The 121,896-nt window shown below is 37.0% G+C and overlaps 1 protein-coding gene across 3 annotated transcripts; it reads right to left on the reverse strand.

Annotated features, from left to right (window-relative positions):
• On the reverse strand, positions 57,824-119,257 carry RFX6 (regulatory factor X6). Of its 3 annotated transcripts, none has more exons than XM_021089153.1 (19): positions 118,116-119,257; positions 115,179-115,335; positions 112,373-112,496; positions 110,631-110,692; positions 100,039-100,116; positions 98,579-98,606; positions 81,259-81,366; positions 77,206-77,283; positions 76,975-77,088; positions 74,597-74,646; positions 71,793-71,952; positions 69,825-69,969; positions 68,381-68,490; positions 67,291-67,408; positions 65,730-65,852; positions 64,868-65,074; positions 62,959-63,471; positions 61,870-62,082; positions 57,824-59,209 (listed from the first exon to the last, which is right to left on the reverse strand). In XM_021089153.1, exons 2-19 carry the CDS (start codon positions 115,331-115,333, stop codon positions 59,034-59,036), a joined length of 2,562 nt encoding a protein of 853 aa, XP_020944812.1. In that variant the 5' UTR covers positions 115,334-115,335; positions 118,116-119,257; the 3' UTR covers positions 57,824-59,033. The 3 variants fall into 3 exon arrangements, with proteins under 3 accessions (XP_020944812.1, XP_020944799.1, XP_020944804.1); XM_021089140.1 differs by lacking the exon at positions 118,116-119,257 and adding an exon at positions 115,599-118,093; XM_021089145.1 differs by lacking the exons at positions 81,259-81,366; positions 118,116-119,257 and adding an exon at positions 115,599-118,093.

Raw genomic sequence — 121,896 nt, forward strand, 5'->3', positions numbered from 1 at the left:
GACAGACTTCAGTAAATCTTCCTCATAGTATTCCTTAAAAGCATCTGAAATCTTTTCTAAGCTCAGAATGTACCAGGGGATAGGATTAGGATTAGGGAAGGCAATATTCAGAGTTCTAGAGGATTATACAACAGTGGTTTGGAACTATTTCCGGGGAATTCAGAATGCTATTTGTGCTGCACCTGTTAGAGTGAAGGCTTATGGAATTCAGGTGATAAGTAGAGTTTTGGTCTGGGTTTATCTCATAGTCTGTGAAGAGAGTCCCTGAAGCTATTTGGTATTTGTTTTATCAGTTTCTGAATGCACAGTTGGAAATTTTTTTTTCAGCCTCTGGCAGAATCCACAATCTCCATCTTTGTCTCTCTAACATATGGCATAACACATTAGTACATGATAGAAAGTGTGGAGATCCCTGTAGTTCCCAGTAATTAATGAAACAGACCAAAGCAATACTTTTCTCTGAGGAGATCAGGTGACTATATCTTGTCAATCATTTGAATGATGGATCTTAGAGAATAGCCATACATTATCATAAGTTTAATCAGGTGTAATTGACTGATTAAATTGTAATTGGTGTTGCACTGGAGATTCTGGTACATGATAAACAGCTACTGATATGGTAACTGTGTCTTCTCTACCAATAAACCTAAAATAACCTTAATAGTAACCCCCAAATAACCTTAAAAGTGACTTGTTTCATATGGCAAAGATAGCCATATACTTTTACTATACTGCTTCCTTGTTATGTCAACTCTCTAGTTCTATAAATAATTTAGATTGAAGGACTTTTAATAATTTTGCCATGCCACAGAACAGCTTGATGGTAGAACCTGATGAGCAAGAAATAGAAAGTATCCTTTACCCTCCCTGCTTAAAATATGGTCCTCAGACCAGCAGCAGCACCTGGGAATTTTTTTAGAATTGCACAATTTCAAGCCTCATTCCATGCCTACTGAAGCAGACTCTTCTATTTTAGCAAGATTCTCAAGTGATCTGTATGCATATTAAAGTTTTAGGAGCCCTGCCCTAGACAGCATGTAAGTATTCCCCTTTCTGGAAGGAGAATAGTTCTGAGGTACAAGTCATGAACAATAGTTGATGATTTAGACACATTACCAGGAGAGTGGAAAGAGCAGGATTCACAAGTAGGTCTAGTGAAAAGTCTTGTGGATGGATCTCTTGGATATATCTAGAACATGACAAAATTTGTCTTCCCTGTGGGTCCCACTGCAGAGGAGTCTCTTAGTAATAAGCTGAAACGTTCATTTACTTGCCCAAGTTCACACAATTCTTACATGAGGGAAATGACATCTAAACCTAGGCAGTTTACTCAAGAGTCAAGATCAGGCACACTAAAGCCAAGCACCCTCTAAAGTTCCCTGTAGGAGACTTAGTGGAGAAGTCTACTGCTGATGCAGACCTCTTAGAGAAGGGCATGCTAAGGAGCTGCCTCAGGAAGGCGGTAGGGAGATGCTTCCTCCACTTTGTGTAACTTAAATATGGCGATGGGGCTGAACAACTGAAGAGAGTGGTTAAAGACAGGTTACACACAATTTCTCCCTCTGGAACAGAAGTCACACATGTTTACTTACAGTCCACTATAAAATATTAGCGATCCATAAACTTGGGGTCCTTCAGCTGTGATTCAAATTCACTGTATGTACAGCTTCCAGTTGACCCCTGTGTCACCTCTGTGGGACTTGGGAGGCAAGGAGAACCATGGCAAACAAGATGCTTCTGCTGCCTGCCATGCTGCAGGTAACACAGTCCCCGAGTGGTGACCTAGGACACATCATGCATCTTCTCTCAGCACCCCTGAAGCTGTGGCAGGTTAACTTACTACTTGCATTCATAGAGTAACATGGCAAACATTCAGTTTTTAACAATAATTTGGAAGAGGAGGATTTTCTTGAAGACCCAAGGGCTTTTTTACAAGCTTGGGTAAGGCTTTGTCTTTGAATGGACGCACCAACAGACTAAAGTGAAAGATAAAAGAGGAAATCACTGATAGCTGGTGAGAGTCAAATGGATTTGTTCAGCAGGAACTAATTACAGTGTACAGTATATGAATTAGTCCACCAAGTCAATGAGACAGGTAATGACAAACCCTGGAAATTCCTGAAGATCATTTACTGTTAGATATTAGTTAGTTGCTAAAGCAATGGCTCAAAATTTTAACTATTTTAAAATATCTTCTTATTCATGTTGAAGATACCAAGCTAGAAAGAGGTCTTCTTTTTGTAGAACATTTGTACATAATGACACCAATGCAAGGCATGCTTAAGTCTTCACACTTCAAAGAAATGACCTTTAAGTCACACTTAGGGAAAGTAAGCTAAAAATCAGTGGGGCATTCCAGTTGCCAAGGACACTTGTAATCATTTCCTTAATTGTCCATGACAATCTTATTATCAAAGATGTGGGACATTAATTAATGATGGAACATCTATTCCTGGAAAAATAGGCCTTGGAGGCACAATAGAGAGCTTCTCCTCCATACATTCTTTGTGAATGCTGCTTCTACAGTGTGGGTCATCCATGTTGCAAGCGTTGCCCGGATGGCATGTAAACATCTGGAGCACTCAATTGTCTGAGAATTGGATTGAATAAAATCAATGCTGATAATGCTGAAAATATGTTCAAAACCAATGTTCCCTAAAGAAGCTTTTATGCCTAGATTAGTATCAGTGTTTAATTGACAGCCTCTTCACTTGGTTAATTACTTGGTCTATTGTGGCAGGGAGAGGGAGAAAAGGACAAAAGCATTTGTGTTATGAATCGTTGCCAATAAGGGAATCAAATGAGAGAAAGCTGAACACCCTGCCCCAGAATACTGTCTTCCATAAAATATTCCTTGCACATGATTTTTTTTTGAATGACTGTCTTTACAAAAATGAAAAGTGTTGAAATAGAGCCTGTCTTTCGCAATAAAAGAACCGTTATGTTTTTGTGTAACTGCGGAGGGCAAACTCTGAGGTGAACTTCTTTTTGCCTTCATGTACCTTTCACTGTAAATGAAAGGACATGAGACACTGAGATATGAAAACAGGTTAATGATTTATTCTTTGTACCTTTGAACTTCAGTATAAACTAAACCTTTTCTACAAAAGGAAGCAGAAATTGGGCTACTATGAAAATCCTTATATTTATTCTTGATAACTTTAATTTATAACACCGTGGTATATTTCTTTTCTAGAATGGAAGGAAGTTATGGCAATCCCTATGTACTCTGCAACATCATGTTGACATTTGAAGACATTGAAAATATGAGTTCAGAAAACATGTTCCTCTTAGTTTATCTCCTTTTCCAGTACATCCTCATCAGTCTGACCTCTGAACATTGTTGCTCCCAAGGCTCAGTCTAATGCTTAACTCTTGGTCCTCTGCTCTTTTCTCTCTGCACGTACTTCTTTGGTGACTTCAGTCTTTAAATAGCATCTATATATTAGTGACTCCTATGATTGTATTTCCAGCCTGTACCTCTTCCCTGAACTCCACTTGGATGTCTACTGGGCATTTTTTTTTTTTTTTTTTTAGGGCCACACTTGCAGCATATGGAAGTTTCCAGGCTAGGGGTCAAATCGGAGTTGCAGCTGGAGCCTATGCCACAACAATGCAGGATCTGAGCCAAGTGTAGTGTCTGACCTACACCGTAGCTCACAGCAACGCTGGATCCTTAACCCACCGAGCGAGGCCAGGGATCAAACCTGTGTCCTCATAGATACTAGTCAGGTTCATTACCACTGAGCCAAGACAGGAACTCCTCTACTGGGCATCTTAACATTTTCAAAACTAAAACCTTCTTGGTTGTTTGTTCTTCTCACTGTTCTTCTATCACTCATTTTTTCGACCATCCTATCACTCTTTCGACTGAAGTAGAGCCAACAAATCTGATGAGCATTAAAACAAACAATAAACACTCACCACTGCTACTGTTACATGTTTATCCTTTCTTACTTGTTTATTACTTCAGTCTCCTCTCTCATTCTCTTCTCTTTCACACTATTTTAGTTTCTTTTTTTAAAAAAAAAACCCTCAGCACTTTACAGATGCTACCTCATTGTAATTCTCATGAAAACATTCTGGCAGGGGCACGGTTATACCCCATTTATACATAAAGAACCTGAGGATCAGAAAGGTTAAGGCGTTTATAAGGAGCTGAACCAGCCTTTCTGATTCTTAAGCTTATATCCTATTAAACCACAGCATGTATTGTATTCAGGTCTTTAAACACCTGTCAATTTAATTAAAACATTAGTCAGAACAGTTATTTTCTGTCACTAATGAGACTGATGGCCTGAATGCTTCATTTTCAAGTATTGGTTTTGTTAGAAATGAGCCTCATCTAGACTTTACTGAGCCTGTTGCTCCACATGGGCTAGAAGCCAAGCAAATCATTGTCCTTTGTGAGAAGAGCAGCAGGAACATCAGAGAAGAAGCCAAGGAAAAGCAGAGGGAAAGAGCATGACTTGGCTCCACCAGTTAAAACTTGATCTGTGCCATGGATACTCATTCAAATGAATTTATGGGGTTTTTTAAAAGATCACCATTAGTGCCAAAATTCAAAGCCAAAGGATCATGCCATGTTGACTGATGTGAGTGACATTAGAACTCAATGGTCAGGCAAGTCCTACGGTTTTATCCCAATATGCGTCATACTTGGATTAATGTTTATTTAGGCAAGACATAGATATTTATCTTTTTATTTCTGTCGGGAAAAGGAATAGATCTCATAAGTCATCTAATTTGTCCTCTTTAATTTAGGCCTAGATATGTCTAAATGCATAAGTGTCTTCTGTGGGCTTAAAGATTTCTAGACCAGAATCATTCCCACTGTCATATTCCACCAGGATGGTGGAGATCGTGATACTGATCTTGTGCTGATTTCTGAATAAAAAACGAGGCTACCAGGCCACTGAAGTCAAGCTTAGAAAACATTTACTGAACACTTACTGCATGCAAAGTAGATGTTATTATTCCTACTTTGTAGATGAGGAAATTGAGACTCAGAAGGGTTAAATAAATAGTTAAATAAATAGTTAAAGTCAGTGCCACTAGTTAGTTGCAAACATTCTCTCTGGGATCTCCACCTGCAGCCTGGCATTCTTTACCCCCGTGATTGTTAAAACAAAAATATAGTACAACAACAACAAAAAGTGAAAAGCTTGCATTTTAATAATAATGACATTTTATTGATGTAAAAAATGTAATAATTCTACCTTTGTGAAGACAGGATTTAATGCACAATTATCATATTGTAATGCCATATCTATGGAATCATGACTGACATCCATAGCTAAAATATTATTCAGATGGATAGTAATCATAGATAACATGCTTGTTATATTTATCTTCCATGTATCTTCATTCAGACCATTGTTTTTAAACCCTAAAAAAGATTTTATTATTACTGAATGTAGAGTTTTGTACCAATCATGCTTAAAGTCCAGCTTAAGAACTTGGAGCCACAAGCCACATTACTAATAGAGATATAGAAGAATGTTAGCGCATCAGCTAATTGTCTAAAGAATATGTTGATACTATAAGTATAAAAGTAATAGATGCAAACCAAACTCTCTAATTTGCTTATAACACCTGTGTAATACATCATAATTTGACTTGAGGATATAATCGGATTTAAGATTTACTATGCCAACATTGCAGTGAGATTTCCTAGATATTTATCACCAGTGAGAGAAACGCCTGTAATGTCTATCCCAGAAATTCACACACACAATTACAGTAACCTGCTGCTCATTACAGGTTAAGAGGCACGTTCTTGTGGAACCCAATGCCTCAGCGATAGTCACAGCTGTATTTGACAGACATGACTGTGTTCCTGCCAGGGGCATGTTTCTTTCTTTCAAAGCATGCAAAAAAATGAGAAGGTAAAAGAAAAAAAGTTACTCGAAAGGAATCAAATGAAAAAGTGATTGATAAGGTTTGCTGGGTAGCAGAACGAATCACATGCTAGTTCTGTAATTATTCCAAATTACAATTTAAATATCCTAGTGGGTATCTGACTAATTTGACTATAATTGTCAATATACCTTTTTGGGGGACCTTAATTACTTAAAGTCTAGAATTTTAGTTCCTACACACACACATATTTTATCAGGAATAAAATTCCTGATTTTAAATTTTGAATTTTCAACTCCTGTTCACTCCTCCATCCTTACAATAAGATTATTTTCCCATCTGAGGAACAGGAACTGCTCATGTCAGAATCACCAATATTGTCCATTCTGTCAAATCCATTTGACACTTCCCTATCCTCATCTTATTTGGTTTATTAACAGAATTCAACACAGCTGACTTCTCTCTCTTTTTCTCAAACCTTTTCTTCTCAACTTGGATGAAAACATATGCTTATGGTTCTAGAGATTTTGTATGACAAGGCAATTTAGACTTTGATGCCAAACTGCCTGGGTCTGAATCTCAGTTTATACACTTACAATGACCCTGAAAAAATTAGTTTTAACTTAGCTATAACTTGCATCCCTTATATGTGCAAAATGAGATGCTAATAGCATCTGCCTAATTAGGTTGTTATAAGGACTAAATAAAGTAATATTTATTTATAAAGCATTTGGAAAAGTGCCTGGCATATGGTGAACACTGTAAAAATATTAAATAATTTTAGTATTAACTCTTTCTAATTGCTCCTTCTTTGCTGATTCAACTTAGCTTATAAAAGTGTTGGCATTCCCTGGTGCTGGGTCATTACCAGTGCTCTCTTCTGGTCCCATAGTTTCAAATTTCACTTATCTGTTGATGAGTCTTGAATATATGTCATCTCTCCTCTGGACTCGAGACTCTCAGATGCAACTGCTTAGCTCAAAATAACCTAAACCATAGATAAGTATTGTAGCTCATATAACAAGAAGTTCTAAGGTAAAGTGGTTATAAGTAACTAGTCAATTGATATAGCAGCTCAGACATATCATTGCATCCCTAAGGTCTTTCCATTTTTTTTTCACTTTTTCATCAGCTAGCTCTCCCAGTTAACAGGATGGCCACAGCAGACACGGTCATCTTGTTTAGAACCAACAGTGTCTATTGCAGGATCTCTCAACCTTGGTCATACTGACATTTGAGGCTGGATAATTCTTTGCTGCGGGGACTGTCCTATGCATTGTAGGCTGTATCGTCATATCCCTGGCCTGTATTCCCTGGATACCAGTAGCATGAAGATATTGCTGAATGTGCCTTGGGGTAACAAATTGCTCCCAGATGGGAACCACTAGTCTAATATTATCAAAAGAGCTAACTCCTTCTGTGAGTCTCTTTCACAAATAAGGGAACCTCTCAAAGAAAACTACCTCTCAGTTCTCATTGTCTAAGTCTACATCACTTACCCTTTCCTAAACCAGTCACTAGCAGGGTAAATAGGATTACTATGATTGGTTGATAGTAACTAACATTTTCTGGGGGTAGGAGTAGACATTTGAATAGACTTGGCTGGGTCTTCAGGGGACGAGGGTGTTGGTAGGAATAAGCAGTAGCTGGGTCCCATCCATTTCATCTTTGTGCTGAGACTAAAAGTTAGTCCATGCCTTTCTTTATCACTGTATATTTCAGCCATGCTGTTTTTCTTTCTATTCCTCAAGTGCACATTTCTCATTCCCATTTTAATCCCTTTCTATTTGCTAATTGCTCTTCTTGGCATTCTCTTGCCCCAGAACTTTTTATTGAAGATACTTTCTTGTCAGTTAGGTCTCAGATCAAGCATTACCTCCTCAGTGACTCCTAACGTAAATTAGCATCCTTCCACCCAGTCACTTTCTAGTACAGCATCTAATTTATTTTCTACATGGTCCTTGTTACTTTCTGAAATGTACCTGTTCAATAGTGGCTGCCCTCCAACAAAATGTAAACTGCTAAAACAGGAGCATTGTTCTTCCTTGTCTTTCATTGTATTCCCAGCACCTACAACAGGACCTAAAATATTATAAGTTCTCAATAAGCATCTCTTATATGAAACATCTCTTGTATGACTCAATGAATAAATACCTAAGAAATGTGTCCTGGAGCAGGTGGAAGGAATCACCTGAGAAACTCCCAAAAATAGTTGAGGGGCCAATTTAGGGTGATAATTTTCTATACTCAGTCTGGAATGGGCTCATTTCATTGATTTGGGAATATAAAAAATACATGATCTGACTTCCACTTTGGGCCAAGATTTACCTTCTTGGACAGGATTTACCTTCTCACCTTAAACAACTAGAAAGGACAGGATTTACCTTCTCACCTTAAACAACCGGAAAGCAGACAAACAATATGAAATATTTGCTTTCAGGCTTTGGACACCAGATAGCATGGGGGCAACAATTCTTGAGATACGAAAATCAAATCAGAGGAGCCCTCCATGCCCCTGCTTAATTAATGCCTGGAGAATCATCAAGCTGCTTTGTGGGGAAGGAGAGTCCATGAAGACCCTGGTAGTTTTCCATGTTTGAAGAGAAGGGTTGAGAGTTTAGGGGGTACTGGAGAGAACTAGGGAGATATGGAGAGTGCCCCCTCCTCATCTATACCTGAATAGTGATGACATGCATGCAAGGAAACTATCTGAAACTGGAGGAAATGACCTACAAGGAGCAGGTAGAGCAATCCTAGGAATTCTCCCTAGGGATAGCACATGTCCCAACAGCCTAAGTGTAAAGCCTGGTAATACATGTGACTTGGGGTAGACTACTCTGAAGGCTGTTTCCTCAGTAATGCAGAAAAGCTTAAGCTTGAGTCTAAAAGGCTGCTCTAAATCTGCCTTACTAGGCTTAAAGGCTGCATCATTTCACTCCCTCACCTGGAATATACGAGGCTTCTGATTTCTCTTTGTCCTCACCAATATTTGTTACTGTTCATTTCACTGATTATAGCCATCCTAATGTGTGTGAAATGGTGCTTGTGGTTTCGAGTTGCATTTCCCTAATGACTAATGATGTTGATGGAGCTTTTCATGTGCATATTTGCCACTTGTATATCTTATTTGCAGAACTGTCTATTTGACTTCTTTGCACATTTAAAAATTGAGTTGTATTTTTATTCTCAGATTGTAAGAGTTTTTGACATATTCTGGATACTGTCCCTTATCAGATATATAATTTGCAAATGTTTTCTCCTGTTCTGTAGTTTGTATAAAGACTTTTTCAATACTGTCATTTGAAGCACATAAATTTTTAATGTAGTTTCATTTAAGTTTATTTTTTCTCTTTTGTCACTTATGCAATTGGTCATATCTAAGAAATTGTTGTCTAATCCAAGATAAATCCAACATCATTTACACTTATGTTTTCTTCTAAGAGGAGCTTTTTTTAAAAATAGTTTTAGCTATTTAGTTTAAGCCTGATCCATTTTTAAATTGTAGTGAAATACACATAACATTTGTCACCTTAACCATTTTAAAGTCTACAGTTCAGTGGCATTAAATACAGTAATATTGTGTAGCCGTCCATCTCCAAAATTCTTTTCATCTTGCAAAATTGAAACTCAATACCCATTAAGCAACTAACTCCCCATTCTGCCCTCTCCCAGTCCTTGGCAATGACTCCTATTTTACAACAATATCACTTCAGTCTTATGTAATTTTAGATTGCTAATTTTTTTCAAAACAGTTTTAATAAGGCTTTTAGTTTCCATTTTGAAATTGAGAAATGCTATTTAGAAATGTGTCTTTTGCAGGTTATTTTCTAAGGTGATTTTAATAGGAAGCTAGTCTTATTCGTTTCTGGTTGATTCTTAATCATATATATTTGGTTATAGTTAATTATTTTAAAATAAATTTATTGAGTTACAATTGATATTTAATTAAATCATTTATATTTAAAGTGTACAATTTGGTAATTTTTGTCTGTATAGTTGACCCTCTGTGTCCATGGGTTCTGCATCTAGGGATTCAGCCAACAATGGTTACAACTATTTAGGTAGCATTTACATCGTATAGGTACTATAAGTAATTTGAGATATCTACGAGTCTTTATAAGATCACAAGTTTTCATTTCTCTTAGATAAACACCTAGGAGTGGAATGGTTGGGTTCTATGCTAGATGATAGTTCAATTTTAAAAAAACAGAAAAATTTTCCAAATTGACCCTATTGTTTTCCATTCCTACCAGCAGTGCATGAGATTTCTACTTCTTCCTCATCCTCATTGACACTTTCTACGGTCTGTCTTTTCAATATTAGATATTTTAGTAGGTTGTAGGAGCATCTCATTGCAGTTTTAATTGGCATTTTCTTCGAATCTGTATGTTTCTCTTCATGGATTGCAGCTCTAGATAAAATATTTCAGCAGGTGATTTAAAGCTACATGGTGAAGGATAAAAATGGAAGTCAAGGTTGGAAATAAAGTCTATGAGAAATAGTTATAATGAATTAAAAATAAAATTGGTCACTCTGCCCAATTATCTAATTCTTTAGATACTAGGGATTGTATTAGAACTCTCTCATTTCTCAAATATTCTGATATGAATTATCAGGATGAAGAAAAATTGGAAATTATATTTTTACAGACTGTTAACAACAGCTTTAGCATATTAAAAAGACACAGAGTGGGAAGCTTTTGAAAGTTATCTGTGTGTGTGTGAGGTCTTTCTGACTTTTCTACAGTTTGTTTATTAAGATTTGTCCTTGATATAATTAAGATAGTCTCTAGGAGTGGAGAAAAACAGTAAGATGAATCTAGGATTTGTGAAATTTCCTTGAGCTCTATCAGATGACATTAAGTCACAGCTTTTTAGTGGAAATAAAGCCCTGCTGTTTCAAACAACTAACACTGTTAAATCAACCCTTTATTAAACTTTTGCTCCTTTCAGTCTCTTCAAACTTCTCTCAAGGATAAACATTTTCAAAGGGCAATAAAATATTAAATATATGTTCCCGTAATTCACTTGGCATGATGATTGTTCCCAGTGAGGTTGTAAATATCCATTAGGCTTGCTCTATCAGGAGTGGGGTTTTTTTTTCTCTTTATTTCCTGCAGATTTCAACTGATTTCATTTTTACTTACTCTAATAATGTATAGCTCAAATATACATTTTTTTGCCCTTGCTCTATGCTGAGCACTTTGAACACATTTTAAAGTGTTCACAAAAATCCTCTGAATATGGTTTTTCAATGTTTACTATATATATTATTATTAATACTATTATAGGAGTTTATCAGTACTGATATTAACAAAATATTAAAGAGAAATTTCACCTTAACAAAATATTGAAGAACAATTTCACCTTAAATCATCTTTATTGGTAGATAATATGCTCACCCTTCAGTATCCACGGATGACTTCCGAAAGACTGCCCCCCTCACCGCCCCCACCTGGCAGATACCAACATCCTCAGATGCTCAAGTCCCTTAGGGCCACAGCAGAGTGAGCCTCCATATTCATGGATGGATCCTCAGTTGATTGACTCTTTGGATGCAGAATTCATGGCTATGAGGGCCCACTGTGTATGCAGAATTCATTTTTAAATTCTGTAGTGATTTTCTGTATTTTTTTTCTTACCTTAGGTTCCAGGAATTTACTTTTATCTTCTATCTTGATAATCTCATCTTTAGAACTATATCCTCCTGCTTTCAGCTGACAGTAGAAGTCTTCCAGGTTCTGTTAGTGTTCATTTCTACTCGTGTCTCTATATACCGTATTTCAAATTTTAAAATCCTCTCAATGACTTGGATCCTGTGTATACAAATGAGAGACAATTTACATGGTATACCCCTCAATTTTTCTGTGATAGCCTGCTCCCAAATATGCCTGTCAGGTATTTGAACTTTTTCCTATTTTTATATACAGAAACATTTCTCTTTGTCTTTCTTTTAAAGCTTTCTTATCAGATTCACTCTCTTTTAATCAGGTTTTGTGGTCTTGAGGTTTATACAGTTTGGAGGGAAGGGCTATTTAAGAAAGAGAAGGCAGGGAGTTCCCGTCATGGCGCAGTGGAAATGAATCCATCTAGGAACCATGAGGTTGCTGGTTCGATCCCTGACCTTGCTCAGTGGGTTAAGGATCTGGCGTTGCCCTGAGCTGTGCTGCAGGTCAAAGATGCGGCTCGGATCTGGTGTTGCTGTGGCTGTGGTGTAGGCCGGCAGCAACAGCTCGGATTTGACCCCTAGCCTGAGAACCTCCATATGCCGGGTGCAGCCCTTAACAAAAAAAAGAGAGAGAGAGAATGCAAACTTCTGATTATATGTTAGGCAAATATTCAGAAGGAAAACAGCAATGGCAGCAAATTATAAATTTTGAAAAGCTGACAGTATCACAAACACTACAAAAGAAATAAACAGCATATTATTTTCTATTCTTTGTGCTGTATATCTTTGTAATACATTTTGTCTTACTTTTTTTGGTCTGTCTACTTTTTGATCACCTATTATTTAATAAACAATTTATAAATTTCTTTCCTATATAGAGTAGAAAGGTAGTTCTAACATGGATGATAGAAATTTTTTTTTTATTATAACAGTTGGGACATGTGAAATATGTGTATTTATATACTCACTATTTGTAGCTGTGACAAAAGTTTATGTCCTACCAATATTATAATTCTGGCCAATTCTATTTCATGAGATTCCCACTGAAAAGGGAAAAAAAGGTATGTGGTAGTGCATTTGCAATACTCTATACTGCATTACTGAGCAGTAATGACCTCTTTTGATGAAGTGTTCTTGAAAATTGAGCACTTGCCTTACAGTTTTATGCTTTGGAAAAGAGGAAAAGTTTTCCATAACTAGCTTCTCCCTCCAAACAATTCAAACCTTATTTTTCCTCTACTGCACACTTGTTGGGAACTGGCCTTGTAGGACGCAGTCAGAGAATTGTCTCTGACGGTGGACTATTTTGATATTTTTGCTGTTGCTGTCCCTCTGTGTCACACTAGGTGAGTTGTCACAATAGGCAGAAGGAGTATCCAAGATTTAGCCTACATTCAAAAAAGGCTGCAAACCACATAACTGGATTTCATGACACTGAAATTATTTGTTCAATTCAGCTTCCTGTTAGCCAGTTTCTAAAAAGGCTTACAGCTCCTCGGCAGTACCATCCCCACCCCAGCATGAAGGAAAGAGTGACAGGGAGGTCAATATGGAAAAAGATAGATGTTTTATCCACTCTTATAATGTCTTTATTTTGATAATTATTTAAAAACTGATAACTCATGTACGTATTGCTGGAGCCACTCCCAGAATCTTGAAAGGAACCTGTGCCAGGGAGGGGCCCTGAAGTTTCAGCCCATGTAGCTTGTTGTAAATCCAGCTCTAGTCCTAACTGAGGAAGCTTTGGAAGAATAACTGTCATTCACACATGAAAGCCATTCCACTGCCAAATGTTAGTGTGCTTTTCCTCATACCCTCACACAAAACTCATTTGCCTTCTCCCTCATTTGATCAACCATATTTATTGAGCACTTACTATACACTAGGTTCTGTGTTCAGCTCTGAAAATACAATGATGCATAAGATCTACAGGGCGCTTCCTCTCATAGAGCTAGAGTCAATGCAACTACTTACGTGTCTAGTTAGAACACCTCAGGTTTGCAGTCAGCTGTCAGCCTTCTTAGGGCCTGTCCCACTGTGACTAATTCTTTAGGCTACATTCAGCCTAAGCGTTGGCCCGAATTACATACCACCACCCAGTTCGTGGAACCATCATGGCTTTCCCATCATGCTGCGCTTTAAGATCACTTACAAGGCCCCTGTTACACACTCCTGGCTGATTCAGTGGACTCATTTCCCTATCCCATTATGACTGTTCAGCTCACGAGGACTTCCTTCTGCTGTTTATTTTCCCTTTCCATCCAAGTTATCCCTCTTCTAGATTTTCATTACCTCACCTGCCACTCTGTGTAAGTACTCCTCACATACAATGTAATCACCTCACTCTGAACTGCCCATCATCTGCACAAAATCCTCCCTGAATCAAATGGGATAGTTTATCTTCATCACTTACCACATCTTTTGGGGGAAAACTTATAAATTCCATTTTCTACGTAAAAATCAAATTTCTCATATTTTATTTAGTCTTGAGCAGGAGCATGATACTATAAATTTGATACTTATTTTAAAATGCATGATTTTATGTAATTATTTTAATGTTAGCTTTCAGTTAAGGAATCATTTCTTTTCCAACTGGAGAGAGGATAAAGACTTGAAATGAGGAAATTTGGTGGTTTATGCACAACTGCAATACTTATTGTCTGATTGAGAGCTAGAGCTCATTCAGGTGGTATTTGGCTGGATTTGCAAGGCTTGCATCCCAGATTAGCTTTGCTTTCCAATCCAGATGTGGATGTGCGAAATGACCATGAGCCAAATGCGGAAGGATACACAAGTTGGCTGTAAAACCTGATGACCTATCTAGTGGAAAGATGAAACTTGACAGAGACCTGGAGATGGGCTCAAACTCCACTCTGAGATGCTTAAGAATCTGGGAGGAGACACATTAAAACCTTGAGGGGAAATGGTGAGCTTGAAAATGTACTAGTTGAAAGGTGCAAAAGGCTCAACCTAACCTTCTTTGGAAAGGCGATCTCTGTCCTGGTGGATTTCATAGAGTAAGTCTCTTATCCCTCTTACAGCCTTGCTAATGACAGTTGGAGCTCACATGGGCTGATCCATAATCAATTAAATATTCTAAATGTATAAACAATCTCTGTGAATCGATGAGACGTGTGGTCTTGAAGATAAAAGGATAACAGGTGTAGAGTCGCTGTTTTCTCAAGCTGGTCACATGAAAGGAGAAAACAGTGATGTGTGCAGCTGTATTTATACCTTGTATTCAATCATGGAAAATGTAGCATTCAATTTCATTGTCCACTCATTGAAAGTAAATCTTAAATAATTCTTTTTGGAATCTCACGATTTAACTGGACGTAGAATTCAGCCTTTCACCACTCAGCTCTGCCGAATTTTAAAATGCAATTCCAGTTGGTAAATGTAGTTTGAACTTTGTGAAGTCAAGGTAGTTAAGACCTATATTTTGTGAGAGTCTCTTAGAAATAGTGGCACCATTCCATCTGAGCAGGCACAATGCCTCTCTTAACAGATGGCTGGGAGAGAAGGCAGCCAAAAGACCATGTATGAACAACAAATGTGCCTGCTAAGGGCGGGAGTCCAAGTGGCGAATGTCGAAATTGTTTTCCATCCCAAGCTTTCAGGCCTGTGGCACCAGGAATGGGGAGTCAGTTGACTCTTGCCCACTAAAAAGAAATGACCAACAGCTCCCATGACTCTAGGAAAGGAGACCAGGAGACCTGGGAGTGGCAAATGCTCACTGTCCTTGTACCCTTATGTGGAAGTCCCTTCTTTTCTTTGTTAGCACCGGATTTATCTTGCGCTCATTTATACAAGCCAAAACCTGGTGTCACAAGAACACAGATAGGCAATTTGGCTTCTCTAGAAATGAAAAGTATTTCCAACCACAGGCATCAGATACAAAGTTATATTGCTCAAGAAGACAACGTATTATTTATAAGAAGGAAGCTGTCTTTGATGGTTGCTACTTTCCTTATTGTGCTTTTAACAACTTTCTACCAAATAAATGTGGGTCTGACTAGTTTATCTCTTATCTGTCTCGTTCAAGTACTGTAAGGATAGTACAATATCTCAAGTCTTGCTTGCATATGTCAGGACCTCTGGAATGAAAAACTACAATTTATGTGAATTTTGAAGCTATATTGTTGGATGATCAGTTTTACATCAGTGAGGGTTTTTTTTTTGTATAGTCTGTGGATGGAACTGAAATTTTTATAGAAACATTATTTTCTTGAAATCCAATGTCAATGGGTAAAGAGGGTGTGGAGTTTGAGCTCATATGTTTATATGAGGATGTTTTCTGTATGCAAATGGATAGGTACAAATATGAACATGAGAAATTTTTCATTTTGCTGGATTTATCTATATTAATTATTTGCACAACTGGATTTACTCAGTACTCACTTGAAATGGCACCAGAATGTGACAAGTACAGAGCAATAGGGTGGATAACAGGTCCCATTGTAAAATGAGGTGTTTGTCTGTTAGACTTATTATGAGACTTTTTAGTTCTTGGAAGTGATTCTACTTTTTAAAATTATTATATATTCAGTGAGTGAAGGTGAGAGGGAAGGAAAATCCACTTGGTGCCATAAAATCTGGATAAGGAGGCCTAATACTACTTCTCAAACAGTGGGCGCCCACTGCCCCTCCTCCCTAAGATTTCAACCCAATCTTTATCAGATGGATCGTACTCTCTATTATAATTGAAACCCACTCACATTAAATACAATATGGATGTAAAGGCCTTTTAAAAATAGCATGTGTTTTTATGTTTCAGATAAATGAGAATCTTTATATAAAATATTACTGGGTTATTGACTTAAGAATCTCCTATCTGCTGAATCTAATTAATATAGCAAGTGTTGGTTATTCTGACAGTGATGCAGCTTTGTGAAATCTATTCCAAGATATTCTTTCCAGATCTTCTTGCCAGTTTTTTTTTGTTTGAGTCTTGAAGCTGAAAATCAATCATGCTGACAATTCATGTTATTTACATTTTTAAAAATAATTTACCAAATCCAGAAATATTATCCCTAACTTTTTTTTTACAATGTAAATTTTATTTATTATGGTGACATTTAAAATTTTTCATCTGTAGTTTAAAATAACATTGGTTTGGAGTTCCCATCGTGGCTCACTGGAAACGAATTTGACTAGCACCCATGAAGACGCAGGTTCAACCCCTGGCCTCGCTCAGTGAGTTAAGGATCCCAAGTTGCCGTGAGCTGTGGCAGCTGAGGTTGCAGATGTGGCTTGGATCTGGGGTTGCTGTGGCTGTGGCATAGGCTGGCAGCTCTGGCTCCGATTCGACCCCTAGCCTGGGAACCTCTGTATGGAGCCAGTGCCACCCTAAAAAGCAAAAAAAAAAAAAAAAAAAAAAAGAAAAGAAAAAGAAAAAAAAAGAAAATTTTAATTAAAAAAAACCATTGGTTTAAAATAATGTAGTTTAAAATGACCTCTTAGGGAGTTCTCTTTTGGCACAGCGGGTTAAGGACATGGCATTGTCACTGCGTTAGCTTGGGTCGCTGCTGTGGCTTGGGTTTGATTCCTGGCCTGGAAACTTCCACATGCCAAGGACATGGCCAAAAATAAACATGACATCTTAGTATTGTTGCAAAGCTGAATTGTACTCAGAATTTATATTCATAGTTTAATTTCTTAATTTAAATTTTATAGAATTATAAAATATAACATGAACATAGTTCTGGAACCAAAATCACGGTTTAATGAAATCAGAATTTTTAATTTTATTTTTATTACAATTAAATTTTTTTTTTTTAATGGCCACACCAGTGGCATATGGAAGTTCCTGGGCCAGAGATCAAATTCAAGCCACAACTGCTGACCTGTGCTGCAGCTGCACAATGCTGGATCCTGTAAACCATTGTGCTGGGCAAGGGATGGAACACACATCTCCATGAAAACCTGAGACACTACCATCAGATTCTTAACCCACTGTGCCGCAGTGGGAATTCCGGAATATTTAATTTAATTTTTTGATTTTTGTTTAAAGATTTTTATTTTTTCCATTGTAGTTGGTTTACAGTGTTCTGTGAGTTTTCCACTGTACAACAAAGTGACTCAGACATATATCTACATTCTTTTTCTCACATTATGCTCCATCATGTTCCATTACAAGTGACTAGATGTAATTCCTTGTGCTATGCAGCGGGACCTCCTTGCCTATCCACTCCAAATGCAATAGTTTGCATCTATTAACCCCAAATATTTAAAGTGCTGAACAAAAAAGTCTATCAGGCTGTTTGGATTATTTAATTATTGGAACTATGCTGCCCTCTACTGACAGTATTGGACAACTTGTTTTATTTGCTTGTTACTCTCATTGCCTAGTACCAAGCCTGTAAATTTAGAGTTGTCTTTTCAATCCTGATTGACTATTAGAATCACCTGAGAAGCTTTTAAAATTATCCCTATTCCCACCACCTAATAAAGATTCTGATTTATTCACTCATGGCCTGGCATCAGCTGTTTTGATAAGCTCCCCGGGAATTTCAAATTTGCATCATGTTAAGGAATATTAATTGAGGCACAGAAATAAAGTATTCCCAATAACGATCATACCCCTGTGCCAGAGCATTTAGCACACTAGTGATCAATAGTCTCCGTCGTCTGTTTTTCAGTGCCATTGTCGGAGACAGTTTCCATCCAAAAATTCCCCTGATTAACCATGGGTGAGGTCACAACACAGGCACAGCAGTATGTGACACAGATGTGCAGAAACAGATGCACGATTGCAGGAGCCCCTCTTCTTCCTGTATCCTCTGCATCCCAGCTTCCTGTCAACTTCAACCAAAATATAGCTTCATTGCTATAACTAAGAAGGCTTTAAAATTGATGTCAGTCCTTGTGGGAAGAAGGGCAGACAAGACTGGGGGGATGGCACCTAAACAGAAAACAGGAATGGGAGGTTTTTTTAATCTCAAGGTGTGTGTGTGCATATCTGTGTCTCTTTGTGTCTGCATGTCTGTGTTTCCTGCCTTTCTATTTGGAATGTAATTCCAAGAAGAAATGGATTTTTATCTGTTTTAGGACAATGTGTGGCGCGTAGTTGTCCTTCAATAGACATTGTTTAACAGCTGAACAAATAAATGAATGAGTAGGCTTATGTGTGAGGGTCTGATTATGAATAAATGTTCAAGGTTATGCAAGAAAGAATAGTCAAACCTAAGCTGGATGAAAGAAAAGACCTATTCAACTAAAAGACTGACAGTATATATCACTATAAAAAAAGAATGAGAATAGTGAGAAAAAGCTAATCTATAATTAATTTCTGGAAATCTGTGAATTGTGTCAAAACGCAATCATTCCAAGATTGACCTTAGAGATTGTTTAAGATCACATACTAAAAACAAAACTAAACAGTCACCTTTGGAGCATTTTAGGGACCCGATTCATTATATTGATAACTGGCAAATGAAGAGAATCAGTCATTTATCTTGCCTTTTCTATACAAACTTTACCCCTGGGCATCCAAATACAAGTATACTTCTATAAAAGTATTCCAGTTAGTAAATGAAGAAGAAGGTATAGAATTAGACTATCACAGCGAATTAATGGTTTAGGCACTGAGCATCAATAGCCGCTAACAGGACAGAAGGAGGGTAAGCAGACATTAGGTGCCTCTAGATGGAAGGACACACCACCTATGAACCAGTCTTCCTTAAAAAAAAATTGAACCTAAATCTGGCAGGGCTGTAGGCCAATCACCAATATATACGGAAGCCCAAACTTATGAAGCTGTATCACAGAGATGCAGTCAGCAAAATCCAGAATGGAGGAAATTGTACAGGACAAATAGCCTGGTTTCACCAAAACTAAATTGCCAGAAGGAGAGTTGGAGGAGGAATCTATTGATTAAAATATCTTAAAAGACATATCAAACCAAACACAACGTGTAGGCTTCATTTGGAACTTAATTCAAACAAACTATAAAAATAAATGACATTTAATGGCTAGTTGGAATTTAAACATTTACTAGATGTTTGGTATGAAGAATTTATTAATTTTAGGTGTAATATGATACTATGTTTATGGTCATAAATAGCCCTTATCTTTTTGAACAAATACTGAAATAGTTATGAATTAATTAATATGTGTGATATTTACTTGAAAATAATAGGATGAGGGGAAGCTGATGGGGGTGCAGACACTTTGCATTGGCTCTGTGTTGATAATTGTGGAAACTGTGTATTGAGAATATGAAGACAAGTACTTATTTTTTTGCTTTTGTATAGGTTTGAAGTTATCCACAATAAAAGTTAAAAAAATTATCTAATGGGGAAAAAAAAAGTCCTCACTAAGATGAGGTGGACTGGGGAGGGGTGTTCTTCACAAACTATTTAGAAACAGAGAAAAAAAGAAAGGAAAGAAGGAAAAAAGAAAGAAAGAAAGGGGGGAGGGAGGGAGGGAGAAAAGGAAGGAAGGAGAAGGAAGGAAGGAGGTAGAAAGAAGGAAATGTTTTTAGTAGATTATATTGTGTCCATGGTAAGCTGTTCATTAGTACTGTTTTCCTCTGAAAGTGTTTTAAAATAATGCAATGCCTGCCTTTGATGCCAGCGTGCCAAGAGCATTTCCATTTACAATGAGGAGGAACAGAGAGATTACTATCCTTGCTGTGGGGTTTATGGGAAAGAAGAGGAGGACAGGAATTTGTATTAGTGTTGCTTCTCTAGCACATAGAGAATATTTATCCATGCTTTCTAGGAATATTTTTATATCAATACTATTTAGAAGATGTCTCACCTGGAGTCCTCTGCTTATGTTTTTCTTTCCTGTGGAAAATCAGTTATGATTTTTTCATCCAGTAACAAACTATCAGGAAAGTATAAGCTGGCTTTGTTCTCCCCGTCCCATTAAAATGTCATTTTGCACTGCAGAGCAGGTACTTTGTTCCTAGAGGACTGATTGGATGAATGACTGATTTGGGGTGAATTATTCTGGTAGATCCAGCAGAGGGAGCAGTGACCATAGATTTGCAGACAAAAGAGGATGAGGCTACTTCCCCCAGATAGATTGGATTTAAGAGCCTACCAGTTTCTTACTCCACCTCTATTTTATAGACCCTGGAACTCCAGGTTGATCAGTGAGTATCAGTAAGCATATCCCATTTAGTCCTAACCTCACAGTAATATAGAAAGATTCTTATGGAAATTTGGAGCCTGGAGACATGAATCCCAGATTCTCCTTGGGTGGGATTTTAATCCTCTTCGGAACTGGAAATTTCTTTTTAATTATCTCCCCTTATTTAATTCCCCCATGCCCTTTTCCTTCTCATTTTCCATTTCCTCAAAGCCTGGTCAATAGTGAGGTAGGAGCCAGCCTACATTTTTGTGCTGCCCAATTTAGATCAAGGACTGAAACTCTGACAGGAAGATGGCCTCTGCTGTTTCCAGCCAGCTGTCCCGTTATGTGCCCCCAAGGTAAAGACTGGGGATAGAGCTGTGGTGAGTGCCTTTTGGGCAAAGCTGAGGGGCAGTTATCTCTGGTGGATAGGCTGAGGCACTAGGTGCCTTTTCTACTCTACTCTTTGAAAATGAACCAAACCACAGAAAGAAAGGCCTAAGGGACCAGAGTCTACTGACCATGATAACACTCTAAGAACACACAAAAAGCAACGGAGGGAGATACCAGCTTAGCTTCCCCTTGAGAGTAAAGGTAGGTCAACCTCTCCTGAGCATCAGCTAGCTCTTCAATTGACCATTCTTCTCACCAAACTCAGGGAGAAGAAAATTCCAGACTATGTGTCTCATTAAAATCAAATCGTTGTTATTATTTAGAGCAATATAAATTAGTCCTCATAGTTTCTTTTCTAGAAAGAACTGACCCCTGCTCCCCACCTTGCATCAGAAAATCTAAACTCTGGATGAGTATGTCTCAGACTTCAGTGTATGTAGGAATTACTTGGTGGACTATAGTTCTGGGGGAGAGCTAGAGATTCTGAAAGGGTCTGACCTCATTTCCGAAAACTTGATCTGTGAAACAGCCCCATTGATATCACCTAGGAGCTCGTTAGAAATGCAGAAATGAGGTCGTGCAGCCATTTTTTTTTTCCCTCTGTATGTTCAGATGTCGCTGATGATGGGATGGTGATGAGGATAATTTGAAATACCACTCATTGAACACCCATCATATACCAGCAACTATATACACATCAACTCTAATGCAAATAGCATTGTCCTTATTTTACGTATGGAAAAGTGAACCTTGAAGAGGAAGAAGAGGATCATAATCTGCCCAAAGTCAGATAGCTGGTCAGTGCCCCCATCCATGTCTATGAATTCCAAAGCCTGGGTGCTGTTATCCCTCCACACTGCCATAACTGCTCTCTCATCCCACCACTGACCCCTATGGGATCCTCTGACTGCTTCTAGAGCCTCCCCTATTGCTTGCTTTTTCAGGATTCCCTGACTGCTTCCCCAGCCTACCCTACTGCAGATTTTTTTTTTTCATTACACTTGCTGTGTCTGCAGCATCTGCTCGTGACCTTGTGCAGTACATCTGGTCAAGAGCAGTCATTCATTCCTGGGGCAGTTTCTATACTGGATTCCATTGGAACAGATCATTGTGGCCTCTTACAGAGTTTACCAACTGTCTATTCTTTGTTTTAGAAGAAACAAGTTTCCTTCTTTAAGATTGTACTAAAACATTTAATTTGATTTTGTTAACATGCTGATTAATTCCCTCTATTTGTATCTTCCCTTATAAATGTAAATTCTCATTTTGCAAAATCAGATTCAAGACAGTTCCCCTGTAATCTATTTGTTGAGGAGGTGTTTTGATTTTCTTGTAAAAATAGACAAATTGCTTGACTGAGACTTATGGATGTTTATGGATTAGCTGCAACACTTTCCCCTAGTCTTCCTCGATGCCTATTATCCAATAAATATTTTTGAACACATACTATCTGTCAAATATTGTGCTAGGCCTGAGAGTGTAGTTTTAATAAAATACACATGGTCCTTGCCTCCATGGGGCTTTCTTCAATTATGGCATCATGGTAAACTGGCATCTGTTCTTGTGGGCCTATTTGTATGACAGCAGAATTATAATCTCAAGTGTAAAGCCTAAAAAAAGATGTAGATTTAAGGATTTGCATGGAGTGTGGTAAAGTAAAAACAGCAGACTCAGAGTTTAGAGAATTGAACCATCCTTTTCCCTCTCCTTTCTTTCTTCCTTCCTTCCTTCTTTCCTTACATCTATCCATCCATCCATCCATCACTCTGCCCTTTTTTGCCCCTCCTCTCCTTATCATTAAATATGTGCTCAATATGTGAATATAGCAGGAATCAGGCATAAGAGATCCTTGTCTTTGCAGACCTGAGTCCAGTGGGGAAAGCAGACCTTGGTCATTTCTGTTGCTCTGAGTTGAAGAAGTATAAGGTGCTATATGCACAGGTTGTAAGCAGGCCTGACTTACTCTGTGTCTAAGATGTAGCAAAAATAAATCCGGAAAGTTGTGTGGCAAGCCATTCAGTTCCTCTAGTCTTTGTTGTTGTTTTTTTGTAACAGGTGTGTGTGTGTGTCTGTGTCTGTGTGTCTGTGTGTGTGTGTGTGAGAGAGAGAGATGGAGTTGAATTTAACAGTCCTTTTAATTTTTAAAGCTTCAATAGTCTAAATAGGAGCTTTAGCACAAAAATAGGTATAGATTTTTCACTAAAAGAAAAATTATAGTGTTTTCATTGATATGTAAAAATGCAACCAACACATAGCAAAATAAAGAGAAATATGCATGCTTATAGTATAGAACTCTTCAGAGTCACAAAGAAACTAGATAATTTCTCTTTCAAACTCAGAAATGTTTTGATATTACAATTATCTTAGTAATTCTGCTTCTCCCCCACCTTCTCTTTGATTACATGACTGAAATATAACCACCTGTCCCATGAAGGGCAGCAGTTAAATAACTAAAACAATAGAGCTGCATCTCTAAAATTTGAATTATGAATAAAGGTTATTTTTAGGAACTATCCCCCAGTGTTAAATCAATTTTAAATATAATAATCTCACATATATGTAGACCTATCAAACTAGATATAAACCTCATTAAACAAAATGAAATTTTAAATTATATATAAACACAACCTCAAAACCAACACTATTCATATTAATATTTAATTTAATATAACAGATGGTTTTGTTTTGGAAACCAAGTGTCCATTGGAAACATGAAATGATGCTGACTGCTGGGGTGTGGGCTTTGTACTGGGCGTGCCCTCATCAGAAGTGCAACATGAAGCCTCATGTTCCATTACTTCTGTTCTTTGTTCTGCCATGATACGGTCTTTCAGACAGCAGGCACACATTGTTTGGCCTTAACTTAGCATGAAAGAACCATTTGGGTCTGCTTTTGCTCTTTTTGTTTGGTGGGGGCGGCGTACTCACGGCACATGGAAGTTCCCAGACTAGGGCTCCAATTGGAACTGCAAATGCCAGCCTACACCACAGCCACCACGGATGCTGTTTTAAGATACGAAATTTGTGGTGATTTGCTATGGTGGTGGTAGAAACCCAATACCTTCTCTTCCAAAGTCTTTTCCCAGGCTTCCTACAGCCACCTCAGTCTTGTGTTGCATACCTCACCTAGATGCTGCTGGGGCTCCTGTATATTCCTCATCAAGGACTGAGCTACTATGATGTATTCTTCTGTTTTCTTGGTCATCTCCTTTATCACTCCTGCAATCAGGAACCACATATTATCACTTCATATCATCAACATATATTCAGGGCTTGTACATAGATGGCGCTAAATGATTGTATGCCAAATGAATACATAGATATTCCATTCCTTCAACAAATATTTGTTGAGTATCCACTATGAACCAGGCGTTACCATAAATGCTAGAATTACAAGAGCGAATACGTTCCTGAATCAAAGAGGGATTGGAAGAGACAAACACTAAATGTGAAAATGAGTAAATGAATAATTTGCAACAGTGATAATTTCTAATAAGGGTATAAATTAAAATAATGGGATAGAAGGCTATAGGGTGGGAGGCAAGGCTGCCATAAGTGGAGTGGTCAGAGAGGGTCTTTCTGAGGCAGTCAATGAGATGAGACCAAGTGATGAGGAGGTACCGTGTGATGATCTGAGGGAAGTGTCCCAGGCAGCTGATGATGAGAGTGCCTCACGGGAGCAGAGCCTTCCTTCCAGAAAGAAAGTGGAGGAGATGAGCCTGGAGACTTAGGTGGACTTCAGAGCCTTGTAGACTATGAGGGGAAAATTCAGAATATATTCTAATCCAGTGGGAAACCTCAGGAGGAGTTTAATTTACATGATTGGATTTATGTTTTTAACAATTTCCTTTGACACCAGTGTGAAGAAAGGACTGTGAGGAAAGGTTGGAAGTTAGAAGACCACTCCATCGAAGAAAGAGGTCATAGAGGCTCGACTATCCCTGTAGTAGTGGGAATGGAGAGTAGGGGCAGATGGGAGAGATGCTTTGCAGGTGGAGGTCACCTGCCTTGCTGATGGATTAGAAATAAGATATGAAGGGCTAAGGGAAACAGAAGATGACTCCTAGAATTTTGGCCCTATCAACTTGAAGGGGGTGTGGGGACTGGGGGACTAACCAGGCTTGGGAAGAAGTGGAAGAGAATCAAGAATTTTTCACTGTGCATGTGCAGTTTAAGATGACAATTATTCATCCTAGTGGAAATCTAAAAGGCAAAAGGACATGTAAATCCAGAATCCAGAGGAGCACTCTGAACTAGAGATAGAAGCATGGGATTGATGGCATAGCCAGTTCTCTTCACTAGCCTCATTTAATTGATTCGATTCAATTCAATTCAAGAAACTTTAGTTTTTCAAGCACTGAGCTAGGTACTGTGGAGGAAGAAAAGGTAACCGAAACAGGACTTCTTCCCTCAAAGTGTTTACAGTTTAAATGAAGAGACATGTCGGAAGCTAACAGCATAATATAAGATATGGAAGTTAAGTAATTCTGGGAGAACTAGGAAGTCTCTGGGAAGGAAATGTTATGTCAGTTGAGTCTTGAAAAGTCAATAGTATTTCAACCAGAAGAAGGAAAGAGAGGGCTTTTTTTTTTCTTTTAAAATTGGCAGAATTGGAGTTCCCGTCGTGGCGCAGTGGTTAACGAATCCGACTAGGAACCATGAGGTTGCGGGTTCGGTCCCTGCCCTTGCTCAGTGGGTTAACGATCCGGCGTTGCCGTGAGCTGTGGTGTAGGTTGCAGACGCGGCTCGGATCCCGCGTTGCTGTGGCTCTGGCGTAGGCCGGTGGCTACAGCTCCGATTCAACCCCTAGCCTGGGAACCTCCATATGCCGCGGGAGTGGCCCAAGAAATAGCAACAACAACAACAACAACAAAAAAAAAAGACAAAAAAAAAATTGGCAGAATAAAGATAATGTAGGTAAGGCATAAAAAGTTTCTAAACTAGGGTAGTGACATTGGGAATGGGGAGGAGAGGAAAAGGTAAGAGATAATGCTATCAATAGCTGTATCATGCTTTGGTAGCTATACTTCATTTTATACCTATCATCTATGAATTATATAACCCAGACATCATTTTTCTCATTTTACAGAGGAGGAAACCAAAGTACCCATTACCTAATGAAAACAAATGCAATAACTAGATTGAATTGTCAAAGAATGCCAAAAATGTCACAATGCCTGCATCTGTTCACAGTATGGAAAGTCTCTTTTGATTTGATTATGACTGATAAACCAGTCCAACCACATAAAACTAGGACCAAGACACATCTTTAAGTCCCAATATTGAGGCAGATGTTCAACCATAGAGTTCTACAGTGTCTAATGGATAACATAGAGAACATACATAGGAAAAAGAAAGAGGACGTTTCTTTTTGGAACTAAGCTGAACAATTTCAAGCAACATTCCATATCTATGTGGAATTACAGTAGCAGTTGCATAGAATAATTTAGCATGGATGAGGGTGGCCCACAGTCATCTCTTTCCAAACCCAAGTGCATCATTGAGTCCATTCCATAATTGTTCATAGACTGAGGTCTTACATCTCAAATGGCCAAGCTGGAAGCAGGTGCATGTCATAGAGGGACTTAAAAATGAAATTTCAGTCCCTTAGGACTGAACTTTTGTAAACATAGTGAATCTCTTTAATAGAGTTTCTTTGTATAAAAAGAAAATGGTAATATAGGAAGGGCCAATAAGTCAGCAGACAAGGAAACCAGGTTTAGTTGCAGAGTGAGGAAGAATGCTTTTGTAGCAGGTAGACCCTGTTTTATAGAAAACCAGTGATGAGTGGCCTTAAACCAGGGAAGTCACTTGAGTAGAGAACTTTTTATGCCTTCCGTTGGATTCTGTAAATCTAACAAGCCCTTGTTCACATAATTTTTCTACAAAAGAAGAATTGGCATAGGCTTACCATTCAAGGAAGTCAGACATTTTTTTCTTTGAGGTCTTTTTTTTATTTAGCTCCCTGTTCTTGATAAATCTGATGTGGCATTTGGAAATAACCCATAGAGGAAGGAGCTGAAATTCTCTCACCTGATTATACAAACTCTAGCTGCCTTTACCTCCATTTGCTGTTTTAAGGACTTCCTCTCAACACAGACTGTAAGACAGCCAGCTTGAATGCTAAGTGATATTTAACCCTTGGCATTTTCTCATTGGCATTTGATTTCTGCCATAAGTAGGTCTTTTTTTCTCACAATGAGAACTGAATGACCCTTACGTTCCACCTAATGCAGTAGTAAAAGATTTAATAGAAGTGGAACATGATTGCTACAGTATATTTTCAGGCACTAAAGTTCGAGCAAAATGGAATAAGGGCCAGGTGGCAGTATCTACAGACTGTGCTAATAGCTCCATCAACAGATGTTTAATGTACTTAGAGTTATTCTCCACATCCTACTGTTGCTAATACATTTCCTCCCATACCTCCTCTCAACACAAAAATTTTGAGAGGAAAGGAAACATTAATAACCCCAAAGTGTTTAATTTTAAGGGATATTTAAATCTTAATACTAGTCGTAAGGTGACCTATTTGACCACTGGATGGCTTATTGCAGGCTCCAATAATTTTGTTGCCATCATTTGTAAAGTTGTTCACTGAGAAAAGGCTTAAAAATGCACAAGTTTTCTCTTTCACTTACCTTTGGGTTGCACACTAGTTTGAAGATATTTTCCAATGCACCTGAAATGTAAAGGTGCCTGGTACAGTTTAAGATGAGGCTGGTTGCTGCCTCACTAGGTGTGAGACCGGAGAGCCCCTGCTTTCTGTCCAGAGTTTTCATTTCTAGTTGGTTCATCTGGTTGGATAATAAGCATGGATCAGATAGTTATAGAGAGTCAAAAATAAACACCAGGGCATTTTCCCCCATTTTTTAAAGTTTTATTGAAGTATAGTTGGTCTACAAGGTCATGCTAATTTCTGCTGTACAACAAAGTGATTCAGTTATGCAGATACACACACCCATTCTTTTTCGGATTATTCTCCCACATAGATTATCATGGAATGTTTGGTAGAGTTCTCTGTGCTATACAGTAGGTCTCGTTGGCTGATCATTCCATATACCTCAATGTGCATATGCCAATCCCAATCCCCCAGTCCATCCCTCCCCACCCCTGCTTGCCTCCTTTGGTAACCATAAGTTTTTCAAAGTCTGTGAGTCTGTTTGTTTTGCAAATAAGTTTATTTGTATCCTTTTTTTTTTAGATTCCACATTTAAGTGGCATCATATAGTGTTTGTCTTCCACTGTCTAACTTCACTTAAAGTGATAATTTCTAGGTCTATCCATGCTGCTGTAAGTGGCATCATTCCATCCTTTTTTATGACTGAGTAGTATTCCATTGTATATATGTACCACATCTTCTTTAGCCACTCCTCTGTCGATGGACACTTAGGTTGCTTCCATGTCTTGGCTATTGTACATAGTGTTGCAGTGAATAGTGGTGGGGGTCATGTATCTTTTTGAATTATGGTTTTCTCTGGATGGATGCCCAGGACTGGGATTGCTGGATCATATGGTTCTGGATCATATATGGTTATCATATGGATCAGATAGTTCTAGAGAGTCAAAAATCAACACCAGGGCATTTTTTTAAACCACAGTGGGAAAAAGAATGAAGAGGTTACTCATACCATGTATATCACCTTCTTCAGTGAACATTTATTTATTTCTATGACTACCCAGCCTCCAGATTGCTATATACAGAGAACAGGGGGCCCGGCAGTGGGGGAAGGGGAATGAGCTGCATGAAGAGTGCTGTGAGGTAGAAAGGTAAGCAGGCAGGGTAGTTCAGTTTGGGAGTGTGGTGATTATGACCTTTTCAGGGCTCCCCAGAACACTTGCACTTAGACGTGACAAGGGTGAATAAACGTGGTCCAGCGTTTGCAAGGAGCTTTTTCCTTGCCAGTTACCTGCACAGAGCATTCTGATCATATCTCTTGTCATGGTTTTCCCATTTCATCTCATTTGTCTCTTTTCCTATCCTATTGGATTTTCAAGCTTTTCAGTTCTTAGTATTTTAGTATGCAGAAAGGAACCCACAAAGAGAAAAGTGCCTCAGGCTCATGACAGTCATGATGAAGCCCTGCTTGTACAATCCCATTTGACAACTTCTAATCTGTTCTATGAAGTATTCTCAACATAGATTAGATTTAATAATTTGGTTAACTGATAAGTGAACATGAGAAGAGGTCATCACTGGAATTAGATAATCGCTACTGTCCTTACCAACCTGTAAAAATTCTCCTAACCCTAAATATTGGGCTTTGTTCCTGCTTGAGAGAATGGCCACTGACACTTTTGTCTGTAGCCAAGAACAAAGGACAGTTTAAAGGAGAAGCAAAATTGCAGAACTTGAATCCTTCACTCTACTGTGGATTAAAATTATAGAAGGACTCTGTCTTACATGAGATCCTGCTTATGTTTAGTAACATTAATAGAAACAATTATAATTTAATTATGATTAAATTAAAATATACTCAATGTACATTGGATATAATGATTAATTAAGAAATAAGTTTAAGAAAAGAAGTCTTAAAACTATGGGATGTAGATTTTTCATGATAACACTCTATGGAAAATACCAACTGTTAGCCTTGGGAGGGCACAGGCTGCTTCCTTCAGAAAGGAGGGATGTCCTGACTCCTAGTGAGCCTTTCTAATGAAGAAAGTTGCAGAATAAAAGAAACTAAATAGGAAAAACAAAGATATTAAAACAGATATAATGGACTTAACACAAACTACAGACAATGATTATGAAAACAATGATGTAGAAACATGATCAAGATATTAAAACAGAATATTTTCTAACACTTTAACTCATGTAAAGGCAGTACTCATAGGTTATATATTTTCTTTTTTACTTACCTTTTCTTGGTTATAATATCCTTGGGTATTACACTAAAAAATTTTTAAAAGCATTCCAAAACCAAATCCTATATCATAGTTAACACTAGTTATATCAGGTATATTTACTTTCATTATATATATGTGTGTGTGTGTTTGTATTTAAAAATAAAACTTGGAGGATTTCCTGTCATGGCTCAGTGATAACAAACATGACTAGTATCCATGAGGTTGCGGGTTCAATCCCTGGCCTCTCTCAGTAGGTTAAGGATCCAGCGTTGCCATGATGTGTGGTGCAGGTTGCAGAATCAGCTCAGATCTGGCTGTGCTGTTGCAGTGGTGTAAGCCAGCAACTACATCTCCGATTTGACTCCTAGCCTGCGAACCTCCATATGTTGCAGGTGCAGCCCTATAAAGACAAAAAATAAAAAATAAAATAAAATTTGGATCATAACTTTATAGTTTTATGTCCTTCCTTTCTCAAAGAATCAAATCATCTTTAAAAACTTGGTTTTAAGTGGGCCTATAGAATTTTGCTGCTGGATGAAACTTTTCCCCCGTAGCTAATAAAAATGTCACTATCCCTCTTGTGGGAAAGTAGAGTTAGAAGTAACAGATTCGATGTTCACATGGATGGATCATAAATCCAAAATCCTGAGTGGGAAAAAAAAGTAGGAAACAGAATGAGATGTATAACATAAAACCATTTATGTGAACAAAACTGTGTGCATTCAAAACAATAATTCATATTGTACAAGGGCATAAAAGCAAAAGGGCACAGCACAAAAGCTCATTTTATGATACAGCTTTGGCCATATTGACTAAAGGTGAGCATATTATACATACTGTGAATTGCAGTTCCAATCTTAGGCATAAACCTTCGGAAACAGGGACATGAATTCACCAAAGTGAACCAGAAGGTTGTTAGCAATCCTATTAGCACAAACAAAACCGTAATCTACCCAGATGCACATCAACAATAGAGTGGATTAACAATGAGATCCTGCTGTGTAGCACTGAGAACTATGTCTAGATACTTTAAACGTAGCACGACAATGGGAGAAAAAATTTATGTATACATGTAAGTGTGACTGGGTTCCCATGCTGTACAGTGGGAAAAAAAAAGGTGTTGGGGGAAATAACAATAAAAATAAATTTAAAAAAAAAGAATGGACGTGAACAGTGGTTAAGTCACAAAATGAACTATTAGACGTTATAGGAAATAACAATCTTCAGTTTACACAAAAACCGGCATGATTTAAAAACACAACATTGAGCGAAAGAAGCCAGACACATATAATTGCAAATAGTGTGGTGTTGTTTCTGTAACATACAAAACCAGCAAAATTAACCTCTTCTCTGAAAGTCAGTAAAATGTCTCCCACCCCCGCCCCCCACCTGCCCCGAGCTAATAGTGACCAAAAGGGGGCACGAGAAAGAGAAAGGCTTGTGGGTGCTAGCAACATCCGCTTTTGGGGGGGGTGCTCACCCACGGCATATGGAAATTCCTAGGCTAGGGGTCCAATTGGAGCTGTAGCTGCTGGCCTACATCACAGCCACAGCAACTCGGGATCCCAACCGCATCTGTGACCTATACTACAGCTCATGGCAATATCTGCTTCTTGATCTTGGGACTGACTTGAGAGCTGTGAAATTTGTGAAATGTCACCAAGCTTTAAATTTAGGACAAGTGGAATTGTCTATTTCTCTATGATATTGCAGTACAAAGTGTTTTTTGAGATATACATTAAATGTATAAGAATAGTTGACTATCGGAGTTTCCGTCACGGCACAGTGGTTAACGAATCTGACTAGGAACCATGAGGTTGCGGGTTTGATCCCTGGCCTCGCTCAGTGGGTTAAGGATCCGGCATTGCCGTGAGCTGTGGTATAGGTTGCAGACAAGGCTCGGATCCTGCTGTGCTGTGGTTCTGCCGTAGGCCGGCAGCTAAAGTTCTGATTAGACCCCTAGCCTGGGAATCTCCATATGCCTCAGAAAGCAGCCCTAGAAAAGGCAAAAGGACAAAAAAAAAAAAAAAAAAAAAAGTTAGCTATTAAGAGGAAAATGAGAGTGAATGAATGTATTTCAGATATGTGGTTTTCAAGGACTTATTCATGAGGGTTAGCAAAGAACTTCTTAATTTTATTAATGACTTTTAGAAGTTGATACCTTTTGCTTTTGGGCTTTTTAAAAAACTGGCAGAGAATGAAATTCAATAGGCAAGCAGATGTGTCTAATTACTATAAATTTGAGTAATTAAATTCTAATACTTCTTCAAAAGTGAAGTCAATGGGTAGTAATTATGATTGAGAAGGTATTTACTTTGCCTTAATGTAGTGTTTTAAACACTACACCTTTTAAGCCATTTTTGTTTTTAGAATATAGTGCTTATTTTCTTCTCCTTTCCCTTTTCTTCACTTTTTTAACCACAAAACCAACCTTTCTAAATGTTGTTGAATGTAATTCCAGGCACTTCCTGCCAGAATGAGGCATTTTCCCTTTCAGAGCAAGGGATTAGAAATCACAAAAGGCTTCTGATTTTAATTCCCTACAGAGAGTTGTTAAAAGAATTGTTTTAGGTTATCCTGGTGACATGTATTAAGATCAGAAGGTGCAGAGATAAGACCATCAGAAATGTTTATTTTACAAACTATTTAGGTCTTCCCATACCTGCTCAGCTCAGTGACCCTGTCCTCTAATTGCCTAAATTAAATGTTTTGTGAATATGAAGCAAGAAAACATCAGCTTAGGGAAAAGGCATGTGATTTTCTCTTACATCAGTTTTCATGAATAGTTCTAATTCCATATAATGGATAAAACAAACAAAATTTCACTAATTGAGTCATTTGTTATGTCTGAATATGTTGCTAGCGTATAGGAAAGCTTTCAGAGGGCACTCTGATTTTTTTTTCAGTACTACAAATTTAATTATAATTGAGATTTAATCTACAAATAACATTTTGTATCCTCCAATCATTTCTGTTTTGGGAAAAAGATAATTTTACAAAGAAAGCCAACTTAAATTTTGCCTTCTTGTGTGATTAAAAACAACTCTATAAACATCTAGCAGTTTAATCATTTCTTACTGTGTCATTGCTTTTCCTTTGAGTTTTGAGCCAAGGCTGACCATTTAATGTTTGGAAAATGATTTACTGAGATGTAATTTCAGAATGATGTCCTTTTTTATTTTTAAATTTTATTTTATTTTTTAATTTTTTGTCTTTTTAGGGCCATACCCACGGCATATGGAAGTTCCCAGGCTAGGGTCAAATTGGAGCTGTAGCCTCCAGCCTAAGCCACAGCCACAACAATGCAGGGGTCCAAAGTGCATCTGCAACCTACACCACAGCTCACAGCAAAGCTAGGTCCCATCCCACTGAGTGAGGCCAGGGATGGAACCTGTGTCCTCATGGATGCTAGTCAGATTCATTTCCACTGAGCTGGGATGGACACTCTTGATGTCCTTTTTAAAATGAATTTCTGTGACAAACTCCTTCTTTGTGTATCCTTAACTTTTCCTAATTGCTTATTTTTGCTGAAGTTGAACCCTGTCTCATAACATCGGGTTCCAGTAGGCCTCATCAGACTTGTTTGTGTGCGTACATATTGCACAGTGAAATAGACACTCACGTGTATAACTCTTCGTCCTCTGAGGACATTCATTGAACAGGAACCTGAGTCATGTGCTCCGTAGTTTACTAAAGCCCCATGGAAAACCCAACTGCAGTAGCTATGCAAAGTTCTGGTTAAACATTGCCCTAGCGTTTGCACTGCTCCGTCTGTTGTTTTTACGCTAAAGACTCAGCCCAGGTTGGAGGCAGTATTGACTTTGTAATTAAACCATTTTACCTTCAGAATTTTGTAATCACTGCATTTAAAACCATCTGTTGTGGTGAGAGGGTAAACTCGTTTTTTTCAAAGTAAAGAAAAAAATCTACAGTGACTTTTTTTTAGTAGAATTCTGATTTTAGGTCCTTGATTTGCTAAAGTATCAATAGACAAAAAGGAGGAAATTCTCTGTGAGTGATGGCAAAGGAGGTCTGTCGTAGAACTCACAATAAATGCAGATGAAAGCACCTTCTTACCTGCTGCTCTTTTTCAAAGGTATATGGTTTCCTCTTTACATGCAGAGTTATTATTGATTTATTAGAGGATGAATGGGGTGATGTTAAAGGCAGGTTTGGCTATGTCTCATAGTGTTGGAAACTTCTTACTAACCTGCCACGATATTGTTGGGACGGGAAGGGTGCCTCTGCCATGAGAGGTGTGGCCCTTGTTGCAGCCAGTATGTCGTCACGAGCAGAATGTTCGGGGAAGGGAAAGTAATTTTTAAATAAGCATTTTTTTTAAATAAGCAGTTTATATTGGCTTTGTAGTGACGTAGAATCTGTAGGAGACCTTGTCTTTCTGTTCTCAGGAAAAGGAGGCAGAAGAGTGTCCTAATTTGTACTCTGATAAACCTTTCTAAAGGGTGTGGGATTAATCTCATCCCCACCTCCACACTGGGGACACATGTGATGTCTGAACTACCTTAATTTGCACCTTTGCATTTGGGAAATGTACTGAAAAGAATTTGACACTATGAACTTTGGAGTCAGACCGGGGCCCAAATCATGACCTTGTCACTTTTCAGTTGCTGGGCTTGGAGAAGTTACTTAACCTCCCTAATGTGACGTCTCCTCATCCACAAAATAGTGAAAATAAAAATACTCTGTCAGTGTTTGTGGGGTCTTGATAGGATACTATAGTATAAAGCACCTGGTACCGTATCTGGTACAGGAAACATAGTGAAAATAACGTCTTTACCTCAATTCATTATCTACTTGAAAACAAATTCTTGAGGCATCTTACCTTTAAGTTTCAGTGTAGTTTGTCATAAAAATAACAAGATATGTGGTTTAGTTGTGGACTTTTAAAGCTATTTTATAGTTCTCTTTGGCTAATATCTATTATCTATGTCCATTTAGGGAGAAAAACAAAACGGAAATAATTGCCAGGATCATAAAATTTGGTATTAATTGAAAGTTTTTTTCATGTTTTTTTTTTCCCCCAAGTAATTTGGAGACCTTAGACAAAAGGCTCAATTTGGAGAGTCCCGCTAAATAGCTCATGGCAAGCCAACAAGAGCTGACTATTCCTTGGGACAGGGATGGAAGAGGGGTGAGGAGAAGGGAGGGAAGCTGGGAGGAGGGCACACACTAGTCCCAGGCAGCACTGTGGGATCTCAGAATGCAAGCTCTCACCTCAGGGCACCTTGCTTTAACTCTTAGCTCTGCCGCTTACTCTCGTGTAACTTTGGGGGAACCCACCTCATGTCTCCAGTACACAGTTTTCTCACCTGTAAGATGGAGATAACAATAGTATCTACCTCATATTGCTGATGTGAAGATTTCCAAAGGGATCTCATGTAATCTTAGCACTGTACCTGGCACTTTGCACTCAGTAGCAGATTTATTTTTATTGCCAGAGCCCCATAATTATATAAGAATGCTTATTGAACACTGGAATTCAACACATGAAAGTTGCCACTGAGGTCATGAGGGTTCAGAAATAGTTAAGAATTTCAGAGTTCCCACTGTGGCTCGGCAGAAATGAATCTGACTCGCATCCATAAGGACACAGGTTCGCTCAGTGGGTTAAGGATCCAGCATTGCCTTGAGCTGTGGTGTAGGTTGTAGATGCAGCTCTGATCTGGCATTTGCTGTGGCTGTGGTGCAGGCTGTGGCTACAGCTCTGATTCAGCCCCTAGCCTGGGAAACTCCATATGCCACAGGTGTACCCCTAAAAAGACAAAAAAAAAGGAATAGTTAAGAATTTATTTTACAAGTTTACTCATCCTCTGCCAAACTTAAGAATTTTTTTTTTTCTTTCGTGGAGTTGTTGTGACCATAGTGATAGAACTGTTATTAAAACAATGCTTGTGCCAGACAACCAGTAGGTAAGTAACCCTTTTTACCATAGAAAGGAAGATAAAGAGTAATTTGCATTTAGAAGTTCCCATTGTGGCTCAGTGGTTAACAAACCCACTAGCATCCTTGAGGATGCAGGTTTGATCCCTGGCCTTGTTAGGTGGGTTAAGGATCCGGCATTGCCGTGAGCTGTGGTGTAGGTTGCAGATGCGGCTCAGATCCTGTGCTACTGTGGCTCCGGCATGGGCTGGTGGCTACAGCTCTGATTCCGCCCCTGGCCTGGGAACCTCCATATGCCGCAGTGGGTGAGGCCCTAAAGAGACAAAAAGACACACACATACAAAAAGAGTAATTTGCTTTTAGGAGCACACTATGTTAGGCACAAGAAAATTACCTAAGGAGTCTACATCCAGTCAAGTTGTATCATTGATATAATTTGTCCTTGAAACCATGGATGGGAGAGAATGTTTATACAATTGTTTTCATTAAAAATGATATAGAGGCGTTCCTGCCGTGATGCAACGGGTTAAGGATCCAGCATTGCTGCAGCTGTGGCATAGGTCACAGCTGTGGCTCAGATTCAATTGCTGGCCTGGGTGTGGCTGAAAATAATGATATAGAAAGACCAACAAAAACTTCATCAAATTTTGTTCTATTTGTGTTTAGGAAAAGAAGATAATAGTTTTATATTTCATTTGTCATGATAAGATTGTAAACTCATAATCCAGGGGCACATTAGGATATGTAACTGTTCTGATTGGTAGAAAATTTATAGAAAATCTATGAAAAATGTAAAAATATGTAGGCTTAAAAAAAAAAGAAAGCTGACACAAGGAAAATAAGTTCAAAGAAATGGAAATGACTTTGGCAACTACAGGAATTTCGAACTGCTTGGACATTCTGCAGAATTAAAAAAAAAATCCTATTTCACATTTCATTTTCAGTTCAGAAAGTAAAACTTTCTAGAACCCTGACTATCATAAGGGAATTTCTGTCTTCCTTTAAAACTTGCTCTGGTTTACAAACCCCATGGCATAGGAAATTCGTCTGGGTTGAGAAATAGGTGACTTTCTGAACCAGCAGCTAGCCTCCTTCCATAGTTTAGCCACAGATCAATGGTGCCCCCTTGAACTATGGAGGAACTCTTCTTGGAGCATGGGAAGTAGGAAGAGGTAAGATGCAGAAAGCCTCAAAATGCTCCTGAAATGAAAACTGTGCAGCCAATGCAAATCGCAGCCTAAAAGATCAATCTGGTACTGCTCAGGGGATTACCAGTGTTCCTTTAGATTTTTATGTGAATGTATTAATGATACATTATCATCCGCCTTTGTCCAGTTCAGAGACTTTTCTTGTTCTTATCAGCGTAGATAAAAGGAAGTAAACCAGATGGGAGAGAAAGCATGGGAACCCATCAGCTGTGCACCAGCCGCCTGACTGTTCTTTCTGGCTGTGCTCATCTTGCCAGTCAGCCAGGGACAGAGGCTGCAGCTTTGATCTCAATCGGACTCTATTTGACAAAGCCAGTTGTAGATGCTCTTCAAGGAGACAGAAGATTACAGACAATACCACACTGAAGAAATGCTGTCTTCTAGTCACAGATACACTGAAAGCCATCTTTTTAATCTGGGATATGCTTGTTTCAAGGAGTCCTAGAAATGAAGCAACTCAGGAATGAAAGGCATCTCTTTATCCCAGTTACAAAATCTCCCTGAAAAAGACCAGATTTAACAACTCAGTAATAATTGCATATGTCATAAAATCAAATGGATTCATTTCAAGGTGTAGCTAAAAAGACTTGACAGTGCACTCAGGCAGCTAAATATGCTCTACCTCTTCCCAGGATATGTCTACCTTGAATTGTTCAAAGTGAGCAAAATCATAAAATCAGATGATTGAGAGTTGACTTGTAGGCATGTAACACAAATCTTAAAAACTCATTTCAAACTCTGTTATTGCCGTGACTTAGGAAAGAGGTTGAAAGGGAGAAAAGCCAATTTGAACAATATTGTGGTATTTACTACGAGATCTAGGTGGCTTCAAGTTGCCATAAAGCGCAAAACCTTTTTCTTTGAAATTTGAAATTAACCTATCAGAATTGAGTAACTGGCTTTGTTGATGTCAAACGAATGGACTTTGAGGTTTACCCTCACCTTTAGACCAGTGCATTGCACGGTGGTCAGTCCCTTCCTGTCTCAGCAGCTACAGAGCATCAAATAAAATGATATTGCGTTCCCATCGCATTTCTTGCCTACTAGATTCGAAAACCTTCGTCTTTAATCTTTTAAAGTTAATGAAGAAAACCTTTCTCAGCTTTACTTCCCTTTAAAAATGGAAGGAAGTTATACATTTCCTTTTTTTGAAAAGTAATTAATTTACAATATTGTGTTAGTTTCAGGTGTGCTTATTTTTAAGACTAGCCATCTCATACTCAGAGTGACATCATTCTAGGGCTGGCTGGATGATTGAGCCTCACCCCTTCTCTTCATTCTCACTCCTCTTATCATTCAAATTTGAGAGCTTTTCACATTCTAAGGGTATTTATTTACCTCCAAGAACTATATTGTGCAAAAACTTTTTCCTGTCCAAATTACATAGCTACCATTTTACTTCTGGTTTTAGTTGGAAAGGTACAAATCATCTGGTATATTTTGGTTGTCATCTTGCCTTGGGCAATCGCAACAATTTCTCTAAATTTTACTGTGTATATATCTGTCATCAGCCAATAGAATGTCTATCATTTCCCCTTGATTTGGGATCAGTAAAATGGGATAATGCATTTTAAAACAAGGAAGTTCCTTAAAAACAAGGAAGTTCCTTAAAAACAAGGCAAGTATTCAGAGTTTTTCTGTCTACACAGCTGGTTCATCGGGTTCAAACAGGGCTGGCTTTGTCATAGAATTCTCCAGAAAACACACATTAGCCCCTGGTCACTAGCAAACTATTCAACACTTTTGGAAATATCCCCTGTAACTATACTTTAATTACCAATGTTTAAATCTTGATAATATTTACATTATAACTCAAAATGTTTTATGTTTTTAACATTATAATAGTTCTCAAGAAAATTTAATTATTAGAGGAAATCATTAAACAGAAAGTTCCCTCTAATTTCTCTGCCCTATAGACTTCCTGGAAAATGGCTATCAACAATTTGAGGCCTAATCCCCTTCCTAACTTGTTTTTATTTATTTTTCTATCCCCCCAAATGTATGTTTTCAAGAGAAATATGGCATCATGTATACTTACTTATAATCTGTTTCCCCAGTCTCTGCATTGAGGTGCTTCCATGTGTTTTTTTCTTCCTTCCTTCCTCTCTTCCTTCCTTCCTTCCTCCTTCCCTCCCTCCCTCCCTTCTTTCCATCTTTCCTTCCTTCCTTCCTTCCTCTCTTTCTCTTTCTTTCTTTTTGCTTTTTAGGGCTGCACCTGAGGCATTTGGAAGTTTCCAGGGTAGGGGTCGAATCGGAGCTACAACTGCTGGCCACAGCAACACCAGATCCCAGCCTCATCTTTGACCTACACCACAGGTCATGGCAATGCAGGGTCCTTAACCCACTGATCAAGGCTAGGGAATGAACCTGCATCCTCATGGATACTAGTCAGGTTCGTTACTGCTGAGCCACGACAAGAACTTCTCTATATGTTTCAGAAGAGCACTAGATTTGAAACAATTTTGGAGGGGAAAAAAATAACTCTCATTTTGTAGAGTATTTGTCTTCAAAAATATCTAATATAACTCCAGATAACTACCAAATGTGTTAAGCTCAAATGGGAAACAAGATACTGTTCAGTGAATATCTAATCCTTAAAGGATAGCATTTCCAAAGGCTTAAGGTATCTGGAGAAGAGAGTGGATTCATTTGTTCTTACTACCACTGGGCAGACTGCAGAGGTGGTTCAGTGGATCCCTGCATGTCTACACCCTAGAAAGATTCAGTATGAAGAGGAGTAAGTGCTCTCTGGCTCTCTTTCCATATCCTTTCTTTTCAGCCCTTGTTCTGCTTCACTTCTAATCTAGCATCCCAACTTTTTTTCTATGATGTTACATGACATTTCTTCTTTTAAAAGTTTGATTTGCTATAGATTACCCTTTCCATAACAGCAAGAGTAAAACACTTATTGTGAGCCACTTCCACTCCATTTAAATGTTTCTTTGAAAAAAAAAAAACAAAAAACGAAGAGTTTGGAGACATAGGTCATGCTTGTATTCAGATGATATGAAAATTTATGTAAGAGTTATCTATCTTGTCTCAAGTCTTCTGTTTCTCTCTCTTTCTCTCCTTTCTTTTTCTCACTGTGGTAACCAGGGCATAAGGGCAGCTGGAACATGTGGCTTTTTATTTGATCAAGGGTAATGATCAACTAAGCTCAGAGGAAGGGAGGGCAGCTTTCCTAGTTCACCTGCGAAATAGAATCTTTTTACGTGCTCTCCACTTGTGAGCCCATCTGTGCCATCATTAAGAAGGAAAAATCTACAGAAATAAAAGGGCTAAATATAACAGGAACTGAATATTTAAAGTTTATTTGAATATGCAAATGCAGGGACTGCAGCTTTATGAATGAAAGTGTGTCCTCTACTCAGTTCTGTGACTCAAAAGAGCCATAGATTGGTTTCCTTTGTTGTTTGCTTGCTTATTTTAATTTTCTTCTCCTGCGTCATCATTTTTGTCTTTGCATACTTCTTTCTTCTTCTTCTTTTTTTTTTTTTTGGATCCTAAGCAGAGGATAAAAGTCTTAGGATTACATCAAGAAACACCAAAACATACATATGTTCTCTGCAACAGATGTTTGCTAATCATAGTTTCCAAAACAAGTGGTCTTAATTTGTGAGGAATACTAAAGGGGAGAAAGTCATTCCAGGACTTCTTAGGTACTTGCTACTCTAATATGCTTCTTCCAACACTTGAGGAAAACTTATACAGTATCCTGGAGTTTCTATGGATTCTATTTTTTAGATAAAAACTATTCAAATGGTGTTACTACATCAGATTCTCCAAGTTTCTGATGGAAAAACTCAATAAACACTATTGGGATCGCAGACCATTCTGGTACTCTATGCACCTTTCTTGCCCATATCTGACTCTTTATGCTATTCTAGGGCTTAGACTGAGATTTTATTTATTAGTAGTGTTCTCTGTGAAGACAACCACTGGAAAATAAAGTGAGGTGCACCTGACAATGGTCGTTGTCCCTAGAAGCCCCATGTTACTGGATCTCAAGATAACAGTGCCTGGAGCTTAACAAAAAAATGTCGGTTGATGCATTGACAGATGACTTCCATAGAGGCTTCTAGAACTGCTGTGGGAAAGTAATGATAATTGGTGTGGGGTAAGGGCTAGAAAATTTCCATGTCAGCTGTGAACTTCAGAAGAGAAAGATGAGAAAAGAGAAACAGGATGATCACTGATAAAAAATGAAATTATTAAAAATGAGAAGATAGAGAAAGAAAGCTAAAGAAGTCACATGTCATTTTTACAAGGCTGTTGGGTTCTTCTTTTTGGCCTCATCCACAACATGCAGAAGTTCCTGTGTCAAGAAATGAACTTGAGCCACAGCAGCAACCCAAGCCACTGAAGCAACAACACCAGATCCTTAACCTACTTCTCCACAAGGGAACTCCTTCACAAGGTTGTTTTGAACTTGCTGTTTTCCCATTATGACCATCTTTTTTATATAATTAAAAAGAAAAAGCATTAAAATTTTAGCTTGTGAGGACTAGAACATAACAAGCATAGTGGGACACCTTCATTGTATTTCTAACCCTCTGTTCTCCAGGTCACTCATGGAGGTGGAAGAGTGACTCTGAGAGATGGACTGGGGGTCAGGAATGGAATAAGAATGTGTTCTCTGAATATGTATTGTGATGCAATGGCTTAAAGCATACTCTAATTTTATTCAGGCAGCCAGGGAAGTCCAGGAAATGTGCCCACTAACTTAGATTTTACTGAAACCTACAACTTAGCATGATTTTGTGGCTCTGTTGCTTTAATAAATGAAATTGTCTTTTGGATGAGGAAAACCTCATCATGAGGCTATTTTATTGCTGAAGTAGCAATGAAGAAAGAGGGATGCAACCAAATAAATAACTCTTTCTGGTTGGATTATGCTTTCACTCACCAGTTACCAGGTTCATTTCATTCTTCTTCTGCTGGGATTTTGCCTGAGCACTTAGAAGACCAAAGTTCACAAATAATAGGGTCAGTTGCAGATTCTGCCAAAGTATGTGAATAACAAATAGCATGTAAATAGAGAATATCATGGTAGGGTAGTGAGAAAAAAATATAATAGTCAGTATATCCCACTGATGCAACCAAGTCTGGATAAAGATACCTCTTCCAGCAAGTCACTCCATCTTATCTGCATCTCCCCCTATCTTCAGTGTCTTCCTCTGTGTTTTTTCCCTTTTTTTTTCTTTTATTTTCCGTCTGTACAGCAAGGGGACCAAGTTATCCTTACATGTATACATTTGTGTGTGTGTGTGTGTGTTGTTTCTCTTTATTCCAAAAGTATGCTTAAATTTTTCCAAGTCAAAAGGAAGAAAAACAAATGACCCTCTTTTAACCCATAGGAAACATTTCTAAGGGTGTTATATACTCATTGTTTTCTGTTTCTCACTTCTTACTTACCATTCAATCCAAACCCTTACAAGCTGGCTTTTCCTCTAAACACTCCACTCTTATAGCTCTTGCAAAGCCCACTGATCTCCATATTGCCAAAGACAGTAGATATTTCCCAAACTTTCCTATGGAGTGTTTATGCTCTGTTTGCCGCTATTGATCTTTAGATATTCTTGAATCACTCTGCTTCTTTGATGTCAATAGAAACTTTCTCCTCTTTCTGCTCCCGACTTTGGCTATCAGTCTCTTCATGGATGCCTTCTCTGTATCTACTTTTTAAACACAGGATTTTCGCAGGTATCTTCTTTTGGCCCAATTCTCTGCCTTGCCTAAAAATTCTCCCCAAGCAATAGTTTTAATACAGTTTTAACTACCACCTTAATCTTAAGTCCATGAAAGGCATATTCCCAGCCTTTATAGTTCCCCTGAGTTTTGGACCAGAAATAGGTCAATCCAGGCATACCTCAGAAGCACCTCAAAATTGATGTGTATAACATTATTGTTTCTTGTCACACTGTAACTTTATACCTGTCACTGAAACACTACACTCCATCCTACATTTCTTTTCTTTTTCTTTTCTTTTTTTTTTAGGGCCACACCCATGGCATATGGAAATTCCCAGGCTAGGGGTCAAATTGGAACCACAACTGCTGGCCTACAACCACAGCCATAGCAACACAGGATTCGAGCTGTGTCTGCAACCTATGTCACAGCTTGCGGCAAGGCAGGATCCTTAACCCATTGAGCAAAACCAGGAATCAAACCCAATCCTCATGGATAATGGTCAGTTTCTTAACCAGCTGAGCCACAACAGGAATTCACATCCTATATTTCTTAATTGGTTATTGACATCACCACATAGCAAGCCTCCCAGGTCAACCCTCTTCTCTGCACCACTCTTACCACCACATATAATTAATCAAGTCTTACTTTTTTTGTTTGTTTGTTTTAAACCTATTGAATTCATCGAAAGAGTTGCAGCATTAACTATTTTTTTAATCTGGAATATTGTAGTATCCTCCTTGCTGATTATACAGAGGGTAGTGACTCAAAGAATTCCAGGCACGGCTCTTGTATAACACATGGGGCTTCCTCCCAGATGTACCCTAGCAGATCCACCAACACACATACTTGCCTCAAAAAACCCAGTCCATGAAAAATTGATCACCTTAATATAATTTAGAAAAGTCCTTGATCGTTGGACATTGTTGTTTGCACTGACCTAGGGTAAAAAACATGATTTTATTTCTTCAGAGGACTGTGCGGAAGATGTGTCTGAATCATTCCTTTTATATAATGGAATGTGCATTACATCTACCCTTGAAAGCAGAAAGCAGATGAGTTGCTAGGCTATTGAGAGGTGTGTTTGCATGGATAAATAGTTTCAAGGGAGGAAGCCACGTGTTTATAACCTCATCAATATCAACTGAACTTGAAAGAATGAATTGTGACATTGACGTTGATAGAGGATCATATCGCATGACCCCACAGTGTCTGAAGTTCACTAAGTGTGGTTGCTTAGTGGCATTTAGCCTCACTTGATCCTACTTACGTGTGCTCCCTGTTGTGCATTATGTTCATTGTCTCTTGCCTAGACTATTGTCATATCCTCATGGATGTATGAACGTGGATGTCTGTGTTTCAGAGGTCATTTTTAGCAACTAGTACAAGACTGTTTTGTGATTATCTATCTTAAAAGAATCAAAGTAGTTTCTTCTAACAATCATGAATGTTAAGGCAATATGTTAAAAAAAATGGCAGGAGTTCCATTGTGGCTCAGCAGGTTAAGAACCTGACATAGTGTCTGTGAGGATGCAGAAAAAGAAAAAAATAAAAAATGGTGAAAGACAATTTAGGTGATAAAACTTCATTTAAAAACTCTTTATTCTTTATTTGACTCTTTCCTTTCTGAGAACTGCAAAATGAGAATGTAGGAAGTTTTTATAAGATAAAGAGTAAAGAAAAAAGAAGTATAGATCTCAGACCTGACTTGGTGTTTGGGGACTGGCTAACTGGTTATACTTCATTTCTGGCTTTTTTTTTTTTAGGGTAACACCTGTGGCATATGGAAGTTCCCAGTCTAGGGGTCAAATCGAAGCTGTAACTGCTGGCCTCCACCACAGCCACAGAAATGTGGGCTCCAAGCCATGTCTGCAACCTACACCACAGCTCATGGTAATGCCAGATCCTTAACCCACTGAGTGAGGCTAGGGATTGAACCTGTATCCTCATGGATACTAGTCGGATTCGTTACTGCTGAGCCACTATGGGAACTCCCTTTGAAGTCATTTAAATATTCAACAGTAGGGAACTGGTTAAGTTATAGCAGTTCCATATGAAAAATTCTTTACAGTTACCAAAGTTTTTCTGTCAAAGAAAATGAAATAACATAGGAGAAAATTCATCATATAATTCAAATGTAAATGAGTATGCACAGAGAGATGCCTTTAAATCATGTATGCATATAGGCATGTGTGTAAAAAAATTTTATAGATTTTATTTATAAAAGGCAGGATTATATGTAGATTTCTCCCCCCACTTTATTTTACATTTCTAAGCCTCTTTTGCGTTTGTAATTAGGAAAAAATATTTCAATTTCTGAAAAGAAGAAAGATTTTCTTTTCTATCTTAGCTAACAAAACCATGTATTACTGCCTAACTGACCTTCCCAAAGATATGAACATTTGCTACTGAGACTTAAATAACCTTTTGATTCTCAATAGCTTATATTTTATTCAACTCACTGCTGAACTAACATTTGGGTAAAGTTTTAATTTTTAAAACTGAATAGGCTCTCCTTACAGTTTATTTTTCTCTATTGTAGTTCAAGAAATGATTATAACATTTTAAATTTATTAAAAAGTACACAGAATTGCCAAAGCAATTCTGAGGAGCAAAAACCAAGCAGGAGGCATAACTATCCCAGACTTCAGGCAATATTACAAAGCCACAGTCATCAAGACAGTGTGGTACTGGTACCAAAACAGACAGACAGACAGACCAATGGAACAGAATAGAGAACCCAGAAATAAACCCAGACACCTATGGTCAATTAATCTTTGACAAAGGAGGCAAGAACATAAAATGGGGGGAAAAAAACAGTCTTTGCAGCAAGTATTGCTGGGAAACCTGGACAGCTGCATGCAAATCAATGAAACTAGAACACACCCCCTCACACCATGCACCAAAATAAACTCAAAATGGCTGGAAGACTTAAATATAAGACAAGACACCATCAAACTCCTGGAAGAGAACATAGGCAAAACATGCTCTGACATCAACCTTATGAATATTTTCTCAGATCAGTCTCCCAAAGCAACAGAAATAAGAGCAAAAATAAACCGATGGGACCTCATCAAGCTGACAAGCTTTTGCACAGCAAAGGAAACCAAAAAGAAGACAAAAAGACAACTTACAGAATGGGAGAAAATACTTTCAAATGATGCAACTGACAAGGGCTTAATCTCTAGAATATACAAGAAACTTATATAACTCAACAGCAAAAAAGCCAACAACCAATTGAAAAATGAGCAAAAGACCTGAATAGACATTTCTCCAAGGCAGATGTACAGATGGCCAACAAGCACATGAAAAAATGCTCAACATTCCTGATTATTAGAGAAATGGAAATCAAAACTACCATGAGATACCACCTCACACCAGTCAGAATGGCCATCATTAATAAGTCCACAAAGAACAAATGCCCAAGGGGGTGTGGAGAAAAGGGAACCCTCCTGCCTGTTGGTGGGAATGTAAGCTGGTACAACCACTATGGAGATAAGTATGGTGATACCTTTGAAATCCATATGTAGAACTACCATATGACCCAGCAATCCCACTCTTGGGCATATATCCTGACAAAACTTTTCTAGAAAAAGACACATGCACCCGCAATGTTCATTGCAGCTCTATTCACAATAGCCAAGACATGGAAACAACCCAAATGTCCATTGACAGATGATTGGATTAGGAAGATGCAGTACATATACACAATGGAATAGTACTCAGCCATAAAAAAAGAACAAAATAATGGCATTTGCAGCAACATGGATGGAACTAGAGACTCTCATACTGAGTGAAGTAAGTCAGAAAGAGAAAGACAAATACCATATGTTATCACTTATATCTGGAATCTAATATAAGGCACAAATGAACCTTTCCACAGAAAAGAAAATCATGGACTTGGAGAACAGATTTATGGTTGCCAAGGGGGAGGGGGAAGGGGAGGGAGTGAGGTGGATGGGGAGCTTGGGGTTAATAGATGCAAACTATTGCCTTTGGAATGGATTAGCAATGAGATCCTGCTGTGTAGCACTGGGAACTATGTCTAGTCACTTATGATGGAGCATGATAATGTGAGAAAATAGAATGTATACATGTATGTGTAACTGGGTCACCATGCTGTATAGTAGCAAAAAATGTATTGGGGAAATAACTATTAAAAATAAAAAAATAATAATAAAGTTAAAAATAAAAATAATAATAATAAAGTACACAGAATAGTATAATAGACATCAACATATCTATCACCAAACTTTAACCAATATGTAAATAGAATTTCACCACATTTGTTTCACATCTTTTTTAAAGAAACAAGTGTTTTAAGATAGAAATGAAGCTCCATCCAGCCTTATTTCTCTGCCTCCCTTCCCAAAGGTAATCATTATACTGAAAATAATATATACACCTCCCAACCACATAGTTTTGCTTTGACCACAAATGTACACATAAAAAATAGTTTTTTATGGTTTTAAATTCACATAAATATTGGCATTTATTTTTTGAACTTGCTTTTTTCACTTAACTTGTCTTTTTTATGACTTATTCCTAATACAGGTAGATTTAATTCACTAATTTTATCTAAACTATAGTATTACATTGCACAAATTCTTTTTTTTTCTTATTCATCTATCAACTGATGGTCATTTAAGTTGATTCTTTTTTTTTTCTATTACAAATAATGCTGCTAAAAATATCCTGCCATCTTTCTATTTGAGCAAAATGAAAGAATTTATTTAAGATGTATATCTGGATTGAATGCTTTCAAAGGCATATTCCAGGCCTCGCCAATCAGCCAATCATTGAATTACTATTTGCCAAGATCTTAGACTATAAGATAGATAACTACATCTTAGTTCTTAGAGTCCACTTGTGTTTCAACTCTATGGTTGAAAATAAAGTCCAAAGACAAAAAGATACAACTTACTTCTCCAAAAAGTGCTTCTGATTGGTGACTATGCAACGACAAGCTCAGCCTCAGTAAGTTTTCATACTCTGTGTAGTTCTGGGCCCCTGTTAGATGACGAGCCTTGCTCTAACCTCATTGTGTCATTTGATACACAGCATCTTGATCAATGGGCCCAAAGATAATGATTCACTCTGAATTTAAAGGTGTTTACTACATGCAATTTTAATTAAACATGTGTTTATTGTGGAAATACATCAACAAGCCTAACAATTGCCTCAGCCATTCCAGAGTTTATAGTCTAGTTCAGGAGACAGCAAACTAACATCGTCAGTCATGTTGGGGAAGTATATGACCTAAAGGGAGCACATAAGAGGGACACTAAGCTGGACTTTGGGGCTTCATAAGTGACTTCTTAGAGAATATAAATCTATACTGGAAGATTGAGTAAGAATCAGTCAAACACAGAAAAGGCAGAAGGAAGAGGAAGAGAGTTTATTATATTTATTAAGTTCTTATGTATTAACTTTTTAAAAATCTCAAGCTTAGGAACAGTTAAGTCTCTATCTGCCTTTACATCATTGAGGTCCATCAAGGTCTATTTCCTCAGTGTTTCATTATCACTTTGTCACATATTAGGAATACTGATCATTGAGCCAAAAATTTCCATTAAATGTTTGTGTCAAATGCTAACATTCTGTAATATTTTAGAGCCATTAAATCTATTGATTTTTATAAATATTTCATCTCTATTGACCATTTATCCTTCATACTGCTACACTTTCTATTATGACCACAACACATAAAGGAAATCCCAGTACCTACACAGTGATTACTTTTGACATCTAAATATTTTATGCAGCTTCCAAGTGCAGACAAATTTCCAAAGAGCATATACATTATATTGATTACTACTAGGTCCAAGCAGGAAAAGCGAAAAAGCCTTAGACCCATGCTGATGAGTTTGGGCCCTGTTCTGAGGTCAAAGAGGAGCCAGAGGACAATTTTGAGCAGCAGTGCAGTCTTTGTTAAAAGGAAGCTCCCTCTGGAAGTGATGGAGAAACTGATGGAGTAGGAGCTAAAAAACCATAGTCCTGATAAGGGAAAAGAGGACAAGAGTTTGCTCTGGGACATTGTCCATAAGGATGAGGAGGATGAGATGGGCGCTCAGAAGGATAACCAGAAGGAACATGTTGACTGGAAGTGGGGGCAATGAAGGGAGTTTGGGATGTCTTCCAGCTTTCTGGCTTCCATGGCTCTCTAATGATGAGAGGGAAAGCATGGTGAGAACACAGTGCAAGAATGAAGCCAGTGGCTCCTGGTCCATACATGCTGAGCTTCTGGTGTCTGCAGAACATCTTGGAGGAGATGTTCAATAATCAGGAACTGGATGTTCAGCTTGGTAGCTTGGGTTTTCCTTACAAGAATAACAGAGACGAGAAAGCACCTTGCCCTTAACTTTGTAGTTATGAAGGCATTAGAAAGATCCGAAACACTGGAGTTCCTATTGTGGCCCAGTGGTTTACAAACCTGACTAGCATCCATGGGTTCAATCCCTGGCCTTTTCTCAGTGAGTTAAGTATCTGGTGTTGCCATGAGCTGTGATGTAGGTTGCAAACATGGCTCTCAGATCTGCATTGCTGTGGCTGTGGCGTAGGTGGGCAGCTGTAGCTCCAGTTGGACCCCAAGCCTAGGAACCTCCATATGCCATGAGTGGGGCCCTAAAAAGACAAAAGACAAGAAAAAAAAAAGATCTAACACACTAATAATTTATGATTATAAAGTTAACTGTTTACATTTTAAAATCCTACTTTACTCCACATCCCTCCAGCACTTGTTATTTGTGGACTTATTAATGATGGCCATTCTTACTGGTATGAGGTGGTATCTCATGGTAGTTTTGATTTGCAATTCTCTAATAATCAGAAATGTTGAGCATTTTTTCATGTGCTTATTGGCCATCTGTACATCTTCCTTGGAGAATGGTCTATTCAGATCTTTTGCCCATTTTTCCACTGGGTGGTTGGCTTTTTTTGCTGTTGAGTTGTATAAGTTGCTTGTATATCCTAGAGATTAAGCCCTTGTCAGTCACATCTTTTGAAAGTACTTTCTTGCATTTTGTAAGTTGTCTTTTTGTCTTCTTTTTGGTTTCCTTTGCTGTGCAAAAGCTAGAGACTCTCATACTGAGTGAAATAAGTCAGAAAGAGAAAGATAGATACCATATGATATCACTTATGACTGGAATCTAATCTAAGGTACAAATGAACATTTACACAGAAAATAAAATCATAGACTTGTGGCTGCCCAGGGGGAGAGGGAGGGAATGGGAGGGATGGGGAGCTTGGGGTTAACGGATGCAAACTATTGCTCTTGGAATGGATTTACAATGAGATCCTGCTGTGTAGCCCTGAGAACTACGTCTAGATACTTACACTGCAACACAACAATGGGAGGAAAAAGTATGTATACATGTATGTGTAACTTGGTCCCCATGCTGTACAGTGGAAAAATAAATAAATAAAAAATTTAAAAAAAAGAATTACTTAAAATACTACTTTAATTGACCAATCAGAGCTGTAGCCGCTGGCCTATGCCACAGCCATACCAATGCTAGATCCAAGCCGTATCTGCAACCTACACCACAGTTCATGGCATAACCAGATCCTTAACCCACTGAGCGAGGCCAGGGATCGAACCCACAACCTCATGGTTCCTAGTCGGATTCGTTAACCACTGAGCCATGATGGGAACTCCAAAAATCTCACATTTTTATGGCTACATATTATATGTCTGAAAACAAGGACAATCGAACTGAAATGAACACTGACAACTTCTTCCCAGAATTATTGATGTCATAGAGGAAGACTCTACATCATTGTATGAAATCAGCAAAATATTTATAAACATAAATTATTTTAAAATATTTCTTCTAATCATATTTTCATATAAAAAAGCCAGACCATAGTGTATTCTATGGATGTCACTTCTATGAAATCATATTGGAGTAGTTAATGATTTACCACATTTTGCTTTTTCCTTCTACGTTTACATGATAAATTCTTATTTAACCACACCAGCCTAGGTTATCTTGCTAGACAACTCAAGCAATAGAACAGCCTACATTACACGTGAAACACACAAAAACAGTTTACATTGCTTACATTATTATTATTATACTACTGATTCCAATAATACTGGATTTGAATAATAATAATAATAGTTACCATTTATTGAGTCTATACAATATGTCAGAAACCATTTCAAAAGCAGTAGCTCAGTTCATCCTCACAAAAAACCTTTGATAGATAATATTATTAAGCTCCTTTGACAGATGAGAAAAATGAGTTTTGGAGAGGTTGTTTAACTTGTCATACAGTTAATGTGGTTTCAAAAACTGATTTGTCTGACCCTGAAGTAAGTATTTTAAATGGCTACATATTTTTGCCTTGACTTTGACATCATATTTTTTGTTACTCCTGTCTTCATAGTTTAACAGAAACTGGAACAACCATGTCAATGCTCACTTCAGTATAAAGATTAGTCTTGGTTCTTGGGGTGGTGCCTTTGTAGGATAACTCAAGTCTGTCCCCATCATCCTGATCCTTCTTAGTCCCATCGGCACTCTATCTGAATCTTTCATTGTCACATGTTCTCAATGCAAGGAGCCCACAAAATGCTATGCAAGAGTTTCACTGGGGGCAAGTCAGTTAGTACTGAAGTATGTGTCAAAGACAACCTGTTCTTTTTGGTTTCCAGAATTCACTAGTCAGTTCTTGGCCACTTTTCCCTATATTTCCCTGGGGAGCATCAATCAGGATGTGGAGAACCACCGTTATGCCAACAGGTTATGTTTCATTGAAGAATCGGTGCACCCTCAGAGGGCTTTCTCTGCTAGTTGGACGTCCAAGGGCCTCCAATCCCTCAGGCACCTGAACACTCAGCTTCTTGTGAAGAAACATCAAGTACCATCTTTAAGGACATATTCTAGGTGGAGTTTCTTTGGGGAGTGGAAAGTTGAGATTATAAATTGTAGAGGTATCCAGATGAGGTGTAGTGAGTGAAAAAAAGTACATATGTTGGGGGGTGAGATGGAAAATAATGGAAAATATTACCCCTACAATTCTAAGGTGAGAAGTCTTGCCATTTTATAATATATAATATGAAAAAAGTTCTGTTTTCCAGAGGTCATGTATAAAACATTAATAAGCTAAAGTACACAAAGCTAAATGATGAATCTTGATTAACAAACTGCCCCGAAGCTCATATTTGCTCCTGTGTGTTTGAAGATGCTTGAGGGCTGTAAATCTCTGACCCTCATTCTATTGATTGCTAAAAACACCACCCTTGTTTTTAACTAATAAAAACAATGGTTTCTCTTTACTTTAGAGCAGGTATCATATTAAGTAGTTAATTTTTCACTTTTGTAAATGTGTTCCTCATCCCATTCTTACTCAAAGACTCTACAACATCTGTCTTAAGAAAAGAGGTAAAGTCACCACATCACACTGAGAAATCTTGGTTTTGACCTTCTCGTCACCTTTTAGTTCCCTTCAACTTTAGGGTTAAAATTAATCACATCAGCTATCCAGAAGAAAAAAATGTCACTTAAAATCATTAAGAGAGCTTTCCTTTCCCTGCTATTTAAATATTTCCTTGATATTTCAAGGAAGGAAGTCTGGGACTGAACTTGTGGGAAAAAAAGAAGAGCAAATTCTATTAAAACTTATTTTATTGGCTGAAATCATCAGTTTAAAAAAGAGAACCTAATTATGACCCACATGAAGAAAACCAAAGCCTAAGGTTAATACAATGTTATATGTCAATTATACCCCCAAAACATAAGAGAAAACCGTGAGATTAATTTCTTTAATGACGTGTTGTCATGGAACACATGGAAAGGGCTTCAAGGCTATTTTTAATAGTGGATCCTAGGAAAGCAATGCTGTTCTCATCATGAAAATATTTTAGCATTTCAGAATTTATAAACATTTCAGCTTAACATTATTACCAGCCTCTTCTCATGTTTTGTAGGTTTTACAATGACATGTTTCTCGTGTTTTATAAGTAAATCACCACAATCATCATTAAAGTTTGAAATGCTCAGGAGTATCTTTCTACACTCGTTTTGGCCACTCTTCTAATCTCTCCGAGCTCTGCCACACCTTTTCATCTTTTGCTTCCAGTCATAAGTTCCTTATGTACGGATTCCCATCCTGAATTTATCCTGCCTGCTCACCTCTCCCCACCACAATTCCCCTTCCCAATGTAGCCTACTTCTTACTTTTTCTTCTGTCTCAGTAAGTTACTTCTTTCAAGAAGTTTCCCTGACCAGATCTCCCCATCTTATCCCTGCCCTGTAGGCATCTCCAGGAGCTCAATTCTTATTTTAATTTCTCTGAGATCCTTTACATCTTTTCACAATTTTAACTCATTTTTTTTTCCTTTTTGTCTTTTTAGGGCTGCACCTGTGGCATATGCTAGGGATTGAATTGGAGCTGTAGTTGCCGGCCTCCACCACAGCCACAGCAACACGGGATCCGAGCCACGTCTGAGATCTACACCACAGCTCATGGCAACACCAGATCCTTAACCCACTGAGCGAGGCCAGAGATTGAACCTGCGTTCTCATGGATACTAGTCAGTATCCACTGAGCCATGATGGGAACTCATTACTCCTTAATTGTAACCAATTTTGAAAGTTTCATGAGAGAGGAACTTTGTTCTTATCACCGCTGTGAGCAGACATATGTGTTAAAATGTGGGGTAAAATGGAGTGTCTCTTGGAACCCTCAACGTATTATGTCCTTGACAAAACCTAACCAAGCCTGAGAACACCTACCAAGACATTTCATTAAGAATACTCAAGCAATAAGTACATTTTAAGTATTGGGATGAAATGAGATATTTATAAAGAATGAGATCATTTTTTAATAGGAGCAGTAATCTGTGTTTTTAGTTGTGCTATTCAGAAATGTAACAGTATTATGCTCTTCACTCTTTAATTTTCTGATTATTGAGTTATTGTTTCCCTAGAAGTAAATGATACAGCGTTCTCAGCAACAACAAAAAAGTTTCCCATGCTATTGAATGGACAGAGAGACTTTTACTAGAATCCCTGATGTGATAAGCAAAAGGCTCAAACTAATGAGGGGTAAATTTTATCTTCATAAACATTTTCATGATTATGATTGAATTGTAGATGTTGGAAGAGAAGTTTGGAGACAGATCAGAGATCTCTCTGACTGGATTAGAGTCTACAAAAAAAAAAAAAAAACTGAATAAATTATTCTGCTTATCCTGGAAATAGATTTTTTTTAAATGGAAAACATTTCTAGCATAGTATTTTCTAGCTAAGATCAACAAAAATTAAACACTATTTATAAGATTTTGATATTAGAAAATTAGTCAAAGACCTTTTTACCAATCAGAACAGAGATAAGACCTTATTTTGTAATCAGATAGCTCAAAGTTAGAAATAGATTATTCATTGGAGTCTACTTAAAACTATCTATCTTTCCCAGCCATTGCTAATGCCTATAATCAAGGAGTAACTTAAATTTATTTTCTTTTCATTTAATCAGTGTGCTTTTGGAACAGACAGGTTGTGTTCTCTGCCACTTACAAACTCGAGAATTTAATTTAGAATTCAATAATTGAATGAGATAGTTTAATGACCTTTTATATAAATTCATCATTTCTTATCTTTCCCAAAGCACAAAATGTCCTGTATGCCATAATCATTCTTGTTTACTTTTCTGGAAGGTTTTTGTTTAAATTTCTTTAATTCAGCTAGGATTATAAATCTGCCTTCAAAATACAGTATGAACAGTTTACGACTTCAGGCCTTACAACAGATCATAGCTGTTACTATGAGACTTATATGACAATTAATTTCACTCCCTTTACACTCAGGTTCCACGAAGTTTGAACATACTCTCATCTGCCTCCTGCTTTTTTGAAAAGGTGGAATTTGGGGTTTGGATTTAAGAATTCATTTATCTCAAGTGTTTTTTCTTTCCTTTTTTCCCCCTCTTTTCTTTTTCTTTCTTCCTTTCTTTTCTTTCTTTCTTTCTTTCTTTCTTTCTTTCTTTCTTTCTTTCTTTCTCTTTCTTTCTTTCTTTTTCTTTTTCTTTCTTTCCTTCCTTCCTTCCTTCTTTCCTTCCTTCTTTCTCTTTTTTTCTTGAGGGTGAGAGATGAAGGAAGAGAAAATGCACCATCCAGGCTAACTTTTAAGGCATATTCTTTGTCCTATTTTTATGAACTCTATTTGTATAGGCATAAATCAGTGGTTCAAAAACATTATCAGGGAGGGTCTAATCTGCTGCTTATCAAGTTTTTTTTTTTTTTTTTTTCTGAAGAAGAGGAAACACCTGCTGCTGTGGATTTGGTGGTACAGTCAGAGCAGTTATACTCTGGATGGCTAAATAGGGACTGTGTCCATTAAAGGCTCCAAGAGCAAACTTGGATGGGAAGAGGAGCATTTGGCATTGTTCCTCACTGGTCAGGATGGCACCGCCATGGCTCTGGGGTTCTACAACACATCTAGGGACCTGTTGTCTCAGCATTCCATTGGAAGTATCCACCCATTGACACCTATTGAACCCTTCTCCCAACTTAGCTTCTTTCTAGCTTTCCTTTTCTTTCTCTCTGCTTCTAGCCCTATTCCTCTGTCTGTTTCTCTAGGTTGTGTGTGTGAGTTTCTCAGTCACAGTTCCTGAAGAGATGATCTGACTTAGATACTATTTAATATAAATCACCATTATTGGGTGAAGTTTTGAGGCAATCCCTTCACAGCCCATTGGTCTACCTCTATTTCTCCATACAGTGTTATTGGCCTTTGAAGTGAGACTGTTCTTTACATCTGTCTCACACGTTGTAGAATATGCATATCCCTGGTCCTCACACAAAGTGCCACTGTACCTGCCCTCTTTGGGCACCGTGTCAATGAAAAATACCCCCCTTCTCACTTCCAAAATAAGTTCTTGACCTGGGTGACCTTGAGAGTCTCATGAATTCTTCTCCTTTGAAGCAGAAACAAAGAGAAAGATTTTATATCACAACTGTAATTGATATTTAGCTTAAAGCATTTTTAAAAATTCTTTCTGACCTGAACATATACTTGGGAACATATAACCGAGGATATCTCTAATTTTTCTTAGTGCAGCACTACCTAGAGAGAGTAGAATAAACCAGATCCCTCTGATCTGTGATTCTGTGTTAATGACCGAGCTGAGTTTTAGTTTTTCTTCGTGTGGTTATTAGACAGGCTCTTGGTCTCTGAATTGTATTAACTGTAACATTCATTTTTCATTATGCCTTTTATCTTTAGTAACAACTATAATGTAAGATTTGAAAGGTAGTACTCCAGGAATTGAGTTATAAATCTAGCATCTTAAAATTTTTAACCTTAATTTTGCAATTCACATAAGCATTAGCTTGAACAGCTCACTTCTTTATAAGTGCTACTCCGCAACTTCTAAAAGTTATTTGAAGAATATTTATTTACTTTTAAAAACATGAAAAAACTAGGCTAGATCCTCTTAGCTGTATTAAAATTAGCCTAGGAGTTCTCTTGTGGCATAGCAGGTTAACGATCTGGCATTGTCATTGTAGTGGCTTAATTTGATCCCTGGCCCAGGAACTTCCATATGCTGTACGTGTGACTAAAAATTAAAATAAAATAAAATAAAATAAAATAAAAACCTAAAGAATAATACAAAGTGCTTTTAGCAGCCATACTTTAGATTCACGAAGGAAAACAATTCTTAAATGATGAGTGTAGCTGATGGGCAGAAAGGTATTAAATGTCTCAAGCTCCTTTGAGTAAAATTAAAGATGCTGTCACCTTTAATTCATGCTGGAATGGCACTGCCTTTCCAGGGGCATTTGGAAATATGGGAGATGTTTCTGATTGTCACAAGGTTTTTTGGGGGAGTGTACTGGTATTTAGCGTTTGAGGCCAGGATTACTTACCTGGTGCAATATGCAGAATAGTCCCGCAAACCAAAGATCTGTCCTATCTGAAAGCCAATTGAGAACCACTGTTACATCTCCAGTAAACTACCAGGTAGCTCGCTACCTGGGGAAAAGAGCAAGTTCGTGTTCTCGATGTCAAAATTCATCACCTTGTTATGATGCACATGAAACCCAGATGGTGCTCACTTGCCTTGTGAGCTTCGTCCTGCTCCAATAGTTCCCCTCACCTTAAAATTAAGGGTGGGAGAGAGTATCAATATAGGGTCAACTGTTTACACTGAAATGCTTTGCAAATAGTGTTAAGGAAAACTTTAGAGCCTCTAGGCAGTCACCAGTCCTTCAGTGTCCTTGAAATGATGCTCATGTCTCTTTGAAATGATGCCTATGCTTCCTTTCTCTCTCCCTCCTCACTTCACTCTTCTTTCCCATAGTTTCTGCACTTATCTGCTGGGCACCTGGATGAGAGAAACAGCTCCACCCCCCCTCCCAATGTCCTATTATTAGGCTAATTCTTCTCCTAACATGTCTACCTCCCCCCAGCTGCTGCTAGATGTTCCCTAAATATCATTTCCCCACGTTGATTTTTTACTCAAAAATCTTTAGTTGAGCTTCTACTTCCTATCATGACTTCATCATTACATCAAAACTTATTAAAGTAGGAGTTCCCGTCATGGCTCAGTGGTTAACAAATCCGACTAGGAACCAGAAGGTTTCGGGTTCGATCCCTGGCCTTGCTCAGTGGGTTAAGGATCCGGCGCTGCCATGAGCTGTGGTGTAGGTTGCAGACGTGGTCGGATCCCATGTTGCTGTGGCCCTGATGTAGGCTGGCAGCTATAGCTCCGATTAGACCCCTAGCCTGGGAACCTCCATGTGCTGCCGGAGCGGCCCTAGAAATGGCAAAAAGACAAAAAACAAATGAACAAACAAACGAAAAACTTATTAAAGTAATGACACTGTCTTTTTTGTCTCTGTATTTTTTCATCTTTGTATTGTCCGTTGTGTCTGATGGAAAATATATGATGACTATATATTTAATTCCTACACAATGGAAATTTCATTCTCAATGTTTCAGACTTATGTCCCAATACGTCTTAAAGCTTTTTGTTTTCTCCTTCAGCCCAGTCACTTATTAATTTCACTCTCCTTTTTATTCTTATGATATTACCATGACAAAGAATAGGACGTTTAGTTTGCTATTTCTCATGATCTGGTTGTTGTAAAATGTTTCTGCTAATTAGTTAGCTCATAAACCACAAACTACTGAGCAAATGGTAGCAACACTCCCACAAGTCCACAGGTAATTGTTTATTGCTTGCTGAAAACAATTTCACAGTTTGTCTTGACCAAATTACATCATGATGTATCATGGGTGTTTGGAGCTTACAGATCTTTGTATAATGTAACCAGGGCTTACAGTATGACTCAATCCTTAATACACATCATAGGAGGCCCATCATGAGACTATAAAAGAAGCCTATAAAGTTAATGGAAATTTCCAGTTATAGGCCATGAGTCTTATAGCACACCTTTCAGTTAAGATACATGAAAAAGAAAAAAAAAGATAAATGGTGTATCAAATTGTATTAATTTATATGTAATGAATCTTTCAAAGTTTGTTTTTGTCTCCAGATGATCCTTGAGCACTCATTCATTCTCAGTTTCTAAGCAAAGTACTCAAGACTGCTTCCACAGTCACAATTTCTCTATATTTATATGCATGTATCTGATATACAAATGTTCTGAAACTATTGTATTTTTATCAACAATTTTCACTCTTTGATACACAAAGGAGCTTTGCCTGCAAATCCCCAGCATTCTTTAGAAACAGTACCAGCCCTGAAAGCAACCAAGCCTTAAAAAAATTCTACACTTATTTCTTCCTATCTTTTTGAAGTAAAGCATTTTTAATCTCCATTCAGTTACATAGACTCAGGATACTGCTATGTAACAGAAATCATCATACTAATGCACAGAAATTGAAAGTTAAGAAACTTTGGTCTAGGCTGAATTGAATTAAGTCTTGACCTTGTAAACATTTCCATAGGAGGTAGACCATACACATTTGACTTTTTGTCAAATAAGGGATAGTAAACAATGATTCTGAGATCCTAATAAATTAAAGGTATTTTAAAGGCATTAAATAAACATTTCTCTCTTTTTTTGGAAACCAACAATGAAACAGCACAGAGATTTTCAATAAGTTAAGTGGTGAAATATTAAACTTCGTAGTTTAAATGTCTGCATCTTCAGAGCTTCACTGGTTCCATTTGATAATGTTTGAAACTATGGCTAATAATGAGATGCATTCAAAACAGTTTGTGTGCAAGGCACACTCTGCATGTATTTCCATTCACTATGGGGTTGTCCATAACTTTGTACAGCGACCTGAAAGACAATATCCTGCTACTGGATATTCCATTTTCTCTCTCCAACGGCAGTGTGAGTGGATAGGATTTGAGGAGTCGAGATTTCTAAAGTTTCAAGCCCCACCCGGGGTTGTTGGTTTAAGTGCCTCCAGCTGCTGTTCCCATGAACACAGTGTTGATGGGTGGTAGAGAGGGTACCATTTCTCTACCACTTGCTCCATGGGAGTCCAGGCTTTCTTGAGCTGGATACTGATTTGAAGTTCCATACATACACTGGGAGGAGGAGGAAGGAATTGGGGTTTGCAAGCTTGAAGCTGTAAGGGAAAATATAATCGGCAGTTGAAAATTGACTGACATTTTCTTTTCTCTGCAAAATGAAGGCCACTCACGTTAAGCCTTTGTTTTTACTTGTGCATTTAGCACACATCTCTCTGCTAAATTTGAGCATGTATGGTTTCTCAGAGCAATCCTTATCTTTTTCTCCACTTTCCCCCTTGCTCTTCTCCCAGCAATTATTCCTTCTTTCACGCATTTCACAAAGAAAACTCAATTTCTAAAATTAAATTCAGACAGCTTTATCACCAAACTCTATCCCCAGACGGCCTCCTCTTTCCATCCATACCTCCACAACTGTAGTTCCAACGACCATCTTCTCTTACCTGGACCAACACAGCAATCTCCTAACTAGTCTCATGTCCCTCACCTTTGCTTGCCCCACCTCTCTTCTGCAGAGCAGCCAGCATCATCTTGCAGAAGTGTATATCAAACTGTCCTTCTTCTCAGATACTACAATGACTTCCCATTCCTCCAAAGCCCAAGCTCCTTGCCCTGGTTCATAACACCCCAGATGAACTGGTCTCTGCCTTCTGATTTATTTTAACCCCCTCTCCTCATTCACTGTGCTCAAAACACATTGGTCTTCTCTCCGCCTATTGAATTTTCCCAAAGTGTTCCCATATTGGAGACTCTGCACCTTCCCATTTCTTCTGTCTGCACCCCACCATCAGATCTTCACATCATTGCCCCATTCTTAACACTCAGCTTTCCAGTCAAATGTTTCTGCCTCAGGATTGCTTTCTTAACTACGTTACCTAAAGCAGCTCCTCCATTCCTATCTGTCATTTTACCCACTAATCGACTTGAGAATACCTGAAAATATCTTGTTTTGTTTTGTTTTGTTTTAGGGCCACACCTGCGGCATATGGAGATCCCCAGGCTAGGGGTAGAATCACGGCTGTAGCTGCTGGTCTAGGCCAAAGCCACAGCAACTAGGGATCTGAGCCGCATCTGTGACCTACACCACAGCTCATAGCAATGCTGGATCCTTAACCCACTGAGCAAGGCCAGGGATTGAACCTGCATCCTCATGGATGCCAGTCAGATTTGTTTCCACTGAGCCACCACAGGAACTCCCTGAAATAATCTTTTTAAATGCATTTGTTTATATTTTCACTGCCACATCTCTCCCCACTGGAATGTAAATTTGTTATAGGCAGGAACTCTGTCCTGATCACTACCATAACCTAACACCTAAAATGAGGTTTGGCACATAGTAGGTTCTCAAAAATTTTGACTAACTGGCTGACACTGTTTCTTACATTTTGGCTGCTGCCTTATCAGTGCTGTCTTTCTTATTTTTCTAAGTACCATCTCTCTGCCACTAAAAACCAGGCTTTGTAACTAAGGAAATATAGTTATAAATCCTAATTCCCCTTTTGCTGCTTACCCAACTACTCTATTCCCTCTTTTAACCAAGAGCCCCTCTTTGAAGTTTACTTGCCAGCCAACCCTGCCGACTAGAACCATGCTACACCCAAGCTATGTTCCATCAACACTTCCACTATCTCTACAAGTAAACAGAACTAATAGTAACAATAGCAACACGGTACATTTTAGTCTCAGAGTGAGGAAACTTCCTGAAGTGGAATTTTCTGCTTCATTAGAGTAACCTAGAAGCAATGACCATCTGCAGATGGCATGAGATAAGCTGGTGACTCTGCTCAGGGAACATCTGTGATGGTCACAGGAAAGGAAAAGGTGCTTCCTATTGAATTATTGGAAAAATACACCGAGTGAGGAGAGATGGAATTTGTCTCATTTTCCATTCTGCTCTGTTTGGGTGTCAATGCCCTCTACTTACGCTCATCTGAAATCAATTCCATTGGGAGATTTCAGTCATCTCCTGCAAACATTAACACCCTGCCTCGATGCCTACATGGATATACACTTGCTTTGTGATACCTTATTAGTGGTTTTAGAAACTCAAATATGCATTTGTTACTGCCCCTTTTTTCAAATCACTGACTCACTGAGTGACGACTATGTGGCAGGCACTTTGCTGGGTGCTGGTGATACATCGAGTAGAAGCTGCAGTATTTTCTTAGGGACATCAACCTGGTTGGAATAAGATGCTAGGCGACTTCATGGAAAACATACAGTTTTGCTCATTTTTACTTAAAACGTATGTTATAGAATCAAAACACAGTGAAGGTGCTACAGAGGTGTCTGATCACGTTTTACATACAACTGAGAAAATGATAGTAACTTTCATCACATGCCACTGTTTTTTAAAACTTGGAGTGGTTTTAGGCTACTGATGGATATTATGGGTCCAAAGAACAACGCTTGGCACTGCCTGTTCCCAACAGTGACCAAGAGATAGTGGGAAAAAGATATCATTATTGCCCTTGTAAAATTTATAGTTTTTTTAGACTGAATTTGACAGGTTATATTAATTTTTTGCAGACATAACGAGTGCCAGATATTCTTTTTGGAAAGAATAACAGATCTAGCAGTAGATTGCCTGGTGACATGTATATTAATAGATGTAAGACTATTACTAACAGATTAAAAAAAGTAACTTCAGATCCAAAGCGATAAATCAACTGTGGGAACATGAATCCCCAGTTAATACTGCAGGCCTCATGTTCACAACTTTTTAAAGATGTTTTCAAGAACTACTAATATAATTTACCTACTACTGGAGTTCGACATGCAACTGAAGGTGAGGTGTCTGTGTAAAACGAGCTGGTCTGTTTTCTAGTGCTGTCGTCTAAAATGTTAAGGGGATCGTGGATGTCACTGTAGGGGGGCAGCGAGCGAACACTGCTGATGACAGAGACATGTTGATTCACCATCGATCCAAGTCTGTGAGACTCTGGGTAGTTCATATTGCTTCCATAGTACCCTATAACAGAAAATGTTGAGAATGTAGAGTTAACTTAGTACAAATAACATTCCAGGAAGAAAAAAGAAAAGGCAAGGTAATAGGATAGAGCTTTAAAACTAGCATACTGTAAATATTACATTTACATCTACATCTATGATACTGTCGGATTTGTGCTTACATATGGATATGCTTCACTATGTTACTTTTTGTTTTAAATAACACATAGGAGTTAGTGTGTTATTAATTTTGAGATACAAGACTACCTCTCCCATATTTCCCTTACTAAATTAACAATATCTGCTTATGAAGAAAAAACCACCATTAGCCTCTCGCAAAGATTACACTACTTGTCAAACATCAATTTTATTTACAGATCCATGTTTCTGGGAGAAGGACTGGTCTACCCTGAGGAGAGCGGCATCAGGGCAGCTTCTGCATAGAGCCTAGTTTGGTGGCTGAGTAAGTCTATAGATCTTCCCAACTCAATAACTTCAAGTGTCTTGTCAGCCTAATAAGAGGCACTGTTGGGTCCTCATCTCTTAGATCTGATGCTCATTTTCCAGAAAACAAAAAACAAAATAAAACTTATTTACTAAAAATATTTTCAAAGGACAGAACATACTTCTTTGGGGCCATTAAGCTTGGTCTCAAACATACGGTTTGACACAGTATTTTTTCATCACATGTGGTATTCAGAAGGGCGACTTTAATAAAGTCACAAGAACCAATGGTATATTTGTATGTGGCAGAAATTAGCTCCAAATGTCTAAGATTCCATAATCTTTAGAGAGCTCTAGTGAGATGACACCTAAATCAATGAAGGTGGAACTGAACCCCTGATTTTGCCTATTGCCATCTCAAAAGCTAAGAAGAATTCTTTAAAAATTTCAATACCATTAGGTGAATTAGGAGGCAATGTTGCTCCTTGGCAGCTGGCAGCCCCTGCACTGCTCAGGAAGTTGAAGCTTCCTGTATTTAAAAACTGCATACTGTGGGAATCTTGGCTGTGTGGGGATGGTCCATAGCCGGAAGGTGGTCGAGAACTATATGGGGACCCCGCGCAGCTGCCACCAAAGAAGTCTCTAGAAAGCTGCTGTTCACTCCAGGCCATGCATCGACCATGCTCAGGGCGATGAGGATAGAGTCCCGATGGGGGGTGTGGCTGTGCTCTAAACACTGTCTGATAGTTAGAGTTGGTCCCATAGAAGTCATGATTGGCTTGAGGGAGAGCAGGATAAACAGGCTCGGAGTACGCTGAGCAGTGTGAGGGGGCTGACAGCACTGGACCCACACTTGGCGGTCTCCCTGCCATCGGTCCCTGGTTAATGACGCTTCCTCGGCTTGCCATGGCTGGAGAAATGGGTGGTGTCATCAGATGACCAGAGCTCTGGGAAAGCTCCATTTGACCTGGAGAAAAATTACCAGAGCATTCATTAGTGGCAAATTAGAATACTTGGGCTCATATCTTTTAAAATTACTCACAAGATTTATTAATGCACTGTTTTTTCCAACTTAGTTCATTTTTAACCTCCAAAAATAACAGGACTGTGGACCTACAAAACTCTAGGTTTAAAAAGCATCATCACGACATGTATTTATTCACAACTATGGCAACTTTGGGAGTTAGTGATGATGGAGGGAAGTCTGGGATGACTTCATCCTTCCATGCGTATAAAGATGATTAGAGCTCAAGCTTGGGAAGGGCAAGGGGGCAGATGGTCTGCTATGCACATTTCTCCATAATTAAAAAACAAGCTGAGTGTCAAATGGTTTGGAGTTTAGGGTAAAAGAAAAAGGCAGTAATGTCAAAATGACCATAGCTTCAAAGCAGCCTATGCAAAACGTCATGCAGGACTTCCCCGTTGTGGCTCAGCAGCAACAAACCTGAGTACTATCCATGAGGATGTGGGTTTGAACCCTGGCCTTACTCAGTTAAGGTTCCAGCATTGCTGTGAGCTGTGGTGTAAGTTGTAGATGCAGCTAGAAGTTCCTGTGGCTCTGCCTGTGGCATAGGCCTGTAGCTGCAGTTATGATTCAACCCCTAGCCTGGGAACTTCCATATGCCATGGGTGTGGCCCTAAAAAGACAACAAAAAAACAAAAACCTTCATGCAAACCCCACTGGTGAGCAGTGAGTTATGAATGCCACCAAATCTCTGGGCTCCCAATTTCCCACTAGTGGAATTAGGCCCCTGAACTATAAAACCCTTCCAGGCCCAAAATTCTGTGTGCCCAATGATGTAAGGTATATAGAAGGGGTTTCAAAGAAGACATAAGGCAATAAACTAGCAACTAGTAGCTAATTTAAGCCATAAACATTCAGACTAACAGAAAAGGGATCCTAGACCAAAGAGGAAAATAACTGTAATTGTTATCCTCAAATAGCTGAATCCACTTTGTAATTAAGGAGAAAGAAAGTCTCCTCAAAATTCAAAAATGAATAAGCAGCTCATATTTTTTTGACCTTCAAAGCATCTTAAGAATTTTGTGGACACCTACTCTACTTTTTTTCTTTTTTCATTCCACTGGATGAAAATAACCAGTTATTTGTACTTCTGGTAGAACTAAGAAAGTAGATGAAAGTGTGATACTGAGCTTAAAAACAGTATTGTTGAAAATGGGAATGACAAACATTGAAAAATCACAAAAATAGTTATTATTATTATTTATTATTAGTCAGCAAAGATAAGCCTTTATTCTTGGAACACCTGGAGGTTACCAGTTTTAAGAACACAAAGGAATAGGTTCCTGTGAGACATACTGAATGAAGCTCAAGTGGTTTTCCTGGTTGTTTCACAGCCTACCTGTGAGTGGCATATTGTCTGTATTCCCAGAAGGGAATGGGTGCAGTGAAGAAGTTAAGCCTCCAGGTTGACTGGATGACAGAGGGAGATAAGTTGTTTCTACATGGCTTTCATTCTTCACAGCATCACTGGGAACAGTGCTCCCTTTATTACGGTTGGCCAGAAAGCATGAACTTGGAGAAGCAGTGAAGGCAGCTTTACTTGCATCTGGAAAGATTTTTTTTTAAATAGGAAAGTTAACATCTTTCTCACATTCCTAGTAGAAAAGTCCAAGTTAAAAGACCTGAAAATGTTCTAGGGTTGCATCATAACTCTGGAAACTCCTGAGAAATGTTTTCCATGGGAAATAAGGCAGGTCTTTGGTCTTGGCAGTGGTGCTCGTTTTTAACTGTATACTTGTGGGTGTAAGGTGTGTCTGGGGGTACTAAATAATTTGCTCTGTAGTAAACAGGCTTCAAAATGCAAGTCATCACATCCCAGATAGATCTGTTTCCTTCCTTCTCTATATTCCTTGGGAACTTATCCCTACACCATTTGTAAGGAGGTATAGCACATGCGTTGTCTTGAATTACAGTGATTTTTTGCTACTGTAGTCACTTCTCAAATTTTATCTAAGTTCTCAGAAGTTAAAAATATTGATCTGTATTCTTCAGAGTTTCCAGGAAAGTACCTTGACTACCCTATGCATCAATGAAGGGAAGAAAGCACAGGGCTCTGTGAGTGTTAATATCCTGTGTTAGTAGTGACATCGTGAAGGAAGACTCTGAGACTGTTATAAAATCCACTTAATGTGTGCTTACAAACTCCCAAACTTAGGTTTCAACAAAGAAATATGCAAAACAAGATATACATTTTAAATTACCTGAATTCTTCATATACTTGTCCAATAAATTCTGTAACTCCTGCTCTTTGTCATTATTAAACTGGGTCTCCATGGCCAGCAGAATGTATTCATCAAGAAGCATTCGGATCAAATGGAAGGAACCTTGTTTATGGATGGGGAAGGGGGAGAGGGCATTGTGAGATGAAATAAGGGAGAGAAAGAGAAGTCAAGTTATCTTTGTGACCATCTCGCAACACTTCACAAGGAGCAACTGAAACAAACAAACACTTGTTGGACTTTAAATGACCTGCTAAGACCAACATGCTTAACTTGGGCCTCTAATCTTTCTGTGTACCGCCTGCCCAGCTCACTGTGTGTACTGTCCTGCCAGCTCTTTGGCCACTAATTACATCAAAGGAAAATACGGATGAAAGTGAGACATGCTTTATGCTTTAAGAGGGCACACACTGGAGTGTGATAAGCTTTAACCTGAGGAGAATGAGCTCTACTCTGCTCTATTTCTGTTTACTTTGTACTAAATAATTAGACAATGGCCAGCATGGTCTGAAAAAAGTGTCAAGTAAGAAGATGTCTTTCTAACCTGGAACAAAATGCTCTTTCATTTGAAAAAAAGGAAAAGAGTAATTTTCATGTGGAAGATGTCCTAGAAAACCTTAAGCTTATTTTTACTATTCAACAGATTTCCCAACAAGTCTTTTTTCATAATAAAGTCAGGTTTAAATGCTGTATAATTTAAGAAGCCTTAAATAGAAGCAAGCTGTTTCAAATAGACTCAATATATTTTGTTCATCCCTCAATGTAAGTTCACTGATCTTATCTAATGCTGTTGAAAATCAAATAAAGACAGTTTTCTTAATTGCAACTACTTTACAATGTGATGATTTCTCAAAATGCAACTACTAAATGCAGAAGTACTGTCCATGAGATAGCACTATAATTACAAACTAGGAGTCTGAGAAATTTTAGGGAAAAGAAGGTATTCAATTTTTGAAAAAGCTAACTTGACTCAATTTTTCATAAGTCGTATAGATCAGGAAAGATGGTTCAGAAACATATGACAGCATGTCTTCTAAGCTGCTCTTTGATTCTTGGAGTACAGCTATGCGGGTTCCTGGAAAAGATGCAAACATTTTCCATATTGCAATGAATAGTGCCTTTGGAAAATAATGTATTAATTATTGTTTATTTGTTTGTTTAACAAAGAAAATTTATCCAAGCACTGATGAAGTATAATGGTGATAGCTGCTATTTATTGTGTTTACCGGGTGTTAGGCAATGTGGTCTTATTTATATCACCTCATTCAAGAGCCTATATAACCCAATGAAAGAAATATTCTTCCATTTCTACAATGAGCAGACTAACTTGGGCGAAAGCCAAGCCAAAGAGAAGCAGTGTTAGGAGTTAACCCTGCAAGTGATCTGATTCCAAAACCCAGGCTAATAACTACCATTCTCTATTGGCTCAGTAGTCAAATGTAAGAAGTGACAGTGCCACATGTTTAAAAATTGATAGGAAATGTGACTGACAAATGAATGATATAATTTATCTAAGAAGAGTTTTATAAAGCACTTAAGATACCAAAACTGGATGCATTGTTCAAGGTGAGATTATGCATTACTCGAGCACCAAAAAAGCTCCACTTCAGCAGAAAGTCTTGAGCCCTCTTCTTTAACGATCTTCCATTCTGTTTGCTGGTCTAAAAGTAAAGTGACAAAATGAAACTATAAAAATCTGTCATCTCATTATTACATGCTTCCTACATGTGATCAAACAGTAGATAAACTTTCTGACAAATGGACAGATGGCAAGGCATGCCATTTTATCATCAAATAAAATGAGTTGTTCTGGGATTTTCATTTTTGATCTGTCTTTGCTGCCATTTTTAAGGTTAATAGATCTTTATTCACTATGTTTTTGTCACCTAATAGAACTGGACAACAAAATGAAATAATTTACAAAGTATTTTCTCTCTTAATTTTCCTTTGACAGAGCTTTAAAAAGAGCAGAAGGTGAAGTGTGAAGGAAAGGTTATATATTTCTGTGAATGATTAACTCTGACTTCTCTGGTCCTGAATGATAATCTGTTTTCCTTCCAGGAGAAAAAAAAAGTCCTTACACTATAACTAGTTTCCTTGATATGGAATGGCTAACACCAACTGGTGATGGATATATTTGTTCTTATGGCCTTGTTTCATGATGGATGACTTGAAGGTTAACTGAAAGAGTTGAAGAAACCACACAGAAAACACAAAATACTGAGCTCCTAGAATTTAAAAATGTAGATATTTAAAATCATATTTTCTGTCAGCTTTTATGAAAGTGTGATTTTTAAGAAAAGGGCCAGATCTTTCCAGTTTTTCAGTTTCTCTCTCACTATTGATGTTACTCCACTGTAACTTTACTGACTGGTAGGGAAGGCATAGTGTCTTGCAGTCTGTCCGAAAATGATAAGCAGAATTCAGTCTATGCCTAGTGCTCTCAAATCTGCCATATGTCTAACCATGATATTTGATTTGCCTTATTTGCAGGGTTTCAAAAGCTTTTCAAAGCATTTTTACACACAGCCTGTTGCCATCCCCCATCATTCAAGCATTCAAGAAATTATAGCCAGTTTAGCATTTAGCATTATCAAAAAAAATTATTTTTAGAATTTTTCATTGAAAAATACCTTAATAACTCTCTGTTCTACCACAGTATCCAACCATTCGATAAAAGCCTCCACAGTGGCATTCTTCTTAAGCAGATCTTTCAGTTCTTGGAACACAGTGATAGAGTCATCTACCACGCAAAAAGAAAAAAAGAAAAAAAGAAAGCAGACTTTCACGCTCTACTTTGAACCCAAGAGAAAACCTACAACTAGAAATTATTAATAATCGCATAACATAAAAAGGAATGACAGGTAGATTAAATATGTTAAAGAAATCAATTTTATATCCTGAAAATGCTTAACAAAAAATCCTTAGTTCTTTACTTTTCAAAATTTTCATCATAAGTGTATCTGTCTTGGTATATATTGAAATATAAGTTTATATTTATACACTAGGGAAGAATAAGTTGTCACTAGTGATGATTATTCATTTTGATAATGAATAATAATGAAATGCAGTGCTTTCATTAAATGCAACAGATTAGTTGAAAGCTAAGGAATCAAGTAAGCTAGACCTGTGAATTTCCTGCTTTCTGAAATATCCTTTTTCTTTAGCAAAAATTAAATTCTGCCCTGAAGAATTATGCCATTTAAATGAATAATCTTTTATCATGTAAAAGTCAAAGGGGCAGTTTAGAACTATCATTTTATTAAAGAGTTTGAGGTTTACTGAATCCCAGAGGGTAATATAATATTATGTTAGGAAATAGAAAGCAGGGCTGAGGCTGAGGTTGAACCATCCCGAGAGCAGTGTGCTATAGCCTATAGGAGGCTGCACTTTTTTGTCTTTTCAGAGAGAAATGGTGGGAGAAAGACTGGGTTGTTATCACTTGAAAATGGAACCTGATTGTCTGGCCACACCTACTAGCTTGGTAAACTCTGTTAGATTGTCCAAACCTGAGCAGGGGATTTCTGCTTTGAAAAACAGTATTGCATTGAGATTTTTTGATATGCATTATGTCCCATAGGATGCCAAGAGTGTGAAACACATGGAAATGTGTATGCATATAACCTAAAACTCATGAAAACTCACAAAACTCAAAACCTATTTTGATTATTTCCAGGTTCCTATCTATCTAGGTTATTTCTAGGCCAGGAGATTATGGAGGGCTTTTATTTTCTTCTTAATATTTTCTGTATTTTCCAGGTTTTTCACAACCGTAAGCACAACTGGTTTTAAAATAGAGAATAACTTTTTAAAATTAAAAATATTCCTGTTAAACCGGGTTTCTCAAACAGATATGATTTTGTAGTCCGAGGGGACATTTGGTTGTGTCTGGTGAATATGTGGTGTCCCAATTTCAGGAGGTTGCTATTGCCATGTAGGGGGTAGCAGCCAGAGGCGCTGCTCAACATCCTTCAATACATGGCACAGAGCCCCCACTGCCCCATCAAAGAGTTATCCAGCCCAAGACTTTGACAATGCTGAGGTTGGGAGACCTTGCTCTCAACAGAGGAGACTTACATTCGGTGTAGATATCAGAGTCAGTGTCTGTGCTGCCTGAAATGGTGAGAAGGGCCTGAGATCCAATACTGTTCAAGTCAACTTTCTCAATATCGGATACCATAGAATTCACGACATGCTGGTCAAAAAGAGCTGGTCTGGCGATCTGCATCAAGAAAGTAAAAAAGAGGAGTTCCCGTCGTGGCTCAGTGGTTAATGAATCCGACTAGGAACCATGAGGTTGCGGGTTCGATCCCTGCCCTTGCTCAGTGGGTTAAGGATCCGGCGTTGCCGTGAGCTGTGGTGTAGGTCGCAGACACGGCTCGGATCCCGTGTTGCTGTGGCTCTGATGTAGGCTGGTGGCCACAGCTCCGATGGGACCCCTAGCCTGGGAACCTCCATATGCTGCGGGAGCGGCCCTAGAAAAGGCGAAAAGACCAAAAAAAAAAAAAAAAAAAAAAAAAAGGAAAGTAAAAAAGATGCCAAACTGTATCACTGATCTTCCATCTAAAGAAAAGTTGTAGCTTCTAGAGAAAGTTCCTTGAGGAAAAGTACCATATATAACTCCTCTTTTCTTATTTTAAAACTAAAAGCAGTATCTTTTAACAAGATCATTTCTGTTAAAGGTTTGAAAACTGTTTTGAAATAATAATTTTTTTTTAATCCACGGTCATAAAATGAGAATTTTACAGGGATTCCCACTGTGGTTCAGTGGGTTAAGGACCTGATGTTGTCTCTGTGAGGATGCAGGTTCCATCCCTGGCCTGGCTCAGTGGGTTAAGAATCCAGCATTGCTGGAAGCAGCAGCATAGGTCACAGATGAAGCCTGGATCTGGTGTTGCTGTGGCTGTGGGGTAGGCCGGCAGCTGCAGCTCTGATTTGACACCTGGCTAGGGAACTTCCATATACCGCAGGTGTGGCCATAAAAAGAAAAAAAAAAAAAGAATTTTACCACATTACATTTCTTATATGGAACTATTCCAGGGTAGTCTTTTAAAATTTAAGGGGCTAGAAACCTCCATAAAGCAAATAACCAGTTGATGGGAGGGGAAGTATATTTTAACAATATACAAACATGCAATTCTAATTTAAGAAACAATTTTTTCTCGCTATTTAAGGAAGTAATTTAAAACACACTGTGGGTTTTACAACATCATCTACACATGGGCTTATTCTCCACAACTTATTAATTTTATTGATTGGATTCGTTTATTGATTGAGTTCATGTGGCAAATAAGACTTTTACATTTTACATTGCGTTCAAAAGGTTTTATTCTTTTACTTTTTTTATATAATGATTTTTATTTTTTTCCATTATAGCTGGTTTATAGTGTCCTTTTTTACTTTCTGTTTTGAAAAAATTTAAAATTTACAAAAAAGGTTCAAAAATAGTGCAGAGTATGTACTTCTATCTGTATATACTCTTTATCCAGCTTCTCCTAATGTCATCATCTTACATAATTATTGGACACTACCAAAATCAGGAAATCAACATTGGTATGATACTCTTAACAAAACTACGGACAAATCTGATTTCATCAGTGTTTCTGTGAATGTCCTTCTGTCCTAAGCATTCACTCTAGGATTTCACAGTGCATTTAACTGCTCTCAACTTAGTCTCCAGTCTCTGAAAGTTCCTCAATCTTTGCTACCAGATGATTCAGGTTTTTTTTGTTTTTTGCTTTTTTTTCTCTTTTTGTCTTTTCCAGGGCCACACCTTGGCATATGGATGTTCCCAGTCTAAGGGTCTAATTGGAGCTGTAGCCTCCGGCCTACACCAGAGCCACAGCATCTCAGGATCCAAGCCGCATCTGTGACCTACACCACAGCTCATGGAAACGCTGGATCCCCAACCCACTGAGCAAGGCCAGGGATCAAACCCGCAACTCCATGGTTCCTAGTCAGATTCATTAACCACTGAGCCACGATGGGAACTCCAGGTGATTCAGTTTTGATGTGGTGACATATACCCTCAGCTTATCAACATACCTGTGCAAGATGTAAGAAAGATGTTTGTCGTTTCAGAGATGATACAAATCTTCGTACAATAGGTATTTTCTTATCAGTCAGAGCTTCTGGCAAATTTTCCAAAGATGAAACAACCCACTGTTCCCAATTTTTAGCAAAATTTCTTATGTCTGCTAATAAACTACAAAATAAAACCCCAAAGAATAAAAAACTATGTATTAAATCTTAAATAGGTCAAATGCATTAAATAAATATAATTTAATGGAGATATACTATTATTCTATGATTCCAAGAACATGACTTTGAGGTCAGACAGACACAGCCTAGGTTTGCCATTTATCATCTTGGCCAAAATATTCAATCTCCTGGAGCTCCAGTTTCCTCATCTGTTAAATGGGAATAAGAATAGTATCCATGTCACAGGATTATCATGAAGATTCCAGGAAATAATTCATAGAAGGTGCTCAGGTTAACACCTGGCATGCCGAAAGTTATCACTTTATTGTTAGCAATATTAACGCATAATTCAAATATTTTCTATAAAGTATTTCTGCGAAAAGTAAGTGTGCACTTGATTTTGCCTATCTTGTTTTATTGAGAGATAAACATAGGGACCATAATATCATTTCAGGTTATTTAACATTTGTATCTAGTATTATATTCTTATAACCCAAATGTAACTGTAGAATAAATTATTAGAAACACCTAATTGAAGGAACCTATTTAGAAAATTGCAGGAAGTTCCTGCTGTAATGCAGCAGGTTAAGAATCTGGTGGTATCTTTGAAAAGACTCAGGTGACAGTTGCGTCTGGGATTCGATCCCTGGCCTGGGAAATTTCATATACCACAGAGGTGGCCAAAAAAAAAAAAAAATTGCAAGTGTTGGTTATGTATATATTCTGAAAACAAAAATGTTTAAAAATCAGTCAGCAAAAAACTGTAATTGCAATGTATACATGTAAGGATAACCTGACCCCCTTGCTGTACAGTGGGAAAATAAATAAATAAATAAATAAATAAACAAACAAACTCAGGGAAAAAAAAAAAAATCAGTCAGCAGGCACTCCTGTCGTGATACAGCAGAAACGAATCTGACTAGGAACCATGAGGTTGTGGTTTCGATCCCTGGCCTCGCTCAGTGGGTTGAGGATCTGGCGTTGCCATGAGCTGTGGTGTAGGTTGAAGATGCAGCTCAGATCTGGGGTTGCTGTGGCTATGGTGTAGGCCGGCAGCTGTAGCCGATTAGATCCCTACCCTGGGAACTTCCATATGCCCTGGGTGCAGCCCTAAAAAGACCAAAGACAAAAAATAAAAAATAAAGTAAAAATCAGTCAACATCTCAATAATACACATCTAAATATATTTAGGATGGAGCAGTGACGTGGTACAGGGGGAAAAAAGGCAGAGGTTGGAGACGAAGAGACCTAAATTAAAATCTAGGCTCTGCTTCTTACTAATTAGCTGATTCAGGGCAAATATATTAACTTTTTTGTACTCCTAGGTTCCCCTTTGTGAATTTGGGATCATATCAGTTACTTTGGAATAATCTGAAAAGTCGTTTTAAAAAAATTGAGTTGTTTAATGATAAATAATTGGTTTAATAATGTATAGTATTTTTCAGATGTTGGAAATCTATGCAATTGTTTAAAAAGATAATGTTGATCTATATTTGTTGATATGGAAAGATTTTCACAGTATATTGTAGTAGTATGTATATTATGATTCCATTTTTTTAAGACTCCTAGAAAAATTCTGTGAGATAATAACCTAAGACATTAAGAATGTGGTAAGACTATGAGTGATTTTTAAAATGCACTTATACATGTTTTTCATTTTCTACAATGAATATGAACTACTTTTATACTTAGAGATAAACATAAATTAGCACTTTTCAGGCTGGTTGTAGGAATTAAGTGAAATGGTTTATTTAAAAGTTCAAAACCCATCTTGTGTTTAATGAAATGCATCTATTATTACTATTAGTTATATGGCTGAAAGCCTGCCACTATATAAGCATAACCATTTTGCTGTGACACGGAAGTGTTAAGTCTACCTAATTCAGAGTCCAAATTAGATGTTTAAAGACAATATATTAATAATTAAAAGAAACCGCTGACCAGGCCAAGACCAGCTATTATTGAAATAAATAAACCAATCTAGAGGAAAAAATAAATAAAAAATAAAATTCGCTTTATCAATTATCATGATAATTGAGCACCAACTATATTCTCCTATATATATTTGTACCCCGAAATACTAAAATAAATTTCATTACTTCGTTAGAATTTGTTTTTAAACAATTGGCTCTTTTTTCAAGTTTCTACTGTTCTCACATCAGAAAAGACTTTGTGAAAAATTGTCAGACATCATTACAATCTGAGGTCTTATTCCTTTGCTAAAAGAAGGTTATAATTCCATTACGCTACTTTCTGATTTTCATCATTAAGACCAAAGTAATAATAAATAGAAAATATTTTTCTTGTAGGAAAATTAAACTTAAACTCTAGCCTTAGACTTAACCTTAAACTCTAGCCAGTTTCCACTGAAGAACTTTCTCAGTATCTTAAAAGTCAACTACACTTAAATATTTATTTTTCACTTGGGCAGCTCTCAAATTAAAGGGATGTGAAGATTGTTCCATCGATTTTGTTCACTGAAGTTTGAATATAAAGATTGAGGTACATCTCTTACAGCTAACAAAGGGACAGGAACATAAAAATAATCTTGATAAATGAAGGAATTTCTACTTAATGTTTTCCTTTACTACAACATGTAAAGTTAAACCCTATACAAGCAAAGATGATATTTTATTGACTGAACCTACCTTTCAGGCATTTCTTGCATTGTTGCAGGAATGAGTACATCTGTAAGAACCTTAATCACAGCAAAAGAGAGTTAACATAAATCCTGACTTTATATTTCTATAGAAGCACACTCTATGCCAATTACTTTATATTCCTAGCTTTCTAGAGAATAACATGTTAACTCATTTCTGAAAGTCATACTTTAATCTCTGAATGTATTCAGGAGGTGTGTGTATGTGTGTGTGTGTGTGGCAAGGAGAGGGGGGATATATAGGGACATAGTTAAGCAGGTGACACTAATGTACTGAGTACAGAGAACTAATCATCTGAACAAAAAGAACACTGAAGAGAAAGGGCTAGACTCAGCCTTAAACGCGAGTGAGATGGTGAGTAGGACCTTGATGGTGAGTAGTTATTGATGAGAACCTGCAGAAAGAAGAAATTAGTACTGAAGATCTTGGAAAAGCTCATTTTACATGGCTCTACTTATAGGGCCCACTGTCTCTCCCTGGTCCACCATAAGGAGGAAAAACTTTGGGCATGAAAAGGTAAATTCCAGACTTTTGTGTTGGACTCAAAGAAACAGACCGTTTGTGGGGGATGGGGGTGAGGAGGTGGGGGGGTTGGATAGGGGAGAGGGTGGGGAAGCTATGCCTTAAGGACATTTCTTGGAGGTGTTAAGTGACAGTCCTAACAGCTTTACTTTGATGCTGGTAAATGTGTGTGCACGAACTCAGGCCTTTATTTACCTACTTTTGGAGCCTCCTTCTCTCCCCTTTCTGATTACTTTCCCATGTCTCAAACATTTCAGACAGTCAGTGCAAACTAAACCCTTTCTCTCCAAAAGATGAGATTCTAATTTGACCCAGAAAAGTGAGGCAATCTTGCTCTCCTTTGCCCTTCTTACACTTGAACTTGAACTAAAGTAGAGAATACTCTGCACTTACTCCTCTATTCTCTTATCCTGTGATGAGGGAGAACTGAACAGAGGATGAAAACACAAGGACTCTCATTCTGGTTCAAGCCCCCCTACCAGCCCTTAACGTGCAAATTTGCTTCTGGACTGAGTTTATGCAGCTTCTGCTGCACTTTTCTGTAAAGCTGAGAACATAGTAGCGGCAACTTAGAAGGATTTTACTTCCTAAATACTTAACAGGGCTCCAGCTTGGGTGTTCTTGCTCACTCGGATTATGTTTTAAAAGGAAAGCTTTTTTGTTTTTCTTATAGCACTTTAACAGATTAATGAAGACAAACTCATTTTAAAATACCTAGATTGCGGAGTTCCCGTCGTGGCGCAGTGGTTAACGAATCCGACTAGGAACCATGAGGTTGCGGGTTCGGTCCATGCCCTTGCTCAGTGGGTTAAGGATCCGGCGTTGCCGTGAGCTGTGGTGTAGGTTGCTGTGGCTCTGGCGTAGGCCAATGGTTACAGCTCCGATTCGACCCCTAGCCTGGGAACCTCCATATGCCGCGGGAGCGGCCCAAGAAATAGCTAAAAAGACAAAAAAAAAAAACACACCTAGATTGCAATACAGTTTTTTCCCTCCGCTTGGACCTGTGCTCCAGCTAGGGAATAGACTAGCTAATCTGGGCGATTAGCTTCACCCTCTTCCCCACTGACTGTCTGGCTAGATGGCCAACCAGGTTCTCTTTGTTTACAGTATCCTCATGATCCTTCTCCAGATACTTGGGAATCTATTTGATTTAAGAACAGAATTGGCCATTAATGCATTAATGCTAGAAATTTTCAACATGTTCCATGTAATAGTCCCTTAAGAATGTTTAATTCTGCCTTCCCCAAAACACTGATATTATGCAAAAGCCACTAAGTGATTTACTCTGAAAACACCTTAAACAGTTAATAAAAATTGTTTTTAATGGAAGTAGGTTACATTTAGAATCATTCTTAGCTGTAAACAGAAACTGATTTTGTTTTACTTAATATAAATTTACTTTAAAAATACATTCACTATTAAATATACACTATTAAGCTGTTTACTTTCTCATCAGAAAAAAGTATTAGTGTACTTTCAGCCAGAAATAACAAATTTATTGAAAATATACGGCAAAAATATAGATGGAATGCTTTTTTTTTTTTTTTTTTTTTGTCTTTTGTCTTTTTAGGGCTGCACCCGCAGCATATGAAAGTTCCCAGGCTAGGGGTCTAATCAGAGCTACAGCTACTGGCCACAGCAATACCAGATCCAAACCGCGTCTGCGACCTACTTTACAGCTCACAGCAATGCCTGATTCTTAACCCACTGACCAAGGCCAGGGATGAACCTACGTCCTTATGGATACTATTCGGGTTCGTTAACCACTGAGCCACGACAGGAACTCTGATGGATGCTCTTTAAAGAACCATATGGTTCATGTTTCAGACATCCTAAGAGCTTACCTTATACAGAATTGAATCACAAACACAGAAAATGTCAATGATAACAGGGTTTTCAAGCAGGGGAAGAAGATGATCAGGCATTCCTTGCCAAAAGTGTAGTAAGAAATGCTGGATCTAGTTGAGAGCAAAAAGTGCATACATTAAGATTTTTCCTTAGCATGAGCTCATATAACAAACAGGACAAGAATGTTTACACGATATAGTTAGCAAAGCATTCTTTGTCACTCTTACCTCCTCAAAGTTTCCATTTATTGCATTGTCCAGGATGCACTGGCAGTGAGTTTTGTACATCATTATCAGGGTGTCAACCTATTTCAAGGAAGAAAAATCTTAACAAAAGGACCTTTTCAATGCCGCCTTCGTTTTGTTCATGCATTCATTTGTTCGTGTATTCAAACACAATTTAAAAAGTCTTGTTATGTACCAGGCATTGTGCTCAATGCTGAGGAACCAAAAATAAAGGCACAATTCTTATTTCAAGGAGTATATTGCCTGGTGAAGGGAGAAAAGCAAGCAAATGGATAATTGCAGAGTACCATGAGAACAATGAAAAAAGGAGATTGTGCAGGGAACTGTGGGTCAAAGCGACACTGCAGTTTTCTGCCTAATAAGAAAATTACCTTTAATTAGAGAAATACATATAAAATGGTATACATTAACTCTTCACATAGTTTTATTAAAGAGGTGCTTATGCAGTGTGGTTTAGTGGTTTCCAGTTTTGGCTGTACGGTCAGTTAACTGAGCATCAGCTCTGCTGCACTAGTTGGCTTTGTCTCTGACTCCAGGCCTTATATATTTAAGTAAGGCAGTAATATCATACTACTCACAGGTGTTAAGGAAGATAAAATAAAATAAGATGTGATGTACATAGAATAACTTCTGGTACAAAGTATAAGATTTTACTATATTACCTAAAATTAGTAATAACTTCAAATGACTCCTGTACCAAAGATTTGAACATCAAATATCTGCTATGAAAATTCTTTAGTTCCATGCTGCCACTGATATTTGTATTGCATAGATGGAAAGTTTTAAACATACTTTAAAATTTGCAATGGATTAGAACTAGGTAATATTCTGGCAAATTAACAATATTCAAATTTTTAAAAATCTTTATTTTATAAGCTAGAAATATTCCTATCTGTTACAGGATGTGTGTTCTATGTGAGCAAGAACAGGCTTAGAGGTTAGAGGTGTAATCTTCACCTCTAGAACATCTGGATCTGAATGCTAGCTCTAAGCTGCCACTTACTAGCTATGTGATGTTGAGCAAACTACTTAATATTTATGCATTTTAATTTGCTCATCTATAAAATGGAGATGATAATAACAGTAAGTATCTATTTGTTAGGAGGACTAAATAAATTAACAGATGAAAGTGACTAGAGTAATCCATGATATAAGTGAAGAAATTTACTGTTGTTAACTATTTTTGTCTCTATAGTAAATAGGGTGACAATGGTGATGGGAGTGTCTTTGCTCTCCAACCTTTATCCCTGCAGTCCAGGGACAGCACATATCTTTGTGGTTTAGCACAAAGTCGTATAATGATGACATGCAAGTTATCAATCTACCTCCAAGGAGGTAAGCTGACTACAGATTGCCTCTATATGTCACTATTATTGCAAATGAGACATGCTCTTTAAGCAAAGATATATTTTTAGATGGGTCGCCAAGACATATTTTTTTAAATGAGGATCAGGACAGCATGAAAGATAGAAAGGAATTCATAATGGTTGTCAAGAATTAAGCCTTTGACCCCTGAAACCTGCTAAAGTACAAGTAAACTTTTATCTTCACAAGTATTTCCATTTATTTGTGTCAAAATGTTTTCTTCTGTATGCAAATCATCAAAAATGTTAAATCTTACTATCGGCCCTTTGTATTTTGTTTGTTTTTGCTTTTTAAGGCCACACCCACGGCATATGAAAGTTCCCAGGCTAGGGGATGAATCAGAGCTACAGCTGCCGGCCTACACCACAACCACAGCAACCCAGGATCAAAGCCTTGTCTGCAACCTACACCACAGCTCACGGCAACACCAGATCTTTAATCCACTGAGCAAGGCCAGAGATTGAACCCGCTTCCTCATGGTCACTACTAGGATTCGTTTCTCCTGCACCACAATGGGAATACTCTGGCACTTTGTTTATATAATATTTAATACTATATATTAAGTATTACATATTTATTAAATATTATATACATTATTTTATTTACTATGGTATATTATTTAATATTATTAATATTAATATTTAATATCACTTATTTATTTAACACATATTATTAAATATTTAACAATACGTTTTCACTATAGCCTATTTTGCATTCTTTATAAACATAATTTTGCTCAATTTTCTGAAAACAGAGATCACGCTACAGAGGGCAGGGGCAGAGGCAAGGCTTAGCTCCAGTCAACTCAGTGAGCATGTGGTGGGGGTGGCAACTGCCTTGAGTGACACTTTGATGGAGCAGAAAGCAGACCTCTCAGCTTAACTTAACCCCTCACTGGGGTCAGCTTCTCACTAAGCAGTCGGCATCCTTTATACCTCAAGAATGCAGATGCTTAAAGTGCCTTAGCTTCAGTCCCACCCCTCTTTCTAGGACCAGACAAGTTACCTGGGGAACCTGGCTACTGGCTGAGAAAGTAAAAGGCCCAGCTGTCCTCAAGAGACAAAGAGGAGTATTAGTCCCCAGTGCTCAGGATGGGGAACACTGGGAATGAACTTAGAAACCCGGAGTTATTTAAGCATCATGAGACCAGTTTTTCAAGTTGACAGGTAAGGAATTCCTCAGAGGCAAGCAAAGAAGCTGAAATAAGCTATTGGGACATGTTCCTCATTTCTCTCTTTTTTTTTTTTTTTCCCTTTGTTACTCTATATACACCCTCCTCACCTAGCATATTTACATAGTAAACATATCCTTGATATGTTGGCATGTAAGCAGTCCTCTCCACAAAGGTGAGCCAACAACACTCTCCCCCAAAGAACTGTGCTCCCTGAGGTCCTGCAGATTTCTAAAGGTTTCCCACAAACTGCCACATGTCAGCATTTACTGGGGGTGGGGAGTTTCCTCGGTCTGGTGGTTAGGGCTTGGTGCTTTCACTGATATTGGCCTGGGTTCAATCCTTGGTCTAGGAACAGAGGTCCCACATCAAGCCACTGCACTCTGCAGTCAAAAACACATTATCTGGAGGTGTCTCAAGTCTTAAGTCATAATATCATGTTATTTCTACAAGATTAAAAAAATGATGTGATAACCTTGAGAAATGTGATGGGAGAGGAGAATAGTAGGAAGTAGGCATGCTTCAGAGGACTTGCTTGGAATTAGCATCTGAGAATTACCATCAATATTTTGCCTGTTCTTAACTGGGAGAGTAAGTCTGCCATTAGAATGAACCCTAGAGGTTACGGTGCATCTCTACTTATCTATCAATGACCTTTTTAACAATGTGTCATTTTTATTTCCAGTTTCTACAAAAGCCTATTACTAAAGTAATGCAACTGGGCATTGTTAATCATTTTCCTCTATCTTTACATCTCAAAAATATGAACTGACTTAAATATACTATGAAAGGTATTTTCCTCAAATGCTAATGAAAAATGAACTTTAGTTGAAAGAAGAATGCAGAAATCTTTATGCCCTGATTTAATAATAGATTCTGCTATTCACCAGTAGATACCCAGCAAATGACTCTAGAAGTATAGGAAGATTTAGCTTTAGACTTTACTACATAAGCATTGAAAATTTGTTTATAAACTGAATTTCACAAAACTGTTTTTTCTTTAATTTTCAAAAATTTTGCAACCAGAGCACAGGGTTTTAGAATTGAAAAGAATCTTTGGAATCTTCAAGGGGATCCTTGCATACACCTAGGTATCTCCCCCTCAACAAATTCTGTCTTAGAGACATGCTTGATGACTATTTATTGAAATTAAATAGAGCTAATGAAAAAATGATGCTTATAATTAAATAAACTCCAAGTAATAGACACAGTCTAGTATTTTATTCCTTGAGATTGAATTTTAAATAAAAAAATAATCTTTAGTCTTTTGAGGTTTATTTTACCACCTTCTGATTACTACTATCATGGAGATGGTAAATAATTAATTGGAAAGCCCTTAATCAATGTTAGTAAACATTTGGCCCTCCTATAAATCAGTCAATTATGTTTGATTATGTAGATTTCTGATAGCTTCCTGCCACGGCCATGAGATTCCCAGCAAATTGAGATATGGAACCAACATATCATAAAATCAATAGAGAAGTATCTTTAATTGATACCTTGTCTTTAGAAATGCATCCTTGGTACACAAGGTGTTGAGCACTGGGGAATTCTGGAAGAAGTGTTCCAGTTTTTGAGCTAAGCGAATATTTACGAGTGAAGCCACCCTATAATTTAGAAAAATGAAAAGAAATAAATAATTGTCAACTGCTTGGCTCCAAAATACAATTCTGATAAAATGGAAACCTATAAAATTTCATTCTTCTTCATCCTGCAAAACATGAAAAATTAGGAGGTTTGGGTAAATTGTTTGCTAGATCAAGTAAGTGAATAAAGTAGACATTTAAGCAGAATTACTGTTGCCAAATCATAAATAGTTTCACAGCTGATATATTTTTCTTATAGTTTGGATTTTAGTTTTAAACATCTATCAGTTTTCAAAACTTTTAGAAATTTAATTTTAGCTCACAAGTTTACATTTGTTGAAGACATGTTTTGAATGATCTACTTTTAGACTACCAAAATTATTTTAAATGGGAAGAACTGAAGTTGCCAAATTCATTTATGGATTACCAAATAATTAATGGATTAAATAGGTGAGATGATAAGAAATTAGTTTATTTAGCCTCAGAAGTAATTAGTGGTAAAATTGTGATTGGTATCTAACTCTTCAGATTCCCAAACTAGTAATCTAGATTTTCCCAGCTCAACCTTCCTCCCCTGACCAAATTCAGATATTTGTTATTTTTTTGACTCCTTTGGGGAAAGGATACCTCTGGTAGTTTTCATAAATTAGAAAAAGTGACATATAAATAGCATATAATACTGCAGTGCTAATGTATCTAAAGAAACTCATATAGAAAGACAGAATGCATATTCATGATGGAACCAGAGCCTTAGCAAATCAGTCTCCCAGATCACTAATAATTGTTCCTTTTCCACAAACAAAAATTTAACAAACTGGATTGTAATAAAATGTCTTGGCAAAGAATGAAATGACTATGGTAATTGAAGTAAAGTGATCCTGACTAGGACCAAACTTCATTCTTTCCAGTAGTTTTCTTGCATTTGCTTCTCAAGTTTCTGTGTTTCTTTGTCACTGTCATATTGAAGATGTTTACTAGACAAAAATTTCATAACTTACATGGGTAGACAGATAGTCCCTACCCTGTCTTATCATTCCCCAAATTTGTAGATTCTTATAGACTTATCATGAAATCAGAAGGAAGTTGGGGGGACTTTTGAGTCTTTAAACACCAGGTGCTTTAGAAACAGTAATTTCTTACTGACTGATTTGATGTAAGCTTTCACACAATTTTTATATTAAAACTACAGTAAAAACTTATTACTTTCAGGTTAGGTTTTAGTTTTTAAACTCATTAATCTTTATTTTCAAGTATGGAGAGAGAAGGATTATTCTGATTAAATAATTTTGAAGAAATTAGTAAGCAACCACTACATAAATGCTTATCATAAGCTGAGATAACAGTACAGTTAATCAAACTGAATTTAGTCTTAATTTAAGATATGTTTCAAAGATTTTTAATTGCTTCATGCTATCATTTATGAGTACCAATTATCATTGTACTGTCAAAGAATGGTACTATCAATGAATAAGGAAAAATAATAGCATGCAAGAAAACAAAGAATTTAATCTGGAAGGAAATGGTATGGCAAAATATGAAACTAACATTTGATATATAAACATAAAAAAATAAACCTAAATTTTTAATTTAGGAAGTAACACTTTTTTCTTATAATTTTTCTTTTGGGGAGATTATCACGTTTATTCCTCTCAAGATATAATTTGGTGAGATTGGAAAAGAGAGACAAAGAAATAGAAACCAAAACTGACAACACATAGTGGATTAAATTTAAGTTAGGAATATGAGAATAGTCTCATTTCCATATAATAAATATAATTAGTAATCAAAAATTTTTCTATAAAGGAAAAAAAAAACAGGCCTAGGATATTTAACAGGGGAATTTTATCAAGCATTCAGGAAACAAGTCATTTAAAAATTAAAAGTTTTTTTCCAATGGAAATGAAGGATTACTCCCAAATTCATTTAAAAATTTTTATGCCAAATTGGACAAGGACAGAAAAACAAAGAAAAATTATTGGTTAATCTTGCTTATTGTCAAACTTGGCAACAGTACCAAACAAAATAATAGCAAACTAAGTCCAGCAAACTATAAGCAAGACCATAGCCATATTAGGTTTAAATTGATCACATTAACAGAAAAAAAAAAAGGAGAATAACATGTATTATAAAATCAACTCAACTAATGCAGAAAGAGCACTTATTTAAAATTCAACTACCATTTACTACTCTGTGTGTGTATGTATGTGTGTGTGTGTAAATCAGGTGACTTTTCCATTGACTTTATATTCAGCAACTTTGCTAAAAATCTCTTGTTAATTGTAGCAATTGTTTGTGCTGTTTTAGTTAATTTTAAATGCAATCAACATCAGTTGCAAATAATGCTAGTTTTGTTTCTTCCTTTTCAATATTTAATCTTTCATCACTTTTTTTTTTCTTTTCTTACTGTTCAGGCTATTAACTCTAGTACAATTTGAATAAAAGTGGGGAGAATAGCAACTTTCTCTGATTTGTGATTTTTAAGAGAATGTCTATCCATTTCCTTATCACACAGATCAACATACACATTGTGGGAGTTTCAAAAGGAAAAGGAGAGAGGGAAGAGAGATTATTTGAAAAAATAATGCCTCAAAACATCCAAAGTTTGATGAAAGACATGAATAGAAACAAACAAGAAACTTAACAAGCTCCAGATAGGATGAACTCAAAGAGACGTACACTCAAAGAGATGTTATTATTTTGTTTGGTACTGTTGCCACATTATAATCAAATTTTCAAAATATAAAGATGAGAGAATCATGAAAGCAGAAAAAGAGAAGCAATTCATTACCTACAAGGGATTCTCAATAAGATTATCAGTAGATTTCTCAGCAGAAACTTTGAATTCCAGATTGATGTATTTCAACTGCTATGAGAAATAAACTGTTGACCAAAAATTGTATACCTAAAACTGTTTTTCAAAAGTTAAACAAAAGCTGAATAAGGTTGTTACTACTTGACTTGTTCTACAATAAATACTAAAGGGAGTTCTATGGGTTAGAATGAAAGGACACTAGATAGTATCTTGAAGTTGTATGAAAAAATAAAAATCTCAGTAAAGGAAAATACATGGGTAATTTTAAAAGCTAGTGTTATTATAACAATAGCTGTAATTCTGCTTTTGACTTTCTACATGATTTAAGAGATTTTTTAAAAAAAATTATTAGTCTAAAAGCTAATACTATTGTAAGTTTGGTTTGTAACTCCACATTTTGTTTTCTGAATAATTTAAAGACTTACATATTACTAAAAAGACTATTATCATATATTTTGGACACACAATTTATAAAGATCTAATTTTGTGACATCGATAACTGAAAGAGATGGAGATGGAGCTGAAAAGGAGCAGAGTTTTTATATTATCGAAATTTAGCAGGTATAAATTCAAATTAAAATGTCACAAATTTAGGATATTAACCATGGTAACCAAAAAGAAAATAGTTATATAACATACAGTAAAGCAAACAAGAAGAAGATTAAAGTGGTTCACTACAAAAAAATCAACTAAATACAAAATAACAGTAACACAGGAAATGAGGTGTAAAACTGCTCTCTGGCATAAAAAAAAAAAAAAGCAAATAGCAAAATGACAGAAGGAAGTCACTCCTATGGGCAATTACTTTAAGAGTAAATGGATTAAATTCTCCAGTCAATCAAAAAAAAAGTCACTGGCAGAATAGATTTTTTTAAAGTATCCAATTATACAATGTCTACAAGAGACTCACTTTAGATACAAAGACACAAATAGACTGAAAGTGAAAAGTTGGAAGAAAATATTCCATGCAAACAGAACCAAAAGAAAACAGGGTGATGAAAGACTATACTAATATCATATAAAATAGGCTTTAAATAACAAAATATTATAAAAAATAAAAAGGATATTATATACTAATAAAAGGTTCAATAAATTAAGAAGAAATAACAATTTTAAACATTTACACACCTAATAACAGACCATCAAAATATATGAAGCAAAAAATGACAGAATTAAAGAGAGAAATAGTTCTACAATAACAGCTGAAGATGTCAATACCCCATCCTTAGTTACGCATGGAACAAAAAGACTGAAGGTAAGTAGGTAAACTGAGGATTGAGCAGCACAATAAGCCAACTAAATCTTATAGACATATGCAGAACACTCTACCAAACAACAGAATACACATTTTTCACAAGTGCATATATAATATTTTCCAGAAGAGATTATATATGTTGGCTATAAATTGAATTTCAATAGATTTTAAAAGAGATATGATACAAAGTATCTTCTCTGATCACAATGAGATGACAGAAGGAAAACTGGAAAACATCACGAAGTTGAAGAAATTAAACAACACACACTTAACATATAGATCAAAGGAAAAACCATAAAGGTAATTTAAAAATACTTAGAGATGGATGACAATGGAACACGACACATAAAAACTACAGAATGCTGCGAAAGTAATGCTAAGGGAAGAAATGCTAAGGAAGATAGTTTTCAAATCAATAACCTGCATTTACAACTTAAGTAATTAGAAAAAGAACTAGGGAGTTCCCTGGTGGCTCAGTGGGTTAAAGGATCTAGAGTTGTCATTGCTGTGGTGAGGGTTCCATCCCAGGTCTGGGAACTTCCATGTGCTATGGGCATGGCCCAAAAAAAGAAAAGAAAAAAAGAGGAACAAACTAAACTCAAATGGGCAGAGGGAAGGAAATAATAAAGTTTAGAGAAGAGATAAATGAAATAGAGAATAGAAAAACAATCAAGAACAATCAAGAAAATCAATGAAACTTTTCTTCACAAATATCAAAATTTACCAACCCATAGAGTAGACTGATTAAAAAAATAACTAAAAAAAAAAAAGTAAAAGATAACTGAGTCTACTGAAATAAAAGGATCTTAAGAGAGTACTGTGAACAGTTATGCATCAACAAATTGGATAACTTAAGTGGATAAATTCACAGATACACAAATCCTACTGAGACTGACTCACAAAGAAACAGAATATACAAATCACTTTATAACTAGTAAGGAAATTGAATCAGTAATCAAATATCTGAAGAAAGAAGAATCTGGACATGATGATCTTACTGGTGAATTGTACCAAACATATATAAGAAGAAATAACAGCAATACTTCTCAAAGTTTTCAAAAAATTTAGGAGGAAACACTTTCCAATTTGTTCTCTGAGGCCAGCAATACCATGATACCAAAGTCAAAAACACTTCAAGAAAAGCAAACTACAGACCAAAATATCTTATGAACACTGACAAAAAAAATCCTCAGTGAAATACTAGCTAACTGAATTCAGTGGTGCATCAAAAGGATTATACAATATGACCAAGTGAGATTTATTCCTATAATGTAATGTATTATTCTGATAATGAGATTTAGTACCGTAAAGGGATGGTTCAGTGCACAAGACTCAGTCAATGTAACATACCACATCAATAGATTATTTCAATTTTCACATAAAAAGTTTGTCACCTTTACGTAATAAGAACACTCAACAAACTAGCAATAGAAGGAAACTACCCAAATACAAACACAAATCTTATGAAAAACTCACAGCAAACACTTTACTTAATGGCGAAAGATTGAAAGTATTTCCTGTAAGAGTAAGAAGAAGGCATGGCTACTCATTCTTACAACGTCTATTCAACTGTAAGTTCTAGCTAGAAAAATTAGGTAAGAAAAATAAATAAAATGCATCCAAATTGGAAAGGAAGAAATAAAATTATCTCTGTTTGTAGACAATATGATCTTATATGTGGGAAAACTTAAAGACTCCACCAAAAAAAAAAACCCTGTTAGAATTAATATATGAATTTGGCAAAGTAGCAGGATACGGTCAACATGCAAAAATCAGTTGTATTTCTATAATATAAAAATGAACAATCCTAAAAAGAAATTAATGGTAACATCAAAAATAGGTAAGAATTAACTTAACCAAGGAGGTGAAAGACTTGAACAATGAAAGCTACAAAACATTGCTAAACAAAAAAGTTAAAGAAAACATAAATGGAAAGACATCCTATGTTCACAAATTGGAAAATTGTTAAGATGTCAGTGCTACTCAAAGCAATCTACAGATTCAATGCAAAATCTCATTGATTTTTTTTACATAAATAGAAAAATCCATCCTAAAATTCATCTTGAGGTATCCCAAAGAGTAAAAACAATCTCGAAAATGAATAAAGTTGGGCGATTCACACTTCCTGATGTCAAAACTGCTTCCTATCAAATTACAGCAATTAAAACAGTATGGTACTGGAGTTCCTGATGTGGTGCAATGGGATCAGCAGCACTGGGACACAGGTTTGATTCCAGTGGACATAGTGCGTTAAGGCCTCTGCACTGGCACAGCTGAGGTATAGATCCTGGCCCAGGAATCCATGTGCTGAGGGTGGCCAAAGAAACAAAAAAACAGTGTGGTGTTGACATAAGGACAGATCTATAGATCAATGGACTAGAATAGAGAGCTCAGAAATAAACCTTCATGAAAATAGTCAAATGATTTTGACAAGGGTGCCATGAATATTCAACAGGAAAAGGGCAGTCTTTTCAACAAATGGTGCTGGTAAAACTCAGCATTCACATGCAGAAGAATAAAGATAGGCCTTTACTCAATACCACATACAAAAATTAACTCAAAAATAGATCAAAGGCCTAAATATAAGACTTAAAATGGTCCAGCTGTGGCACAGCAGGTTAAGGATTCAGCATTGTCTCTGCCATTGTGCAGGTCCAATCCCCAGTCCCAGCACAGCATGTTAAGGATCCAGTGTTGTCTCGGCAGAGGTCACAGCTGGGATTGGATCCCTGGCCTGGGAGCATCCATATGCTGTGGGTGCAGCTGGAAAACACAAAAAACAAAAACAATGTGAAACTCTTAGAAGAAAACAGGGCAAAATCTTCACAACATTGGATTTGGTGATGATTTCTTGGATATGATACCAAAGGCAAAAATGACAAAAACATAATTTAACAAAGCAGACTTCATAAAAATTAGAAATTTTTGTGCATCAAAGGACACTATCAAGAGAGTAAAAAGGTAATTTGTGAAATGGGAAAAAATTCACATCTCATTAATATGAGATTAATATCCAGAATATATAGTGAGCTTGTAAAACTTCAAAAACCTGATTCAAAAATGGAAAAAGTCCTTGAATAGATATTTCTCCAAAGAAGATATACCAATATTCAATAAGCACATGAAAGATGTTCAACATTACCAATCATTAGAGGAATGCAGATCAAAACCAAAATGAGATGCCACTTTATCCCCATGAGGATGGCTAGTATAAAAAACACACACAGAAAATAACAAGTATTGGCACGAAGGTAGAGAAATTGGAATCCTTCTGCACTGTTGGTAGGAATGTAAAATGGTATAATGCTGTGTAAAACAGTATGATGATTTCTCAAGAATAAAAAATATAATTACTTGGGAGTTCCCATCGTGGTGCAGTGGAAACAAATCCGACTAGGAACCATGAGGTTGCGGGTTCGATCCCTGGCCTTGCTCAGTGGGTTAAGGATCCGTCGTTGCTGTGAACTGTGGTGTAGGTTGCAGATGCGGCTCGGATCCTGTGTTGCTGTGGCTCTGGCGTAGGCCGGTGGCCACAGCCCCAGTTGGCCCCCTAGCCTGGGAACCTCCATATGCCGTGGGAGTGGCCCTAGAAAAGGCAAAAGACAATATATATATAATATATATATAATTACTGTATGACACAGTAATTCCACTTCTGTGTGTATCTCCGAAAGAATTGAAATCAGGGTCTCAAAGAAATACATGTACATCCATGTTCTTAGCAATATTATTCACACCAGCTAAACCATGGAATTAATCCAAGTATCCACTGACAATGAATGGATAAGCAAAATGTTGTATATACATACAATATTATTCAGCCTTAAAAAGAAGAAAATTCTGATATATGCTATATCATAGATGAAACTTGAGGACATTATGCTAAGTGAAATAAGGCAGTTACAAAAAGACAAATACTGCATGGTTACACATATATGATGTGCCTAGAATAGTCATAAAGTAGAATGGTAGTTTCCAGGGACTAGGGGAAAGGAGAAATGAGGAGTTATTTTTTAATGAGTACAGAGTTTTAGTTTTGCAAGATTAAAAAGAGTTCTGAGGAGAGATGGTGGTGATGGTTGTGCGACAATATGAATGTACTTAATAACGCTGAAATGTGTATGTACTTAAAAAGTGATTAAAATAGTAAATTTCATGTTAATTATATTTTGCCACAATAAAAACTATTGAAAATTCAATTACAGATGAAATAAGGACTTAAGTTTTAAGAGTAATTTTATACTTTTAGAAGAATAAACAAAAAATATTTTTATGATCTGTATTATACACAGATTTAAAAAAAGATATAAATAAACACTAATTATAAAATTTTAAATTAATCAAAAGACACTATAAAATGTTGAGCCATGCACACCAACAGGGAGAAGTTATTTACAACATATAAGCTACAGGATATTAGTATCCAGTATATATAAAAGATGTCTTTGAACCAAATTTTTAAATAGAAAAATTATGTGATCTGAACATTTATAGAATAGAATTGACCAATAAAAATCCAAAAATATATTCACACTCATAACTTTGATGTAATTATAAAAAACAATTTTTCAAGTGAAAACCACAGATATCACTTCACCCCCATTAGACTGGCAAAAACGGAGATGTCAACGCCAAATGTTCCTGAGATTGTGGAGCCAAAGGAATAGTCCACACATGCTGGAGAGACACAAGCTGATACAATCATTTTTGAAAACAAGTGGATCTTAACCAGTAAAGTTAAACATAAGTAAGTATATCCTAAAACTTGGAATTCCACTCCTGCAAATGTGCACCTGGACAAGAGTCATAGTAATAATGTTTTTCAAGCAAAAAAGAAAAAATTCTACCAAAAATGGAATAAATGCATTGTGATACTTTTCATCCCATGGAGTATTAGCAGTACAAATAAAGGCACTAGAACTACATATATTAACATTGATGAATCATAAAACTTAATGATGAATGAAACCAGAGAGTCAGAAAAAAATCCATTTTTATGGAGGGCAAATAATAAACAAAACATTGGTGATAATAAACTGCACAGTAGTAAACACTACATAACATTTACTATTTTAATCACTTTTAAATATACAGCTCAGTGGTACTAAGCCCATTCATATTATTGTGTAATCATTACTACATTGCTTAATATTCATAGTATACATTTATAACTGATAAACGTTAAGGAAAGACAAAGGAGTACTTAACACCAATTCTGGAGAGCAGTAATTACTGTAGGGAGGAGGAAGTGATGAGGGTGGGAACACACGGAGGACTTTTCTCTTTTAAGCTGTAAGATAGGTCGTGAGTTTTTATTGCATGCCTATTTTTGAAACTCTGTGTGTGTGTTTGTGTGTGTGTGTGTACATTATTACAAATAATACATTTTCTGATTAAAAATGTTAGATTGCTAAGGAAGCATATATTTAGGAACAGAGTATATGTCTTTTATTTTAATACTTATTTAAAACATTTAAAAATGTTTAAATTTGTTTGGGTACATTAAAAAATGTGTCCAAAATTGGTATAAATCAAATAACAATATTCTGTCCAGAACATGCAATATAAAGAGAAAGGAGGAGTTGATAAAATGGGGAAAAATTAAGATATCATCATTTTAATTCCACTAATAGCTTTGCCATTTTAATTGCACTAAAAGCGGTGCCAGATCTATGTAGGCTGGGTTTTCTGCTTTTTTTTTCCCCCCTCTCAACTGATGACTTCAGCACCCTTGGTTGAACTATTAAGAATCGTATTTAAAAAAAAAAAAAAAAAACACCAAGAAGGAACCCACAGAAAAGAAACAATACGATTAGAAGGCAAGAGGGTCTGATTTATGAGGAAAGATTAAAGGATTTAAGCTGCACAGTTTGGCTAAGTGATGACTAAAAGAGAGCATGATAACAGTCTACAAATATTTGAAAAGCATATACCAAGGAGGGAGGATTTGTTATTTATCTTGGTACAAAGTTGTTAAACTGACCATGAATGGCTGATGTTAAGGAGAAGGAAACTCAGCCTATCAAGGCAACTTCCTGGTTAAAATACATGAAATCAAGGGACTTATTCCCTAGGAAATGATGGCAACTTCATTACTAGAACTACTTAAAATAAAATTTGACCCACACTATAAGACTCACAGGGGGAAAAAAAGTCCTTCTTTGGCCAGGACAGTGTATTAAAACTAGGTTTCGTTTTTTTTACCCCTGGGAATTAAAGGATTGTGAGACTTTCTCTAAGACATTTTTGAAATTTGAACCACAACATTTATGATTAAAAATTTAAAACAATCCAAATTATACCATTGTCTGATAATTACTCTTACTTTCCTCTATATATATTTCTTTTTTGCTTTCATTGCTATTGACTTTGTTCACTTTTCTACTATGAACTGTTCAGAATTTTTTTTAAAAGGTATAGATAAAAAGTCATAAATACCCAGGTACTTACCAACCTAATTAAGACATTAACATTTGAAATATTAAAGCAGCCTTTGTAGTCCTCTCTAATCTCATACCCTTCCCTCTCCATAAGGAATAATTAATGTTCTGGATTTGGTTTATGTTAATACTGTTCAAACCCTTAAAATTTTACCTCAGATGTAAATATTTTTAAAACACATATACTATTGCTTTAAAACTGGTACCATCCAGTTCATATCTTTCTACAGTCCATGAACCCTTTTCACACAACTAGGTACTTGAGATGAACCTAATTTGATTTTTATAGCTATAGATCATTTCCAAAGCAGTATAGTATTCCCCTGTATAAATACATACAAATTTATTTTCCCACATCATAGATTTTTTTCAATATTCTGAAATTATAAACAATATTGAAATGAACATCCTCATGCATGACTCCTTGTTCACATGTGAAGTTTTCTCTAGGAATGCGGTGATAATGTGTGAACTTTCAACTTTATTAGTTACTGGTCACCTACCATTTATAAGAGTTTCTTTGCTCCACATTCTTAACAATACCATATTTTTATACTTTTTAATGACTGTTACTCCAATAACAGTAAAATAATTACTCATTAAGATCTTAATTTGCATTTTCCTGATTAAAAATTAGATGTGTTTATTGCAGGGATGGCATTCAAAATATTTATTCACTATATGTTACAGATCCTGGGTCAATCAGAATGAACACCAACACTATTTATTAGTCACTCATTTTCATCTTGTATGAATTTCCTGTTCATATGCTTTGCTATGTTTCTACTGGATTGTCTTATTATTGAGTTGAACAATATTCTAAAACAGTGCTGTCTGATAGAACTTTCTTTCTTGAAAAAATGTTTATTAAAGTATAGTTGATTTACAATCTTCCTTCAATTTTCTGCTGTACAGCAAAGTAACCGAGTTGCACATATATATACATTCTTTTTTTTTTCATACTAACCTCCTTCATGTTCTAACCCAAGAGATTGGACATAGTTCCCTACACTGCACAGTAGGACCCCATTGTTTATCGATTCCAATTGAAATAGTTTGCATCTACCAACCCCAAACTCCCCATCCATCCCACTCCCTTCCCCCCTCCCCCTGCAAACAAAAGATTTCAATTGCTGGCTAGTGAATATTGTATTTGGACAATGCAGATAATCTAACATTTTCACCATCAAGAACTTTCTGTGATTTATTGGACTTTTCTTCCTTATGCATATTGTCTATTCATGTCTCTTTTAAACTATTTATTGAGGTCTTGATATTTTCCTTATAAAATGATAGAATTTCTTCATATAGTAGAGATATTATCTCACTGTCATATTTGCATGTGACAGTGAGATAATATCTTCCCACTGTCTTTTGACTTCAGATTTTGTACATGATGCTTTGATTTAAAGTAGTTTTCAATTTCTGTTTTCATTTTTTTCTTTGATATTTCTTTAAGTATAAATGATTTACAATGTTTCTAAAATTTCTGTTGTACAGCAAAGTGACCCAATCACACACAGTTCCCTGTGCTGAACAGTAGGAGCCCATTGCCCATCATTTCCCAATATTACAGTTTGTATCCACCAACCCCACATTCCCATCCATTCCACTCCCTCTGCTCTCCCTCCTGGCAACCACAAGTCTGTTCCCCATGTCCATGATCTATTTCTGCTATGTAGATAGGATCATTTGTGCCATAGTTTAGATTCCACATATAAGTGATTTCATATGGTATTTGTTTTTCTCTTTCTGACATATTTCACTTAGTATGAGAATCTCTAGTTCCATCCATGTTGCCATAACATTATTTTGTTCTTTTTATGGCTGAGTAGTATTCTATTGTATATATGTACCACAAATTCTTAATCCATTCATATGTTGATGGGCATTTACATTGTGAATAGAGCTGTGATGAATATAGAGATGCATGTGTCTTTTTGAATGAAAGTTTTGTCTGGGTATATGCCCAGAAGTGGGATTGTTGGATCATTGTGGTAGTTCTATATTTAGTTTTCTGAGGTGCTTCCACACTGTTTTCCATAGTGGCTGTACCGATTTACATTCCTGCCAACAGTGAAGGAGGGTTCCCTTTCCTCCACACCCTCTCCAGCATGTTGTTTGTTGACTTGTTAATGACAGCCATTCTGACTGGTGTGAGGTGGTACCTCATTGCAGTTTTGATGTGCACTGCAGATGGCATGATACAATACTTAGAAAACCCTCATGATACTACCAGAAAACTGTTGGAACTCATCAAGGAATTCCTTTGATATTTCTTAAATTGTTTTCATTCTTAGAAAGTCATATTCCCCATCAGAAATGAGATATGTATATGTTTCCTTCTAATTATTATTTTTGTATTTAATAATTTATATGAACTTCATAAAGGTATGAGGTACAGAAATTTTTTTCCAAAATAGTCCATTTTTCTAATATCATACCCTGAAGAATTTTATTTATTTATTTATTTATTTATTTTACCACTGTACAGCAAGGGGGTCAGGTTATCCTTACATGTATACATTACAATTATATTTATTTATTTAGTATTCCATCTACCTGCAGAAAGGACTTAACAACAGTTCTTTGAAAAATATTTTTTACCTTCGTTGGTTATAATGTCTCCTTGATTACACACTAAATTAGTATGTACACTAGGGTCTTTTTTCAGGTATCTAATCTCTGCTGTAGATTTGTTCTACCTACATTTCGGTCAGAATATTTTGATATCTTACACACAAGTCCCCTTTGACTATTCTTATTTACACTTCTCTTTCTATATTCTTCTAGATAAAGTTAATCATTTCCCTAAATAACTGCCTACTTAAATATTTAATGGAATATTAAATATCTAAATTAATTTAGGAAGAATTGACACATTTATAGTATATAGCATTCCTATCCAGAAATGTGGTATATCCTTTCATTTAAAATGTTCTTCTATATCTGTATTTTTTTTCAAACAGATAGTGTGCTTCTGTTATTATGATTGCTCCCAAATATTCTGCATTTATACTGGTTCCTGCCATTTAAATTATATAATGTCCTACCATTCTTGTCTTTCACAGAGACTATTCCCACCTCTCTCAATAGGGGATCTGTGAGAAAACTAAGTCCTAGAGAAGAGGACTGAGTGATCATTTACTCAGTTCTTCCAAGAATGGCACCTAACTAGTACCATTCTAGATGCATAAAAGAACTCATTCCTTATATACCGTGGGTGCCTTGTGACATTAGGGTTCCATTCTCTCTGGGAATCCTGACAGAAGAGCTGGGAATTTTTTCTTTTAAGTTCTTCAAACTTTTACTACCCTCTACCAAGATTTCACTCACAGAAAATGACCTGACTGACTGCTGACTAATCCCTCAGAGAGAACTCCAAAATCACAAAGTATCTCAATTTCCCTTCACAAAATCCAGTTGCATCTGAACTAACCCAGTCCTCTCTCCAGTTTTAATGAAATGTGTTCCTTCTCTCTAGGGCCACTTCCTCTACTCTGAAGCTCTTTCTTGACCCCCCCTTCAGTGACCTCGTACTCTCAACTTTCCCCTCTCTTTCATATCCTCAGTCTCTACTCCCTACTGAGTCTGTTTTACCAACATTAGAACCATAGACTAATCATCCTTCAAAACTAATGTCAAGTCCTCCTCCGTCACCCACAACTTGACTAAATTTTCGACATGCAATGCCACTTCCCACTCATTTCACAAACCAATCAAACCCCAGCTCTCCACCGAAAATGTTCTCCCCGCAGTCATTAAGTATTTCCACTTAACTAATTTCATAGATCTTTTCCAGTCCTTATCTCACTGACCTTTTAGCACTATTTGATAGCAGCAGCCATTCCATTCTGTTAGAAGCACTCTTTTCTCTTGGCTCCTGTGCCACTATATTCTCCTTTCTCTTATTTCTCTGGATTCTCCTCTGTCATCTTGCTGATCCTGCTCTTCTTTCCCACTTTTCACAACTCTCTTCTCCTAACCTCTTCCCTTCTCATTTATTTTTTTCCTTAGACATTTTTATCCATTACTATGATTTCAACCACCACCAAACTAAATATCTAAATCCTCTTGTCCAGTCACATCTTTCCAGCTGCTCACTTCAAGTCTACACTGGAGATTTTGTTTTTGTTTTTGCTTTTTAGGGCTGTACCCGCAGCATATGGAAATTCCCAGGCTAGGGGTCCAGTTGGATCACAGCTGCTGACCTAAGCCACAGCCACAGCAATGCAGGATCCAAGCTGCATCTGTGACCTACACCACAGCTCATGGCAATGCCAGATCCTTAACCCACTGATCAAGGCCAGGGATCCAACCCACGTCCTCATGGATCCTAGTCAGGTTCGTTAACTGCTGAACCACAAAGGGAACTCCCTACATTGGGGGTTTTTACAGGCACATCAAATAGGGTGAATTCCAAATCGAACCCCTTATCTTTCTGTTCTCTCTATCTGCTTCTCTTTCAGTGTTTCCTAATTAAAATCAGTCACTTCTCTCCATCCCTAGGGCTATTATCCTCTTTCAGATATTTTCTAATCCAGGCTATCAATATATCTACAACACAATGCTTCTCTTGTTTGCCTTCCCAATGTCAGAGACATTTTTTATTTTTACAATGAGGGCAAAGTGGTACTATTGGATTCTGGTGGATAAAAACCAGGGAAACGGTGATGGTGCTAAACATCCTACAACGATAGTACATCCCCCACAACATGGAATTATCTGGCTTAAAACGTCGTCAACGATGCTGAGGCCAAGAAATCATCACCTATGCTGTTCCATCTGTCTAGACTACTGTTTCTCTCTTCCCTCACTCCTCTTCCAAACTCCTACTTATTCTCAGTTCTTTCTTTAAATGTCCTGTGGGAAATGTCCTTAACCATTTAAACCAGTTTAGCCTTCATGACACCCTTTATAATTAATTATGATTAACTTATTCAAGATATGTTTTCCTGCTATAAAAGGGTCAAATATATCCATTCACTGTTTCGCCCCCTGGTACTTGTAACATCATACACCTAATATCTCAACCATGGGTTAAAGAAAACAGAATTTTATTCTGAATTTTTAAGAGAACAATTAAATCTCTCAGCCTCAATAGCCTCAGCTGTACACTAGCAATACCACCTATTTTCCCTACCTCACCATCCTTAATGTTCAAATGACCTGAGGTATGTAAAGATTTGCACCGAGTCTTACATCCTAAGCAAAATGTGATGGCTGGTTACTCTAAGTGCAAAATAATTCTTTAAAATTTCCACTTTAATAAACAAATATTTCATCATAATTTTTAAAAGTATTTAGAGTATTTTTGAGCCTTTAGAAAGCTCTTAAGCATGTTCATGTATATAGTCATCACAACTGTAATAGTCTATTATTGCTTCGGATCGCTTCAGAAAAATAGGCTGTATAGCCTAACCAAAATATTTTATTTTTACCTCATTAACAAAATTATACTTGAATTTTTATTGTGCTTTTCTAAGGATGAAGCAGTAGACCTGAGAAAGATTTTTTTTTTTTATTAGATAAAGCAAAACTTACCATCTGTATGCTGTATCAGCTAATGGACCGCTGGTACCACCAGCCTATTCAAAGTGGTGGAAAGAACACCTGAGAGAAATTACTTAAATTCCCTATTGACATAAACTTGAGTCAACTGAAGTGTATTTCTAAGTCAATATTTTTGCACTTTCACAACTGTTTATCTAATAAAAGCTATTATTTCATTGATAAAAAGAGCAATCTAGAGGATTTTATTATGTAATTAGCCATTAACTGTATTAAAAGCACTGGTGGAAAGAATTGGTCATTTCAGAGGGTTGGGGGCTTTATATTATTTCTTAATATGCTTGCATCATTTCACCAAACTAATGGAGTTATAATTTACCTCAGGTCCATATTTACCACACAACACATTGCTGTGTGCCCTCAGTTCTGTGGCACCTCTTTTTAATGACTAGTTAACTTGAAGATAATGAAAGTCTTATCATGTGCCTAATTAGCCATGCAGTCCCTAATGGTAGTTTAACTCATTTAGATAAAGTCAGTTTGCTGATCTGTTCTTTGGTTGGGAGTGCGGAGGGGGAGGGGAGGCTAGGGAGAAAGTGGTGCATGTTGTGTATGTGGTGTACCCTTTCTCCTTAGCTCCCACCTCTGTCATCCCCCACTCCAACCCCCAGTGCAGAAGAGATCGGCAAACTAACACACACACACACACACACACACACACACACATACGGCAAAACAATCACAGCATAACATTTGGGCATCTTGATAACTACTAAAGTTTTTCTAAATAGGTATATTCCAAATACCAATTCTTTCCATATCCCCAGCTTTAGGCTCTTTTTAAAAATTTTTTTATTTTATTGGCGTATGGTTGGTTTACAATGTTGTATCAGGCTTTTTGTTCATATTTACATACAAATTTCTTGGATCAATAGTGGTCTTTTTTAATAACCTTTTAAGTATCGCATATTGGGTAAGGATAACTGAAAAATGACCCCTCCCAGGTTAATTGGAGGTTGTTTAGTAGGTCCATGTAAATAATCATTCGTTGCCCTGAATCTAACTTAGCTCTGTCTGAAGTCCTCAGTCACTCCAGGGATGCCTAACAAATAACATTTATTTCTATATTTTCCCAATAAGGATGATAAATTCCTATTGTTTGGCTTATAATACATATTACAACAGTTATACAATAGAAATGAAAATAATTCTTACCTCATTCTTCAGCTTGCTTCCAGAAAACCTTAAAAAGCAGAACATTTTCCATTAGTTAAAAATACATGTACAGTTATAGCTATCAAGGAAATGCAGAGGACCTATAAAAGTAGTAACTTTATACCACTTTTAGTGAAATAAGTCTGAGGAAATGTGTTTGACTTTCAAAGGGACTCAAACATCTTTCCCAACTTACTAAAAAAGTAAGTCTATTAAGGGAAAGTAAAATAAAGGGTATTTAACGAAGTCAGGTAGGGGTTGAGACAATAAAAAAAAAAAAAACCACTTGATATTAAATATGTATGTGTGTTCCAGCCTGGATTTCACTTCACAGTGAGAGTAGCTCGCAAGCTGCTATTACGTTCTTTGCTAATATCTGAGTTCATCTTAGTATCACTAACTTTAGTGACTAAAATTACTTCTTTTCCACAAGATACTTATTTTTTTTTTACTTAAAATTTTTTTTTTTTATTTTTTGTTTTTTAGGGCTGTACCATGGCATATGGAGGTTCCCAGGGTAGGGATTGCATCAGAGCTATAGCTGCTGGCCTAGGCCAGATCCGAGCCACATCTGTGACCTGCACCACAGCTCACAGCAATGCCAGATCCTTAACCCACTGAGCAAGGCCAGGGATCGATTTCGCAACCTCATGGTTCCTAGTTGGATTTCTGGATTTCCACTGCACCACGGGGGAACTCCCACAAGATACTTTACTTTTAAACATAATCCATTATTTTGGGAGCTAGAGCAGTTCTAAGTAAATCATATCATAGGTAATCTCAGATGCAGATTAAATTTTTTAGAGCTCTGGTATTTTAAAAAATGTTAATCGCTTATTATCACTGGTTTCATTGGATGCCACCTTACTTGACAATAACCTCATCCTGATAGTTGATGGCAGATTAGAGCATTGTGTTCTTTCTCTTTATTTGTGGTTTGTTTGTTTGTTTTTCACAGAGACTCAGTGGCTTTATCTTCCTAAGGTAAGCTGGTCTATCAAAGTATATGTGATTAGAGATGATTAAGCTTTTCATCTTTGTAAGGCACTATCCAAGCACACAGATCTTTAAAGCAGGTTATCTCTAAAAAAAAGAAAAAATATATATATAAAACATAATGTATATATATTCAGTAAAATATATATTCAGTAAAATATTTTACTGAATCTACCTTGAAGAAAGACTCCAATTTATAAATAAATACTAATCGATAAGCAATTCTGCTTCCCTGATTTCTGTTTTACAACTCTCTGGGACACCTAGTTCACCATCAATCTCTCATTAATGATCACAAATTACATAAACTACCCAATCATTGAAAATGTCCATACCAAGTTGACATTAAGGTTTGACACTTAAAACATTCCAGTAAGCAAAATTGGCAAGTCATTTTATTCAATAGATATTACACATATTTAAAGACATACAGAAAACTTGTCTTACAGATAGTGGTACTCTACCTTGTCAGGCCTTTTCCAGAATAAACAGAATGGTAATATGCACTGCTCTCTTTGATGCCAATCCCATAATAATGATACCTAGAACAAGAACAGGAACCAGCTCTGTGTGTTAATCTAATTTTTTGGAAGGGGAAAAAGAGACTAAAGTACTTGCTGAGGTAAACAGCAAGTAAGAATGGCAACCCCTTGATCTGCATCTTCCTTTCTTGATTTTCTTCAAGTAGCATCTTGATGTGTTTCATCCTTCTTTAATGGTAACTAACCCTACTTATGGTGGTATTTCTGGCTCCATGTGTGAAATAGATGGAGAATTGTTCACTGTCAATCCCCCTCAAACTTCTTAAAAAATTAGTTTTGAAAAACAACAACAATAAAAAAATCACAATTGCAGGCACTTAACTGTAGGCACATAAATTTGTAAATGTAGACACTGGGTCTAAGTACATCAAGTGTATCTATTTGCAAATTGGTTGGTTCAATTTGAATTTAGTCAACTGAATAAGAAAGCTGTGGGTTTCCTTCCATCATACATCTCTTGAATGAAGAAAAGAGTACAACATCATGAGTATGTGTGAGGAAGATGCTGATGTCATGCATGGGAGTCTGTATGAAGCACGTGACCCCTTACAAGTTATTTTCCTCATGAAGAATGAGAAGCTCAATTCATGGTCATTTTAATTTCAAACTTTTGTGTAGCAACGGGGGAAAATACCTATGTGATGAATCAATGGAAATATGAAACATGGAAAATAATAGTGTTTTTTGTTATAAATGTATCTATGGATCCTGAGCCACAGGCAAATACAGCATCTCATGGAGTTTCAAGTCCAACCTCATTCTCCTAAACTGCAGACTCCTGACATGCTACATACCCAAGTACAAATGCTACAAACTGATACAAACGGTAGTCAAAGAGTGGTTATTTCAAGAGGGTAGCCAAACCCTGGTATTTCTGCTTTCACTCTCCCTTCTTCCCTCTGCCCACCACACAGAACCATTACCTATTTGGTTACCTACAGTTTCAATCTACATTCATTAAAGATCAGGACAGTAATGAAATAAAAGAATGAGGAGGTTTTCAGTAGACTTCAGTGTAATCATATTTAAAACTTCATTTCTTAGCCTCAACATGTGAGTTTAAAGTGGACAGAGCAATGAAGAATCTAACTTTGAAGGCCCTTCTGCTGACTTCAGTAATAAAAAAGGGACTTGCAGAGCAATCTACCCCTAAATCTTCTCAAGGGTCAGGATGAGAATACAATGGAGGCCATATACCATGTATCTAATTACTTAAAATATATAAATCAAGCTAATGAAGTTCCCTGGTGGCCTAGTGATTAAGGATTTGGTGTCATCACTGCTGTGGCTCAGGTTCAATTCCTGGCCTGGGAACTTCTGCATGGCCAAAAAAAAGAAAGAAAAAAAATCCAGTTAACGAATTATGAAATAATTGTGAAATAAAATGTCCCTGTCCTCCTATCTTGATAATGTACCTCTATAATGTCTGGTAGGTAGATGTGAACTTTGAATACTAGACTCTTGGAGTTCCACATGGAAGCATGATGGTGGGGGAAGAGCCACCCCAACCCCCTTCTCTTTCAGCGTCTGCTCCTTTGTTCACCACAAGAGCCTCTTATGAGCACTTTAGTCCCCATGTCCAAGACCCACTTCACATACACCCCAAAGAGTTGCCCCCAGGCTTCCATCAGGTCTGTCTCCTGAGGATGTTTGAGGGAAGAGGCCCACATAGCCCAGGCCTGAGGCTGTTTGGACAGGGAATTGTTGGGCCCCAGGGACCTGAAATGTGGGCTAGAAAGAGGACTCAGCCTCTGGGTGACACATTCACTCAGACTGTGGACTCCTATCTCCTGCAGAGGAGACCAGCTCGGGGAGGGCAGGAACAGAGCCCTCCAAAGTGTGAGGCCCAGAAATGGCTTCTTTCCTATTAAGTTGTAAGGGCAGTACCACGGCAAAGAGAAGTTGCCTCTGATGACCCTGGGCCTCCATGTGAGATGGAGAAGAAAGAGTTTTTCATTATGAAAAGAAATTACATATAATAAATGTTTTCAGAAAGAGCTAAAACAGTAATGGAGAGTGATCAAGGTTAATGAAGATATTTGGTGAGTGTGGCAGGCTGAGAACAAGATTTCAAGTCCTTGGTTTTGGTAGAAGGACAAAGCTGCTTCTGTTCAGGTAAGAAGATAATCCTCTGGTAGATTTTTACAGTTAAGAAAATAATCCCTGGATAAATGAAGGAAAAGAACCTCTCAGGTATATAGGAACAAAGGGAGAGAAGAAGGAGATATGACACTTAAGTAAACTCCAAAATATTGAACTGATTTATCTCTAATTAGAAACTAAAAGAAGAAAACTGAAGTCAAAAAGACCTTACCAAAAGCAGCTGTATTAATAGAAAATAAGGGAAATACCTCAAAACCATAACAAATGAGCAGATTTAGGTGATATTTAGCCAAGCATATTAGAATTAGTGAATGTAAGTCAAATAACTAGAAATATGTTTCTGAGATTTTAGAACTAAGATACCTCTTTTGGTATCTTCATATTAGAAAAAATAAAGAAAGCTCATCTATTACAATGGAAATACATTGTAGTTTCATGTTCTTTTGCAAAGCATACTGTTTGTTCTATAGACACTATAGTTTAAATAATTTTATTTTAGCCATTTGCAGAAGCAATACATGTTAAACGTTGCTTTAAAAATTGAAAATTTTCTTTCATTATAACTTTGATCTTCTTGTTTCTCATCTACCATCCCTTTTTCAATATGTAAGTAGTATTAGACCATGTTAAAGTAGTTTGCCATGCGTTTTGAGAAGAAACATACATTGCCTTCACAGGTGGTAGACAAGTCATTAAACAAGGCAAAGGGATAACCATGAGTTCCACACATATTAGAGGGCAAACTATGTCCTGATCACTGTGTGAGTTCTCAAAACAATGATAAAAAACAGACAGGGATAATCAGGCTAGGAATGGAGGCTTCCAAATTCCACCCTAGTCTATAGCTTCCTAGAGCCAGACTGGCTTCCAGTCAAGGAACAGTGCCCACATTGACCAGCCCTGAGGCAAGTTTTCCATTTTTATAAATCACCTGGAGATCATTTTTTGTAAAAATTGCAACATCCTTTAGGACCCAGTAAATACTAACATGGATTTGTAATTCTTCTCTCACTTAGAAATTTTAAGGAAAGGATATTTTTATTACACAATTCTTTTGTTCCTTATTTTTATAAAACAACTGCATTATTTTGTTCCTTCCCTTCTAATCATTAGGACAGAATATCTTTAAAAAGAGATGTATTTAATACCACCACCTACATTTAGACACAAGGTTTTATATATATATACATATATATCTTTTAAGTAATGTATTTTATTCACACCATCAACCAGACACACATTGCAAGGAAGGTGACTTGGTCAGCTACATTCCACTCTACAGATGAGAAACATGACCTTTTCTCATTAGCAATGCCTCCTAATTTAGATAGGCTGATGTAGCTGAACATGTTTTATCGATACAGTCTTATAAATACACTGGCCAATAGGGACCAGAAGAAGAGTGAACTCTCTTTCCTTCAAACATGTACTCAGTGTTTACTGTGTGCTTGGTGCTGAGGACTCAAAAAGAGGCAGGCGAAGGTCTCTACCTTGGAGGAGTTGATAGTCTTGGGGGGCAAAAGCACACAAAGAAAGAACTGCAATACTAAATTAATATGTGCTAAAATCCAGCAGGTGATAGTAGGTACTAATATAAATAATTACCACTTATTGAGCAACTATTACATGTAAAGAATTTTATGTATGCTACAATCTCAAATTTCCTTAGCACATTTCATATCCAATTTCTTCTCCAAGAAAATAATATTTCCCCTTTAATCTTCCTTTTAAAGTCTGTCCAGGAACATGTTATCATCTGAGTGATGATTTAGTGTCTTTGAAAGGAGATAATAAATGAGCAGCTCTCTGTCTTCCTAACAGCAGTAGATAAACCTCATAAAACTGGGGAGAGTAATTTCATGCTAAGTATACATGGATTTTTTCATCTCACTTGCAACATTTTATATCATTATTTTGTTAATTAACGTATTACACTAAAAGAAATCTTGCTGGGAAATATTTGCCAGAAATAGTCTAGCATAACATAAATATATACTGGTGAATGTTGAATAAAAAGTGAGGTTTGTCTCATTGTGGGATAACTAGTTTTTTAAATATATATACCAATATTCAAGGCCTACTCTGTAGGATTCTCTAAATAAAGATTCCCAAACTTCTAACAGTTCTATCTCCCTATATGATTTTTATCTATTTTTATTTAAAAAGATATATGATAAATGCTTTAAAATCCTAGGTATGATTAGCTAATTTCTCTAAGAAAATGTTTCTGTAACACAAGTAGTCTTTTGATTATTTAACAGAATTGGGTTCATTCATTAGCATCAATGGTCCTTATGTCAAGTGGCAGATATTATTGACATTTAAGGAATAAAGAAGAATTATTAATTATTTTTTATGCCCATGTTTGAAAGTGAATGTGTTATATCTTTTTTTTTTTGAGTGTGTTATATCTTAATAGGACAAATGAAATTACTGTTCCTCTTTTCTAGTACTAAAATATTTACCTTGTGTCTAATACTTTTCTTCATTTGCTGATCAATTTATACCTGCACCTATATTTCTTCTTTTCCATTTTGTCATTATATAGAATTCCTGAAACATATGTTCCCACTGAGCTAGTAGCTCTGATGTTAGTTTACATTACACAAATGATAACTGATAAGGAAATGATGGGATTAAGCTGTTCAGGGACTTGCAATAACTTACTATGATAAGAGCAGCTGCCCTATCAGTTTTATTAACCCACTAAATCACTGCTAATAAATAAGATAATAGCTTTTGTCCATCATGTCTGAAAACCAAGATTTGACTGATCAAAGTCTACAAGAAATTAAAATGTAACTTCAAATCAAACAGTTAACTGTGTGCCAGAAATCTCACAAAGTCTACTCGGTGGGCTCAACTATGTTTTCCTTTACCCTGTTGAGCCATTTTGAGCAGGGGTGGAACATAAGCTCTGTGGCTAATCATTGTATCTTTAGAGACTAGTCAGCACCAGGATACTAGGTAAAATGCTTATTAAATAAATGGATATTAACAGTGAAAGGTTTTTCACAGCATGTACCCTATCTTACTATTCTTTGCACCTCAAAAACTCTTTAGCACCACTCTGTACATCAATATAAATATGATAGATTGATTATCCTTGCTATAATACATAAAAGAGGCAAGAATTATTTTTCATTATATACTCTTTTGTACCTATAGAATTTGTTTCATTTTTATTCATTCAAAATCCACATTTAAAATTTTTGCACAGGAAGAAAATATTGTTGGCATCGGGAATAATCAAAGGGAAGGAAAGAAAAAACGCAAATGTAAAGTCAGTTTTTATCTTGGTGTGGAGAATGTGCAGAATCTGCCATTGGGCTTATTAGTTTTCTTGGCAGGGAGAGGATGGTAAGAATGAACAAAGGGGTGGAGTGCTGAGCTTATTATTTATCTATAAACAAATTATACCAAATTTATTTATATTTTTGAAACATTCAATAGATATTTAATGATAGTATGTTTTAGACACTATATTAAAAATCTACGATAAAAAGTTTTACAAATAACTAGTAAAATAACTAGCAAAGTATGCTTACTTCATTTACATTTTTGTTTCATCTGTTCATATTTCTATAGATACAAAAATATTTTTCATTAAATATAAATTTTTGAAATATTGAACATCCAATAGAAATGATGATTATGAGGCTAATACACCAACACATACAATGTTTTGGAGAAAAATTAAAAGCAGAAAGAAAAATTGTGTTTTGGTCTACAAATCTGATTTTCTAGAAAACATATCTCTAAATAAATATAATTTATTTTATTATTTTATTTTTTTTGCCTTTTTTTTTTTAGGGCCACACCCGTGGCATATGGAGATTCTCAGGCTAGGGGTCCAATTGGTGCTACAGCTTCCAGTCTACGCCACAGCCACAGCAACACCAGACCCAAGCCACGTCTGAGACCTACACCACCACTCATAGCAACGCCAGATCCTTAACCCACTGAGTGAGGCCAGGGATTGAACCCATCACCTCACGGTTCCTGGTCGGATTTGTTTCCGCTGCTTTACAACGGAAACTTCTAAATATAATTTAAAATGCCTTATGATTGATGCATGAAAAAATGTTGTTAGAGCTTTGAAAAAGAATCTAATATATTAATAAACATTTAAAACTGGTAGATCAGAAAAAATAAAGAAAGTTTATGTGTCAAAAAATCAAAAGTTCAATTAAACAAAATCTTTTGTTGATATGACTGTTATCAGAAAAAGGCTTCAGTATTTGACAAAGCACAAACTTTAGGAGCCAGATAAACCTTGATTTAAATGCCAACATTATTATTTTATAGTATCTGTGTGGCCTTGGGCAAGTCGGCAATCTTTGAACTGCAGTTTCCTCCTTTGTAAAACATAGTAAAACATAATTAATTCCAATCTTGTATTGTCATTGTAAGGATTACAGTGTGTGTGTGTGTGTGTGTGTGTGTGTGTTGCTCAATAAATAATAACCTTTAATTGCACTGCTGATTTTTTAATGCATTGATTTGTTAATATCATAGTGTTAATTTCAATTATTATTAATAATTCCATCATTATTAAGGATACTGAGCTTGAAAGCATATTCATGTTCCATTCATTCCTACACTTTTCTCATTTAATTCTCACACCAAACCTAGTAGATAATGTTACACCCAACTTAGTGATGAAAAGCTGAACAATTCATCTAGCTATATATGGGAATATCGGATTAAAACTCAGATTTGTCCAATTTTAAACCTCAGGCTCCTAACCACTAGGCAGTGCTGCCTTTTGACATACTATATTCCAAGATAAAAAGAATCTAAGGATATTTTTTGGAAATAAGTAAAGACAGGAAAGCTATCTTGCAAGGAATAATTACATCAAAACATTGTCAATTACAAAGTACACTCTAAATCTTGCCATATCTTTCAACATATTTAGTTTACATATGGAAAATTTCACTTTCCCTATGATATAAAAATGACAAAAATATATGTAAGTTATCAGGAAGGTAGGGAAAAATTCAAATTCAAAAATTCACATCTGCTTTTAGATATCAAACAAATTGCCTGCAGTCACCACATATTGTTACATAAACTACACACTGGAGCCTCACTGTGTCACAATGGACAAGGTTAATGATTCATCCCTAATCCTAAAGGCTCCTTCTAGGATTAATTGACTTTTTCTGCAGCCTGCCTGACTGTGCTCTGGTAGATCCTGTGAAGATTTCTCTGCATTACTTAGCCTCCTTTTCTACTATCTACTTCAAACATTATCTAATCTTTTCTCTACCTACACAATTCCATAGAAATCAAATTCAGTAAAAATCAGGCATGTTAAACTGATTCAACTTTGAGAAAAAGCTGACTTGGTTAGAAGGAATGAGCCAATTTTGTCTTTTTCAATCTGGCATTTCATTTCTCAGGGCACAAAACTGTTAATAGAAATCAATTCAATATATATTAATTGATAATCTACTCTGTAGTAGACCACAGAAAAAAATATGAAAATGGGTGAGACAAAGTCCCTATACTCAAAATACTATCTTTTGAGGGGAGAAGATAAGTTAATTTTGCATTAAGATAGGTATCAAAAACTGCTATGAGATTGTTCACTTTGCTTTACACCTGACTCTAACACAACATTGTAAGTCAACCTCACTCCAATAAAATTTAAAATAAATTAAGAAAAATTTTTAAAAATTGCTGTGAAGGTGAAAAGAAAGAGCCTATGATGAATCAAGAGGCTAAGTAAAGATTCAAAAGAAAAGGAAGCTGATGAGTCCATTCTTTTAAATGGCTAGGATTTCAACAAACCCCTAGGGGAAAAGGGCATTGTCCATGGAGGAAGACAGCATAAACTAAGGAATGATGGAGAGGGAAGCAAAGGGTACTGGGCCATAAATTGGTGGGACACAGGCTACATGCTGAAAAGTGAGAGGCAGATGATAAGGTAAGAAAATGGTCTGTGGCTAAGTCATAATGGATCTTGAATGTTAAGGTGAGAAAATTTTGTCCTGAGCAGGCGCAAGCATCTAAGGATGACACAGATATGATTGAGTCCAAACTTCAGGAGGTCAACTTGGAAGAATCATATTGAATGGAATAGAAAAGGCAGAGTCAAGGTTAGGTTTTAAAAGTGAGAATGCAAAGAGACAGATTCAAGAGAATTCACAGAGCAGGATCTATCTTTTGGCAAACGATTAAGGCTGAGCTAGGCAACAGAATAACCACATGTGGGTACTGGACACTTGAAATGTGACTAGCCTGAATTTCATTATGCTGTAGGTGTAAAATACACACTGGATTGAAAATACTTGGTAAGTAAGAAAGAATGTAAAATATTTCATTAATAATTTTAATTTTTGTTAGATGGTAACATCATAATGTTTTAGATATGCTGGATTAAATAAAACATATTAAAATTAATTTCATCTGTTGCATCTTACTTTTTTAATATGGCTACTAGAAATTTCTGAATTAAGACATTTCTCCAAAGAAGACACATAGATGACCAACAGGCAAATTAAAAGGTGCTCAACATCACTACTTACTAGAGAAATGCAAATCAAAACTACAATGAGGATCACCTCACACAGGTCAGAATGGTCATCATTTAAAAGTCTACAACTAACAAATACTAGAGAGGGTATGGAGGAAAAGAAACCCTTTTACCCTGTTGGTGGGAATGTAAATTGGTGCAGCCACTACGGATAACAATATGGAGGTTCCTTAAAAAACTAAAATTAGAATTGCCATATGTTCCAGCGATCTTACTCCTGTGCATATGTCTAGAGAAGATTCTAATTTGAAAAGATATATGCACCCCAATATTCACAGCTGCTCTATTTACAATAGCCAGGACACAGAAACAACCTAAATGTCCATTGACGGATGAATGAATAAAGAATATGGGGTACATATATACAATGGAATATTATTCAGCTGTAAAAATTACGAAATAATGCCATTTGAAGCAACGTGATAGACCTAGAGATCACACCAAGTGGCATAAGTCAGACAAAGACAAATAACATGATAATTTTATGTGGAGTCTAAAAAAACGACACAAATGAACTTATTTACAAAAACAGACTCACAGACAATAAACTTACAGTTACCAAAGCAGAAAGGGAGTAGGAATAAATTAGGGGTTTGGGATTAAACTATACATATAGGGAACTCTACTCAATATTTTGTAATAACGTACAATAGAAATGAATCTAAAAAAGAATTATATCAACTATATTTCAATAAAATTTTCTTTAAATGCTAGACAGGCATCAAGGAAGATGAGTAACAGTAAAAATAGAGCCTTGGAGTTTCTGCCCGGGTAAATCAATGGGCTGGAGAAAGGCATGTGACCAGAGGTAAGGGGCATGAGCAGATAGCTACCCTCAAGAAATAGCCAAGAGAAGAAAAATAACAGAGCAATGGTGAAGAGTACAGCATGTTTGAGATGATTTTATTTTTATCAACACAAGAGATCTGGATATGTTTGCAGGCAGAAGGAAAGGAAAACTAAAAACACAAAGGACAAAAAGAAATAATGGATGGACAAGAACCTATTACTGGGGATTCTACAGGGAATGCCACAAGAGAAAAGTAAAGCTATAAAGTTACCGAGAGAGAATAAGTGAAAGCTTATTTTATATTTCCATTGGGTCATTTGTGCATGTCATTTGTCTTGAAGGGAAAAGAAGGGGATATTAAGAAAGAGTCTAGGAGGAGTTCCAGCTGCATTGCAAGGGGATCGGTGGCGTCTTTGCAGCGCCAGGATGCAGGTTTGATCCCTGGCCCCACACAGTGGCTTAAGGATGCAGTGTTGCCTCAGCTGTGGTGTATGTTGGTCACAACTGCAGCTCAGATCTGATTCCTGGCCTGGGAATTCCATGTACTTCAGGGTTGCCAAAAAAAGGAAAGAAGCAGGTGGGGAGAAAGGGAGGAAGGAAGGGAGGGAGGGAAGAAAGAAAGAGGAAGGAAGGAAGGGAGGGAACGAAGATCTGGGAAAGAAAAGATTTAGGGAGGAAAATCAGAGCAAGAACCTGACACACTGAACTCCTGGCTTTGGCCTTGCTCTTTGGAATTACTGTGGATTTCATTTGGTCACTTATGTAGCCAAAAGCATTGCCCTTTCATGACAATGGTACCTGCAGTAATGATTTTAAGATTATTTTAAAAAAATTAATTTATATTATTTCATAAGAAAAAAACAATATATTATGATTTTTCTGTGTAAATTTTGCTTTTTAAACGCTACTCTGAAATCCACTTTTCAAGTCTTAGAGTTGGCAAAAGCCTGCTTTACCAAGAAGAGAATACCTGGTCCTATTCACTGATAAAGACAATACTTATTTCACAGTGTGTGAATCCTCAGGCACAAGGCATCCTATGCACAGATGTGAAATGTGCTCATCCACGTGTCTTACTTTGAATGGCCTCTTGTTCCAAGCCGCCGAGTGGTCAAGAGGGGAAATTTTTGACGAATTGTCTAAAAAGAAATTCAATTACTTTAGTTTTTAGAAAGCTGTGGTTCGACTGCAAGCCTCTCATAACCAATTGATTGTAGAAAGCAAATATTGAACTTTGATAAATATTTAGTCGGGAAAAAGTAATATCACACACATACTGATAAGCAATGACACATCAGCAAAGGGAGGGAGGTCCTTTTCTGAAGAGCTTATTCTACTGACCTCTCCTCAAGGCCAAAGCAGATCATACCAATACCTGCTCTGGCTTGATGTTACTGCAAAGCAATTATCACTTTACTGAACTACTTTGTGGGCAGATTTTGGGTCTCTTTAGTAATAATTCTATGCAGAGATTTAGCCACAACTAAATATCTATCTCCAACCCTGAAAGGACACACGAGGCTTTCTCTGCCGTACTAGATCTTTACAGGAGGGTTTCAATTTTTTTTTATTTTCTATGTTCCTTTCAATAAATTGGCTAAAATTTAGCATCTGATCAAAGAACAAAAATCTCTTCTACATAAAATGGTGGTTTTAACTTGAATCTTAAGAGATCCACACATGATCTCCTGAAGGCTCCATGGCAAACTTCATGTATGTGTTAATTTTTTGAGGACTGGTTTGGTAGCTTTTAATCAGATTCTCAAGGCATTTCGTGGCTCCCCAAACAGTTAACCATAAGGTATGCTAATAAAATATTTCAGCTAAAATGGATATTAGAAATTGTCTTATGCAACCTCCTCATTTTATAGAATGAGTGAACTGTTTTGAGGAAGTTAAGTGCTTTTCAGGTTTCACAACGAATTCGAGTCTAGGCTAGAACCTAAATCACTGGATTACCGTGCACTTATCACACTGTCTCCTGTAAACAGGTAAGTTTTCAAAATAAATTAATTAATTATTTTATTTCAAAACCTGAGAAGCCAGACCAGAGTCATCATTATTTTCTAGACAATGAGTCCCTCTACAGGTTAGAATTTGGATTTAGTTTATAGGCGATGCCATATTTGAGAGCCAAGCTTCCTACAATTTTTCTGGGATATCCTAGGTTCTTGGACAATAGAGCGGGACAAGAATCTCAAAGAACAAGGTTTTCCCATGAGATTGATACTATTTCCCGATTCTCAAAATGAGATCAACATATACAAGTATAATAATGCCAGTTATATAGATTCCCATCCTAACCACACAGGCTGAGTAAAGAGAAAGATTTTTAAATGAAAGAAATGTAACCCATCCCATAACAACATCTTGGATTTTGGGGTGTAAATGTACTCAGATCAAGTGGAGAATCAGAAGAACTATTTATGAAATAGAATAAACACAGTCAACAATTACACTAACAAGATACTTGTCACCTCTGCTTAATTTTTCTTCTCAATACAGGCCATAACATACTCCTTGATGTATCCCTCTTTGAAGGGAAATATTATGGCTCAAATGGAGCTTTCTTTAAAGTCACATTAAATCCGATAGCCAGGGTTTTAATATTTAAAACATACAGTAGTTCAAAGTAAAACAAATAGTAGGTACATTCTAGGTAAAACAAATAGTACAAATACAGCCCTTAAGAGATTGCATTTACGAAACAAGAGTTCTTAATATTCTGTAAGAAAACTTGATCAGATGAATTTGTTTCTACACTGTCTGCCTGACATAACTTCAGTTGTAAGGTAATATAGCCAAAATATGTTATTTACCTTTCCAAAGGTGGCCGCACAGGCTGGCTCCAATTTCTCTTTCCTGCAGAAATCTAAATAGTGTGCATAAAGGATACACCGTGGTAAGCAAACTCCTTCACATACAATGTAATTCTCTTCAAGCCTGTGAAAAAGGGCAAAACATTAAGTCAAACCTTTCTTTATTTCTTCTTCCCTTTACCCTTTCACATTGATTTAATGTTCCTTTTGAATACAGACCCTATACAAATGAGTTCATGAGCAGACATGAGTAGACTTCTTTTTTCTGTATACTATTAAAAATAGGATCACAAGGATTCAAGTTAGAAGAGCAAGACACCCAGTGAATACCTGCTAATGCAGTTAAAATACCACAGCCAAGCAAAAACTACTCCTGCCTGGTCCACATCCCAAAGAATAGGTCTTACTTCTTTGTAAATCTTCACTGTTCACCATGCTTTGCTCTGTGATAATCAAATATGAATAGTGAAGATGATGGCTTTGAAAAATAACATTCTCAAAGGCTGCCAGGTTTCAGGTTGGCAAATGCCTACAATCTCTTACTGTCATTCACAAACTAGTTCTGAACACTGAATAGTTAGGGAAGCATGGTGATACATTTATTTGCAAAATACATAAGAGTAAATTAACTTCACTTAAGTTTGAAATGGTACTAATCTATTTCTACCTCTGTACCTTTTTTACTGTAATCAGCACTATAATTATCTGAAACATCCTGCTCACTTGAAACATGTTATTCTCTATAGTTGCCTCCAAACATGATGTATATAAGTTCAGCTCTATATTATAAACATAATCATATAAACTTTGAAAATTCAGAAGTAATTCTATTCAATATGAATGTCTGCAATTGCAATTAAGCACAGTTTACATAAAAGTAGTAACATATTTAAGTGTTATAAATATCTGAAGGTCAATAAAAAATCAGAACTTGTAGATTCTACTCTTAATTCTTCTAAACTTTCAATAGATGATCTTGGCTAAAATTTACTCATACCCTTTATATGTATACTAAAATCGTAATTACTGCAATATAGAATGTGCATTCAGATTAAAACTGAGTGAAGCGCTTCAAGATCTCTGATTTAACACATTCCCAAAGTGCTTGAGATAAAAGCTGCAAGACATGTTTCCTAAGCAGGTAAAGCATCAAACATCCATTTTTCTTTTTTTTTTTTTTAAACATCCATTTTTCTATGACAAAGGAAAAAAAAAAAAGAATCAAAACCCCAGTAAAATTTGTATTCATAAAACCAAACACCTGACGATGAAAACTGAAGTTACTCAGGAAGATTTTTCACTTTAACTTTCAATTCTACTTTTTAATATCCCTACTATAATCTATAACTTTAAGGGAAAATTATGAGATGGTAAATAGCTCACTTAGGTTTTTGTAAATTATCTAATGCTTTTTTAGGAGAGAGTGTAGAAAATTCAAGCAAAAATGATGACATTTTATAGTTTAAAAATATGAAAATAACTGAGAAACATTCAACTATTTAAAAATATATTTTAATGACATGCATATAATGCCCACTTTTTTCCCTAGCTTTTTTGATGTTGTAGGCATTTTCTTTATCTTCAAAATACTGAATAATGCTAGACATAAGTACAACGTTAATTGGGGTATGACTTATTCTTTAATTAGAATGCATTTATATTTATAAAATAGAAACTCAAGTTTTCCATTATCCCAAACTAAACTGAATAATGGAAGTGATCATTCAAGAGACCTTCATAATATATCTGAAACCAAAATGTTTTTGCCTCAATTATCCTAAAGAAAATAGTTGTGTCCTAAATATTTCAGATAATTATCTAAATGCTGTGATATCAACTTCAATAGTTATACCATAACTTTAGAAGGACATTTAGGTTATATTTCAAATATTTGAAAGAATTGAGGATATAATCACAAAAATTTAATATGTGCAAATTTTAATTCAATGTTTTCGTCAAAGAAAATGTACTAGCTATTTTAAGATGCTTTTTTTTCTATTGTATTTTTCTAAGGTTTAGGGCACACAATGTAACTTATCAGCAAATAGATATTCTTACTTATTTGCATTTTATTTGGAACTTGAGGGGAAATTAACACTTCTGTCTCTTCACACTACATAGGAAGTTTAGTATTATGTTTTTACTTTAGATTCCTGTTTCTTTTAGAGCCAATATTACAAAATGTTCTGTATATGTAGAGTCTACTGACAAATTCTTGGTTTTAAAAGATTTTCCACACAGTCCAGTTAGTGATATTTCACTATAATAAATCATATATGACAGGTACTATTAAAATAGTTGAACATTTAGCAACATCTTAACTGATTTTTTTATGTCTTCTAGTTTTAGTACATTTCATCTTAGGGCCAATAAACAATTTTTAATTTGCTCTCTATGGATAAAGGCAACGTTAACATCCTTCCTTCTTTTAAGCTGTTTTTAAGAATGATGTTTTATAAACATAAAACTACCAAATAATAAATATATATGAACTGAAAAGATTGCATGTTAAACAAATAAGTCATAAAAACATTATTTCTTACATTCTAAGGAATTATAATTTTGATCAATAATGAACCAAGTGGGGGTTTTTATTTGCACTGCAGATCATTTTTCACCAGTACCAGAATATGTTTCTATACTAAATAGTCAATGAAAAGAAGTTTTGGATGAATTTTTAATTGGTCTTCTAAATTTCTCTGTAAAAGATGAGGGAGAAACAAAATTGAGAAAAGCAAAGATTCTGAAGATATTGACTGTAACAACTCAACACGTGCTTTAGGGTACCCCTGTGGGCGAGTCTTACCACTGCAGGGTAAGCTGAGTCTGCTTCTTTTTATCCTTCATAATCTGGGTGATGGTTTTCTTCTGAGAGAGCTGTGAATCCGCTGCTTTGGTTTTGCTCTCGTGATTGTCCGCATCCTCTTCTTCAGAGGAAAAGTTACCGTTGCTTAAATGCATTTCTGATTGGAAGACGGAAAGATGATAAAGAAAATCAGGATACGAAATCAGTTAGCCTCTAAATGTACCTTGGCATCAAACGGGGTGGCCTATAGGGCGTTCGGAGGAGAGCTATGCCAAATCCCATAGACTTGATGTCTATTTGACAAACATTTTCCTAGGGGAAGTATACGTACATTTGCGGAGTCATTATGTTTATTATAGGATGCCCATTTTAGAATATATCCGCTTCCCAATCAAGTCCCAGGAGGGACAGAGCACTCACCTGATTTAACCCCCACGGGCAGCTCCGGGTCGTCACCTTTCTCCCCGCTGCCCAGGGCGCCCTGAGGCTGCGCTTCGGCCGCCAGGTACACCCTTTCTTCCGGGTAAACTAGCAAACCCTTGCTCAGGAGATGCACACAACACTCCTCCTGGACTTCGGGAGAAACTTGGGGAGAAGCCTGCGCCTGCAGGAAGGCGTCTTCTAGCTCTGAGACCTTGGCCATCCTCCTGACCGCCGAGACCTGGGCACCCGCGGCTCGACCGGCTCCCAGCGGAGCCCGGAGCCCGGGGCGGGGCGGGGCGGGGCGGAGCTGGGGACCAGCGGCCGCTGGGGCGGGGGCGGAGGCCGAGGGCAGCGATCGCTGGGCGTCGCGGGGAAGGTAGGCCGGGCACAGGTACAGCTCAGACAGCCAGTGAAGCGGGTGGGCTGAGGCGGGACGGCCTTACTCCACCTGTCTGCCTTCAGCTCAGCTCGGAACTCACTTCCTCACCTGGGCCCAAGGAACCTGAGTGATAGAGTCCATTCCCATCTCCTCCCTCTGTCCTTCCTTTCTCTCATCTTGCACTGGGATCAAGGCCCTTTTCACTCCCAAAGCTCCCAGAAAGAACCAAGAAAGCTCCGCTGTCGTCTCTGGGGGAAAGTAACTGCTCCCGCCCCTACTCCCGGGAGACAGAGATGCATCGGCGGACATCCTTGACTCTGCTCGCTGGGGACAGCAGAGGAAGATCCCAGAATCTTTGTACAACATTGGCCGGGTTGATTTACTCCTGGAGTAATCCTAGGGGTTGGTGAAGGCTCTGCTCAGTGACGGGACAATCGCCATCTCATCTCAGACTGCCCTTGCTCCTGGGTGCAGAATGCTGGGCCTTTTACCCCTCTAGGACCCGGCCCTGAGCTTGGAGGAAAAGCTGCATTCGCTCCCTTACAGTTTGTGATTTAAATGCGTCCCTGACGATGATTCCTCACCTCTTAAACCTAGTAGTAGTGCTTTGGACATTTGTTAAAATGAAAAATGAAATCGCCATTTTTCACTTCCAACCCAAAATGGCAAGGGTTACGTGTGGCGAAAACATCTGTTCTCTCTTTAAGAAGGAGCAGTCAGTAGACTTGGGGTTTGTGTCGCCTGACTGCCACAAATGGTTCATTCCTTCCATCTTCTGTTCTTCTAACAGATATACCCTGTGCTTACTATACACTTAGTGTTCTCCAGAAAGAGCAAGAATCCTGCTTGGGATCACTTCACCAAGACCTACAACCTGTTATCCTCATTTGGAGTATTAGAAAGAGAAATCACCCCTGAACCTTAATTTAATATTAAAATATATTACATCAAAATATAACATAGAAAAAAACAAAATGAGACCCAAGGTGGTGGATGGCTGAAGGGTGAATTATGGGGAGGAATAGTACAATATAAGAGCATTACTTTGCCTAAGAAGCCAAGATTATATTTGACCCTTTCCATTTTTAGCATCACTTAAATCAAAGGTTTTCTCCTGATTTACCTGGTATCTGGTACCTGGTACCTCCAGCAGCTGGGTCCAGGCTGGGGCATGCACCCAACCCCATGGAGTGGGGTTATACCTCTCAGGCTATAACCCCACTCCACCCCTCTACAACCTTGCCTATCAATTTCCTCTACCTAGTTCCCTCAAAGCCTCAGAGTTTTCTCAGTCCATATGGCTTAGCTCTACTCTACTAAAGTTAAGAATGGTCCTTCTTTACAGAGACACTCTCAGGTTCATTTTGTAAAGGAAGTCCTAATGGTTAATGGTTCGTACACAAAAAGACTTCCCACTTTATCTCACATAATCAGAAGAAAAACATTCAGGAAAATTACTGAGATTTAAAAAAAATATCTTTAAATATCACTTGATAGCCAGGTTGATTTTATGTGCGTGTGTAAGTCATACAGACACTAAGTGAATATCTGGCAATTATCCAGTTGAATTGATCAGTGAGAATACAAACCATTTAAGGCCCTAAGTGAATTTTTGCCTTAATTTTAAGTAAACTCTCTGTGTAACAAAATAACATGTCAGTTCTCTGTCCTTCTGGTCAGAAATAGAAATCTGAAAGACTTATAATAAGTAATTGAATCAGTAATAATAACAAAAACCTCTTTCAACATATAAGAGCCCAGGACAGGATGGTTTCAATGCTGAATTATACCAAATGTTTAAAAAAGTGTAAATGCCAATTTCTCTCAAACTTATGGGATGCAGTAAAAGTGGCGTTCTGAGTGGGGCGGGGGGTGGGGGGGCTGTTATCATGCTAAACTGCCATTTGTGGTTATTACAATTCATTTGATTTCATGAGAATGATAGAGACAATATCGTTTAGAGACAATAGTGATAAGCCTGTCATAAAATCCTAGGCAGAAAAATAGATGAATATGGAGAATGATCTTTTAAAATAGTGATTCTTAACAGTTTGTTTTTTATATTTCATTAAGTAATTTGTGTAAGCTATAGATTCTCTCCACATGAGAAAAAAAAAGCACATGAATATACTCACCTGTACACTCATAAAATTTCACATGCAATTCGATAGGTCCCAAATAAAGAATATCTGAAGAAGTTTATTCTGTTTGAAGAAAATGGCACAACGATATGTGAAAAAGGAGATTCTTGGAAGTTTCCAAATGACAGTATATTCATGACTGGCAGCACCACATTAGAGGGGAAGAAATTTAGTCAGATAAACTTGCAATTATTTTCTTTGTGACTCTGGACACTTAATCTTTCAGTTTCTCTCTCTCTCTAAAACTAGAATCAAAATAGCATCTATCTGTAGCAGACTTCATGGGTGCTTGCTCAGATCCCCTTTGGATCCTCCTTACATTTTTTAACTACCCTTTCTCCAGCTTCAACTTCCTTTTGTTTCCACCACCACCACCTAACAGCACCTGACACTCTTGACACTCTTCTTTGGAGGAACTGCCCTTGTCCCATACCACCCTTGCCCATAGGCAAAGAGAGCACAAGCACCTCAGTGTTTATATATCCTCTAGCCTTTATCCAATGACTGATGATTAAAGAGATAAAAGCCTAGCTCACTAACCTCACAGTAGATAAATCTAAGTTGCAGTTTTCAATCCAGAGCTCCTCTGTGGGATCAGGTTGAAGCATCTTTGCTGGACAACTCCTGAAACTCCATTCTTTTTTGGCTTCTTCCCCTTCTCTGTTCTACTACCTCTACTCCGTTACCTGTTTCTCCTACAATTTCTTAAAAATCACATATGTTGATGACTGCTTGACTCACGTTCTGCTGACATAAGACACCACATTATAGGGCTGATGTAAGAATTGAATAAACAATTATTTAAAAGAATTTAATACAGTGCCTGGAACAGTAGGCATTCAATAAAAATATCTAATATTTTGTTATAAAACTTCAGATCCCTTTTACTACTCATAGACAAGGAAAGAAATTTTCTCTTTCATTGAAGAATTCTGAGAAGCATCTTGCTCCTTGACTTGACTCCTTCTGGGCTTAGTATGATCTGGAGTGATCATATATTATGAGACTTTCTTCTGTGGAAGTTCATGCCTCACCTAATTTTTTGTTGTTGTTGTTGACCAAGATTATTTTTTAAATATAGAAAGTAATTATTTTACTTTCAGGTAATAATTTTTTTTTTTTATCTTTTTGCCTTTTCTAGGGCCTCTCCCGTGGCATATGGAGGTTCCCAGGCTAGGGGTCGAATCGGAGCTGTAGCCACTGGCCTATACCACAGCCACAGCAACGTGGGATCCGAGCTGCATCTGCAACCTACACCACAGCTTACGGCAACACTGGATCCCCAACCCACTGAGCAAGGCCAGGGATCAAACCCACAATTTCATGGTTCCTAGTCGGATTTGTTAACCACTGAGCCACAACGGGAACGCCCAGATAATAAATTTTATGTTGTTGCTACATTCAAATAAAAGTAAGATCAGTTATGAACCTAATAACAGATTCCCCCAAGTACACAAAGCAAATACTGATTTTGACAAAGATGTTAAAACCTTTCAATGAAAAAAGAATAGCGACAAATATTGCTGAAACAACTGGATATCCACATGCAAAAGAAATCCTTTCCACATGAATCTGATGTTCACACTATATACAAAAATTAAGTCCAAATGGGTCAGAAACATAAATGCAAGAGCTAAAAGTGTACAACTCTTAGAAGGAAACCTAAGTGTAAATTTTTATGATTAAGCAAATATTTCTTAAATATGACACCAAAAGCACAGCAACAAACGAAATAAACTGAATTCCACTAAAATGTGTGCATCAAACACTCTCAAGAAAGTTAAAAGAGGAGTTCCCACCATGGCTCAGCGGAAATGAGCCTGACTAGTACGCATGAGGACACAGGTTCGATCCCTGACCTTGTTCAGTAGATTAAGGATCCAGCGTTGCTGTGGCTGTAGTGTAGGCCAGAGGCTACAGCTCTGCTTTGACCCCTAGCCTTGGAAACTCCATATGCCAAGGGTGCAGCCCTAAAAATACCAAAACAAACAAACAAAAACAAAAACAAAAGAAAGTTAAAAGAAAACACACAGAATGGCAGAACATTTAAAAATCATCTATCTGATAAAGGTCTAGTACCCAAAATATATACAGAATTTTTATAATTCAACAATCAAAAGGTAACAGCCCAATTTATAAAAGAACCAAGGATTTGAATAGACATTTCTCCAAAGAAGACAAACAAGTGTCTAATAAGCACATGAAAAGATGCTCAATATCATTTTCATTATGGAAATGCAAATCAAAACCACAATGACAGCACTTCACTCCCCTGGGATGGCTATAATTCTTTTAAAGGAAAAAAAAAAAGGTGTGGAGAAATTGAAAGTCTCATACACTGCCGGGGGAGGGGAGGCATGTAAAATGCAGCCACCATGGAAAACAGTTTGGTGGTTCCTCAAAAAATAAAACATGGAGCTTTGATATGATCCAGTAATCCCATTCCTAAGTATTTACCCAAGAGAAATGAAAACATGTTTCTACCAAAACTTGTATACAAATGTTTATGACATAATTATGCATAATAGTCAAATTAGGTACAACCTGTTGTTCATCAACTGTTGAGTAGATAAATAAAATGTGGTATATTAATTAAAGAGAAATATTATTCAGCTATGAAAAGTAACAAAGAACTGATATATGCCACAAGATGCTTTACTGTTGAAAACATAATGGTAAGTGAATGAGGTCAAATATAAAGGCCACATATTGTATGATTCCATTTGCATGAAATGACCAGGATAGCAAAATTCATAAAGACAGAAGGTAATTAGTGATTGCCAGAGGCTAGAGGTAGGGGTAATGGGAAGAGACTGCTTAATGAATACAGGGTTTCTTTTTTCGGTAATTAAAATGTTCTGGAATTAGTGGCAATGGTTGCAAAACATTGTGAATATGCTAAAAAAAATGCCAAATTGTACATTTCAAAATAACATGGTGAATTTTATCTCAATAAAGAAAACAATCTTTAAATAGGCAGATTTGGGTTATTAGGATACCTTACCAGATAACAATGACTACTTAGTCCAAAACTTTGCTATGAAGGAAATTTATAAGGTTTGGACAAAATTCCCAGGCTTATTCTTAAAAGATGAGCTGTTAGCTATTGTCCTGTAAATTTCAGTTAATTATGTCTCCGTTCCTTCTTTTTTTTTTTTTTTTTTTTTTTTTTTTGTCTTTTTGCTATTTCTGTGGGCCGCTCCCGCGGCATATGGAGGTTCCCAGGCTAGGAGTCGAATCGGAGCTGTAGCCGCCAGCCAACACCAGAGCCACAGCAACGCGGGATCCGAGCTGCGTCTGTAACCTACACCACAGCTCAAGGCAACGCCGGATCGTTAACCCACCGAGCAAGGGCGGGGATCGAACCCGCAACCTCATGGTTCCTAGTCGGATTCGTTAACCACTGCGCCACGACGGGAACTCCTCCGTTCTTTCTTCAAGTCTAATTTCTTCCTCTTTCAGTCTTGATTGTGCCGTGTTAATTTTTCCTTCTTCTTTCCTATATTTCTTTTTCTTTCCTTTCCTTCCTCCCTCCCTTCTTCCTTCCTCCCTCCTTTACTCCTTCCTTCCCTCCTTTCTTTTTCTTTCTTTCTCTCTGCCTTTCTTTCTTTCTTTCTTCCTCCTTTTTCTTTCTCTCCTTATTGCACATTGGATGGTAGAGAAGTACTAGAAAATGATGAACAAAAAGAGATAAAGAAAGAAAAAGAAGGATCAAGAAATGGTTGAGTGGATTGAGAAAGCCAATATAAAAAGGAGAAAGATAAAATATGTCCAG

This window comes from Sus scrofa, chromosome 1 (genome assembly GCF_000003025.6).
Source record: "Sus scrofa isolate TJ Tabasco breed Duroc chromosome 1, Sscrofa11.1, whole genome shotgun sequence".
Taxonomy (NCBI): Eukaryota; Metazoa; Chordata; class Mammalia; order Artiodactyla; family Suidae; genus Sus; species Sus scrofa.

Bases quoted from the DNA above. Each gene is read 5' to 3' on its own strand.
- RFX6 (XM_021089140.1), bottom strand. From the start codon at position 115,821: ATGGCCAAGGTCTCAGAGCTAGAAGACGCCTTCCTGCAGGCGCAGGCT. The intron at 81,367-98,578 runs GTAAGAATTATT...TCTAAATTATAG, and splicing joins GAAGCAAGCTGAAGAATGAG to GGTGGCTTCACTCGTAAATA. The intron at 65,853-67,290 runs GTATCTTAAGTG...TCCATAAACAAG, and splicing joins GAACAATGCATCCAGTTTTG to GTTCCTTCCATTTGATCCGA.